The following is a 144,179-nucleotide window of genomic DNA, read 5'->3' as shown; positions in this document are numbered from 1 at the left end:
CTGTCATTTAGGGACAGTGAAGAAACGAAAAAGTGATCAACTATTACAGTCGACTCCCACTACAACGCGATTCAACTTACGCGAAATGACTATAACGCGAATTTTTCACGAGTAACGAATTTTTCGAGTTGACGCGAATTCCTCGTCCACAACACGAGATTTTTTTGGAAGGAAGTATCGGCTTCGTTATTGACAACTAAATATTGATTTTGTGAATGTTATTACATCACTTTAGCATCACTGACAGCTAAAGTTCCCTCATCAAACTAGTCTACACATCGCGTTGTTAGTGCATCAAATAACCGCTCTGCATCTTTCTTTCTTTTCTTTTTTTTTTTCATTCCAAACATTAAAGTTGATGAAATGTGATGGCACTTTAGTGCGCTTTTTCATGTAAAGTTTGTGAAGATGGGAAAACAAAGTTTCTGACAGAAAAAAAAAGATGTAAAGATTCCCGATATGCTTGGAACAACTGCAAAACGTCGACAGTAGCAACGCAATAAATATGAGTGAATCTTCCATACGTATAATTACAAGTCAAAACAAAATGATATCCGTAAAAGTTCAGAACATTGTTTCAATATTGAAGCTTGCAGAGTCTAAGCAAAGTAAATACTATGAAAATGAAAGCTGCTTTTGTATTGTGGATTAAAGAGATCAGGAAGAGGGTCTGTTGCCATAAATGGAAACGTTATAAGAGAAAAAGCGGGGCAACCGTATTTTAAAATGTATTTGATAAGGATAGTGATCTGATAATGAAGCATAAATCATCATCATCTTCACTTTTTAACACATAAATATTATTACTTTATATACTGTAGAGTACTATTATTGTGCAACATTTTATTATCACTACATACTATGCTTTCCGTGTTGTTTTATTTTATGTCTTTCCCTCCAATCGATCATTCATTTTGTGCATCTTAAAGTATTTTAAGTTGAATGAAACAGCTTTTTTTTATTTTTTAAAAAGAGGAAAAGTTCAAGTCTTTATGAAAGAAACTGTAATATGTAGTTGTGGAATGCTTTAAAGCAGTTTGAGGGGTATTTACAGATGTCTAAAAGAATTTGGTATGTTTCTAAAAAAAAATTTTTATATACATTTTTCCACAGCGCGAAATTTCAACTTACACGAGGAGTCTTGGAACGCATCCCTCGCGTAAGTCGGGACTCGACTGTAACGCTATCTACAGGAGTTTAGGGTTAATCCACTGAAGCTAGGGTTAAAATTTCAACTAGGATTAAAATTTCAACTTCCAAATAGGCAATTGCTTCGTTCAAATGTAGAAGAGCAGAAGCAATATCCACCCGTCGTACCTTGACGGGTGACTTTCTAGTTCTTAACTAACACCGTTCCCCCTCCCCAAACTGCTTGTTTTAAGAATAATATATCCTAAAAATACATTGTAACGAGCGCCGAATCACTGCACACAATCAATAAGTCAATATTAAGAGAACAGATATTATTTTTTCCTACAAAAGTGTCCTAAATCACTTTCCCTAAACTATCAATACTACTACGACTTAAAGCAGTTCATTCCAGGATTTGTAGCTGTTTGTTTTCATGTGCTTTGCATAGAAATAGCGTGCTTTTCTAAAGCAACATATTTTAAGAAGTTCCCTAAAGATGCAAACATTAAAAAATATTTTGATCTCATAATAACTTTAATCTCCTATTCTTCGAAGTGTCAATAACCGCATAAAAATAAAATGACTAATCCTGTTCTTAAGTTAGTAATCCTGAATTACGTCAGTGGAAAAAATAAGAGATTACTCCTCCAAAACAAATCTCGTGAGCTTTCGAAAATAAATCCATCTTTTCGTCAGATTTTTATTCTTTCCAAGTCAGCCGTTGCCGGAACGTACCGCAACAAGCCATTTTTTTTTCTTCTCTCGTCTGCATCCATATCTTTTTAACCCCGACTTTCAATGACCTAGCTAGCAGAAAGGGGTTCAGAGCCGCGGGTCCTTATAAATAAATAAAAACCCATTCCATGCTGACCTCGGAATTCGGATTCTTCCGAGGAGCAGATTTCGGGTTTGGGGGGGAAGGTCATTCACCAAGGAGGGGACAAAATAAGGAAAAATAAACAAAAAATAAAACGAGATTAACTGCTTCCGTGGTTTATTATGTGATGGAAAGGGTTTAGAGGAGCAGCGGGGAATGCAGCGGCATTCCTGTCTACCTGTTGATTCTGACTCTTAATGGTGGGTATTCTGCTAATGAATGATGGTAACGAAGCGTTAAATATTTTCTAATGTCACCTCGTGTTTCAAATTGTGTCCTAAAATGGAGTCGTCACAATAAAAACCAGGTAGCGGGCGGGTGAAAGAAGACTGCACCATTTCCGCATGTAACAAGCAGTTTTATTTTGATTTGATGTTGTGCCTCATCGAAAGTAAATAATGTCCTCATATAAATAATAGCCGATGATCGAGTAACCCGCGTGTTTCAACAAAGAAACTCGCGCCACGGCATGATAATTTGATAATATGATTTGGTAGTGTTTAACATGCAGGGAAAGCGTAGTGTTTAACATGCCCATTGACAAGGCTGAACTCGATCCGGTAATTTAACTGTTTTACTGGTAGAACTGTGTCCTTTCAGGGGAATGAAGAAACGAAAAATGGATCGACAATGAACGGAATTTCGTGAAGCTGAACCTGTAAATATACCGAATTCCGCTAACGAGCAGAAAAATAACATTTAGGCTTAAAGGATCAAGTGACTTCCCATTCGACTTCTAAAGGACTACCTTAAATTTGCATGTCTATTGAAAGAACGGGGTGAGCTGTCAAGGAGTATTTAAAAGTCCCTTAACACTAAAACAGCTACTTCCAAGTTACGAACGCAAACTTCTCTGGATTTGATGGAAATGTCGGCTGTTTGGATAATCAGTTTTACACGGAAAAATAATTTCGAAATTATTTTGAATAAAATTACTGTTTTTTAAAAGAAGCGTATTTCCTAGAAAATGATTCCAAAGGAATGCGTCCGATTTATTAACATTGATAACTTAAAAGGCTAAATGCCTAAAAAAAATCCTATACCTTCAAGATTAATTATATGCAAAATTTTTATGCTTGCCTGAAATTTGTGTCTGCTACTTGGAAGTATTTAAAATTCAGAGCCCAATCTTCATATATATAATAGCGAATGACAGAGTAACGCTCCCGACGTCATCAACAATGAAATTCGCGTCATGGCATGATAATTTGATAATATGTTTTGGTAATGTTTAAAATGCAGAAAAAGGCTTTATTGTGACGAGGCTGAACTGAATCGGGTAACTTAACTGTTTTACTGGTGAGACTCATTTCAAGGGAATGAAGAAATATAAAAAATGATCAACAATGACCGCTATCTACTGGAGTTAAGTGTTAATCCACTGGAGTTAGGGTTACAATTTCAACTATCAAAATGTAACCAAACAGGCAATTGCTGCGTTCAAATATACATAGGGGCAAATGTTCACCCGTCATACCATGACGGGCGACTTTCTAGTTTAATAAGAAAATCTCCCGTCAAGATATGTGAAAATTGCTTCTACATTTGAACGAAGCCATTTGCCTGTTTGATGATATTTTTATAGTTGAAGTTTTAACCCTAAACTCCAGTAAATAGCGTTCCTTGTTCACCACTTCACCACTTTTTTGCGTCTTCATTCCCCTGAAATGACAGTCTTACCCGTAAAACAATTAAGCTACCGGATCCAGTTCAGCCTTGTCACGTTAAAGATTTTCGCTGCATTTTGAAAATTACCAAAACATATTATCAAATTATCATGCCGTGGCGTGAGTTTCATTGTTGATGACGTCGGGAGCGTTACTCTGTCATTGGCTATACATATGAGGATTAGAAACTGCTGTCTTCAAACCTTGGCGGCTCACGAAAGTCTTAGAATTACCATTGAGTTACCTTAGAATTACCTGATTATTCAAACTCCAAATATCCGAACTGGGCAATTTTCTGAGCATATCTTTCCAATTTTTTTTCGACTGAGCAAGAAGGGTTGATGTTTCAATGTCTTGTATTTTAAATATGTGCATGAATTACTTACTTCCTTGAAAAACGTCATAGGCAATAAGGACACATAATTCATTAATATTTCTATGGTAGCTACTTTTATTATTTTCTTTGCTTCAACAGTTCAAGAATCTTATTAATTTTGCCTGTATTTATAACTAAGTACAATCATTTTTAACCCTTATTTTTTTCCCACAGAGAAAAAAATCCAAGTACAGTCGGACCACGATTTAACGAACCTCTATTTAACGCATTTCGCGGTTTAACGAATTTTTCTCTATCCCCGACTAAAATGAAGAAAAAAACCGTTATTTGCCGACAATAAACGCCTAATTAACGAATGGGATCGTTTCCAAAATTTTAGAAGTATTTTTTTCTGAAAGAGCATGCTTAAAAAGATAGGATCTGACCATTTTTTAAATAATTTGTTTAAGTTTAATATTTTAAAAAAAATACTTAAATCGACGCGCTTTCAATAATTATGCTTCTGTCCGATTACGTCACAAATGATGAAATGCCATTCTGTGTTGCCATTCACAGAGCAAAATATTTAATTCGCATCTTTACTCACGTGTATTGGCAACGATTTGGTTGATAGCAAGCGTAGAGCGCAATTTTAATTCGCTTCTTAATTTTCATAAAGTGGAATCGCGGTAGAAAGATGCGGCAAAGTGCATCATTTGTGACGTCATCAAGACCACGCCTTGCTTGAAAAATCGGACATTTTAAAAAATTAATTGAAAAATATCTGTTGGGAAAATGAAAGTATTTTCTAGGTCCATGTTATTATTATTATTATTTTTTTTTTTTTTGCTTATTCTATCAATTTCAGAGACAAAAAGTACTACTTTTGACTGAAGGAAACAACCCCATTATTTTAACAGCCGAAAAAAAAAAATTTTTTATGTTAATTTGAGTTAGGAAATATTGGATTGTTTTCCAAATGTTTTTACCCATATTGTCCGAAATAGAAAGACTTTTCATGGAATCAAAAATTTTTGACGGGCGAGAGGGCAACCAGCGAATATTGATTTTGATGCAGAAAGCGATAATGAAACTCCTATTCGAATTACTTTTTCAAATGCTTTACATGGCCTGGAAACTGTAAAAACATATCTCATGCAACAGACTGCAAATGGAAGAGTATTTTCTTCTCTCCAAGTCGAAAGAGAACTATTTCGAATCAAGTGTCAAGGAAATGGTCAAACATCAGTTACTCAGTAGTTTAAAATTTCAAATTAACTAGTGTGTAATAAGTTGTAAAATGCTGAATAAAAAGTGTAAACTTTCTAATTATGGATATTTTTGCGCAGTCGCTTATCAGGGGTTTTGGATAAGGTAAGTGCAGTTTTTTTTTTAATTTTTTTTCACACCCCGATTTTACGAACAACTTCGATTTAACGTATAAAAGTTTTGGCCCAGATGAATTCGTTAAATTGGGGTCCGACTGTATTTTGAAATTTGGCTGTGAAATGTCCTGCACGGAACACTGAATACGTTGGCATTAGTGAAATGCCCCTATGTAAGGAACATACATAAAAAAATCGATATTTCAGAGCATCAATGTTTCAAACTATCGATATTTTTTCGCAATGTATAAATACTATCGATGTTCTAGTCTTGAACATTTATATTTCGGCATCTATGTTTCATTCAGGGTTGCCAGACGTCCCGGATTTCAAGGGACAGTCCCATATTTTGAAAAATTGTCCCGCGTCCCGTGGAACTTCCATACGGAACGCCTAAAGTCCCGTTCTCTAGCTAATAACAATATTTTACAAAACGACACATTATTTTAAGGGGAAAAAGTAAAACAAAAAAATGTGAAATAAAGAGCAAAAAGAAAATCACGCGGCAGCAAACGTAAAAATAATTATCGTTTCAATTTGGTTTTTGTTTTAGCATATGCGGCAGACCATGAGTAGCCGAATGATTACTTCCTCTTTGCTCATTGACTCAAGTTGGAAATATACACTCTGCGCATGCGTCGGCAATCGCAATGTAAACGATTTTTATACTTTGATCGGCGACATTTTGTTAGTTTTAATGCTTTGATACGATTGAATTTTTCAGATTTTTCATAAAGAAACGTTCTACGTCGGAAAGCACCCCCTTAAAAATACACCATATCCAGCAATTGCCCTCAACCTTAAAAAATAGTCCCCCCCCCCCTTTCACTCCTAGAAGCCTGTCCTGTATTTACTGTTCTGAAATCTGGCAACCCTGGTCTCATTCCTAATCCGCACCAATAATACTTAAGATTTGACTTGTTCTCCAAGACAAAACAACTTCCAGTCAAACTTTCGCCGCAAGTCGTTATCTTTAAAGACTTCGAAACATTTCTAAAACACTTGCTTACAATCAGGAAGGAGGAAATAATCGAAATCGAAAACAATACAGATTATTAGTGGAAAGGACAATGAGCATTCGAAAAACAGACTTCAATGTCTTATTTTAGAGATGCAAGCCAATCTATTCCGAAAAGAAAACGGGAACTTTGTCCCCGGGTGTGGTTTTTGTCTTCGCGAGAAAAAGTTACAAAACGGTTTGTAGACACAATTTCTAAAACTAGAAATGTCACGCCGAGGTGATGTCATGGTAGAACGACTTATTGAATCAGTGTCATGAGCAGGTGCTAAATAGTTATTTGAGATTCCATGAAGGTCAACTTATCGTAATACTTGTAGAGTAGAGATGTTGCCATTGGCATTGTAATGTATGTTGAGCATGCAAATGTAAAGCGTCAAAATGCAAAGCGCTTTTTTATGTACTTATCGGCAAAAATAGGTATTTTCTCCCCCATAGATAAGAGAGCTTGTCTTACCAGAAAACCGTACGATATTGTATTAATACCAGCGGCGTAGCTACAGTGTTTGCCGCCCGGGGCAGTTCCTCAATTTGCCACCCTTTCGTTGTGAAATAGCTAATACATAAAACGGTCAAAGGTTTTAAATAAAAACTAGAAATGTAATTGAAGAACAAATAAGACTTAATTATTTTCGGTACACTTTCAAAAGAAGAAAAAAAAGGGGGGGGGGGGAGGATAAGGCCCCACACTTGGAGAAAATTGCTAAATTTAAGTCAAAATCCGCAATTTTAGTAAAGTTATTAGAAAGGCCGCGTTGGGCTTGCTCCCCATTATTTTCAAAATTAGTCACTTTTAGTGTTTCTTTGTTGACGTTAAGGGAACGGTCGGCAACGAAAGGAAGTTTTACGAAATTTTAAAAGCTGCTTAGGCTACTTAAGAGAAGTCATGAAAATCGGGAATAGTCGGATACTCAATGCTAAAACTAATATCTGAAATATGCAATTTTAGGCTGTCTTTGGCAGCGTAATTGCATGCTTATTCTATCGCAGTTGTAGGCTTTAGGGGAGAAAGGGGCGCTGAGGTTTCTTAGAAAAATGTTTTTAAAATTGAAATCAATTTTAAAGGAATCTTTGCTGGTTTGGTTGAAAGGGATAGGTTCGGGCTCCTTCTTTGAAAATTTTTCGGTACCGAAGTCTCAGAAACGCAATTCTAGGCTGTCTTTGGTGACGTTGAGGGGTTCCGTAATGGGATAAAAAATGTTGTGAAGTAGAGCGTTTCTCCCCTGAAAAATTTCCGTGATTGACGTCCGACTTTGGGCTTTGTTCTATAATGTTAAAAAGAAGAGGGGACATAGGGAGGTTTCCCTCTAAAATTCATTCTTAAAGCTGAAGTTCATTTTAGACTATCTGTCAGAAGGAAGAGTTAGCAAGCTCTCCTACTCACTCAAATTTCTAAGAAAGAAAATTTTGGGCTTTCTTTGCGGACGTTAGGAAAAGGAGTAAAGAGCTCTTCCCTCGGAAAATTTTCAAAGTGAAGTTTTCAAAACGCAGTTTTAATCTTCGGAGATGTTAGGTGAGAGGGGGAAAGCGATTAAGATATCTCTTTCGGAAAAATTCGAAAATTGAAGATCTAAAAACATATTTTAGACAGTATTTGATCACGTTAAAAGATCAAGGACAGTCAAGATTCAAATGCCGTTTTCACAAATTGATATTGAAGTATCGAAGCTTTAAGAACGTAATTTTAAGCTAAATGTTGAGACTTTAGAGGGGAGAGTGGGAGTTTTCTCCAGGAAAGTTTTCAGAATTGAAGGCATAATTTTTTAATTTTCTGGCTGTGTTTGCTACTTTAGAGGAACTGGCAGGGTTACGGGCTCTGCCCAGAAATTTTTCAACATTGAGGCCTAAAAACGTATTTCTGAACCATCTTTGGTGATGTCAGAAAAAGAGATGAGATATTAAAGCGCTCACCCGTCTAAAAAGATTTTCGCACTGTTAGACTACGGAGTGCGGGTGAGAGAGGTTCCCAACCGAAATTATTTGAAACTGAATACTTTAAAACGCATTTTATACTATGTTTGGATAAGTTGAGGGTCTAAACCAAATGTCGTAAAATGGTTTCTTTTCGTCTGGAATGTAACGAAGAATTTTTTTCACATCATCCAATTTTTTAGGATTTATTGCAAGTTTAGCGTTGTAAGCTGGATCCGTGGGGAATTTCACATTAGTTCCTGTTTTTTGCAAGAGGTAACTTCTTTTGATAGGACCATCAATGAACTCACAAGTAGTTACATATCCTGCAGTTGAAGATTCATGTGTTTAATATCCGTATTTCGAAATTGCGAATGTCTCCGTTTCATCAGTATAACGAACACCTCTTTTCCGTTGTGAGAAGCCACAAACTTCAGACACTTACTTCATCGGAATCTTCCGATGACATTGATGTAGTAAATTAGTTAATAATAAATAAATAATTAATCATACTTTGATGGAAATAATGATATAGACTTTGACACACTGAAAAAACAAACGTTTTATAAACCAACAACGAACGATCATATAATGAACATTTAAAATAGTTTTCTCAATTGGTTAACTTGGAGGGTCATTCTACAAAAAACGCGCTTTTTTAGGTCCAGGGTGGTTAGTTTCAAAAATATTCATTTTTAAGCACTTTTTAATGAGATTTAGAAAAGTATAACAAATTTTGAAAATGATCAATACAAATTAATGATGTTATAAAAATTTTTAAATGTTTTTTTTCACTGAATGGAGGGATACTTGTATGCCTCCGTTACATGTCTCAACATATTTCTTCTTTTTCATTTATTTACTCAATACAAAAAAATATATCAGATTTAACAGTGAAATTTAAATTATTTGATGTTTTTTAATAGGTTAAAAGAATTGTGTTGTAAAATAAAAAAATAAATAGCATTCATAATCTTTTGAATCACTGTCACAGTATTTCTTGTATCCTCCGTTCAGGATTTAATTAAGTAATAGAATTTCCTATAGACGGCAGTTCTGGCAGCTCATTACAGAGGTTTAGAATCACAAGTTATCCCTTTTCAACTCTGGGTCTTTATAGTGAAGCTAAAGAACTTAGTGCGGAAGATTTTCAGTATTATTCTCTTTGAAGTGATATAGGTCCTTAATTTTGTGTATCCTACGTTCTTGAGTTAAAAAGGAAAGAATTGTTTGTGTACAAAAAAAAAATTATAATTAAAATTGAATCGTTTTTTAAAAGTAAATTCTAAATAACATGTTGCGTTAACCCTAAATCAACACAATAATCATAGCAAAACATAAGTATTTGTATCCTCCGGTTTCTGTATCCTCCGTTGCAGTATAGATGTAATGGAGGATATACAATCAGAAATGGAGCATAAAACTTTCTTTAAAAATCCAAAAACATATATATAAGGGGGAAAAGGCTTGAAAAAATTAATAGGTTCAAAGTGCTATATTGGGGCCAAGTAACTAGGAATTAATGAGAGAGAATACTGTTACATATATATCCTCGTATAAAATAAAAATATTAACAGAAAAGTAAATATACAAAAATACTTATAGTAAAAAGACTCTTGGTTAAAAGGTTGTATCCAAGAGTCTTTTTACTATAAGTATTTTTGTATATTTACTTTTCTGTTAATATTTTTATTTTATACGAGGATATATATGTAACAGTATTCTCTCTCATTAATTCCTAGTTACTTGGCCCCAATATAGCACTTTGAACCTATTAATTTTTTCAAGCCTTTTCCCCCTTATATATATATTTTTTTATGTATATGTGTATATATATGTATGTATGTGTGTGTATGTATGTATGTGTATGTATGTATGTATGTATATATATGTATGTATATATATGTATGTATATATATGTATATTAGGGTGGTCCTTATTTTCGAAGTTGTAGATATTTTACACGACGCCCCCTCAATTTGTTCCATTATACAAATAAATGATCCATGCAAAATTTTAAGTCACTCCATGAATATTAACACGTGCCCCTAGGGCCCCTTTTTTTGAATTTCGAAGAAAAAATTGCGGATTTTCTCATTTTTATGTAAAAATATTCCTAGGTTTCATATTTAAAGTAATTTTGAACCTCAATAAATGTTGCTACTTCCAGACCAACCATTCTCTCACTTTCATTCTGTAAAATTTTACATATTACATAGGGTACATATACACCAATGGCTTTGGGACAGGCATACCGCTATTCGCGCTCGTTTCAAACCAAGAGGCAAGGAAACATTTCTTTCCACCAAGATGCACACAAGGGATTCTAAAGGCCATTAATGAATGGCCTAGGTCATTAATGAATGATTTTTGACAACAACAAATTGCCTCCTCCAGGCTTTGGGGGTTTTGATTTAGAAAATTTTCTGTGTATGTAAAAGGTGTGGCAAATAGGGTCACTAGGTTTCCATGCTATAAATATAAGTAATGACAATTATATTTTAATTCGCTGTTCTTTAGTTATATACTTAAATATTTATGCATTCTTATAATTCAAATTCTGAAAAATCCTCGATTACCCTACCATAAAAATAAACTTTATTTTCCATATCTAAAATATAAATTTAAAAAAAAATTCCAGATCGGAATAATGTAAAAATCTATACTTTAAGCTTCTTGTATTTCAGTCTATTTCAGTACATAGTCCTTTATTATCATCAAATTCCTCTTGTAATTCACAAGATTTAGAAACCGAAATGGGTATCTATCCTAACCTGTTGAACCTTTTTTCTATATCTGGTCTAACACAACGCAAAACAGCTTGACAACTATTGATATCTGCTGGCATTTCATCAATATTAGACAAATGCCATATTAGGGACAAAGATGCTGCTCATTTATTAACAGCCTATGTAGATGCAATAAATTTAAATCCAAATAACCTTATGATCAATCGTACATCCCTTAAGAGATCAAGAGAAAATCTTCGAGAGGTAAAATCAGATTTCATGAATTTAAATTTAGATTTTTTAGTTGTCCCCCCTTTAGTTATACAAAGCTACATCCAGATGTAACTGAAAAAAAAAAGCCGATAGGCTTAGCATGATAGCTTCAGGTCCCAATGTTGAACAGTTACTCAGAATTTCTGAGATATTTCTTCAGTTGTATATGATATCTTAGATGATTGCTCTTGATTGCTAACTGTTCAAGTTGTAGTGTTTGATACAACGGCTTACAATATCGGCCGTATAAATTGTGCATGTAATTTTTTAGAGCAAAAGCTGAACGGTGATATATTGCATTTGTATTGCTATCATCATGCACTTGAAATCGTACTGCAGAGTGTCTTTAAAGAAGTTCTTGCCTTTCTTAGTTCTAGACTCGATATTCCATTATTTAAGCGCTTTAAAATTCAAAAAGTACACATACCACTTAAATTCTAAAAGAAGAATTTGATGACATATTATTGTTCGTAGAAAGCGGAATTAAGAAATATTACAGAGAATCCTCATAACGTGTAATAATATTGCTTGGTGAAGTCCTCCCTCCTACAGGGATATGTTTTCGGCAACCTGGAGCTTATGTGTGAGCCAGATGGGTGGCAAAAGGAATTTATTGTTTGAATATTCATATATTTAGGAAACAATTTAAATTGACCTTACATGAAGAGAATGCCCGTAAATGCTGTTTTACAGTTAAATGTTGTATGAAGATATAGTTTTTCGCAGCAACCCATTCTAGGCCTTTTAAATTAATATAAAGTCCAGTGTCTAAAAACCTGCAGCGTACAAAATGATGACAAACATGCAGCAGAAGCAGTGATTGAAAAATTCATAAATCACTTATGGTACTTAGGGGATGAACTAGTAGCTTTGTCCGTATTGGATGAAGGAATTAACTTTGAAGATAGGAAAAGACTACTCCAAAAAAAAAATGCTTGCTGAATAGGAAGACGTGTCTGATGACTGTATAAAAATTTCAGATAACAGTAGATGATTTGGAATATTTTCTTAGTAAAGTTCTTCCTCTTTATAAAACCAATTACAAGTCAATAAAACTGTTTGATAAGTTACAAACACCAAAAGATGTTTTCTTATTTGATCCTGATTCATGGCAAAATGAAGGAAGATATTTAAAGGGAAGAGATATCGTTAAAACGCTGAAAGTTGTGAATGATACAATTGAAAGAGGAGCACAATTAATCGAAGAATTTCACAATCAATTTACCAAATATGAGGCACAAAAGCAATTTAGTATTTCACAGACAGTCCAAGACTATCGGGAAAAAATGCACACGATTGAGATACATTGATAAAAGCGTACAATTAAGGTCAAGTTTCTAAAAGCACTATTTCATTCTTATTCAATGTAAAATCTTTAGACGATATGAAGTAGTTAAAAAGATTAATTTTAGTGCTACCTCGCTGTAAAAATGTTTTGCAAACGTAGGAGGAACGATGTACGGGGTCTGAAGTAAAAACTCGAAGATTTGTGGGAAAATTATCAAAAGTGCTAAAGTTCAACGTCCTAGGGGCACGTGTTATTATTGACTGATCGAGTTCAAATTTTGCACCGATTACTTTTTATTATAGTGTCACAAAACTAGGGGGCGTCACTTGTTGAATTCCGAAAAAAAAATTTTCCCATATAAATAAGGACCACCCTAATGTATATATATGTATATATATATGTATGTGTGTATAGGTATGTGCGTATATGCGATATGTATATGTATTTCAAGTTTTCCCTTCAGTTTCTTTCCCTCCCCCTCAACCACCATGGTACCCTTCACCGGTTAAGCTAGAAATGGCAGGTACGAAGGTATCATTGGTTTAAAATAAAAATAAAATAAAAAATTTTAAGAAAGATGTGTACATTTTAATCAGTTCAAATCGTGTTCCTCATACAAGATCCAATGTTTATTTAAATGAAAAGTTTAAAAATAACATTTAAAATATATATTTACTATCCGTTACCCTCCGTTCACATCCAAAATTTTAACTGCAAAAGAAAGTTACAAAATAACCAATAAAGAATGTGACTAACTATGTGAGAGTAAAAAGGTACCTGAAAGGAACAATATAAAGTAACTTTTAAAAAAATTGAAAAAAAAAATTTTTTTTTCATGAATTCTAAATTCAAAAACCTACGTTTTTTGTATAATGACCCAACTACTCGTGCTGCAACCTAGCGGACCAATTAATTATCTGTTCAAAGAAGAAAAAAAATCCGGAATTTATTTCCTTCTTACACCTGACGCTAAATTCAATGCTCTATAATAACTATCTCTAGGGAATGTTTCTTATTTACTTTTTGCCACCCACATGTAGATTGAAGCTAGGAGATGCTTTAGATTGAAAAAAAAAAAAAAGACATTTTCGGTCTTTATTCCTTCTTAAACCTGCCGATTGAATTGTTTCGGGCCGTTTTTTTTTTTTTTTTTCGTTTTTCTTTTGTTTTCGTATTTTCAACCGTAAACTCTTATCCCTAATGGTACGTTTTTAATGGTGTTGAAAACAGAAGCCTTAAAATCTCAAGGATAAATAGATTACTTTCACATACACTCGTTTTTTATTTCATTCAGTGCTGGGCAGGTTTTCCACTTTAATACTGTTTGGCAATCAGGCATAACCGTCTCTTATCTGTTTTTTATTTATTTTTTTTACAGAACATAAAAATCCACAATAAGCATTAAGGAAATACTTGACCTTTGCGTATTTTCGTTATTTTTTTTTCTTCCCTTTTAGTTTCACATTCCTAAATTTTCCTCAACACCAATAAATTCAAATCCATCAGTCCATTAAAAAAATTTAATTAATCAACCCCAACTCAACGCCCTGATGCCCATTTTCAAAACCTAAAAATACTCTCAGCTTCGCTCCAGTTGAGAATGAAAAGTGAAGGGGGGATATTCGGTTTGTGCCCCCCCCCCCCTCCCGTTTACATAGCAACCGGTCAGTCGAGGTAACATCGATGTGCCGTCAGGTGTGACGCCGCGCAGCCGCCGCGCGATCCCTTTAAACGCAGAGGTCTCCACAACCGATTTTGCGCGATTAGCGCGCGCGTGTGTTTTTCTGTCTCCACGTGCATTGTGTTTATCGTTGTTGCTCTTGGATACTGTGTGTGTAGAGGATGCCGGGATATAAATGAGAGGTATGTTTTTTGTTTTTGATTTTTGCTTTGCTGTGTATGAGTCTGAAATGATAACACCAGATAAATTCTGTATTTCGTTATGTTTCTAGTTAATAAAATTTTTATTTTAGAGCATTATTTATTCAGTTGAATATGAATCAAAAAACGGAATAATAATAATCATTTATCAGAAATAAAATAGCTTTAATTTTTTTTTTAACGATCAGTAAAAACATTTTAACTCTCCTGAACATTCTGTTCAATCCTGCTTCGTCAATGTGAACTTGTAAAATATTATTTAATTTCGTTTTTTTTTTCTTACTTTCCCCCAACTTTTCCCCTCAAATTCTGGATTTTCAAAATTTTGTGTTCATTTCAAAACTTTCGGATATTTTCTCTCATTTTCAGTGTTGAAAATATCATTAAGTATTATGATTTTTTTCGATAAAAGGGTTAAAGTTTTTCCTGCAGCACTGACGTTATTTTTTTTTAATTGATAAAAAATCCGACAATTTAAATTATATATTAAAAAAAATATATATTATTGTCCTTTATCAAAAAGCTCTCTCCGATAAAGCTTGTTCGAAGCGATTCCGCTTGTTAAATCAGGATTTAAATACAGTTGAACCCTCCCGTAGGCCTTAACGTTAAGTGTTTTTGAACTGTTCCAAGTTGAACGACAGTGGGGTTGTTTCCCTCAGTCAAAAGTAGTACTTTTAATCACTGAAATTGATAGAATGAGCAAAAAAAAAAAAACATGGACCCAGAAAATTCTTTCATTTTCCCAACAGTTATTTTTTAATTAATTTTTTAAAATGTCCGATTTTTTAAACAAAGCGTGGTCTAGATGTGTCACAAATGATGTTTTTTGGCGCATCTTTGTACCGCGTTTCCACGTTATGATAATCAAGCAGCGAATTAAAATTGCGCTCTACGCTTGCTATCAACCATGTCGTTGCCAATACACGTGAGTAAAGATGCGAATGAAATATTTTGTTCTGTGAATGGCAACATTGAATGGTATTTCATCATTTGTGATTTCACGCGACAGAAGTGTAAACAATAAAAGCGCAACGATTTAAGTAATTTTTTTTAAAAATATTAAACTTAATCAAATTATTTAAAAAATGGTCAGATCCTATGTTTTTAAGCATGTTCTTTCAGAAAAAAAATACTTTTAAAAATTTGGAAACGACCCCAGTCAAAGCATAAAATGAAACAGGGAGATGAGGTGCCTTGGTAGAGATCTATAGAACAAAAAAGTATTCAAAGCAAAAAATTAAATATGGAGATGAATTGTCTCAGTCAAAGTCTTTCAGCCAAAAATTGTTTTGTTTAAATCAGACTATTTTCTAAAAAAATATTAGGCTGAACAGAACAGATAGCCAAGCCATACTGGCAAAACCAGCTTTTGCCTTCTCAAAAACGTAGCTTAAAATTCTTCATTTGGAACTATGTATTTATTTAGTTATTTTTACCCGTAAAAAAAGGGAATTTTACGTGAAGTTAAATTTGCTTTCATGCTTTTTATGACTTTGTCTTTTTTTCATGCTTTATTTGTCGTTTTTTTATGGGAAAGGTGTACAAGAAAAACGTAGGAAGAACTTTTTTTATGAAACGCTTTTCAAAAATTTCAATACATTGTGGTGTTTCCTAACTGCTTATTCTACAAGAAACTCTCTCTTTTTTAAATCGCTCCAAAAGTTTCAAAAACAAACAATTATTGATTGCGAACATTAGTAACCTTATAAATTATAAGTATGTTTAAAGATGTAACTTACTGCACGTACCATGCTTTGCCTTCAATCTTCGAGTTGAACCGAACCATTGCTTCGGTCACTCGTGTGGTCAGTGCTAATTCTATATTAGCTACCAGTTTGTTTGGCATTCTTGGCTTCCTTAAGAGGTTTTCCACCTCCAGCTCAGCCACTTCCTAAGTCGGGCGGATGAGTGCTAATAAGCACGAAAATACAGTCCTCAGCTGGAATTGATTGAGCTGGCGGTGGATTTCAAGTATTTCTGCCTTAGCTCTGGCTATAGGGCGGTAACTTACTGAATATAATGTTTAAAGATCATCATAAATACAAGCATTTAGTCATAAATCCAATGTAAATGTGACTAGGACATATCTTAACACCAGACTTCTTGCATAACGTCTCATGTAGGAAAAGATAAATTATACACATTGGTGATTCTACATAATCTAAACATGTCATGTCATAACAAGTGAATGATTTTGGTGGATGAAGATTAATTTAGTTCTTTCTTTAATTATGTTTCCAAAATTAAACCCAATTTTGGAAAGCTCATTGAATATGTGTTGCAAGACTCGTATGTTCCAAAAATAAAATAATGTCTGCAAAAAAAAAAAAAAAAAAAAATATTTTGTAGTTTCATTTTGTCGCTGAAATTATCTAGATTTCACTTCATATCTAGAATATCTAGCTTAATTTATCCTAATCAGCTTGTTTATTATTGTACTGCTAGTATTAACCACATTTGATGTGGGTGTGACCTAAACTGAGTGCTCAAAGTGGGATGTTGAGCTTGAAAGGTTGAGCTCCTGGTTACAGCCCCTGTTGTAACCTGCTGTAACGCTTTAAAGGTTACAACCCCTGCTGTAAATGATTTTGGAATGAAAAAAAAAAAAAAGAATCATGATTAATTTTCACTTAAATTTGATTACGCTTATTATTTTCGCATGACCCCTATCTTTTGTGCTTTCGTAGAGCATATAAGTAAATAAATCGTCTTAAATATCATGCTTATCTGCATATATGACTGCGCACAGTTGTATTCTGTGCTTGTATCGATTTTGCTCCCGCAGTGAAACAAAATCGAAAAGACTAGTTATAGATGAATAGGTGTTTTTTCCGTCGATCCCCTGCACTGAAGGAGTAACTCGATGTACAGCGTTTCTTCATTTTGGATCGAAGACCGGTAAAATTTGTAAAAATAAAAAACTTGCGGATCAGTGTTTTATTTCCATGGGGAAAAAAAAAGAAAGGAGAAAACGTTACTAGATATTAAAAAGCTATAAATAAGTTAATGGTAACGTTTTCACTTGGATTTTCGTACAATATTCAAATTTTATTATTAAAGTTATTACCGATAATAACGCTTATTTAAAAAATCTAAGAATACCATAAAAATTAATGAAATAATCCGTTAAAAGTAATGAAGGGAGAGAGAGAGAGAGAGAGTCATAAGTGTTAAGCGTGAGCTCTCTGCCAGTGTTTCAACCTTCAAAGAAAAATAATGGATTCAGGATCTTAAAATTCTGTCATTAGTAAAAAATATCATGCAAAATTTTTGTTTTTCTCTCTTTTTACTTCCTTTTACAAAAAAGGAAGTATATTGTTTTCGCGAAAAAATTTTCACTCAAAAGTCGACCTTAATTTCCATTTTACTCACCCCCGAATGAATATTGAGGTGTTTTTTTTTCGATTCGGACCACACGTGGATAAGTGCCTAAGAACGTATAGACACGCGAAATATCCATAATGACGATCCCCGAGTTAATTACAACGAATTTTCTCGTTACGTCTGTATATACGTATGTATGTATGTGCGTATGTATGTCGCATAACTCAAGAACGGTATGCCCTAGAAAGTTGAAATTTGGTACGTAGACTCCTAGGGGTTCTAGTTGTGCACCTTCCCTTTTGGTTGCATTCGGGTGTTTCTAAAGGGGTCTTTTGCCCCTTTTTGGGGCGAATCATTGTTAATTTCGATGTCAACTCAAGTGGTGTTATAATTTGGCGGACACTTGGCAATATATCGCCAGTTTTTTGATCGCCAAGTTTTGTTGCAAAGTCGGCGACAAATTTGGCGATTTTTTTTTTTTTTTAAATCTTGTTCCAATTTGGCCACTGGTGGTGATATTTAGAGAGTACACTATTGAATCACATTAAAATTGCCAGTAATGGGGAAATGACATTAAATTGGAGTAAAAGGAAGTCATGTGAAGTCATGATCAGCTCGTTTTTTGTTCAATTTACAAAACTTTTTTATCACCAACAATGGAAAATCTGACGCGAATTGGTGCCGGTTCACCAAACTAGTGGCTCAAACCGGGACCGCCACGAACCTTAGAATCCCCTTCCCTCTAAGATTCGCGGCGGTTCCCCTTAAACCCCCATCTCTAATTTGTTCATATGATACATATTTTTGAACGATTTTTGATTCCCTTCTTTTATGAAGTTTCAGTAATCACCTATTTAAATTTTTTTTCGTGGTACGTCAAACTATTACGGAATTTAAAAACAAAAGAAAAAAAGAAATAACAACGACAAAAAGCACAAATTGCAGGTTACTGCAGACACATTTCCGGAGCTGCAAGGAACGCCTTTTTCAATGCAAAAGAAATGAGCTCATTTCTTTTGCATTGAAAAAAGCGTTTTTTGTACCGACGAAACACGCGTCTGCAGAAACCTGCAATTTGTTCTTTTTGACGTTGTTATTTCTTTTTTTCTTTTGCTTTTTGGGTATTTATTTATCTTATTAAAAAATAATTAAAAACCTGTAATACTATTTAATTTGTCTTGAAGTCTACACTTCAGTTACATAAATCTCAGATTCAATTTCATAAAGCACTTGCGACTTCAGTTGCTTCAAATAACATTGTCGTTTAAACCAACAGTTTGAAATTATCAAACGGGCAGGCAAAGTACCACCATCCACGTGATCATAAATCACCGGCTAAGACTTCCGCTAATTTTCCGTGACATTGTTGCTATTTCCTTCGATTGTTCGGTTTCGACTTCCGAACACGCCCATCCAAGAAGCCAATACTAGTTACCATAGCTTGTAATGAATAGTAATCCCCCAATAAAAATAGTTTCATATTGAACGTAATAGTGTTTTTAACCCCCAGACGTAACAAGGAATGGGGTTATTAGTTTGACGGGTCTGTGTGTTTATCTGTGTGTTTGTTTGTGGCACAGTAGCTCCTAAACGGAAAAACTGATTTTGATTCTTTTTTTTTTTTTTTTTTTTTTTTTTTGCACGACTTGATTGAAAGTGTTCTTAGCTAAATCTCATCTTTTTAGGACTTTAGTTACAGGAGATATTAATTAAAAACCACAAAAACTAGCACTTTTTTGGCAATTTTGGCAGTGAAAACATACTTGCAGACTTAGAGTATTATCATCAAAAGAAAGAGAGCATTTTTCTACACCTGATGGAAATTGTTTGGAGCTTCCAAGTTTATACAACTGGAATTATATAACCTTTTTTACTAAATTTTAAATATAATTCTGAGCTTTAATTTCCAGGAGAGTGTCCCCACCTAAAACCCCATCGTTAAAGAAAATGTTCAGAAACATTTTCGGGATAGAGCTCCTGAAACTACCCCCGTCTACCCCCTGCAATATCATCGATTACTTACAATTGCATTTCAGGAATTTCAATTGAAAAATTGTCAGTTGTCCCTCTCCCCGACATCCTTAAAGATAGGGTTAAATTTCGCTTTTTGGTCTTCAATTTCAAAACATTTCTGGGAGAGAGCCCTCTAAAGTTCCCGCCCCTCCTCCAGCATATTCGAATATCCACAAAAATTACAATTTTGAATCTTCAATTTCGATAAAATACCACCCTTTTAACGTTACCAAAGAAAGCCTATCGCGTTTTTAAGTAAAAACTTCAAGGCAGGGCCTCCGAATCTCTTTTCCTCACATCATCTAAGATTGTCAAAGACTGCGTTTTTAGAGCTAGAGCTTTGAAAATTTTCCGAGAAAGAACCTCAGAACCCCTACCTCATTAACATGATCGAAGATGATGTACAATAGCGTTTTTGGAAATTCAGATTCAAAAAATTAGAGGGGACGAAGCCCCGGAGCTTCACTGCCTACACTACGCCTTCGATCGAGTCGCTGTAAGTGGCGAGGCAACTGCCGCAGGCGGTGAAAGGGGGTTGGCGCGAAGCGAGCAGGGGTTGGAGCCTTCTAATATGTATATCAAATTTTATATCGATAGAAGGCATTAGCATTGCAATAAAAACGAGGAAATTGCCTTTATTGTTTGTTATTGTCCCCTTTCCCTTTCTTCCGTTTTTTTTTTTTTTTTTGCTTCTCCAAAAAAGTTTTTGCCCAGGCCATTCGTGTAGGCTAGGGCTCTGTATATATTGTAAGATAAAATACCGCCAAATTTAGCATGGCAATGTTAATACACATGCATCAAATTATTTTATGCATTTTATTTTATATATATATATATATATATATATATATATATATAGTTACAAATCCTGTGAATAGTAATTATTGTAGTAACGTAACCTGTAAATAGTTTCCCGTAATGAATATACAACCCCTTTTCATTCGGCTAAAGTATACGATCCCCTATTTTTTTGTTCATTGATAAAATTTGATAACGGTCTACTATTTTTTAGAAGCGTTTGGAATATTTGAGAGATTTCTTTCGTTGTGTATATAAGCCGTTAGCGCGTGATAAAAAGTTTAGTTTCGATTGAGAGTTTGTTCTGAGAGTGTATTAGCTCTGTTTATTGCGAGGCATTTCGCTGTGTTGTTTTCGTATTTGGAAGTAAATACGTGTGTAAACGTTGAGTTTACGGTGTTGTGTGATAATTGCTTAATTGCTGATGAATAATTTAGCAGTTGTTGACGATATTTCCTGTACATAGTGTAAATAAATTTCCTGTATTTTTAATCAAGAACTGTGTCATCCTTTCGAGAAAATTGGAAGCCGCAGCGGATCCGTTACAATTTGGCGCCCAACGTGGGGCTTCTTCTGGACTTTATTGGAGTAAGTGTGACTTTGGACATTTTTTTTCATAAAGACTGTTTGAATTTATAGACTTTGTTTTTATGCTGATTACTCGCGCAATGGATGACCAATTAAAACAACTTCTGGCAGCAATTAATGCTGTGAAAAGTGACTTGACCGAAAGTTTGGCGGCTAATCAAGAACAATTAAAAAATGATATGGCGGCTAATCAAGATCAATTAAAAAATGAATTGACTGCAAATCAAGTACAATTGAAAAACGAATTGGCGGCTAATCAAGAACAATTGAAAAATGAATTGGCGACTAACCAAGAACAATTAAAAAATTAATTGGCGACTAACCAAGAACAATTGAAAAATGAATTGGCGACTAACCAAGAACAATTGAAAAATGAATTGGCGACTAACCAAGAACAGTTAAATAGTGATTTAACTGCTAAAATTACTACAAGTCAAGATGAAATAAAAAGTGACCTAACGTCGATGAAAACCATGATGGAGAATCAACTAACCGCCATGGGAGATAAAGTTGATGCTCTGGAAGAAAAATTTGATACTGTGGAAGAGCGTATCGCCAATGTGGAAAATAAGTTGGAAGAAGAAGACAAGAAATTTACTTCATTTAAGGAAGAAATAATTAAAGACATGGAAAGGAGATTGGCGACCGCGGAAAGCAGCTCTGTACAGTTTGGCGCTCCCACATCTGTTGCTCGACCGTCCATTGAACTGGCCACATTTGATGGGAAAAGTTCGTGGCAGGTGTACAAGACCCAATTCATGATAGTGGCGGAAGCGAACGGATGGGACTCTGCTACCAAGGCCTGCCATCTTGCAGCATCCCTGAGAGGTGACGCAGCTGACATTCTTCAGACCCTTCCGGACAGCCAGCGCCTGGATTTCGCCGCCCTCACATCTGCGTTGGAGCTTCGCTTCGGTGAGAAGTGCCAGAAAGATTTCAGCCGACTCCAGTTGAAGTCCCGTTTCCAGAAAACCGGGGAAACCCTGCAAGAGCTAGCGGCGGACGGTCGAGAGACTGTCTCATCTTGCTTTTTGCGACTGTCCTGCGGATGTTCGAGACAACCTGGCACTCAACTACTACATCGACGGGGTTCGAGATTCGGAAATCCAGAAAGCTCTACGGATGGCGGATGTCAAAGACCTGAATTCTGCTGTTGTGTATGCGATGAAGTTAGAGGCCGCCCAGCAAGCAACCCGCAAGGATCGCCATTCAATCCGCGGCGTGAAAACTGATGAGCCTGATCCGGTTTCGTCACGCTTTGCTGAACTGGAAAAGCAAATAAAAGAAATTGCAGGAACCCTCAAAAGGATTTCGGTTCCCAAGGACCAAACTCGACAACCACTTAAGTGCTTTAAATGTGGCGGCGAGGGTCAGTTGCGAAGAAACTGTGAAGCTCGCCAAGAAACCGGAGGGAAGAGCGCCTCTCCCTCTCAGGTCCAGGAAAACTAAGCCATGGCAATCTCGCGGGGCGGAGGTCGCCAAATTGGAATGAGCCCCATCTTAAAGTTTTCCAGATTTCATCGACGAGTGGCGGCAGTAATGGACTGTTTGTTTACGCATATGTAAACGGGTTTCCCTGCGAACTGATTATTGACACTGGAGCCAATGTTACAATCATTAGAACAGATGTGGCTCGTCAATTTGGACTCAACATTCTATGGACGCCGCCCTGCGTTACCCTCCAAACTGTGACAGGTGACAAGATCGAGACTGAAGGTAAAGTAAACTTTGAAATTGTGTTTGGAAATGCCACTTACCATCATACTGCATTCGTTGCTACTATCACAGACCCCTTCATTCTCGGATTGGACTTTTTAAAGAAGTATGACTTCAACCTCGACTTCAAGACTAATGAGCTGCACTCGATGAGAGAAGACATAGCCATCTTCAACGCTGAAAATGATGTAAAATCCGCACATCAAATAATAGCCCAAACAGATTTATCGATTCCCTCAAGGTCAGAATCATTAATACCTGGCTCCATTGAAGAAAGAAATAGTTTTCGATTTGGACTCATTGAATACCCTAACCTAAGCAATAGCCTAAAAGGAGTGCTGGTGGCATCTACGCTTGTGGACCTTTCTAAGGATGTAATTCCTGTGAGAGTCGTCAACGTAAGTGAAAGGCCAAGGAATGTCCGGAAAGGTGAAGTGTTAGCAACCTGTATTCCAGTAAACAGCATCATTAGAAGAATCAATTCCCCCGAGACTGTGTCTTCTGAGTCCTTGACATCGAAGTTAGTTGGGAGTGCGCTATTATCGAAAGACCAACGAACTGCTGCGGAACAATTGGTGGATGACTTCAAGCATCTGTTTTCATCAGCATCGGAGGATGTTGGCCGTACGAATTTAACGCAGCATAGGATTTACACTGGAGAACATCCCCTATTAAACAGCATCCAAGACGACTACCATTCGCCAAGAAGGAAGAAGTTGAGACCCTCCTGAAAGAGATGAAGGAGAATGATGTAATCGAACCGTCATCCAGTCCTTGGGCTTCTCCCATCGTCTTAGTCCGAAAGAAAGATGGCTCCACCAGATTTTGTGTCGATTACCGACGGCTGAATGAAATCACCAAGAAAGACAGTTACCCTGTTCCACGGATAGACGACACCTTGGACACTCTTTCCGGACACAAGTGGTTTTCGACCCTGGACTTGAAGAGCGGCTACTGGCAGGTTGAGATACACCCTGAGGACCGAGAGAAGACAGCGTTTACAACTGGACAAGGCTTATGGCAGTTTAAAGTGATGTCCTTCGGCCTCTGCAATGCACCAGCTACGTTCGAGCGTTTTATGGAGACAGTGTTAAGAGGACTCTCTTACGAATCCTGTCTGGTCTACTTAGACGATATCATCATCGTGGGACGCAGCTTCGAAGAACATCTGGCAAATCTTAGGAAGGTGCTGCAAAAGCTTAAGGAAGCCAATCTGAAGTTAAGCCCGTCCAAATGTAATTTGTTCCGCCGGGAAGTGAACTATCTTGGTCACATCATCTCTTCTGAGGGTGTACAAACCGATCCAGAGAAGGTATCTGCGGTCAAGAGTTGGAGTCGTCCCGAAAACATCCATCAGCTGCGAAGTTTCCTGGGGCTCTGCACGTACTATAGGAAGTTTTTGAAGGGTTTTTCCAACATTGCACGACCTTTGCATAAGCTGACGGAGAGCAAGCAAAAGTTTGAATGGCCCAAAGAATGCGAAGATGCATTTCTACGACTGAAGGAGACTTTAACATCAACGCCTATCCTCGCCTATCCTCAGCCTGAAAAACCCTTCATTCTGGACACTGATGCGAGCAACGAGGGCATTGGAGCTGTTTTATCCCAAGAAATTGACGGCAATGAACACGTCATCGCTTACTGGAGCAAATGCTTATCAAAGTCGGAGCGAAATTACTGCGTCACCAGAAAGGAGTTACTGGCCATAGTGAAAGCTGTAGAACACTTCCATCATTACCTCTACGGCCGAAAGTTTCTGCTTCGGACAGATCATGCCTCGTTAACTTGGCTTTTGAACTTCAAAAATCCGGAAGGCCAGATAGCCAGGTGGATACAGCGACTCCAGGAATATGACATGGAGATCAAACACCGAAAAGGTGTTATCTCACAGTAATGCTGACGCTTTATCAAGGACACCCTGTCCTGAGAACTGCCACTATTGTTCCCGAATCGAGAAACAGTATGGAACGACTAGCCCTACCGCCTATCAGGTGACAGTGACTCCAACATCATCAGAACCTGATACATGGAGTGATGACCAAGTTCGAAAAGATCAACTTGAAGACCCCGAAATAAAACCAATTTTGGAGTTCATGGAAAGTGACAGTCGGCGCCCTAGCTGGCAGGACGTTTCCATCTTCAGCCCTGCAACAAAAAGATACTGGGCTTTATGGAACTCACTCAATTTACGGAACGGGGTACTGTACCGAAAATGGGAATCTGACGACGGCAAAACATCTAGGTGGCAGTTCCTACTTCCCCGATCAAGGATTTCAGATTTTCTGAAAGAAATACATAGTAGTGCGACTGGAGGACATTTTGGTGTCTTGAAAACCCTCAATAAAGTTCGGGAGCGCTTCTTCTGGAGCAAGGCGAAGGGTGACGTGGAGAAGTGGTGCCATTCTTGCGACGCCTGTGCTGCTCGTAAAGGACCGAAGAAGAGAAGCAGAGGGAAGCTACATCTGTACAACGTTGGAGCTCCTTTCGAACGAATTGGGATAGACATCCTGGGTCCTCTACCAAGAACTGCTGATGGGAACAAATACATTCTTGTTTCCATCGACTACTTCACCAAATGGCCCGAAGCGTATCCCATTCCAGATCAAGAAGCTACCACCGTAGCAGAGACTGTAGTCCAACATTGGATCTCGAGATATGGAACACCTTTGCAGATTCATTCCGATCAAGGGAGGAATTTCATCTCTGCTGTGTTTAAGGGCCTATGTGAAATTCTCGGAATTGAGAAAACTAGGACAACACCACTACACCCACAATCAGACGGCATGGTGGAGAGATTTAACCGCACAATCCTGAATAATCTCTCACTTATGGTCTCCAGAAATCAACAGGATTGGGACAAGAAGCTACCTTTGTTCCTGCTGGCCTACCGCAGTGCTGTCCGCGAGACTACCGGATATGCCCCATCTCAGATGCTCTTCGGACGAGAGCTTCGGCTACCTTGTGATCTCGTCTTCGGTCGTCCTCCGGATGCGCCTGCATCGCTTGAGGAGTACATCCAGGATCTCCAGGCCCGATTAGAAGACGTTCATAACTTCGCACGAGAGCGAATCAACATCGCGGCGGAGAAGATGAAGACCCGATACGACACAAGGTCTACTGGACATGAATTCAACGAAGGCGACAAGGTTTGGTTATGGAATCTCATCCGACGGAAAGGTCTTTCACCTAAATTGCAGTCGCATTGGGATGGACCCTACAAAGTCCTTAACCGACTGAATGACGTCGTAGTGAGGGTCCAAAAATCACCTAATGCAAAACCTAGGGTTGTACTTTATGATCGGTTAGCCCCATACTATGGCCATAGTTCATGAGTATTACGTAAACAACCATGGTTGATAACATAAAAGTTGTAGATAATTTTTTTTTTGCTTTTAATGTTTAGTAATATTTCTTGTTATTATTGTGTTTCCTATGCATTATTGGTTATTATTTAATGTGTGTATTTGTGATAGAAGTTTGGCACCCTTTCTGGGGATTGTACTGCCCGGGACGTGCAGTCCTTAGGAAGGGAGCAATGTTACAAATCCTGTGAATAGTAATTATTGTAGTAACGTAACCTGTAAATAGTTTCCTGAAATGAATATACAACCCCTTTTCATTCGGCTAAAGTATACGAACCCCTATTTTTTTGTTCATTGATAAAATTTGATAACGGTCTACTATTTTCTAGAAGCGTTTGGAATATTTGAGAGATTTCTTTCGATGTGTATATAAGCCGTTAGCGCGTGATAAAAAGTTTAGTTTCGATTGAAAATTTGTTCTGAGAGTGTATTAGCTCTGTTTATTGCGTGGCATTTCGCTGTGTTGTTTTCGTATTTGGAAGTAAATACGTGTGTAAACGTTGAGTTTACGGTGTTGTGTGATAATTGCTTAATTGCTGATGAATAATTTAGCTGATGAATAAGTTGTTGACGATATTTCCTGTACATAGTGTAAATAAATTTCCTGTATTTTTAATCAAGAACTGTGTCATCCTTTCGAGAAAGTTGGAAGCCGCAGCGGATCCGTTACAATATATATATATATATATATATATATATATATATATATATATATATATATATATATATATATATATATATATATATATATATATATATATATATATATATAATATTTTGCTTTACTGTATAGAATAAGAGGAGGGGGGACCAAAAAAATGTGTGCCCCGTCTTCTTCAAAAATCATAGTCGGACCCTGTATGTGCGTGTAAATCCCGTACACGTGCATATTTCTTAGATTCATTTTTTTTCTTCGACAACAAAAAATTAAAGGAGAAACAAATCCTGTAGCATTACTAAAAAGGAAACTGGGATCAAGGACTGATACGAAGGAGGGGCGATCGTCCCCTCCTTGAGCCGAGATGCAAGAACTCTGTTTTGGAACATCGCCTCACAGCAACAGTAGGATACCTACAGTTATTCCTGGGATTAGATGTCTTGTTGTTGTTTTGAAAGGACGATATGAAGTTCGAAAAACGTAATTTTAGATACAATTTTCAATAATGTTACGAAAAAAAGGCTCTCCCTGTGGATTTTTTCAGAATTGCAGTCTTGAAAACGTAATTGTGGCACATCTGTTAACAATTTAGCGACAGGGATCGAAACTTTGCACAGGAAGTTTTTTGGAGTTTCAAAAACTCAGTTTTTGAATATCTTAGATGGCATACGATGGGTTTCGGGGGCTTTCTCCTAGAAAGTGATTTAAATTGAAGTCCAAACAGAGCAATTATAGGACACCTTTGATGACTTTTTTTTTAGAAATGGAAGTTCCAAACTAAAAAAAACCTTAATTTGAGACGGTTTTCCATGATGTCAGGGAGGTGGAGGTTTTGAAATTTATAAAAGTATAAATATATGAAATCAATCGCCCCCTCCTGGAAAATTTTCTGGATCCATCCTAGACTGACCGGGGTTCCATAAATTTTTCTAGTAACGATATATCTTCTTCTTAAGTGGTATTGACAGCGTTACTCGGTTTCCTTGATATTTTTTGAAAGTAATGCAGTTTTTGTTTGAGAAATCATGATTGCTTATTGCTTTCATTTGACTGTTTTGATGTGCTATCATTTTATTTTCCCGCCAGCACCCTCTGCAGCATCACCGTCGACCGACTCCTTACGATGCTGCTCCTATAGCGAAAACCATCTCCAGGTTGCGTCAATATCCTACACTTACACTCATACATACACGCACCTGCACACACACGCACACACATATACATATATACACCTATACACATACATACACCTACACACATACACAAACACATACACAGACAAATATACACACACACCTACACACAACTACCCACACACTCATGCCTGCACACAGACACAAACACATATGCCTACACACATACACATTCCACCCCACACACAAACACACAACCCCCCCCCCCCACACACACTTACATACATACACACACACACTCGTGATTGCGAAAAACATAATTTGAATTTAAGATGTCAAAATTCAAATTAATTTTTTTTTGGAAAAGATATTCAACAGTGTGGTGTTTCCCATAGGGTATACTCGATACGCCGGATGCTCTCAAACATTTTTTTTTTTACAGTGTAAGCACAGATATGCATTTCAATAAACTATAGAAATGATTCAGGTACGATTGTGAGTCTCAAATTTAGTGAGTACATGAAAATCGATAATTTGATCTTCTCAATTTTTCATGTGTTTTGTATTGTCTCGACAAACTGTATGCAGCCAAATATAGGTGTTATTTAAATGATAAGTCATTTCCATGATTTTATAGTGCGCGCGCGTCATATTTTACACTTTGGCGATTTCCAAGATTAGTAATCATCTACCAAACTCGCTAATTGAAGAATCAATGAATAAAACAGAGAATATGCAGTCGAATCTCAATAACTCGAAGCTTATAGCTCGATTATTCCTTTATCTTGAAGTTTTCATCGAATTCCAAACTCTTGAGACTGTTGTGGAAACTTCCCATAACTCAAACTTCTAATACCGCGAACGTTTTAGCCGGTCGGTCCCTTGGGACTTCGAGTTATCGAGAGTTTACTGTAAATGTATGTATGTATGTTCCCTATACAAATCCACAGTTTACGTCGGATCTCGACCAAATTTGGCAGGGAGGTACTTTTGCACCCAAGACCGGACGTAGGAGGAGTTTCCAACTCCAGAAAAAGACCAAACCGTTCGAATTTTAATTTTAGGACCCGAATATGGAATTAAATAGCTCTTTTTGCAGAAAATAATTATCCGATTGTTTTGATTTCTGTCCCATTCGAAAGTCTACTAAAAATACCCCTGAAGCAGATTTACTTCCTTTGGATTTCAAAACCACCAAGCCTGTAAAATCACCAGGAGAAAAGTTTTTTTAAGCAAAGGAACATCAATATTAAATCGGAAATTTATCGTCTGCCTCGGCTCAGTTTTAATTAGCGTGAATAAAATCACTGAGAAGAAAGATCTGTTGCCATTTTTTACTCGACTGTGAACAAATAAAATTCCTGCTTTTGTTTTGAGGCTTTTCCTGTAATCGGAGGTTATAAATTTTTTCCTCTTTTAGATAATACATTTAAATTGATGAATTTTGGAGTACAAACCTTGCTCGAGCCCTTTCCACAGTAAATGTTTCTTCTAATATCACTTTTAACGCAAAAAATAAGACAATGACGGTTTGTTGAAAAACTTTAATGTCCCAAACAAGAACAACCGAATAATGAAAGTGTTAAGTTCCGACTGCTGGTAAATTTTTATGGTTAATTTTAATGAAAAAATAACGCTTTAACATACTGTCATGTTTATTTACCTGTTTTGATATTCAGGATCGACAATAACCAGTAAAGTTGACAATTTGAGTTTTGGCGAGCGTTTTTAATTAACACGCTTTTATTAACTTCACTTGTATGTTTGTGAGTAACTCTCCTTTGGACTAAAAGCTAGTGGCTTATTACTGTTAGTACATTCCACCACTTTATGAGCGTTCGTGGCCGAGCGGTCTAAGGCGCGGGTCTTCGCTGACGTCCACCTCCGGGAATCATTGGGAGTACGTTCGAATTCCGTCTACACCGAAATTAAATTTATAATCTTGCAACTCAGTTTTTGCCCACTTTTTGTGATCGGATTCTTTTAAAATTTGAAATGCAACCTCAGACCCGATGACAATGCAATGTTCTATAATCAAATTACTTTATTAACGATAAGTTATCAGTTTATTCTAATTAACACGCTTTTACTAGCTTAACTTGTATGTTTGTGGGTATGTTGGTAGGTCCAACTTTTCTTTGAACAAATAGCCCGTGGCTTATTAGAATTTCAACGTACAAATCAGAGCTGAGGAGTGTAACACTGTTTGCACATAAATTTACCAGAAAGGCATTCTAAATGTCTGATGCAAATAATGCAATAGAATACTAAGATACATTCCGTTATAAAAATCGATTACACGCACAAAGATTTCATTTAAGAGTTACAAGTGTTAGCAATATTTAGTGTCTAAATCTTATTTGAAACAAAACGAATTAAAAGTAAAAATAAAATAATAGTTTAAAAAACTAAAAAAACACGCTTTAGTAGCAAAATGAACTAAAAAGTTAAAAATAATCCTTGGATGACAAGTATATAAAGTAATTGACCAAACACTTAGTTTTACTGTAATGAAAAAAAAAAAAAAAACGTGGGGGGCTTCTCATCAGTTGTCTTAAATTTCTTCCACTTGTTATCCATACAAAAATGTAAATAGGCAGCCCCCCACGCTTTTTTTTTTTATTGCAGTAAAATTAAGTGTTTGGTCAATTACTTTATATACTTGTCATCCAAAGATTATTTTTAACTTTTTAGTTCATTTTGCTACTAAAGCGTGTTTTTTTAGTTTTTTAATGTCTCAAATACCCGTGTGTGCGAAGCAGCAAGTAGTATAATTAAAAGAGGCTTAGTGACTAGCGACTTATTAAGTGATATTCTGTAAATGGTAATCGTTTTTCTCATTTAATAAATGGCGTAAGAAGTTTAACGAATGACGATCTGGTTGCCAACTACACCCACCAAACTTTCGTTTCGATTAAATCATGAGAAACAAAGAGTACTTAACTGATGTGCTTTGCCAAATGCTAAAATTACCGAAAGTTTCGCCTCTAGTTGCGTTCGATAACAGAAACAATTTCTTGAATATGTGATCATTTCATCTAGATATGCAATTTTTATGGTACTTTTTTATTTGTTTTTTATCTAATCTTTCTTTTATCAGGTTTCGTTCTTTTTTAAGCCGGTTACAGTTCTTGTGAATTATCATGATGAGATTATATTCTTTGTCAATCTTTCTGTGGTCATTGACGAATAATTCAACTTAAACATCAAAAGTTATTTCTTTAATACTGAAAGGGAGTTAAATTTGTAACTTTGCCTCAAGATTGATATTTTTGTCACGAAATCAAAAGATTACGCTCCACTGCTGTAGCCGCCTGGAAATGGATCAACCATAACGAATAACAAAAGTGCGTCCTAAGCAAAAGCAAAGTAGAATGGAGTCGTTTCCAAAATTTTAAAAGTATTTTTTTTCTGAAAGAGCATGCTTAAAAACATAGGATCTGACCTTTTTAAAATAACTTGTTTAAGTTTAATATGTTTAAAAAATTACTTAAATCGGAGTGTTTTCAATGTTTCTGTCCGATAACATCACAAATGATGAAATGCCATTCTGTGTTGCCATTCACAGAGCAAAATATTTAATTCGCATATTTACTCACGTGTATTGGCAACGATATGGTTGATAGCAAGCGTAGAGCGCAATTTTAATTCTCTCCTTCATTATCATAATGTGGAATCGCGGTAGAAAGATGCGCCAAAGAGCATCATTTGTGACGTCATCAAGACCATGCCTTGTTTGAAAAATCGGTCTTTTAAAAAAATTAATTAAAAAATAACTGTTGGGAAAATAAAAGTATTTTCTGGGTCCATGTTTTTTTTTTTTTTTTTTTTTTGCTTATTCTATCAATTTCAGTGACAAAAAGTACTACTTTTGACTGAAGGAAACAACCCCATTCTTTTAAGCTTTATTTTCCCTCTCAAGAGCTGTGTAAATATAGTTTTGGCTTAAAAATGCATGAAAATTCCACAGAACATGATGAAAATTTTTATAAAGAAGTTATTTTTCGTATACAGTAGACGCCGGTTAATTGAATCATTGGTAATTGAATCAACCGCTTTAATGAATCAAATTATCAAAAACAGAGCAAAATCCAACTGTTCTGAATTAGCCGCTTTATTGTATCAACCGCTTTATGGAATCAAAATTGCTTAGAACAAACGTGATTCATATAAGCGGCGACCACTGCAGTACTTTTTACTCAACGAATATTCACATAAACAGGAATTGATATTTTTCCGTTAAAGGTACGTCTCTTGGCAATTTAAATTATTTATCGGTATTGCTCACTAAAAAATTCGGAATTGGCGCCATTCAACATTTCAATTTCTAAATACTGGCGTGTTGCCTATCCCTGCAGATATCGAAAACTTTAAGCAATATTTCTATTGTCGCCAAGGTAAGTCGTCCAAACAGTACCTTTAACCGAAAATTAATATAATCAAAAATAATGTCGTTTCCGAAATTTTAAAAGTATTTTTTTCTGAAAGAGCATGCTTAAAAACATAAGATCTGACCATTTTTTAAACAATTTGACAAAGTTTAATATTTAAAAAAATATTTTTTAATTGGTGCGCAGATTCAATTTCATTTTGTACGACCACGCCTTTTTTGAAAAATCGGACATTTTAAAAACATAATTAAAAATTTAACGTTTTGAAAATAACTTTTTGAATTTTTTCCTCGCTCCATGCTTATTTATTTATTTATTTTTGTTATTGTTGCTCTTTCTATCAACTTCAGTCCCTAAAAGTAGTACTGTTGACTGATGGAAACTACCCCATTATAGATGAAACTAATAATATGCAAAGTTCTGCTGATCAAATGGAACATTAAAAAAAAAAAAAAAAATATATATATATATATATATATATATATATATATATATAAACTCACATATTCACCAGTAAAAAAAAAGTGGCGGCGATTCTAAAGGAGGGCGGAGGGGGGGGGTGACCGTCCCCGCACTTTTTTCATCAAAGATTTCCTCAACGTTAAGATTTTAATTTCAAACCATTCTGGGTGATATTACACGAACGTCACTAAATATTATTTAAAATTTCAGTTTTTAAATTTCAATTTTGAAAATTTTCCGGGACAAAATCTCCGAGCTCACTCCCTCCTTCCTTTAAATTCAAAGATAACCTAGATTTGCATTATAAAGACTGAAGTTTGAGGGGGGGAAAATCAGGAAAAGAATCCCCCTAGATAGCGTAAAACTGCGTTTTTAAAACTCCAACTCAAAGGAAAAAAAGAAAATCCCCGGAGGATTTTTTCTGATGTCCATATAGGAAGTTCAAAACCAAGGTCTTCGGATTTCGTCAATTAAAAAACAAAGAAAGAGAATTGTATTAATTGGAATTTTTGGCATCTTGAATTCAAATTTTGTTTTTCGCAATCACGAGCGTGTGCGTGTATGTATGCGCGTGTGTACTTGTGTAGGCGCATGTGTGTGGGTGCGTGTGTGTGTGAGTGTATGTATGTATGTGTGTGAGTGTTGTGCATACAGTGCTGTGCGTATACGCGCGTGAGGCGTTCGTGTGTGTGTGCATGTAGGCATGTGTGTTTGTGTCTGTGTGCAGGCATGAGTGTGTGTATGTGTGTGTAGGAGTGTGTGTAGGTGTGTGTATGTATGCATGTGTGTGAGTGTTGTGTATGCAGTGCTGTGTGTGTACGCGCGTGTGCGTGTATTTAGGCATGTGTGTTTGTGTATATGTGCAGGCATGAGTGTGTGTGTGTATGTGTATGTATGCGCGTGTGTGTAGGTGTGTGTATGTATGCGCGTGTGTGTATGTATGCGTGTGTGTGTGTAGGATATGGACGCAACCTAGACACGGTTTTTACAAGAGGAGCAGCATCGTGAGGCGGCCGTTCGACGGTGATGCTGCAGAGGGTGCTGGCGAGAAAATAAAATCAGTGTAACGCCAAAAAACAGTCAAACGAGAACAATAATCAATCGTGATTGCTCAAAAAAAAAAAAAAAAACTAGCAAAATTTTTTGGAGCGAAGCTTAAACCCCTTGCTATAAGTTTGCTAAAGATGGCTTTAATTTGCATCTTTAAGACATCAGTTTAAAATTTTTTTCCGGGAAGAGCCTTCCTTATCGTAACATTACCCAAAGACAGTTTAAACTTCTTCGTTTTTATTATTATTACTAGTGGCACCCGCACGGCTTTGCCCGTAGAAGAAAATGAAAAGGACTTTTGGTTCCCCTGTATATTTTACAAATAATGCACGATGAATTTCTCGCCAATTGACTTGCCCATGTTACAGTTCCATGTTATGATAATTTGGTAATTTACTCGTCCATCTTATGATAATTTTGCTCGGTTATCTTAAAATTAGAATCGAAAAAGAATAAAATTGAATTTTCGAAAAATCGCTTCGAATTGCACACTCCCATGCTACAAACTAATTCTGTGACAAATTTCATGAAAATCGGCCGAACGGGCTTGGCGCTTTGCGCGTCACAGAGATCCGGACAGAGAGATATCCATACAGAGAGACTTTCAGCTTTATTATTAGTAAAGATTAGTAATTAGACTTTATTAAGAAAAAAAAAAACATTACGGGACATTTCGAGCGTGCGGTAATGTCAATAAGAACTTGAATCTTGCTATTTTGCTGAGAGTTGTTTCTTCTTGATTATTCAGATCGAGCCGATAATTCCATTACAAAAGAGTGCTTCTATATTTAATACGTCAAGTTAATAACGATTTTAAAAAATAAATAAATAAATAAAAACTCGCAATTCTTTGCTGAAAGGAAAATTTCTTCTTAAATTATCATTTGGTTCGAACAGATAGTCAACGAACAGCTCTCAAATATCACTCCAATCAATTACACAGCTCCGTCTTCCAACGTCGGTTTCATTTAACCCTTAATCCAGGCATATTATGCCTGTTCAAAGACTAAACTGTTTTTAAAAATACCAAACATCCAAGTAGATCCAGGCGATGTCTTTTGTTCAAAGTTCTTAATAAAGACACACCACTGGAGATGGGAGCTTGTTAAACAGCTGGGTCCTTGGCCTCATCGGCAGGTACTCAAGTGAAACATAGGAAAATGGGACACGGCAAACGATCGGGGGAGCTAGCCAAGCTAAACCCACCAGTTGATGCAGCAACAATGCGGCTCTTTCTCTTCCCAAGGATTCCTCTCTCTCTCCCGCCTCCCTGGGAAGATTAGTTATGGATCTTGGTCACTGGGCATGCTTCGAACGAATCGTCGGTGTTTGTTTTTGTTTCCGAGAGAAAGTCATGAATGCGCGCGTGGGGAATGGGAAAGATATGGAAATGATTTCGTTGATTGGGATCGGAATTGTATGTTTGGTCTGTTGACTGAGTTGATTAGTTTAGCTTATCGATCATTTTCATAGACGAATTGTATTTGCTTGAAATTTTTGATGTTTTGGAAAGAAGACAAACCCACCATTTCAAAAAATTTCAAAGGTCGGATGCATGGTAGCAGCATCCAGAAATTCTTTAGGGGAAGGGATCTTCTATTTATTATTCTTGTTCCCCAAACTTTCTATAAAACACCTAGACATTCATGAGAGATCATCCATAGACAATATCTATTACAAATTAAATGTAAATGGTGTATGCAAGGAAAATGAATCACTAAATGTGAACCTATTTTCCCGTTTATTAACTTCGGTTTTTCGGTATGTAAAATCTTTCTCTCTCTCTCCCTCAATAGCATCGCGCTGCAAATTATTTTAATCGTAACTTTTTCACAACTTGAGGCAATTCCTAAAAACAAAACATTCCTGCCTCTCTTATGGAAAAAAAAAGCTGTTAGACAATATATAAAATACCCCTACAAACTTATCGCCTATTTGGCAATATTTCGCCAGATTTGGTGACTATTTGGTGATTTATAGGTGACCATTTTGCAAGATCTCGACACACTTGGTGCTAAAAATGATATTTGAAATACAACGTCAGCTTCGCAAAATTGGCAACGTCTGACGAAGTTTCTGTAGAAATCCATGTAAACACTCTTGGTGAGATTTCCTATTGACCCTATGTCAGGGGTTTTTCCCAATAAAACTTGCTCGAATTAAATAAACTTTTTAGAGCAGGAGTTATATGTGCTTCACATTTTTCTGTAGGCGCTAATGTTAAGTTTTTTGAACAGTTCAAAATATTACTTTGAAAAAATCAAATCAAGCAGTCTTTTTTGTTTATATTTAGCTCAAAAGTTGGTGTTTGTTCGAAGCAAATTCTTCCTTCAGTTCAGAATTTAAATTTGCCTTAAATTCCATCCTGAGCTCTAGTGTTAATTTTTTTTGAAAGGTTCAAAATTGGAGAAATATTGTCCAAATTAAAAAATGAAATATAGGAATGAGGTATCGTGCCGAAGATCTTTCAAATTAGAAAAAGCTTGTCAGAATACAAATACTAATTCAAAAGTTCTAAGGGGGAGGGGACACAGACTATCAGACAGACCGACCAAAACACATTACCCCAACTCAAAGCCCTATTTATTTTTTTATTTTTCGATATTTCATTAATTATGTAATCAACCCCCCCCCCTTTCTTCTTTAGCAATATTTTTACGATAAATTAAAGCCCTCTTTCATCCTTTCATGTCATTAGTCATTTTGTTTTTTTGAAAGCTTTCATGGGAAAGTAGGCTAAAAGACCACTCTTCTGTGGGGCACTCGCAGGGGGGGAGGGGGGAGAGAGAGAAGGGACACCTGTTGGTCCGAACCTGAAGACCTTCGAAATGAGAGGTGAAATAGATGTAAGGAAATAAGCGTAAACAATATGGACGGGCGCCCGTTAAAGTTATTTCTGTTTACGCCTTTGCTCATCTGTACATTATGTTGGTAGGCAGTAGGGGGAGGTCAAGAAGAGGCAATTGCCCCCCCCCCTAGATTGCTAAATTAATGTATTTTCATATGCGTGGGCATGGGTTTTGTTTCCGGGAACTTGCACTGATTTCAGACTCCTCATCAATCAAAATTTTTGAACTGATGGTGACCCGCAGTATTTGTAAGTAGTGTCGTCGATTTTACGTTTGTTTGTTTGAAGTCACCGAGGAATGAGGAAATTTTACTACTCGAATGTCTCTGCTGCGTTTAAATTAACAGCTAAACAGCCGATGAATGCAGAGGGCGTGTAAGGACTTCTGTTTGTCTTTAAAAAATATTTCAAAACAATATTAACCCCAGACTTTATCAATAAATCTTTACAGAAGCTTCTTTTTCAAGCGGAGTCCAGAAGACCCTAATAAGCCTCGCCTTTGACATTGACATGACCCAGAACAAGTCGTCGGAAAATAACTCCTTTCATTCAGAATCCATTATCATTAGCAAAACTAATCGTATCGCAGAATCTGCGACACTGACCTACTCCAGCAGCAAAAGCAAAACAATCCGTCGTCTGCCGGGTATTCTTTCTTCGATCCCTTCCACTCCCTTGTCGAACATGAAAAGAAAAACTGATTAATGAGGAAGAACTCCGTCTCACGCACATCGGAAAAAGATTTACTTTTTTTCACAGGAGACAAAGAAGAATCCTTTTTTTAGAAATCTGACCTAGAATGAGATCTTTGGGGAATCATGGTAAGGTTGGTTCTCATCATCGAATTCCAATCGTTGGAATTTGATGGCTACTGGATTAGGCGGAGAACTATTCGTCACGCGAATGTATTTTCTATATAATTTCGTGAGGGATTTTTTTCGAAGTTTGAGCACGGTTGATGGCAGAACATGACTTTACGAGCCATTACCTCGTGATGTCGTTGGATTTTTGAAGTCAGAAAATATGGTGGTGAGTAGAGTCATGCAAAATTTGAGTTAATGTTGAAGACCTTAATTGTGATCTTTAGGAATAGAATATCCAAAAGACCAGTCATGTAGGAAACTTCATGTGTACATTTTTAGAATTGTAATCTGTCAAAGGATTATCATTATCAGCAATGTGTTTAAGTCGATGATTATTAAAATTTTCACCTGCAAACGATGTAGAAATCGGTTGATAACGTGCTTTGCGCTGTCTTTGATCACAGGCAAATACAATATAGTTATTTCTGTTCCAAAATATTTTTTTATAAACTAGCGACTTAGGGATATGAAAACCGTATGTGACTCGACAGTTGCGTAAATAACACCCCCGCGGCATGGAGGAGGGGGGGTCGCACTATCCAGGCAAAATAGTACTATGATAGTTACAGTGAAAATATCGTTTTTAAAATTAAACATGGCTGTGTCCTGATCTAATGCTATTTCTGGACTTTCTGAATAAAATATCTAAATTAACTGTTACACCTTCCCTTTCCATCTCCTGTCCTCCTTGCATTTAATGTTTTGCTCAAGTATTTTAGTATTTTTAGAAGGGCGTTGTGCCCTTTCCTGGTTTTTGAATCCCTCACTGCGCCATCCTTGTTCCTTTGAAGTTTACCAACACTTAATCACAAAAGCAAATCCGCCGTGGGCAGGCAAAGGACAGTAACTGCATTTTTTTTTTTTTTTTTTTGAAAGCATTTTTGTCATTTTGTGTACGTTAGCTTTAATGTGCAAGCTTGCTTGATTGGTTTCCGCTGGAAAAAAAACTGCGCGAAAATAGCGTCGAATTCCCAACATTTCTCAACTGTTATTGATTCCAAAACGCGTTTCTTCAAACCGGTATATCTCGAAAACTCGTTTATGCAGATACTGCTGTTTACTTGCTTCCGGCAGAAATCTTTCTCAGACGGCATCAATTTATTCAAGTCTGTCCATTTTACCGGAACTTCTTGGGTTTCTCTTATCTGCTCTTCACTGGAGTGGCCGACGAGAGGTCATGTTAGCCTAGTCGGAAACTAAAGACCCGGCTCTTGGGAGGGCTAGGTTTGAAATTGGAGCAGTAAAAGTTTTAGACATTTTATGGGAGGAGAGGTCCCAGTGACCAAATTGACAAGGGCTCTTGGCTGCCGGTGGCCTTGGGCATGACATGGGAAGAGTACCGCACTGGTGCAGATTTCGACAAGGCGCGCTATGTCGCTAGACACTTCTGCACGCAGGGAAAATTTTGAACTTTGTATTAAAAGTAAGTTGTGTTGAAAAGTACTTGTCTACACTTCGAAGACTGAGCGCTCTGAAGACGACTTCAAATCCTGTTGAGAATGCAAAAATATTGCACATGGCACATGCCAACAGCTGCTGAAGTAAATGTAATAGGAAGAGAGAAGTGCTCCAAAAGCTGTATAGCCTTTATAACGATCTGATGTGTGCCTCACATGACTTCCTTTTACTCCAATTCAATGTCATTTCCCCATTATTGGCAATTTTAATGAAATTCAATATCTTACTCTCTAAATATCACCAACAGTGGCCAAATTGAAACCAAATTTAAAATTAAAAAAAAAGAAAAAAAAAACATCGCCAAATTTGTCGCTAAGTTGGCGACAACTTGGCGACCAAAAGACTGGCGATATATCGCCAAGTGTCCGGTAAATTATAACACCACTTGAGTTTAAATCGAAATTAACAATGATCCCCCCCCCAAAAAAAGGGGCAAAAGACCCCCTTAGGAACATCTAAATGCAACCAAAAGGAAAGTTGCAGAACTAAGCCCCACTAGGAGTCTTCGTACCAAATTTCAACTTTCTAGGACATACCGTTTTTGAGTTATGCGAGATACATACACACATACGCACATACGTACATACAGACGTCACGAGAAAATTCGTTGTAATTAACTCGGGGGTCGTCAAAATGGATGTTTCGAGTGTCTGTAGGTTCCTAGGTATATATCCACGTGTGATCGGGTCGAAAAAAAACTCAACATTCATTCGGGGGTGAGAAAAATAGAAATTAAGGCCGATTTTTGAGTGAAATTTTTTTCGCGAATACAATACTTCCTTTTTTGAAGGAAGTAAAAAAGAGAGAAATACAAAAAAGAGATAAAGGGAAACAAAAGCGAATCAATTTCTATCTTGGCCATGTAAGTCTTTTTTTTTTTTTCATGATGTCAATCTCAAATTTGTTTGTTAAAAACCCTCTTAAAACTCCAACGCAGCTTCTGCGGCAGAACTAGCAAATTTGTATACATTATAATACAAGAAAAAAAAAGACGAAGAAGAAAGTAGCAAAAATTATGGAAAGATTAAAACTGCTGGACACGAGAGGGAGGGGGGGGGAGGGAATCGCGGAACCACAGAAGAATATCAAGTTTGCTCTTTTAAATCCCGGCTCTTCATCGAAATCACGATTCTTACTGTTTTTAAATAAAATTAATGATTATAAGTACTCGAATATATCTTCACCATATTGTTCTTGTTTATATTATAAGTAGGGATTGCAATACCGGACCAAAAATTCAATACCGGTATTCGGTATTTTTAAAACGTAATACCGAAATTTGAATTTTTTCAAAAAATGCTTGAAAACCAATTGTTTCGTTGCCACATTTCATAATTTTGTACAAAAATTGTATTATTATGAAAACGCATTGTGAACAAATATAAAATGAAGGAACAAATGTCATAATAAAAAATCATCACTAGTAAAAAACATAATGCATCTATTGAATTGTCTCTAAGCCTGGAACTCATTTTAGAGCTCAACTTTCCTACAGTTGAAACTACTCTGAATTCACGCAGGTCGGTGGTACTGTTAACAATGCGTGATACACCTCCTCCAATTTAATTGCCTAAAAGTATTTTATCTTCAAAAAAATTCGGTCTGTTGCATGTAATTTTTCTTAAACCCTTTTGTGTGTGTGTTTCTTTCGTATTGTGTGTATTTCTTTTTTTTTTTTTTTAATTTAAAGCTAGTTGAAATTTTTTTCCTGAGAAACGATACTTTTCCAATATTAACATAATTTTCTCTTGAACAGGAGGGGTTTGTGTTTACTTTTTATTAGCCTTTGGTTTGAAATTTACTATAAAATTGACTAAATTTGATCTTGTTAGTTTCTCTTATTCGTTTTAGCTTTCTTTTCAAAATTCTTTGCAATTATAATTATGAAAATATCTGAAAATAGCACTGAATTCGTGGAACATCTTTATGTTTTTCTTCTATGCAAATTTTCCAGGCAGTATATAATTTCTAAATATTATCTTGCCAAGTAAGAAGCCAAATAGCGAGACGGCACAACAAACTAATACTGGTGCCAACAAATTGCCAATTGTAATGCTAACAAGAAACAGTTTTTGTCAAAATTTAGTACAGTTGAGACAAATATTTAAGGAAAAAAAAAACATTTCTGCAATTGGTGGTTTGAATAAATTGTTCATCGGACAAAGGAGTGGGGGGGGGGGGGGGCATTCAAAATTACACTCGAAATTAACTTTTCCGAAAGGGAAAATGAGCAATCAGGAAAATGGAAAAAATAAATACATGGTGCACAAAATACTTTTGTTTAATGATATTCCATTAGTAACAGTACAAATTACCATTTGTAATGTTAACAAGAAACATTTTATGTCATAATTTAGTACAGTTGAGACAAATATTTAAGGAAAAAAAATCATGAAGTATTCCTGCCATTGATGTTTTGAATAAATTGTTCATCGGACAAATGCATTTAAAATTACACCATTTCACAAAAGGGACAAGAAGTTCCGTCTAGAACTAGACGAGCCTACTTTCCCGTATACCCATACTACTTTCTAGTACCTGATCAATATTCTCAAAAATAGCTAAAATCGCAAATTTTTTCAAACATATTTTTTTTTAATATTTTAAGCTGATTTCTAGGAATAAAATATTCCTTACTTTTCTTCAAAAAAACGAACAAATAAAATAGCAGCACCTTTTAAACAAAGCAGCTAATACACTTCTTTCCATTAAAAAAATTTTTTAACAGCTTTCAAAACGAAAAAATAATAATAAGTTCATTAAAATAAATACATCATATAAAAAAAAATCGTTTCTTTTTCCCCTGTTGCCGAAAATAATTTTTTAAACGAATTAATGCACTTACCAAAATAAAAAAAAAACAATGAAATGTCAACTTAAAGAAATAATTTTCATTGTCAAAAAAAAAAAAAAAAAAAAAAAATCGTCTGCGCATATTTTTCGAGTTTATTCACCGAAAACTAAATACCTAAATTAAAACTTTAGCGTGAAAATAAAAACAAATCATATCAACAATAATTATTTCACAGTTAAAACCACAGCAGCAGAGTCGGAGTCGGAGTCAATCTCATTTTGGGATAAAAGAGTCGGAGTCGAATATCCAAGAATCGGAGTCAGTCATTTGTCCTCCGTGTATAAATGTTTGCCAAAGCTACGAAGTCAGAGTCGAAGTCGGGGAGTCGGAGTCCGATTAATTGTCAGGAACAGAAGTCAGAGTCGGTGTCAGGTCCCCCTAAATTCTCGGAGTCGGAGTCGGGAGTAGGTCGTCAAGAGCTATTTCCAACAAAGTTTGTTTGAAGTAAATCCGCCTTCAAGTACCTAATCTACATTGACTTTCAGTTTCCCCGTAGGCGCAAATGTTAAGGGATTTGAACTGTTCAAAATTGAACGGAAAATTGTTCAAATCAAAAAGATATCTTATATACAAGTTTTTTATCAAAAGCTTTTTCCTACAAAGTTTGTTTGAAGCAAATTCGCCTCACAGTTCGGAATTGCCTTGAATTTCCCCGTAGGCGCTAATGTTAAGTTGTTTTGAACTGTTCAAAATTGAACAAAAAATAGTTCAAATCAAAAAGTGAAATACGGGAATGAGGTGTCCTCGCCGAGATCTTTCGAACAAAAAAAAGTTTGTTCGAATCGGACTATTCATTCAAAAGTTATTAGGGGGGGACAGACAGACAGACCGACAGACAGACAGACAGACAGACCGACAGACAGACAGACCGACAGACAGACAGACCGACAGACATTTTTCCCCATCTCAATACCCTACTTTCCAATTTTTAATTTTTCAATATTTATTTAATTATTTTATTTATTTTTGACTTTTTTTTGTTTTTCACGATATTTTTAAGATGCATTAAGCCTTCTTTCATGCTTTTTTCTTCTTTTTCTGACTTTTACTGGGAAAGTAGGCTAAAAATGACTGACCAGGGAAATAGAAAAAATAAAAACATGGTGCAAAAATACTTATCTTTAATGATATTCTATTAGTTCATGCCTTTGAAGCTAAATTTTTACATGAATAGGTTGATTTCTGTTCTGTATTCTGGGAAAATAAATGTACTTTTAAAATTTAAGTAGATATTTAATAAGTTAAATTGAAAATTCTTGAATTAAAACTATTATTTTCAGCTAATACCGAAAATACCGGTATTTTCCTCAGCAAATACCGGTATTACGAAATTGCAAAATTTCTCGAAATACCGGTATTTGGTATACCGGTATACCAGTATTGCAATCCCTAATTATAAGTCAAATTTTTTGTGGAATATCTAAGATGGGATGCACTTACCATAGTTTTTAGCCTACTTTCCCAGTAAAAATCAGAGAAAGAAGAAAAAAGCATGAAAGAAGGCTTAATACATCTTAAAAATATCCCGAAAAACAAAAAAAAATCAAAAATAAATAAAATAGTTAATAAATATTGAAAAATTAAAAATTGGAAAGTAGGGTATTGAGATGGGCAAAAATGTCTGTCGGTCTGTCTGTCTGTCGGTCTGTCTGTCTGTCCCCCCCTAATAACTTTTGAATGAGTAGTCCGATTCGAACAAATTTTTTTTTGTTAAAAAGATCTCGGCGAGGACATCTCATTCCCATAATTCATTTTTTGATTTGAACAATTTTTCGTTCAATTTTGAACAGTTCAAAAAAACTTAACATTAGCGCCTACGGGGAAATTCAAATCAAAAATAAATCTTGAACTTAGAAGCGAAGTGGATTCAAACAAACTTTGTAGGGAAAAACTTTTGATAAAAAACATGTATCGAAAATATCTTTTTGATTTGAACAAGTTTTCGTTCAATTTTGAACAGTTCAAATCTCTTAACATTAGCGCCTAAGGGGAAACTGAAAGTCAATATAGATTCCGAACTTAAAGGCGGATTTACTTCAAACAAACTTTGTTGGAAATAGCTCTTGACGACCTACTCCCGACTCCGACTCCGAGAATTTAGGGGCACTAGACACTGACTCTCCCGACAATTAATCGGACTCCGACTCCCCGACTTCGACTCTGACTTCGTAGTTTTGGCAAACATTTATACACGGAGGACAAATGACTGACTCCGATTCTTGGATATTCGACTCCGACTCTTTTATCCCAAAATGAGATTGACTCCGACTCCGCTGCTGTGGTTTTAACTGTGAAATAATTATTGTTGATATGATTTGTTTTTATTTTCACGCTAAAGTTTTAATTTAGGTATTTAGTTTTCGGTGAATAAACTCGAAAAATATGCGCAGACGATTTTTTTTTTGACAATGAAAATTATTTCTTTAAGTTGACATTTTATTGTTTTTTTTTCATTTTGGTAAGTGCATTAATTCGTTTAAAAAATTATTTTTGGCAACAGGGGAAAAAGAAACTATTTTTTTTATATGATGTATTTATTTAATGAACTTATTATTATTATTTTTTCGTTTTGAAAGCTGTTAAAATTTTTTTTTAATGGAACGATGGTGTATTAGCTGCTTTGTTTAAAAGGTGCTGCTATTTTATTTGTTCGTTTTTTTGAAGAAAAGTAAGGAATATTTTATTCCTAGAAATCAGCTTAAAATATTAAAAAAAATATGTTTGAAAAAATTTGCGATTTTAGCTATTTTTGAGAATATTGATCAGGTACTAGAAAGTAGTATGGGTATACGGGAAAGTAGGCTCGTCTAGTTCTAGACGGAACTTCTTGTTTCAACTATGCCAACCAAAAACAATTATTTATTTTTAATACTATTTTTATGGAAGTCTGATTATTTTTTCCCCTTTGATACAAGAGGAGGCCTTGTAATTCTTCACACAAAGCTATGATTTTCACATATATCTCAATTCTTCAAACCATAATAAATCTTATTGCACAATATATATTGTTTCGAAAGGTCAAAATATAAAAATTTAATTTGTGCCAAAGACCTACACTAAGCATAACTTACCACTAAATGGTTCATTCTGTCCATTATCTTTACCTATTGTGCATTTTTCTATGGATAATTGTTTTTCTTTTTGATTCGCACATTATAATAACAGAGCGTTCAAAATGAAATTCCTATAATGAAAATTCAAGTTAATTCTCTTCTGTTTGATGATGTTTCTCATCATCTAATCAATTTCACGACTTGTGGCTGTTTATGTAAAATTCAAATCAAACTCTGACTGCTTTTAGCAGATTAGGCTATTTTTAGTTTCCCGTTAAGGATTTTCTTGCTGCGCCTCTGGATAAACTAAATTTCGTAATTAAATTTGAATTCCATTCTCTTACAGAATGCGAGGTTTTTCTTACTACTAAATGAAAATTTCCTTGAACTTCTGAAGTTTTTTTTTTTTCCAGAAAGCGTATATCATTAATTTACTCAGTTTGGCAACACTATAATCGAATTCCACACATTTTAATAAGGCTATAATTGCCCCAGATTCCATCAACACCACCACAGTCAGAACCAATTCGTGTTTTGTGAGCGCTCTTGAACTCTATCTCTGTAATCAATTTCAGAGATGTTTGTTTGAATAGACGCAGACGACGCTTGTTTCTCGTCACGCTTGCCCAGGCATCTATTCTCGACCAGGTAGGCTGTCACTGATCTTTTGGTTGATATGTAAAGCCACAATTCGCGTGACGGTTTGTTGTCGTCACTCTCATTAAACGATGGCTGGAAGAAAGGGACAGCCTGTCACCGTGACACCCTTTTCCTGTTTTTTGAGTTCCATGCCTGGTCGTTAGTTAGGGGAGTTCATAATAATATTGGGATTAGGGGCTGTTAATAGGGCATATTCTTAGACTGTTATGTTTTTTTTTTTTTTTTTTGCAAACAATCAAGATTGGTTATTGATTTTACTTTAACGTGCTTTTATTCTCTTTATGATTGGCTGATAGAGAGTCACATGATCTGGACAAGATCCATAACCAAGAGATCAGAAGACAGAAAATCTTGTTTTATGAGCAGGACGGGCGTACTTATATGAATTTCTTTATCGCACCGTGGCAAAGATAAGTGACACATCTCAAAAAAAGAAAAATAAAAACTACTTTGTCCGCTTAAAATTAAGTTTTTTTTTTAATCTAGCAATTTTTTCAACATGATCGTTTATGTATTTAAAACTAGTGGTACCCGCACGGCTTTGCCCGTAATAGAAAAATTAAAAGGTATTTTGGTTCGCCGGTATATTTACAAATAATGTATGGTGAATTTTCTCGCCAATTGGTTTCTACCCATGTTACGGTTCCACGTTATGATAATTTCGTATCTCGCCAATTGGCTTGTGCCCATGTTACGGCTCCACGTTATGATAATTTCGTAATTTACTCGTCCATCTTATGACAGTTTTGTTCTTAACATTGGAATAGAAAAAGATCCACATGGAATTTTCAAAAAATCGCTTCGAGGTGCACACCCCCATGCTACAAACTAACTTTGTGCCAAATTTCATGAAAATCGGCCGAACGATCTAGGCGCTATGCGCATCACAGAGATCCAGACATCCTCCGGACATCCAGACAGAGAGACTTTCAGCTTTATTATTAGTAAAGAAGATTAACATTGTCCCTATTTCATACTCTATAGATAATTTGTTTTTTAACAGTTGCTTCATATATTATGGTATAATTTTTTAAATATCACGATTTACTAAGCGCTGTTTTTGTATAATATTTAGTATGAATAAAAAAAACTGGGGAAGGGGGGCGGGATTTTATTTTTATTGATTATTTTTACAAATGGTTGCCTCCAGCTCGGTTATTTACTATTCCTGACTGAGGAGTTCTATTAAGAACGAAACTGCAATCTCAGGATGTGATAACTGGGCTATCTGCACATTGCATCAGGTGACACATTTAACTCACTACCGAACGGCACAAACTTGAGGGTCACGGATTTGGATAAAATTCTAGACATAAGTCAATTTACACTAGGTATGAGCGCAGGTAAAGGGGTTTGACTGCATAGGCCCTAGTTTGGCTGCAACGGGGGTCAGAAGTTGATAATTTGGACCCAGGATGCAACAGAGTTTCCTTTAAAATTACCATTTTTATCCATTTTCTGCTACAGTACTGCAGGGGTCGAAGTGGTCCTATATATCCTATATTTCCTATATTTTCAAAAAAAGTATGAAAATCGTCCTATATTTCCTATTTTTTTGGAAAATGTCCTATATTTCCTATATTCCTGTTTTTTATCCAATTTATTTCTTTAAAACAACAGTAAACAAACTATCTGACTTCGGATTTTTCGTCGAAAGTACGTGTGCAAACGAATTTCAAATTAAAAAAAACAACTCGCTAAATACTGCAACAGGCATCTTCTCTCATTAGCCACAGCAATATGACGTCACTGTAGTGGGTGGAGATTCGAGAACGAATTCTGAAGTTGGTTTTAGAATTTTGCGTTTGGCAACAGCAGTTTGTTTTGTTTTCCAGCGTGGTTTTTTTTTGGTTTTGTTTTCGTGGTTTGTTTTGGTTTTTGTTTTCGCGGGTATATTTTTGTGTTCAGTGCATTTTCTGATCGGAATGTTATAATAGTCTTTTTGCAATCTTTTCTTTTTGTGGAATTTTATAGAACAAATATCTGTATGTTTGTGCTACAAAGCATTGGTTATTTCATGTTAGTTCTCAACACAAAGATGGCTTTTATTTATTTATATAAGCTATGTTTGTGACACTTTTGTGAGTTGCTGTGTTAATTATCAATAAATTTCACTTTTTTTTTTTTTTTTTTTTTTTTTTTTTTTTTTTTTTTTTTTTTTTTTTGTCTACAAAGTACGATTTTTTCAAAAATTATTCTTTCAACTACAGGAAAGTCATTTCAGGTGTATTTTGTTTGGAGGTTTTTTTAAAACAAAATCATTGATGAGAATAAATAAATAATATGTATGTATTATTTCTTTTTTCATAGCGTAACTATTCATATAATGTGTCCTATATTTGTCCTATATTTTTTGTGGAAAATGTCCTATATGTGACAAGTCGATCACTTCTACCCCTGGTACTGCAGTATGAGTCATTTGCATGCTTACCTTCGACTTAATTATGTTGGATACTAATTTTTAATAAGCGGTTCTCAAATTTAAATTGGTTACTACTTTTAATTTCAATAACTTGAATGCCAAAATAATATAGTTACAGGATATTTATTGTTTGCAAATGAAACTAATCATTTTCGTTTTATATTAATCGTGTGCTAGTAAAAAGTATTTATCGTTTGCTGATAAAAACATTTACTTTAATTGTATATTTATCGACTGCTATCAAAGATACCCCACATTTATAAGCAAAAATGGGAGAGGAGAAAAAGCTCTGATTTATTGCACATGGCACACACACACAAAAAAAAGAAAAAATGTAAGAGCGTTTCGACTTTTCAAATAACTTAGATAGTGCCCATAAATAAATACGTGTTCCCTCTTGTACTCAATTTACTAATAAAAGATGCCAAAGGTGTTGGGAGATCGAACACAGTGTCGAAGTCTGAAATTCCAATGGAAACGCCATTGGATTTCTAGGACCAAACTAGCAACTTTGGGCCCTCGTTGCAGTCAAACCAGGTCCTATGCAGTCAAACCGCTTTACCTGCGCTCATACCTAGTGGGAATGGACCTATAGCTAGAATTTTGTCAAAATCCGTGACCCTCAAGGTCGTGCCGTTTGGTCGTCAGTAATTATTTTTTCCCTTTTTAAATTTTGACAATTTTAATTTGTTTTCTTGTTTACGTAAATTTTTAGTGTTAACTTATTGAGTTCCAAAGAGCAATAAAATATATTCGAAATTTTAATAGATATGTCTTTATAGTGAATTACATTTGAGTTCAAAAAACAGCAGTAATTTTTGCATGAAATATTACCTGTGCGTCGTTTGCGTAATATTTCACAGGGCTCCCAAATAGTCCGCTTTTCCCGCCAAAGTCCGTTTTTTAAGGTAAAGTCCGCTTTAGACCGCTTTTTAACATTTTGGTCCGTTTAGTCCGCTTTTATATTGTTTTTACTCAAAAATCAGATTTTAAGAATTTTCAATACATTAAAAGATACTGTGTGTTGATGTTTGTTATGCCCGAATACGCGGCCGCGGCGCCGTTTTTCTATTGAACCTGACTTTCTAGTATTATTTCGCTTCAGATTGACGTCATTACTCCTCCTTCAACCGCTGTAACATGGAAATCCAGCAAATGGAGAGGTTTGGAGGAGGAGTTTATGACATCAGATCAAAGCATTTTGCTACCGATATTTCTCACGAGTTCGTACGGCCTTGTAAAAAGAAAGAATGTTTCATCAGTGCAATTTTCTGAACTTGTGTTCGATATGTAACTTCGCGAAAAATTACTTCCCTGTGTTTGCGAGTTCAATCTTTTTGCATCTTGTTAATATTTTGATGTTTTTGAGAATCAGAAGTTGTTTTAACATTCATTAACTTAGATTAGCTTATTTTATGTTTAATTACAATAGATAAAAAACTACTTCTTTTTTCGGAACCATGTTGACATCAAACTTTCTTGGACTTCGCCGAAAATTGCTTGCAGGGTTTTGAGATTTCAATCTCTTTGCATCTTGTAAATATTTTGATATTTTTGGCAATCGGAAGTTATTTTACCATAACACCTTCTTAGATTAGCTTATTTTTCGGTTAAATTTAATATACAATTAATTTTTTTATTTTTGGAACCATAGCAACATTGAACTTTCTCGCACTTCGCGGAAAGTGCTTATCGTTGTTTGAGATTTCAATTTTTTGCATCTTGTAAATAATTTGATATTTTTGTCAATCAGAAGTTATTTTGACACACTTCAACATAGATAAGCTTATTTTTTGTTTAATTTTAATAGAAAATAAACTACTTTTTTTTCGAAACCACGGCAACATTGAACTTACTCGCACTTCGCGGAAAATTGCTTCTTGTGTTGCAGATTTCAATCTTTTTGCATCTTGTTCATATTTAATATTTTTGGCACTCGGAAGTTATTTTGACATACTCCACCATAGATTAGCTTATTTTTTGTTTAATTTTAATAGATAATAAACTACTTTTTTTTTGAAACCATGGCACCGTTGAACTTACTCGCACTTCGCGGAAAATTGCTTGTGTTTGAGATTTCAATATTTTTGCATCTTGTTAATGTTTTGATATTTTTTGCAATCGAAAGTTATTTTGACATACGCCACCATAGATTAGCTTATTTTTTGTTTAATTTTAATAGATTATAAACTTAGTTATTTTTGGAACCATAGCAGCATTGCACATTATTTTAACATTTTTGGAAATTGGAAACTGTTTTGACATGTGCTACCTCAAATTATATTATTTAATTTTATTTTTAAAAACTAAAATTTTGTATCCTTATTTTTATTTTTTTTAAATACTCATAATGAATATTTTCAATTTGAAAGTATAGCTCTATGAATCTGAACTTACACATTTATTTATTACGTTAAGTTATCCAGTAAAAGCAGGCTCAAATTTACACTCAGTGTATTTATCGCTTAAGCAGTGTTTGTATATTTTTGGGTGTGGTGACTTTAATAAAAAATTTTCTTTTTCACTAATTTTTATGTATACTTGAAGACAGTTACAATATTTTTTGGTGTCCGAACAACTAATACATACATATGAAGAAATGATTTGGATACTTAGCATACTAATAAATGATTTGGCAAATCTCTAATATTTTTGAACTTAGTCAGTAGCGTAGCCAGAAATTACCTCCTGCTTTGGTGTGTGTGTTTGGTTATGAACTCTCATATATATATATATAAACTTACCATATTTAGGCTAAAAAACCAAGGGCTGTGGAGGGGGACCTTCTGGCCTCTAAACTATATCTTCTTGTCTTGCGGTACCTTATATCAAAATGAATTATCTTTAAACTGGTTATGTGAAAATTTTTGTAAACTACTATGTGCCAAGGTGTTTACTGTAATAATTTAAGTATGCACTGATTATCGGTCATTTAGGTGATTATTTTTAATTAGCCAGTTTTTACTTGTTAATTAATAGAAAATTTATTTTACAATTAAAGTTACTCTGTAAGATGGTCAGTTACATGCTTGCTTGTGACCCCCATCCCCCCTCCAAATGTTTGTGTAAATAAGATAATTCAATGGATAAAAAGTTCAGTTGTACAGAAGGTGATAAGGATTTATCATTAAAAATCATCATTATGGTTAATTAACGAATTATCTTCACGTATTTAGTGCCAGGCAGCTAATTTGCCTTTTGATGCTTCCCTGGGTTTAACTATGAATGGTCCTTCCAAGGTCCTCTTTTTAATCCTAACTGGTCCTCTTTGGTCCCCTTTTTGATTCAAACTGGTCCTCTTTTACCCTTTTCTATGGCTAAAATGTGTTGGGAGCCCTGATTTCATACACGGTAAATAAAACCTCCATCTACATATTGTCAAGCACACAATATAGAAATCTTCGAGTAGCACGATCTAATTTAACATTTTGAATTTCTAGCAGCCTGGTAATAATGTATAGAGAAAATAGCGCCTGTGCTAGTTAAAACTACAGTAAACTCTCATTAATCAAAACCCTATTCAACCGGACTTTGCTTAATCCAGACAGCCATTTAGATGTACATACTGTATCAATAAAAGGCGATGTATTTTTGTTGACAGTAGGTACTTTTTTTGGAATGTATTTTTGTAATTTTCTCTTATGCAGTTTTATATTTCACTCTCTTGAATTAAAAATACAACTGTTAACTACATGCAGTTGTTTGTTTATGTACATTGGCTCAATATAGTTTATATTGTTTAATCCGTACTTTCATTAATACAGACGACCTTTATCCCCTATCAGTCCGTACTAATGGGGTTCTGCTGTAATTTTATTAAAGGTAAAAAAAAGGGAATAAATTTTTTTATGAATGTCAGAATCGGGTTGTTTCCAAAATTTTTAAAAGTGTTTTTTTTCTGAAAGAGCATGCTTAAAAACATAGGGTCTGACCATTTTTTAAGTAATTTATTTAAGTTTAATACTTTAAAAAAATTACTTAAATCGGTCCGCTTTCGTTGTTTAATGCTTCTGCCGATGACATCACAAATGATGAAATGCCATTCATTGTTGCCATTCACAGAACAAAATACTTAATTCACATCTTTACTCACGTGTATTGGCAACGATATGGTTGATAGCAAGCGTAAAGCGCAATTTTAATTCGCTTCTTGATTATCATAACGTGGAAATGTGGTAGAAAGATACGCCAAATTGCATCATTTGTGACGTCATAAAGACCACGCCTTGTTTGAAAAATCGGACATTTTAAAGAATTAATTGAAAAATAACTGTTGGGAAAATAAAAGTATTTTCTGGGTCCATGTTATTATTATTTTTTTTTTTATTCATTCTATCAATTTCAGTGACTAAAAGTAGTACTTTTGACTGAAAGAAACAACCCCATTACTCTATATAACTTGTTTTGTTTTTGCAAATTAAATGGGAAAAAATTTAAAAACTAGAGCAAGAGCCCATTAGCGCCAGACCTACGTCATACTATAAAGAACCAAAATTTTTCTGCGTAAGCACATCACAGCAGTAAGCTGAGTCGCGCTAGCTTTGGAAGGAAACAGGTCGAAAAGTTGCGTCAAAACTGAGTCATTCCACGCCAAGTGACCTCGACGTCTCCACCTGACCTTCTCCGATTTGAACGAATTTTTACAAAGGTGCCTTTGAAACTCACCTATACAAATTTTCTGCTTCCGAGACCCAAATCCTGAGGAACTAGGATAGGATCGATGAAAAAAAGGGGGCTCCAAAATGATGGATCAGCTTTGGGAAAGGAATTGCCATTTTAGTACGGTCCCCCCCCCCCCCCGTCGGAGGCCATTTTGGAGCCCACTTCTTTTCTTTTTGAGGTATCCTAGATCCTAGTGATTTGTGTCTTGGAAGCTGAAAATGTGCATAGGTTAGTTTTAATGGCATGTCTGCACCTTTGTAGAACATTCTCCAAATCGGAGATGGTTTGATGGGGACCACCAGGTTACGTGACATGGAATGAATCTATTATGTTTAGCTTTTTGCAGTAATTTTACATACCTTTGCTACCTGTTTCCTGCCAAAGCCAGCGCGACGCAGCTTAAATAACAGCGAACCTTTCAGGCGTGAAGTGATGTACTTACGCAGAAAATTTTCTGGCCTTTATACTATGACGCAGGTCTGGCACTCATGGGCTCTTGGACTAAACGTTTTCTTCGCATTTTATTTGAACATCATTCTTAAATAACGATTTTATGTATCATTTGGTACTTTGTGTAGAATATTGTGCTACAAATTCAAATAAAAATAGCTAAAAATATGACAAAGTAGTTTTTTTAAATGTTTAATCGGATTCATATTTTTAATATTCTTTGCACAATGCACACAGTTTCATCGAAGGTATTTCCTTTCGATGACTCTATTTTACAATGAAACTCTGCGGAACTATCCTAACTACAGCTGTCCGCACGTGCAGCCATTTTGGAGAGCGTGAGAAGAATCTCAAGAATTGTCTGTTGCGTCCAAAGGAGGAAAGCAAGTAACCGTGTCCAGCTTCAATGTGCGACAATAAAAACCAAGAGTCTAAAATTATGCAATTATTCCGCATTTCATTTCATTTCATTTCTTGCAACCGATTTTTGCTTCAAATCCAAACTTTAGATTTGCAGTAAACCCTCACTGATCTGGAATCTATTACTGTGTACGGTAGTTTGTTTATGTACCTTGGCTCAATTTATTGGTTACTTTGTTGAATCCGTCTTTCATTAATTCGGATCACTATTAGTCCGAATTAAGAAGGTTCTACTGCAGTTCTATTGTTTTTGTGTATGGCTCAATTTCAGCATTAAGTTTAGTTTGCTGTGAGTTGAATCTACATAATTCGATCTGCTTTCAGCTTATTCTGATCTGGTTTTGGAAATAGACAAAATGTGATGCTTTTCCAACTTTGGACCTTCATTTACTGAAGTTGAGTTGTTCTGTCTGTGAGTAATGCACTCGACAGCTTTAAAACTAAAACAAATAATTGCATCATGACCGAGAAATTTGCCAAGACTGCACAACAATAGGCTTAGATGTCCCAGTTTGACCGGGACAGTCAAGGATTTCAGACAACACTCCGGTGTCCCGGCCGGTTTACTACATGCCCCGGAAAATGATAAATTTAATAAAATTTGACCAAGAAAGTCAATGAATAAGAAATTGAAAAATTATTTAGGGGATAGTTAATTTGCCATTTGTAACAATAACATAAAATTTGTATTGGATTAGCTTGTGAAGATTTTTGCAACAAGATTAAAAACGTTCTAAAAGTTCTGGTCAATTGAAATTACATAAAAATATGTTTCAAATTTTCATTCCTCATTCAAATAGTTTCTAGTTACTTAAGTATGAAATAAAATGTTTAAATTTAGTTGCTTGTTTCATGGGTTTTGGTTCACGTCTGGTTTTGGCTCATAGCTAGTAATTATTTATTCATAGCATTGAGAAGAAACTACTCACTAAAATAATAATCTAAAGATCAACCAAGAAAGTACACCCCTCCGACAACTTTTTGAAGTTAGCGTTTAAAACACAGGTTTTAGAAGATCTTCGGTAATGTTAGTAGGAGGAGAAGTTTGAGGGCGATTCTTCGGTAATTTTCGGAGAACTCCAGCGGAATGTTTTTCGAAATTGAAGCCCTAAAAACAAAAGTTTAGACGGTCTTTTGTGATATGGGGTGAGGGACATCTTGAATTTCCCGAGTTGAAGTTCGAAATTTTTGACTGCTTTTCATAGCATGTAAAACTATAAAAAATTACCCCCCCCCCCCTCCACTGATTACGGCCTTGTTCAAAAGCCTAATGGAACCCTCCATTTAATGCTTCCAACGTTGTTTATTGAAAAAAAAATCTGTTTTGTCTTTTTATGTAGGTTATTAATATTATTTTTTATTTGCTAAAAACTTTCCTTCGCAAAATATTTACAAAAGCAGACCAGTCTTGTTTGATTATCCTGGGAAATATTTCGATTAAATGGGAATTTTTAACATAACGCCTTTGGAGAAATATTCGGTTCCAATAGGTTTTATTCTTGTATCATATCACATTCCAGGGTCCCCCGTATTACCACTTTTTGATGTTTAACCAGATGGGTGGGACCCTGAAGACAGCTTTGATTTTTTTGATCCAGATCAGAAACCTAGCAATCCCTGTACCAGAACCCCCAGAGGCATTGATTCACTTGCAGGACTTTGTGACTACGACACATTTAACGTGCCCCAATCACCATTAACGAACACGGATGATTTTCGACCGACAGGCATCGAACCCAGGACCCTTTGGTTACGTGTTCGACGCCTTATCGATCGAGTCACCACAGCCTTGGGATCTTTAACATTACGTCTATGGAGAAATATTAGATTCTAGAAGGTTTTATCCTCATGAGCGGGGTATTTTTTCAGTTACCATATTAAGCGGGGTTGACAGTATGTCAACTGGGCCGTGGTGGCCTGATTGACAAGGCATCGGACTTGTGTCCGGAGGGTCCCGGGTTCGAACCTAGGCGGTCGAAGATCCACCGTCTTCATTAATGGTGACTGGGGGACGTTAAATATGTTCGTGGTCACAAAGTCCTCCAAGTGAAACGATACCTCTGGGAGTGCTGGACCAGCGATTACTCGGTTTCTGGTCTGGATCAAAAAACAGAGCTGTCTTCAGGGTACCATCCACCACAGATAGTGGTAGTTACGGCGGACCCTGGACTATTAAGTATGTCAACTGACAAACTCAGATTAACTGTTTCTTATCCGACTTGGACGCCCGAACTTTACACGCGATAAGAAGTAACCTTGAATCTGCACATCATTAAAACAATCACTCTGTCGTTTAAGCCTCTCTTTTATGGTTATTGTTCTCGTGATATTACCGGTGATAACTGACGGCTATGCATAAGATCGTTCTCAATTCCTCATGAAGTTAAATTTGTCATTAAGTACCGCTGACCTTTTGCTACACGCACATGTAGCAGTTTTAAGAAATCGTTCAAAAAACATACATTAATGCCTATGTTTTATTCACAAAGTAGTCCCATTCCTTTTTTACGCCTTCGGAGGCTCCGAAAATTATTTTTGTGGCGGTAAAAAAACTTTTGCAATCAATTACAGTGAAACCCTGATTTTACGTCCCCCGAATCTACGTTTCCCCCTCATTCAACGGTTTTCTTTTTCATCAGGTCCCTGTGTGCGGTCATTCCAAGCTCGTCAGCTTGCGAGATCGAGATTTTCGCTCACGTGATCGGTTGTGATATAGAAATGTCGCAAAGTAGTATTCTAATCTACTCGAACTTAGCTCGCGGCTAGGTTCGAATAGATTAGAATACAACTTTGCGACATTTCTACGTCACAACCGATCACGTGAGCGAAAATCTCGATCTCGCAAGCTAACGAGCTTGGATAACCACCCAGTTCTCTCGTTCATTTAATCCGGATTGTAATTTTGTTATTTATGAATTTTCCGCATTTTACGTTTCCCCTTCCCCCATTTTAAGGCTCCCCTATTTTAAAATTTGTCTCTATGGCACAGGGGCGGATTCAGGGAGGGTCAAAGGTCTGACCCCCCTGTGACAAGAATTTTATTGGGATAATTTTTTTAATTCAGTTTTTTAAATTTGAAAAAATAGTTCATGGAATCAATGTTAACTTTTTTTTTTTTTTTTAAAACTTGGTTCTGCTAAGCAAGGTATTTCTTCTCAGTGCGTCATAACTCAAAGGATTGCCTAGGTTCGTTTTCTGTCCTACTGCTATTTTGAGTTTTTTTTTTTTTTTTTTTGCGCGTGTTTTTTTCCAACGTGACCAACCTGTCTGCCTAAAGAAATGTGACTTTTTACGAAAATTTGAGGGAATGTGATCCATGGTGCAGGTTAAGCCATTGGAAGTTTTAGGAGGAGGGGGTGGCAATTTGAAAGGGGTTTTGTCTCATTTGGGGTGGGGGTGCTTCGTAGCATATGAGGAGAGCTCCATCACCCTTGGAGGGATGGGCACACCTGCTTTACTGATACTTTATTTACAATGGAGGTCTACCCATTGAAACTTGACCCCCTTACAAACATTTCTGGATCCGCACCTGCTATGGCCTCCTTGATTTTACCTGTGGCCCCCCTTTATAAACCCTAACCTTGACTAAATACTGATAAATTATTCAACAAGGAAATATTTTCTCCGGAAAACTTATCCAACTCGAAATGATTTCAATTACATTCATTTGTTTGTAGAATTCTTAGCAGTTGTTTGAACTTACATAAGTAGGTTATCTCCATTCGCTTCTAAGATATTGTAACTAATTATAATTTATCTCTTACAAGCAACGGAGTTAAAATTACTCTGTAGTAAACGTGATAATAGAGTATAACTATCACGCATACTTGTTGATTATAGTTTGTTGGAATGGTCTAACAATAACAAAGATTAAAGCATGTGCAATAGTTGCCACTTATGTGGTTTGAATAATGCAGCATCTGTTCCAAACTATGGTTGTTTCTGGCGTTGTATTATTTTGGTGACGGTGAAAATAGTTACAACTTCTGTTAGGGGCCATCCACAAATGACGTCCAGCTTTGAGAAGAGAGGAAGTTCGTGAAATTGTGACAAGGAGGTGGCAGAGGGAGAAGGTAACAAGAAGGGTGAGAACACGTTTTTTTTTCAAATTTTTTTTTTGAACAATATGCTCATAAGTAATATGATAAGAGATAGAGGTAGCAAGGGTGAAGTGTGACAAAGGGACGAGGGGGGTCAAAATTGTTTTAAAAAAGTGTGACATTTTTGGACAGCTCCTTGTAGAATAGTTGGTTAATGAAGCTGTGACACTTTTCTTTCTGTAAATTTAAGCAGCAATTATCAGTTTTCCTCACTTTGTGATTTTTTTTTCCGTTAAATAAATATACTGGCCATATAAGAGTTAAAAATGTTAACAAAAGAACAAATTTATTTAGATGAAAAAATAGTTTTTCGTCACATGAGGCAGTGAGAAGCAAAGGGATGTAAGTGCAAAAATTAAAAATTTGGAGATAATCAGTACAAATGGTAGGAGAACCTCTCCTCTGTTTGGGTGTTGCTATATACCGCATGATTTAGAAAAGAAAAATTAATTTGAACTTTGACATCTTGAATTCAAATTATGTTTTTCGCAATCACGAATGTGTGTGAGTGTGTGGGGGGGTATGTTTGTTTGTTTGTGAGGGATGTGTGTGTGTGTATGGGTAATTGTGTGTATGTGTGTGGGGGGTATGTGTACGTGTGGGTAGTTGTGTGTATGTGTAGGTGTATGTATGAATGCGTGTGTGTATTGTGTTTGTGTGTGTAGGTGTATGTGTAAGTGTAGGTAAGTAAGTGACGCAACCTGGAGACGGTTTTTGCTAGAGGAGCAGCATCGGGAGGCGGCCGGCCGACGGTGGTACTGCAGAGGGAGGCGGGGGGGGGGGGGGGGGGAATAAAATCATAGGAATTCAAAACTGTCAAGTGAGAACAATAAGCAATCGTGATTGCTCAAAAAAAAAAAAAATCAATGAAAACCTACATAGAATCGGAACTTTAAACGCGTTTTACTCTCGAAACTTTAAAAAAATTCCACTTACACCGTTTGCTTCTCACTGCCTCGGTATGTTCTGTTCTTATTCAATCCGTCGATGCGGGTGTGAAATTTGTGCTTTTATATACTTCTTTTTTCTTTAATACGGGAATTTTAATTTTTGGCCTTTAATTTGTATGAGTATATGTTTCAGTACTAGCAGTACCCGCACGGCGATGCGCGGGCTAAGAATTTAAAGGAAGTCTGTTGAATAAAAAACATCCACGATCCCTTCCATTCCTTCTGATGTGAAATGATCATTTTTCTTCAACTAAAATGCATACACACACTTTCAAAAACCTATTATAGTTTCTTTGGAATTGAAAACTATTCGCCAAAACACATAAAAAGTTTAACATTAGCTTTAAAACTCAAAATAATCCAACTGTATAGTTCATCGCTTAACCCGCAAAGCAACCACGCTACTCTAACCCTGCCCTTTAGCGAGTGAAGTGTTTTTTTTTTCTACAATTTTTAAACTGTTTCGTCAAATAAACAATACTATAATAAAAACGCAATAAAGAACAATAACAATTGAATAATACGACAAATGAAATTATTTACTTAGATAAGAAACTATCTTCAACTATAAGAACAGAAACAAACGTTGTAGAACTAAGGAAAACAAAACCCAAGAGAAAAATCCTACAAAATCTAATTATGTACCTGAATATCGAAAGAAAAAAAAAACCGTATTCAAAAATCAGTTTGCTGACCACAACGGTCCCACAATAGCATAGCTATCGACATTGTCGGCCAGCACCCTCTCGAGTTAACTTACCCCGCCATCTATTAAGAATTCATAGAACTAAACAATTAATTAAACATATAATATGCAATGAAATACATTTCGAGAACGCGGTCGAACGGGATAAAAGTTGTCCTATGTCCGTCTCCTGGTTCTAAGCTACCTCCCCACAAATTTTCAGCCAAATCAGTCGTTCTTCAGTTATAAAGAGTGTAACTAACATGGCTTTCTTTTAAGGTATATAGATATAAGTAATCATTATGTATCTTTGTATAAAGAAACAGCTTTCTAAAAATCTTCTTTGTATTAAAAATAATTTGTACGTGTAGAAAAGCAACAAGTACAAAGTAGTTATTTTTTAAATGAAATTTTTTAAAAAGTACCTTGATACTTTTTTTTCAAGATAGTTACTCATAGTCAAACTTACAAAATTTAAATCAAAGATTAAAATTCTTGGATTAAATTGCAAATTATAAGGAAAAATGGCAAACCCACAACAATGGATCGAGCATTTTGAATACGTTATATTCTCGCGTTTCAAACAAATACGAAATTGTTTAAAATTTCGATAAATGAGTAAGAACGTGACACAAAAATGCCGAGTATTTTTTACATGGAAAATGGAAGTTATTTTAAAAGGAAAGCACGCTGTAAGAACATGAACGAAAATGTTTGTTGTCATAAGAAATATATGAAAAAAAATTAAATTAAGGGTTGACATTAATGGAAAAAATGACAAAAGTATCAACTTTTCTTAAACTGCTCTTTCCTAAACTTGGAACTATATTTCGAATAATTTCTAAAAAACTTCCCCAAAAGTAATATTTGTCCCAGGGACCCACCTAGTTTTAATCTGGCCCCGATTCAGAAGCATCAACGCGAAAGCAGAGAAATTTTATTTCAACTGGCTAAAAATGGCGGAAACGGGGCATTCAATAGCTTTACTTTCATTTCCCCACGGTACAATGTTGACATTCATCATTGTTCTATTGTTTCTGTCGCTTTCCCGCATAAATCTACGATGAGGGTATACCGGAATAATTACAATGACCTCTTCAGTGGTTTCGGTTTACAAATGCGATTTCTCTTACATTCAATCTCGACATACATTTGCAATGAACTTCAATGCTGCTTTAACGACTGAAATTCATGACGTATAAATTAAATAAACAATGACGTCTTGAAATTGCCCTAATTCAGAGTAAGGCCCATTTATATAGCGGTTCGAATTCAGAGGTCTTCAACCAGGGTTCCACGGAACCCTTGGGTTTGCAGGAACTTTGACAGAGGTTCCGCAAGTAATCATTATTCGCTTCATCATAGATTTTAGACCATTTTTGTTGACGTAAAGGGGGGGGGGAGACCAGTTTAGGATGCCGAAATTTTAGTGTTTTTCGTTATTTTTCTTAACATGGAAAGTATAATCAGAATTTGTTCAAACTTGGAGGATGTTTTAATCATCTTTTAAAGTACACTTAGTAACTTTTTCAAATCATTTTCACTTGGAATAGTGGAGTTATTAGAAGCTGCTTTCCATGGGTGGTCGCCATCGGAGCTTGTTGCTGGCGGGCCGTACCGAAGTCACAATATTTATGTGTAATCATTAGTTTTTCTTTCGTAAACAACATATCTCCCTAGAATATAAACTTAATTGCGATAAAAAAAAAAGTTGAAAATAGCATCTTTTTGAGGAGTTTGATTACAATGTCATGTTTTTCACATTTCTTGCATTTGAAGAGATATTTTTATTAATACAGTAAAATTCCGTTACAACGAATACCGATACAACGAAATATCCATTTCAACGAAATAAATTTTAAGTTCCGATACAATTTCTATTACATTAAATGAATCCCTTTACAACGAACAAAATTTGCAGTCCCTTGAAGTTCGTTGTAACGGGATTTCACTGTAATATCATCCCAGAGTTAGGTTCATATATAAAACATACACAGCGTTGCCTGGGTCAGCAATAATATTGAGAAACAATTTATACTTTCCTTTATTTATTTTCAGCTGTGCCCCGCGGTTTCACCTGCGTTAATAGGACAACTATGTATTAAAAAACTATTTTAAGTACATAGAAAAAAAATTAATAAAAATAATTGAAAACCCTTGATTTATAAATTAATGAGCCGGGTAATAAATAAGCGCTGAAAATCTTCCCGCCCGGAGCAGGGTTCGAACCCAAGACCCTAGGGTTGCTGGCCCAGCGCTTTACAGACTGAGCAATTCGGGCAGCACGAGTTATTGATACAACAAACAATGTTATTATTGATTTAATTTCAATTTATTGCTGCTCCACTCCTATTAGTCATAGTGTGATGTCATGTAGCCTATAGTCTTCCTCAATAAATGGTCTATTCAACACAAAAATAATTTTTCAATTTGAATCAGTAATTCCTGAGATTAGCGTGTTCAAACAAACTCTTCAGCTTTATATTATATAGAGCATAATTGAATAATGAATATTCACACAAATGTTCAGAACGAAGGGTCAATAAATCTTTGATCTAGAATGCACACCACTTGCAAAAAAAAAAGTTGTTTCAAGAAACACGCGTTTGAAAAAAAAGAAAAAAAAAAAAAAAAAAAACTGCTCTGTGAAAGTTTTTGAATCTCCAGTCATTTAAGTGCTCATAGCATTGGAACCAGGGTCGGCCAAACTGGACCCAATGGGTTTTTTTTTGAAAAAAAAAAAACATTAAAAAAAACCCATTATTTAGCCCACTTTTGGGTTTTTTTGAATTTTATGAGAAGTTTTTAAAAAAATTAATTTAAATACTTTCACAATTTAAACTTCTTTATTATTTGTTCTTCACCACAGACAATGAACATAAAAAATGAATTTTGAACTTTAATAGTATTTCTTAACTCTTAACGGCATTAAAAAAATACTTCAAAGATTTAAAATAAATGTATTTAACTTTTTTCTTAAACTGGTCAATAAATAACTCAAATTATCTTGACCAAGTCCTGTCACGTCTGATTTTCTCAATTTTTGTAGATTGTACAGAGGAAACTAATCTAGTTAAAAGGCTTTCATGTGAATTATTTTCTGCTAACCAACACGTCACAAATCTTGAATAAACACATGGTATATTTTTTAGAAATAAACAGATTTTTCAAACGGTCGACAGAAAACAGAACAGGTACAGTATTTTCATTATCTTACGAAAAAGTTTAATATTTCTTACTCTGTGCACAGAAATAGAAAAACAGGCAACATAAAATTCAATCTGAAACTTCACCATTCTTGTTTTTTTTTTTTTGTCTTTTATACTTTTCTTCAAAAAACGCTGAATTTTAACTAGTTTTCCAGCTTTTTTACCCGAAGACAATTTTTGCGCTTTGTCCATATACTTACGCTACAATATGCTACAAGTACCCCACATTTTCCCTAAAAAAAAGACAAAAAAAACCCACATTTCTTTAAAAAAAAGCCAACTTTAGTTGGGGTTTTTTGGGTTTTATTTCAAAAACCCTGGGTCCATGGGCTTTTAAAAAAAACACGGGTTTTTGCCAACTCTGATTGGAACAAACTGGAGTTTTTCTCTGACATTTTGGCAACATGGTCTTGATTACTTTTACTAACATTTTATGATATAAAAAAGTGGATTTTTTAACCCGTCTAAACTGCTCCCCCCCCTCCCCTTAAGAGAAAGGATGGGGTTCTTTAACTATTCCCTAAATTTTTCCAGAAATTGCAATCCTAAAGACGCATAAGTTGGCCAACTCTGATAACGTTAGGGAAATGGATGGGGTTCCGAATTTTCACCTGGAGAGACACATTTTCCCCCATTTCAAAACTTTACTTCACAATTTTTATTTTTTAAATAGGTTTTATTTTTAAAATCATTTTATTTATTTTTAACTTTTTTTTGTTTTCAGCTGTATTTTAAGGATGCATAAAGCCTTCTTTCATTCTTTTTTTGTTCGACTTTTACGAGAAAGCAGGTTAAAAAGCAAATGTTAGGCGCGCACCATAATTTAAAGTTATTATTTGTATGAAAAAAAATTTTTTTTTTAAAAATCTATAAAATTGATCTAAATATAGGAGGTTCTACTGTAAAAGCAACTGATGGCCCGTGTTCACGTCAAAATATATTTCAAGTTCAATTCACACACGAAAAAAAAGCTTATGATAAATCCTTTAGTATTGTTTGACGTCTTCACACTGAGAGAAATTGTTGTTGGCGTTGATCCATCATGCAAAGGATCCTGTGGAGGTGTTTTTTGGCCGACCTTCAACAACTCTGACACCTGCTGGCTTATGCTTTCTTCCGCCCAACAACACAAAGAAAATCCAGGCGGAATAAAGCACTGAAAATAGGATTTTTTACCGCCAAGAAAGATGCGTTTTTTAGTTCAACACGAGTTTCTATATCGAAACAAATCTAGATCAACGTTTGCTTAATCCATTTGCAGGGGGTATGACATTTTTGCGCATATATTTGCACTTTATTCTCGGAATTTCAAACTTTGGCTTTTTTAATTGTGATGTATCCTAGTATGAAGTCAAAAATTTGAAAAGTTTTCTTGTATTAAGAAAAATGATTCCTGCGTGTTGCAGTTACTGCGTGCGTTATTTTTAAAGTACAAAATATTTTTTTCAGCAGTTTCGAAGTTTGAAATAAGAACAATCTTCAATTTCAGTAAAAATATGTAATTCATAGTATTAAATAAATACCACGTTTCTCTTTAGGCGTGCTTTTTGACATTGAATGGACAAAATATAGAGCTTTCAAACGTGAACGCTTTTAGAGTGAAACACATGAGGTTCGGCCTTTTTTAAATATTTATTATGATGCTGAACATACAATTAGGTTTCAACAAATAAAATTTACACAAATCAACAGCAGTTCGAAAAATAGCAAACATAATATCATTCCTTTAACGTCGACTTGTTACATGAAATAATCATCGTAATCGGGGGGCCGGTAGTGATCAGGATTGGGATTAAAGCGAGGTCCTCCGGGCATCGGGGGTCCGATAGGATCAAATCTACTGCCAGGAGGCACGGCCCCCCTTGGCAAACCCCCACGACCAAAATCGGAAAGAGAGGGACGCGCAGGAATTCCAAAGTTGCTGGGATCGAACAGCATACCTCCTTCTGCCCTTCCAAAAGGATCCAAGTCTTGACCACCAATTCTAGGTGGCCCAACACTAAGTGGTCCAAAAGAGCCTGGCGAACTTCTGGACCTCAAATCCGGATTAGGCATGGAAGGTGGAGGAGAAGGATCTACAGGTCCATCTGTTTGGATTTTGCGTTTTGGACTATTGTCTTTAGGATTCAACTGCGACATGATGCTGTCCTTGAAGTTCTTCACAAGAGGGTCGAGCTCGAAATAAGTTTCGGAATAGTCGCTAAAATTATCACTGACTACTTGGGCGACCTTAACAGACATGGTGGCTGATTTTGTTTCGTTGAGAGCAACGTTGACATGCATCGAATGTCCAGCTTTGACGACTTTCAATAAATATCTGTTTTCTTGAGCTGCATCTGTGTATCGCAAAGAGTAAACTTCTGCATTTGCATTCCAATCTGAGGGCAACAGCTCGCTGCCCTTCAGTTGGTTAGGCCAGATGTCACCGGTCCCGACGCACTGAAGACCTTCATTGATGAGGATGCAGTGCAAGGCAACGACAATGCAGTCTTCTCTGCACTTCAGTTGGTCCTTAATTAAGTTGAATTGAAGCTCAAGGCCTCGGATGCGTCCCATGACCTGAAATGAAAAAAAAAACTTGAAACACATCGAAGTCAGCTACAGAGTAAATGTAGCGATCAACTTTCGGGGAAGGCAGATAACATTCTAAAAAATTGACGGTTGCGTAATAACTGAACTCATTCCTGGAAACTATAAGTGAAAGTGGTAGAAGAGGTAGAATTTCTGAAAGTGCACAAGAGAGTGTTCAATGAAAAACACTCATTGGATATTACAAGTAGGGTACTGGATGAATTCAGTTCGTAACGTTACAACAGAAGCTCGAAGTTATCATTGGACTAATACAATCAAAGAAACTCAATAAGCTCCATCTAGTCGGGCAAGGCAACTATAACGTTCCGTCGGTGTCAAGAAGCATTGCGTTAGCGGGAGGAAATTTTTTTAGTATACACTGTATTCAGCCAGTCACGCAAGTTGTACTAGTTGTGTTCAATAAATGATTCCTACTCTCAGCCTCAATGAGGTAATATCTACCTCCAGTCAGAATCCTTGCAGGAGGTGATGCTTCAGCTCGGTTATTGTCTATTCTAAGCTGGATAATATTCTATCCTATAATGGTCTATTCTAAACTGGATCCAGAACAAAGATGAAACTACAGATGACATAGCCGGGCGGTCGGTGTATTGCATGTACCTCGTACCCCTACTTAATATCTTGTGTTCTTTCAGATCTACTTTGGTTATCACTTTTCCCCTGACAGTTCCAACCATGGGTTCCAATGCACTTGTCATTCCTTTAGATGTTATCGACCTCTCCTGACAGCTAGTTGCAATGTTTTTGAGACACCTTAAACATATGTTACCGTTAAAGTATATAATGCAGTTATTTTATAGAATACCTAGTTATTCCATGAAATAACTGATCGTGTCCGTTAAAGTGTGTAATATGTTATTAATTTGACTATAGTTATTCTATGAAATAACTAGGTATTCTATAAATTAACTAATGAGAGACAGTTAAAGTGTAAAATGAACAATTTATCTAAAATGAAATAACTAGGTATTCTAAAAATAAACTAATGATAGACAACTAAAATGAAAAAGTAGCAATTTATCTAATTTATGCAGCGTAATGACACTTGGAATTACAAAGAACATTATTTCTAAACAAAAACTGGCGCCAACACGCATAACAAGTTCTCTCCCTATTGCCTGGAATAGTTCATAAATGCAGTAGGGGTGGAAGGTAAATGTATTTGTCGTCATGCAAGATATATAATATAGATTATATAATGCAGGGAAAGACTTTATTGTGACGAGGCTAAACTGGATGCAGTAACTCTTCGTTCAAATGTAGAAGCAATTTAACCCGTCATATCTTGACAGGCGATTTTCTAGTATATACATGTTTAAGAATTGGGAGACCGGAATTCTCATTAATGTTTTTGAGAAAACCGACTGCTATTTTAAAGTATTCGTTTGATATTACCACCTGGACGGTAAAGAGCAATGTTCATTCATCATGTCACTCAAAATTTAGATTTAAGCACCATTTTCACTCAACTTTTTATAATCTATTCAAAGGTACGAATTATTAAAATTTTACTCTGAAAATTTTAATTTCACGAGGCCATAAATAACAAGCTACAAGAAAAATTCATTACAAAAGAAAACTTCAAACTCAACCCCCATGCTCATTTTGCTTTTGCGACCTAGTTCCCTTTACCTTCCAGGATCAGATGTTCTATTAGAATCTATATTGAAATTCTAGTAAACTAAATCCTCCAACTTTACAAATAAAATAAAATATCTTTATTTTTCCACAGGAAAACAAGAATACCGGAAATAGAACGATAATGACGGAAAAGAATTAGAACAGGGAAAATGTCTGTCATCTGCCAGAATTTTGTCCAAAATGCGTGGAAAAAAGACCTGTGTTCGAACTGTTTTAAATCGGTGGGGGACCATGAAAATCCAGAGGTAGTAGAAGACGACACATCTCATACGATACAGACTGAAAGTTTGAACAGCAGATACGTATCTCAGGCAAGTACGGTATATTCTAGGAGCAACGCAAATCCCCACACTACGTGGAAATCTTTAATTAATGAGAAAAATGGAAAAAACACGCAGCCTTTCAATCTCGAGAAAGGTTTTCAAGGACGCCTTCTTACAATTAACAAAGCCCCGAATGGAACAGAGAAAAAAAGCGCATCAGAATGTAATGGACACGGGCACATTCTTCACGAAGTGTCGAAACCGACAAAAGGCAAATGTTTGACGAACGGCAAAGTAGCGGACAGCGAAAATATTTCACAGACCACCAAAACGGTTTTAAAAAATGGAAGTGTTTTTGCGATCCAAAATGGCACAAATAACAAATGCAATGTAGATCAAAATCGCGAATCTGATATTAAATGTAGAACTAAAAACGCTCAAAACAGCAATAAAAATGAAAAGAATAGGGAAATGACGAGTGAGAAAACATCTGACAAGAAAATAGTACGTACCCAAACAAAATTTTCGAAATGCAATAGTTTGGAAATGCAGCAATCGATTCAGAATGGTGCGTTACATGGTATACTCAAAAAAACTGTTTCTTCTGTAGAAACGAATGGTCAACAATCAAGACGAGGTAGTAATGTAGGTTTTAAAGAAGAAGAACCACTGGTCATTGGGTATGGAGGAAGAGATTTTAGCCCAGAAGAGCTGGAATGGGAAATGGCTTCGTCAGATGGCGAATGCGAAACCACTTGTGACAGCACGGAAGAAACGGAAGATGATAAAATGTTCTCGAAGATAACCAAAGAGAACACGGAATTCAACTCGGACAACGCGAACTTGCTACAAAAGAAATCGAATACCCAAAACGGGGAGGATGTGAGCAAAACGGGCACCGGCGACCGAAAATTAGGCGGGAAGATTCTAAGGAGAAGCGCGAATGTCAGTCAGATGTCGAAGATTGACAGGGGGTCGCAGGAAAAGAGGGCCACGCTACCCACTAAATCCAAACGCGAAGAAGCTAAAGAAAAACTTTCGGCAGAAAATAATTCTAACGATGAACCAGAATGCGGAAACAAAGACATAGAATGCGGAACGAGTGAGCCGAAAAATATCGATACTCCCGTTTCGAAAAACCTGGTAGGAATAAATGCGAATCAAACTGCCCATTCAAGAATAAATAACGATTCGATAAACGTCGCAATCACGAGCGATAAAACGAACCAAGCGGCAACGGGCGCGGGAGAGGTTACCTTTGTTAAGAAGTCAGTTTCGGAAGTGGGGACTAAAAATAGCTTGGCGTTCATAAATGGAGCTCTGCCCGATCTTCAGAACTCTCCGGCTGACGGTGGTGAAGGGAAGAAAAAGCCTGGGATGCTTTCCGACGCGGCCGAAGAGAACACTTGGCAGGAAAGGAACTCACCTGAGTCAGGTAGCAATGAGTGGCAAGAGGGCAATCTTCCCGGTCAAATACTCCAGGCCATCAATACTTCTCTCACAAACAGGCAGCAGATGAAGGAAGAGGAAGAAAACATGGAGCGCAGAGAAGAAATGAATTCGATAGATGAAAAATTTGACCAAAACGGTACGATTCAGCCTGTTCGAGATGATGGCTCTGAAGAGGAACGTGCAGACTGCTCGACGGACGATGCCCCTCTGAATGTAGAGCCCCGCGCATCCTTCCTGCATGGAATTGTTTCCAATGGCAGTGCATCATCAAAACCTAGTGCTATCTACGGCCCTGCATCGGACTTGTTTATTTCTAGGAGTGATTCGTCATCGTCATCATCGTCGGATGAGCTTCGCAAAAGTCAAATATCAATAAACGTCATCGTTAATGGAGAAAAAAGTGTGGAAAATGAGTCTGAAGAAACAGAGAATGTTGACGATGGGAAGAATGAGACAAAATTTGAGGATGAATGTATTAAAATAGATCAAGCACATTATAAACCGAAACCGAAAATTCCAGCGAAGCCATCCAAACAGGTGTCAGAATCAAATTCGAAACAGCATGAAAATAATTCCAACAGCAAATGTAATTATGATAACTTTAATCATCTAAACAAAAGAAAGTCAGAAAGTGATATTGTTCATGGTGAATATTATTCCTCTGTCATTGAAGAGCCAGAACCATCAACATTGATAGATCATTATGCTGAAAGCAATATCTATCATGAAGTGAACATAGACTCAAAAATACAAGAACACGAACTGACAATGAAATCGATTCCTGTTCGGGAATCTAAATTAGCAGCTCTTGCAATGGAATTGGAACAAGTTCGCCACTGTAACGGAAATATGAAGCGCCAAGCGCCACTTCCTCCGAAAATTCCAGATCCACCTTTAGAAGACCCCCCAAGTTGTGCAGACAAAAACTCGTCCCCAGTAGCAACCCATACGTTCTCCAGCTTCAAGGGAGAAGTTGCGACTTTCTCATCGGCATCTTCCACAACTTCGAATTCTTCTCAAGACACAGAAACGGGATACGCCTCGTGGAATCTGAATGGATACAACTTGACGGATGAGCAACCACCGAAATATCCGAAAACCTCTAAAAGTTCCTTCCTCTTGACTCAGTACTCAAAGTGTAAACAAATGGCCATCAATTACGCAGAAGATGGTGCACGGGCAAGGAAAAAATTTTCCATAAAGAAACTGCTCAAAATCCGTAAAGAATCCGAAACACCTGGCGCATTTGATCCTAACTGCCCAAACCCCAAAGCTTGGAAATACAATGACCACTTTGAAAAACCAAGAGCCAAACTTGAAATAATACATCCAATGGATTTAGAAATCAAATCAGTCACAGTCAACCCTGGATTTGATTCTGTCAACACAGGGTCAGTAAGGTCTTTCACATCCAGTACAGATGACTTGTCGTTTAGAAATAGCATCTCTAGTGATTATGGGAGCTATTATTCAGATACATTAGTTCCAACCCAGGAATCTAAACTGGAAGTCAACTATGAGTACATTCAACCTAGGATACCACAAGAGGTAATTTTTGATTAATATTTCAAAAATGAAAGTAAAATAACTTTATGTTTTTCCTCTCTCATATATGAGGCAGTAAGAAGCAAAGGGATGTAAGGGACAAAATTAAAAATTTTCAGATAACCAGGACAAATGATAGAACCTCTCTTCTGCTTTGGGGCAAGATATAGTAACAGTAGCCCTGGTAGGTGCCGCTAAACTGCATGATTTAGAAGAAAAAAAAATCAGTGAAAGCCTACCTAACATCTGAACTTCAAACGCGTTTTACTCAAATCTTTAAAACGTTCACTTTCATTCCTTTGCTTCTCACTGCCCCATACTCATTTGAGCTGTCTTTTTACATTGAGTTATTTTTTATAGACAGCTTATTTTAGTTTTCCGAATTGAGGAAACAAAATGGTAATGATGAATTATTTGTAAATCGCTAAATTTTCCTCATTGGGAAGAGATTTAATTTAACAAATGATATTAATTTAAAGAAATGGCATGTAGCTCTAAGTTGATTACAATTTGAACAAGACTGAGGGTTTGACAAATGAATTTTTCAATTGACAGCACATACATGATACACTTTCCCCACATATGCTACAATTATATTCTCTCTTTAAAAAAAAAAAAAAAAACTTTTTGAGGTGTTTATATTTTTTCCTTTCGTTTAGCACACCTACTCTATCTTAAAAACTTAAAATTCGGGTGTATACTCGAATTTTTTCGACCTATTTTTATTAAATTAGTAATTAATAAATTAGAAATAAATTAATCAATTAAAACTTCAATTGAACTTGAAGGTTAATTCTGCATTTATACTTAAGTTATCTTAAATTATATGTTGTTAATGTAGGGAAGTTCAAAAAGCAATTAGAGTTCATGTAGATAAATTACAGAAATTACAACTCACGCATATTAATATGAATTTAACCCACCAGTGCCTAATCTAGGGGGAGGGCTACGGCAAATTCACCCTATTTCTGTGTTTTTTCCCTGAAATTCAATACAAAAAAGTGAAGGAAGATTGGTAGAAGAGGCAATTTTCCAAGGTTTTAACCCGACTCGGAGAAATCGTAGATCCGCCACTGATAATCACTCAAATGAATATTTTGTATCAAATACATGATTATAATATCATTGTAAAATTCAAAATCACTCTAAACGGGTCTTCTTTCAACATTAATGTTGAAATTAAATTTTGCAAAAGAATCAATGGGAAAAAAAATCCAATAATGATAGTTCTTTTAATTACGAAATCTTGAGACAACCTTGAAATGAAAAATGTCATATATATTGCTAGAGTTTTTTTTTTTTTTTTTTCTTTTTTTTCAAGGAGTTAAAATCTTCCTTTTGGATGACGAAAATTCATTTTGGAAGAGTGCAATAGTAAAGACTAGGTATACTTGTGGTGATCCCAGTAGCAGAAACTGCGAGACGCGAGACGTGCGTCGCAGATTTTTCAGCGGCCTGCAGATAATTTTACCAAAAAACAAAAGGAAAGAAAGAAAAAAATAAATAAATAAATGAAAGAAAAGAAAGTACAACTTTTGGCAAAGATCGTTTTTTGACCGGAAATGCGATGGATGCTTCAGCATTTCAGCTAGGAACACAGTCGCCATATTTGGTTATAAACAAAATCGAAGTATAGATAAGATGCTTCTAAGTGCCAAAGTATTCAAAAACAAAACAGAATTGGATGTTTTATCTAACTGAAAACTAATGAAAATAACTAAAATGTGCTGCAAATCTTTTTTTTTTTCTGATTTGTTTTTAAATAATTTTGTTTGGGAAATGCAAAATTTTCTATTTAAAATTTCACGTTATCCCCATTGCTTTGGACGCAAAAGCGCTAAAAACTTTTCAAGTAAAGTGTAGTCTCATGAGGATTTTAATTTTAAAATTATTTTTTTACAACAATTTCAAAAATTTATACCTTAATTTTTGGCATTGTCGCCATGTTTCGTCATTCCCAAGATGTTGGTACACAAGACTCTTTAAGTGCCTACGTTTTCATATACAAAAATTGGATGTTATTGCAATGAAAACTGTTGAAAATTATGCAAAATGTGCCATTTTTTTCGGATAATTCTTAATTATTGTCTTGAGAAATGCAAAATTTTATCTTTGGATCTTATCTTCATTGATTTAGAGGCTAATGTGCTAAAAACTGACTATTTCGTATAATTAATTGTAGTTTTTTAAGGATTTTGAATTTATTTCTACTTTTATGTAACAAATTCAAAAATCTATTTATAATCATGAATTTTCCTCGTAGACGCCATGTTTGGTCATTCGCAAGATGGAAATAGACGAGACTATTACTTGCCTAAGTTTCCAAAAACAGAATAGGATGTGAATCTCAATACAAACTATTGAAGATAACATAAAATGTACAATAAATCATGTTTTTTTAATTATTTTCATGAAAAAGGTGAATTATTATCTGCACAATTGTATTTGATCCTCATTGCTTTGGAAGCTTTGCCATAAACTAAAACATTCATCTAAAATGCAATTTTCTGCCAACTTCTCATAAAAGAGTCAAAATAAATAAATAAATAAATTAGTAAATTTACTAATTTATTTATTCATTTTTGAAAAAAAAAAACATTTAAAAACTATTTTAACTTAAATTTTCCATCTTTAAATGAATATGTATTGGATAATTGTTTTTCATAGAGTTCTATTTATTTTCATGAAAGTAGCGAAAATTGCCCCCCTCCGCCTTTTATACTTTAAAACTCGGCGACAGTCGTGTTCACAAAGTTTTTCGGATCTAGTGGCCACTGGCCAGTTGGAAAATTTCTGAGTCTTAACCTTTACAAGGGACTTGTGTATTTTATGAAAACTTAAAATAAAACTAATAAAAATGCTGCAGATTATTTTCAACTCCCCAAAATAGTGTCGCAGACTGAATAGAAAGTTTCTGCTACTGGGGTGGTGATCAATTCCATAATTTAAAAAAAAGGGTACAATTTAGAGTTTTTTACCTTTAGAATGTTTGACATTTATGGATAAATGAATAAATAAAATGCAAAAACATTCAAATGTAATATTTTTTAAATATCTATTGTCTTTTATCCTTCCCCAAACTCTCAAGATGGAAAATTTTACTTAAAATACAAAGCGCAAAAATAAGCAGACTAATTTTTTTTGAGGAATGTTTTCAATGCGTGGAATTGGTGTTAAAACTATCTCTGGTTTTTGAAAATGAGAAAACGGATACGAAACAGCATTCCCAATGAAGCTTAGCATTAAGTTAACAGTGATCCAAATAAAAAAAAAGCATGCGTGTTAAAAGAAAAGCAAGAAGTTAATTTGCTCATTTTGATTCAACGCGCATTAACCATATTTTCACTATCATCATTTTTCGGAATTATCAAACAAATTGATATTGCTAAATACAATTGGACTTCAACAACAATGGTATGAAAAAAATCAGTGGTGCCCAACCAACGGCTCGCCGGCCATATTGTGGTCCGCTCTGCTGATCCACATAGCCTATTGCTACAGCTAAGACTACATCCCTAAATACTAAACTTTTTCATCAACTTTTTTCTTTTTTGAAATAATTCTATTTTTCAGGCTTTAGAATTCGTTTTATTAGTAATTAAAAATACCCTTTCTAAAATTTTAGATTTCTCTTAAAATTTTAGCTGCTTTTTAAACGTTAGCCCCGATTTTTAACGCATATCAAAAGTTGATTGCATACGCTTTTTAAAAACTCGCTGGTTTTTGCTAACTATGAGTTTCTATCACTCGAACACTAATAATTCCCTTCTTATACTTCATATTGTGTAAATTGCAAGGTTGCGCATGCGTCATTTTGCCACGCCCACTCCAGAATTTTAACCCATTTGCATCAGAGTCTATGCAAACCACACCAGTATCGCTTGTAGAAATTATTATTAAGTTTCTTATCTTGAATTTATAAAGATTTTTTAAAATAAAATTTTTCTAAAAAGTTAATTAAGGGCGTTTAAGATGCCGATAAAATATGAAAATTCTGGAATTTTCATTGTTTAAAAAATTATTTTTAAAGCCGAAGAAATGTTGCGAATTACGCAAATTTGAGATTTTTTTTCATTATTTGTTTGTAGCCGTTCCTAATATTTTGGTGATCATCTCTTTCAAATGACTGTGTTCTGACATTTCACTCTGTTTGTATCATGCTAATATCAATCTTTGCAAAGGATGGAAGTTATTTTCATATATGCAGGCTTAGAATGACTAATTTTGTTATTTATTCTGATAATTATTTATTTTAATTTAATTTCAATACCCAAGAAATTTAATGGTAGTTGCCTATTTTTTTGGAAAACTACTAGCTTTTAAAATAAGCACTTAAATGCTTCATCATTTTATTTGTGTTTAAAGCTAAATTTTTTAATTAAAAAACACCAGTATCTAAATTTAAAAAAAAAAAACTCTGAAAGCTGTTTAAATGGTTCCCTCTTTGCCATTAAATTTATTATATCATTTTTGACAAAATTTGAAAATTCTTTTGTTCTGAGAATCTATTTCAGAGTTAATTCTTTTTTCAATATATTTTGTGATTGAAAGAAGATTATTGTGTATCCTATCAGATTTATTTAAGGAAAAAACATTGTATGCATTTAAAATTTTACCTAATAATTTTCCAGGAAAAAATAAATAAAATTCACAATAATTTCTTTTTTTCAAAAATAAAGAAAATTTATCAAAATATTTTGCTTTTTCAATTCACAAAATGCAGACTAAAAAATAAAACCTTGATCGACCCCTGAAGAAAAAATAATAATAATAAGCCTTAAAAATGGTTAGCTAAAACGGGTGCCAACCCCCCTAAAGGCAAGGCCCGCCTAAAAATTTCAAAGAGCCCCCCAAAAAAGTAAAAAATGCCCCTCAACACCCCCACATTTTAATGGCGCAGTCTCTGCTATGACCCCCCCTACCATAGTGGGCACCCAGGGATGTAACTAGAGGGGGACAGACGGGGCTCGTGTCCCGGGCGCTAGATTTTAGGGGCGCTAAACTGACTAAATAAATGCTTAAATTTAATTTTTGAAAAATGGACAAGTTATTAGAACCCACCCCCCCCCCCCAAAAAAAAAAAAAAAAAAAAAAAAAGAAAAGAATCAACACGCTGTGCAGTCACTGGCAGAATGTTTGCCTGGTTTAATGTGGATAAAGAGTGGGAAGGATAGACAGAGAGAGAGTAGGAGGGCGCAGTAAATAGCATGAATGTGTTTTCTCAGAGTGTCCAATACTTGTTATATCTTAGCTAAGAATTTTCCTCTGGGAGGAGGAATATGAGAGCAAAGCTGAGGGAAGTACACACCAATACAAAACAGCGGAAATGCTCAAATGTCCTTTTTCTACAATTAAACATCATAAAGCTGTCAACATGTCTTCCTCTCAGCTTTTACAATGACGAGAACTTGTCTACCCCACCCCAAAGGCCTGAGGGAAAATCATTACTGTTCCCTTGGCTGTAGCCCATGGCTTAGAAATTGGAGCCACTATCTTTGTCCAACAGAATCATTCTCTAAAGAGTATCTTCTCTAGCTCGTACCACAAACTTTTTTTCTGCGTTTTACTCCGTTCTCAGGATATTTTTTACTCATCTTGTCGAAAAAACTATTTGAAGCTGAATTCAGAAAGAGAGCCAAAGACCACGAAAAAGAGGCCCCCAACAATCTTCATCTTATTTATCATCGTGGTTAACTGCTAAAGACGTTAGGAGAGTAGGTAAGGCATTGTTCATATAATTTGAATGATGTAATACAAATTTGTTGAATTTTATAATTTTTCTCATTCTTGGGAAAAAAAAAATTCACACTATAATAATGAAGATTCAATTTAAAGTTCGGGAGGCTGCCAATTTCTCTTTAGAAAATATTAGGGTTATTTTGAGGATAAATTGAACTAAAACGATAAATTTTCGACTTAGTTTCAATACATTTTTCCACTCACACAATGTTTTAAACATGCTTAAATCATCAACTTCAATCAATGTGTCAGAAATCAGCTATTTTTTACGGCTCTAAAGTTATTGAACTTTCCTTTGATATTTTTTATGCATATTTATAATTACAGTAGTACCTCGTTTATCTTGCCCCCATTTATCCAGATCTACGGCTTATCCAGATCAAATTTTTAAAGTTAAAAAATATATTCACTGAAATGATATAATTCTAAATTATGATAGCCGGAACGAAACTGTCAATGTACCAAATATTTGCTCTTTATTTTGATTAAATACACAACACCTGCATAGGTAGGACGTGCAATAAATTATAGTCATCTTATAAACAACATGGCATATTTGGAGTGTCATTCCTACACCACAGCAGCTGAACTAAAAATAAATAAGTGTTTGCGAGTAACAATCCTATGTAATTTTGTTACAGCATTGTTTGCTGTTATAAAAGATAAGTCTGCTTATTTACGAATGTGTTTTACAAATTACCCGGATTTTCGTTATCCGGATTGCCTTTGGTCCCTGCTAGTTCGGAAAAATGAAGTTGTACTGTAATAAACGGAAGCGCACTGAAAACATATAAAATTTAACATTTTTAAGACATGTGTTTTTTTTTTTTTTAAGGTTAACAGAAAAAGTTTTGATCTCAAGCACATTAGGTTTCTGTTTTTCTATTAACTGTTTCTCAGATGTTGCATTTATAAGGCTCATGGCATTATAGGCAGCGGACTCCTTTATCACTGCCTAATTCAAATATGGCTTCCAGTCGTGAAACGGTGAAAAAATGATACCAAATAGAATGTTATTTAAATCTATTTGTTCTACTGGTTAAAGAGTACTCAATCACGGTGTACCGCAAAGTTACATTACAAGACATGTATAAATTGCAAATGCATTTTGTGTAAAATTCGTCCTTGGCTCATATGACTCAGTGAGAAACAAAGCGATGTAAGTGAATATTTTCAAGTTTTGAGTAAAATGCGTATAGCCTAGGTAAGCTTTCATTAATTTTTTTTCTAAATCATACTGTACAGCAGCACCTACCAGGGCTACTAGTACTATCTCTTGCCCCAAGACAGAAGAGGGGGGTTCTCCTACCATTTGCATTGGTTATCTCCAAATTTTTAATTTTGCTCTAGTGTTGACATTATGAAGTTTCTCGGGGATTTCTTTTTTTTGTGTGTGTGTGGGGGGGGGGGGCGCCGAAACGAGGCCTTTCCCCTGTTCGAAAATGACGTAGTTACGTCCCTGTGGGCACCCCTAGCTAAAATAAATTCAGCAAACCCCTTTTACAGTAAAAAGAGTTCACCTATGAACTTAATTACTAAGTGCTACTTCAAAACAGATGTTGAATTATCATTTATTTTGTTATTAAAAAGCATAACACAAAATAACAAAAATGAATAAATATCTCATAGTGTAAAAATTTCTATTTCACTCTCACAAACAGAAAATCAACATATGGTATGAGGTGTTGCAGAAACAAAAGGCGAACTCAATATCTAGCCAAAGTTTTTTTTAAAATTGTTATCCAGTTTTTTTTTTACTGCTAGACTTTTCAGACGATACAGGTATAGTTTATATGTTGAGTTTGCCTTTTTTTTTCTTTTCCAAACACACAGAATGAAAACAATCTGGTTGTCTGCCTTATAAGAAACTTACAAATGTGTGTTTTCTGAGGACTTTAAGAGGATTATGGAAGTTCAAAAAAAGGGGGGCGGGAGGAGGGTTTGGAGCTTATGTCAAAATATAATTGAACCTGAATATCTTTAGTATGCATGTTGATATTTGCAACCAGTAAATATGAGTTCAGAGATGTAAAATTTCCATGTATAGTCAGGGTTCGATCAAACCAAAATAGTGCTCGGGTCGGGGCCGGATTTGGAAGTGTGGAGGCCCCTAATCAGGGTTCAAAAAGATCATCATTTTTCGAAAATATCCAATACTTTGATATATATTTGAATATTTTTATCCGAATATTTTATAGATTATGTATATATTCGATACTTTTGACCCGTGAAAGTTAAGATATTTTGTAAAAATTTTATTGTAGGGCCCCTTTGTTGTGGGAGCCCCGGGGCAGTAGCCTCGCCTGCCCTCCCCTAAATCCGGCCCTGGCCCAGGTCCTAGTCCAATTCGGTGCCCCACTCACAATAAAACCTGCACGTTATCAAAGTACGAGCTTCAAAAAAAGGATAGAAATAAATAAATTTACCCTCTTTTGGTGCCCAGGTCCACGGACCCACAGGACCGTGCATTAATCATGTCCTGTGTACAGTTTGAGGTAGTGGAAACAAACTATAGTTTATATTTCTGGAAAAACTAAAAAACCCGGACCATTCCCAGCTCTTATGTTAATGCCTTTTCCCTTAATCTCTTTTCATCCATAAGCTCATTTTCTTGCATTGAGAAAGGTGTTAAACTTGTAGCTCTGAAAAATGTGCCAGCAATAATTCTTTATTTCGAACTGAAATTTTTAATGACTTTAACTAACAGCAAATATAAACATTTTACACGTAAATACCGAATGGTTCAGTTGCATTATCGAGACTTCAGTTTCACCCACCCTTATTTTGGGCTCATCAGTCGAGAAAAGTCATAACTGAGCTGCAGGTAAATAATGGAAGTTGAGAATATCTTCGGCATTTAAAACTATTTTAGAACACCGTATACTTACTAGTAAATGTCAGCTTAGACTTCCTAAATTTAGATGTACAGTGAAATCCTGCTACAACAAATACCGATACAACCAACAAAATGTTTGGTCCCATTTTAAAACCCATCAAGATAATGTATAAAAAAATCTTGTTTAAATGAAGCATTTTTTTTTCAAAAACTCGTTACAAGGAAATATTTATCTCAACTTCAGTAAGAATATTTTTTCTTAATGCTGTTTTCGGAAACTAAAAACACTTTCACAAGTTGTAATGTGAAAACACTATTTGTACTTTTGGAATAGAATCATTCAAAGGTGGAAATCTGTTCATGCTGAAGCGTAAGTTAATGTATGACAACAAAAACCAGTGTCTAGCGAAGCATAGTCGATTTCTGCGCACTAAACCTAAATTACCTTGCGACTTCGAAAGGGGTCAGTAAATTGTCAACTTTTCTTGTGATGTAGGTGCCGTTCACATATTAGTATGTTTTACAATGTTCTCTGGGAGCAATTTTCTTGTACAAAATAACACTTTTTGTGAAGATGACTGATGAATAAAAGTTCAAAAGTGCTCAATATTTTTCTCTTTGTTTTTTTTTAGAATAAATAATGTGTAATACTCATTTTTTAGATCATTAGTAAACAGTAAATGTCGCTGATTTGATTATATGAGAGTGCTAATTTGTAAAATTGCATTTTTATAAAAATGAAGAAAATTTTACGACAATTCCGTTACAATGAAATTTTTTTCGGTCCCTTGGAGCTCCTTGTTGAGGGACTTCACTGTATTAAGAACAAATTTTGAAAGTTATATTGCATAATCAAGGGTGCATTTAAGGGGAGGTCAAAGGTGCTCTGCTTCCTTTCCAAAATAAATAAAAACTACTCATTGGTGAGTAAGGATTTTAATATTTTCAAGCTTAATTTGGAAATTTTGGGGATATTTCGATAATTGGGAATCTGGCGATTTTTCTTCATTGGCGTTAATTTTTGGCTTCAGCGCCTGCACATGAGGTATTTTTCTTCGCAAATCTAAACAAAGAGTCCTGGAACAACTATTAACATAGGGTTACTATAAATCAGCAGGGTTACCAAAATAAAATTATTTCTGCCAAAAATGAGACGACTGCACCAGATTCCCAATTATCGAAATATCCCCGAAACTTTTCATAATATTCAGCTTTGACCCCTCCCAAAACAAATTTGAGTTCATGATCCTGTGCACAATCATTAGTGTAAGAGTATTATGGCACAGTAACGCAGTAAAGGTTCTTACAGGGCCGATCCTAGGGTGTAGGCCGCCCGTGTGCAAAGACCTGATGTGCCACTCCTCAAGAGTAATTTGCATATTTTGACTAATCTTTAACATCTATATAAATCTTTCTTCAAATTTCTGTACTAAGTTCTAATTTAAAAAGAAAGGAAAAAAAACAGAAGAATGATGAACTTATAAAAAGGAAGAAAAGTTTTATAATAAGAAACTCCTCAGGTACAATTTATATCTTGTAAGAAAGTAATAGATACCAAAATTTACTAGTCTTAAAAACGCATTTTATAGTCTGTCTTCGGTGACATCAGAGGAAGGACGGAGGAAGGGGTAGCGGGGAGGGGGGGATTGCTCTGAGAAAATTATAGAAATTGGCGAATGAAAAATAGTTTTAGTTAATCTTTGGTTGTGTTCGGTTGCAAGGACAAAAGAATATATTCAAGGTGCATGGAGAAATTTTCGAAATTGACGTCAAATATCGCAATTTTAGGAACTTTTTCGAAACTTCAGGTGATAGTAATGTTGCAGTTCTTTCCTAAAATTCTGTCAAATTGAAATCAGTTTGAAGCTATTTTTGTGACCGTAGCGTAGGAATTATCGGTGCTCTTTCCGAAACTGAAGTTTTAATCAAGCAATTTTGGATTACCTTTGTTGACGTTGCTAGAGGGAGGGATATTCAATCGTCTCCCATCGAAAGTTTTCGAAATTGAAGTTCGCAAATTTAGGCTGTCTTTGGTGATAGTATGGGATTTAGTGACTTTACTCCGGTATTTTCTCGGCACTATTGTTTCAAAAACCCATTTTTGGCTTATATTTGAAAACAATAGGAGAAAAGTGAAAATATTCCGAACCGAAATATTTTTCAGAACTAAAATCCTTTATAGGCTATTTTTTAGAAGGAAGGGTTTTGTGGCTCCCAAGTGGATGTTTCTAAAAGTGCAATTTTATACTATCTTTGGTGACGTTAACGAAACTGGGAAGCTTCGGCGGATCTTAACGCATGTTTTTCGATATTAATATCGGAAAAATACAACTATAGACTTTTGTCTACTGTACCTCGACGACTGATGGGTATACCCTAGGGCGGTAGAAAGTTACATAGGCCAAGCAGTTTTCCTCCGGAATTTTTTAGAAATGGAAGTCCCAAAAACGTATTTTAGGCATTGTTTGATAACGATGGGACTAAGAGCGGGCGGGGCTTCAAGTTTGCCCTCACGAACTGTTTTTTGAAACTGAAGTCAATTTCAGGCTAGTTTAGGCCGGAAGGGTTCTGTGGCTCCACGGAACCGTCTAAAAACGAAGTTTTGAGGTATAGTGATTGCATTGGAGAAAAGGGGGATCCGGGGTCCTTCCCCGAAAGTTCTTGAAACTGGTGTTTGAAAAATGCAACTTTAGTTTGTTTTTCAATAAATTAAGTGAGAGGGGGAGGGATTAGGGGGCCTCTCTAAAGATGCCAATTGGTACTGTCTTTGGTAGTAATCGCAAAAAGTTCATCGCAAAAATTTCGATAAAGAAATCCAAAAAATGTCATTAAGCAATTTTTGAGGACAGTAGGAAGGGCTGTCCTCTAAAAACACATTTTGGATTTTGGAGCCAACATTTTTAGGCTATGTTTGATTAAGTTAAGGTGGAAGGGGTGAATCAAAGATTAGTGGTTCAACCAGCGAAATTTTCCGAAATTTAAGTCCTAGAAACGCAATTTTAAGCCTTCTTTATTCTCGTCAAGGAGGTCATGGCATCCTTTTGGAGCTTTGTTTAAATTTGCTACCCCGGGCAAGAGCTCCGGGCCTGTCCTCCTACCTGATCTGAAACCGGGCAGTTCATTCGGGATTATAATTAGAAAAAATTTCCGTAAAGGGGGGAAATTACAAAATTTTAGTTCGTCATTCAGATATGTTTGACTCTCAAAGTTGTTGCAATTTTCCACTTTCTTTCCATGCATCCACGATTGTTGAACACAGAATTTGTTGTTTGAGATGCTTGCAAGAGTATCTAATCAGTATAGCTTTTTTTTTTAAATAAATAAAATATGTCTTCATTGTTTAAATCTATAAAAGCTTGGGGGGTAAACATTAGTGGCTGCCCTCAGTGCGTGCTCCTTTTAGAAGGCACCCTTTCATGCTTCATGAGGAGGCCATTTTCAAACTCCCCTGTATCCATGCCTGATTACCGGTTCTGTCACAAATTTTGCAACCAAATGAAGCATTGTGTGTAAAGAGAAAATATTAATGGACAATGAACCAACACAATGTTCCCAAACATTCTATTTTTCCTAAACTATGCTATATTGTCGGGAAATCGACACTTACTTTGATAATTGAACATTTAAAATTCAGCATATTTATTCGACTAATTATAAGTTATCTTGTGAGAAATTCTTGAGGAATTTCGCTTCATTATAAGAACTATATGATGCGGCCTGCGGCCGCCCCTTGCTTTGGCCGCCCTTCCGCACACTCTGCACACCTGCTAGGATCGGCCCTGGGTTCTTAACCCAAAAATCCTAATTAACCAATTAAGAGCATAAATACCAAAAATCCTAATAAACCAATTAAGAGCATAAACACAATTTATTCCACATTGCTTTAAAACTGTTTACAATACTCCAGTTCAAACTCTTTCCCTTGAGTTAAGAATTATTTCAGTAAAAACTAAATGCGTAATATAAAAAGAGTTGAAAAAATCAGATGGTTAAAAATTTTGCATGGAAGCATTACTTTAATTATGTAAATTACAACAAGTACAGAATGTACAATTTCTTACAAGTTCAGGAATGAGCATAAACAAGAACAGTTCAATAAAAACTTAGAACTAACCTAATCTAATAATTGCTGGTATGTAAAAATTAGAGTACTTTTTAACAAATTGGGCAGCAGAGGGTACTCAAGGAAAGTAATGACGACAATGTAGGAACTGAAGCAGGCGGGGAAACTGTCAAATGTATGAGATATTTAATTTCAGAGCTACATACTTAAATAATGGAAATACGTGAAAATTACTATCCGTCGTTTTAAATTTTTGTCTAACTGATCCCTAATAAAATTAACGAAAATGTATGAAAGAATAAGCAGAAAATAAATAAATCTTGAACTTGAATTGTAATATTTACGAAATATTAACCATAAACAGAGGTTTGTTTACATGCAAAGATAGTTGGAAGAAATACGCACTTTTTAACAGGTCTACTTACTTTCTAAATTTCAATTTGACATGAAGCACAACACAATCTTTCTCTCGCAAAAGTAGCAGTAGTTAACCAATAAATTTTATTTCAAAAAAAATTCGAAAACACGAGCGAATAATTCCCAAACAGTAACCAAACAAATCCAGAAGTCGAATAGTAGAATCAATGACGTCAATAATTGAAAATTGTGCTTTGTCATTGACTAGTGCTGCCGTCTAGTAATTCTGCAGTCAACAAAACCGTTTATGTACCCGAAAATTTATTTTCTACCAAATGAAAAATATGCAAACAAATAAAAATAAGAGTAATTTTTTGAGCATCTTTGTGAAATAAATATTGATGAAATTTTAACATTTAACATTGAAACAGTGCATACAAGAGCACAAACACATTTTCAAAGCGTTAATTTTAATAATTTTAAAAATATTTCTCTAAAATAGTATTGTTTTTATTTAGTTATATCCTCATTTCAAAACTTTCAATTTATATTTCTTCATTTCATAGAAATATTCGTTTTTTTCACTAATTTTCATCTCGGTTTTATTTTCGTTTCGAATGGCATGTTTACAAAATAAATAGGATGGCTGCAAAAAAATTCACTAGATGGCAGCACAAATAGAAATTGTTTGTTGTTGATTGCTAATGATTGTTTTGTTTACTTTTCAGCTACACGTGCTTTATGCAATCGATGCATAAGACACCAAAATTTTAATATTTGTGTATCAAGTTTTTGTTTGCATTTTTGATGCTTTCTTGGAAGACTTTGCTGCATTTTTTTCTCTCTCTTTGCTACACTAGTCCTATTGGTCATTTTCTACTATAAAGCATCTTTCATAAATAAAACTGTTTTCTGAAAACTTTAATTTTGTTTTGTTATTTTCAATTTTTAACATTTTTTTAATGCTGAAGTTCTTTGTGTGCCTGCACAGTAATTGTGTTATTTTATTAATATTTAATCATTCTGTAGAACATGTATATATTTACTACTTTTATTTATTTTTTTTTTCCTTTAGACTTTTTTTTTAAAAATCTATGTACACCTCAGCTACAATTATATTTTTCCTCGTTTCTGATCAAAGCTTTGCTAATGTTATAATGCTGATAAAAAATGCCAGCACAAATACATATTTGTATTTGTGCTGTTTTTTTTTTAATTGCCCTAAAAAAAAAAGAAAAAGTTTGGTTGCAGATAGCTTATATATATATGCTGCGTTGCGCATCTATGGGCTCTTGGTGTGGTCTTTTCAATATTTTTCACTTTTATTATATATATATATATATATATATATATATATATATATATATATATATATATATATATATATATAGATATATATAGATATATATAGACCGGTCTAGAATTGATATGAAATTATCATCATTGGCTGAGATTCCAATAAATCTTATCTTTTAAGTTAAGGTAAGAACATTTCAGCAATGTTTATGATTTATTTTATAAAAATAGGTAAAAATTAAGCTCTTAATTTATGAGGGGATTTTATGCTACAAGGTTTTATTTGCATAGAAGCTTCTGGGAGTTCAGCTTTTGTATCTCTTTGTGTATACTTCTTGCTAATTTCGATAACCGATAACTAGTAAACAAGTTTGAACAGATGTAAGAATGTCTTCGGGTTGCCAAACACAGGTTAGTTTTTCCAGGGATACCATGCTTAAAAAATTATCGTCTCATTGGCGAGAAAAATATTTCAATTTTGTGCAAAGAAATCGGATGTTGCCAAATGGGGGGTTATATCACATCTATACCCTAGTTTCAGACTACTGTCAACTCCCCTTAAATGGGTAACGGATAAACGAATACTCTGCTTGTACAAATAAAAACTCCCGGAACCAAATATTTCCCATAGACGCAATGTTAAAGATCCTCGTTTTTTCCAATAATTTCCCCGGATAATCGAATAATATTAATCAGCTTTTGAAAATATTTTTGTTGAGAAAAATTTTGAATCAATTAGAAAAACAATAAGTAAGAGCAATTGCTGACGTTAAAATACAACGTAATATTTATCGCCGACAATGGGCGAGAAATACAACATTCATATTCCATCAAAACATTTCCCATTATATCAAATTTCTTTCGTCTTTTTCACTCTATAAAAAAATAAATGAATAATGCAGTCGATAATTAAGTTAAATAACACAAATAAAGATAGAAATTTTAGATGATGATGAATTGGTAAATATTAAATGTAAGATACGGTAGACAAGGAGAGGAAAAAAGGAATCAGAAAAGTTTTCTCAAAATTCTTTGAGCAAGCAATCCCCTGTTATGAAATTTTTCAAAAAATAATGTACTGAAAAAAGGTGACACGACAAAGATTTCATAACTCAACTTGTAAGTTAGTAAGTTAATTTATAATTTTCACACGCACTTGCAATATATAACATTATATGCTAATTATTGAAATATTTTGTTATTTATTTAGCTTGTTTCAAAAACGTTTTAGCAATAACATTAATTATTACCTTTATATAGCTACTGATTTATTATTATTACTTTTTAAGACAAATGTTGTTAATTTAGAAGGGTAAATAAAATTTTCCCACTTAATCAAATACCCCGCTTAATCGAATAATTTTTCGTGGAACCGACGATATTGGATTAAGCGAGGCTGACAGTATTTACTTTTCAACGTAAGTTCTAAAGAATGTTACAGCTCTCACAACTTTTTGCTCAAAATTAATCCTAGATTAACATTATATCAAAGTCAGAAATAATAACATATGACCTGAAAATGTCAAGTTTGATTTCATAGCCAGTTGACTTGTCTTATTAGTATCCAGTTGAAAATTTAAAGTGTCATTTATTAGCTAGTTGACTATAATTTTTTCAACTCAATTTAATGAGTTGAAATAACTATCAAATGTATTTTTATTGTTAAATTATAAATTGTAGTGTATAAATTTTATGACAGCTTCTCTTTGAAATTTTGCTTGGGTTAATAAGTTTCTAATTTAATTTTAATATGTTTGAAATAAATTTTCAGGATGACAGTCAACATGTAAAAGAGGAGAGTTGTTCCACTACTTCTCCAACCCCTTCTCGTTCATCTGTTAGCTCATCGCAAGCAAGTTCTAGTAGTTCAAATACCTCTTCTAAGAATGGAACGACGCATCGCCCTCCTAAACCACCACCTCCTCCCAGAGCTCATTCTTTGTTGCCTGGGAACAAAGTGTCTCGTAATTCAGATGGAACTTACAAGGTTAGAACAGCTAATTCTAAAATTTTCCACACCATTGTGCTTGTCATTTACATGTTAACATAGGGAAAAGGCACCAGTAACAGACAAGGGTCTAGTAACAGACAGTAGTAAGTATGGATTGAAATAATAAGAATTTCAGGTGGGTAAACCTGATGCTGCTGCAGCCCATGAATAGGGTGCAAGCATCTAGTGTTATCAGAGTGAAGTTCATGAGCCAGTTGGTACTTACAAGGCAGTGGGGGAAGGCTATGAACAGCCACCACGAGCTCTGCCGGTGCTGCGTGTTCATTTCAATTTAATGAGGTTTTAGATCTAAAAATAAAGAGCTTTTGGTACATTTTGAAGAGAAAAGAGGAATTCTCTCCATTATTCATCCTTTCATCATCCTATCTGTTACTGGGTCTGGGTATTATCGAATTGTCGGTGTCTGTTACTAAGGGACAGACCTTTTTTCAAAATGGAGCAAATAGAATTAATTAATTCAGAGGATCCAGAAACAGCCAAGCATTAGATGAGATGTAGTTGCATGGGAGAAAAATAGTTTTAAAAGTCTAAATACATTAAATGGCTAAAAAATTGAGTTGACCTGAGAGCGATGTATTAAGCATGTCTGTTATTGGTGCCGTTACCCTATATATATAATATCCTTTTCAAACTTTGATACATACAAAGTTTATACATTTTTTAAAGAAAAATAAATAAAAATAAAGAAAAATAAATATAATTTCTTTCAAAAAGTGGGAACATGCATCGGCGTTGTGAGATGTTTTTCATGGAGGGGGTATAAATTCATTTTCACACCCAAGCAAATAGATATAGACATTGTGATGAATAAATACTATGCAGATGCAGTTATTAATAGAGAGATATAAATCGATGTATGTTAGACGAAATTGATGAAAATAAATAGTTAAATGGATAGAGAAATAGATATAGAGAAATAAATTAATAGATACAGTTAATCATTGCTAGGTATATACAGATAGTTATAAATAGGTAGATGGAAATGGATAAATATAAAACAGTTGGATAGATAAATAGGTAGACATAAATCTGGCACTGAACTGTTAGTAATTCTTTTCCTTTATGGGAGATGTTATTATAACCAGGGGTGGATACAATGGGAGTGTCACGCTCCGCCCCCCCCCTTTCAATTGTGACAGTTTATCCATTCATGCTGTGTTCAAATAGTTCATGAATAATGAAAATGATTGATGTAATCTTTTCAATTAATTTATTATTTTCTAACGTAAGTGTGAGAAATACTATTTATTTTCATTGCTTATGAAATTAATTTATGTTTACACCCTATTAGGTGCTTAATTCCAGTCCTGTATTCTCCTGGCATTCAAGCAGGGTCCAAAACCTTTTTATTTTAGCTTGACTCCCTTTCCCCTAAAACGGTAGTCTGTGTCCGTCCCCTGATTATCAGCCTCCCCCCCCCCCTTCACCACGCCTGTGAGGACACATATCCACATCCCTTTCTGGAATTGATTTAACTTTTACTGTAATTGGTACTTCTGATATTTTTTTGGTTAAAAAAAATGTTTAACTTCTTTTTTGATGATATTACTAGACGATCTGTTTTCAGTGGGCCAGTCACACATATTTCCTTCTCTTACTATCCAAGTGAGAAAAATATAAATTGACAAGATTTTTGCAACTCTTTTCTGGGCATTCATTGTCAGAAAATATAATGATATCAAGAAAAGAAAACTTCAACAAGGTGCAATAAAAAGTATCCAAACATTTTTTTTTTTTGTAAAAGATTATATAATTGAGTTACTTTACGTTTAAGTTATTTGTTCATTTCAGTAGCGAATTTTAGAAGAGGGTGGGGGACATGGAACTCCCAACCATAATTTGGGAGGGACACGGACCCCCGTACCGCTTTCAAAGTGACAATATTAATTTAATTTTTTCTTTAACTTAGAGTAAAATTGTAGTCGACACTTAGTGGGAAATAATACGAAAAACTCACAAGTTTTGAATTCAAGGGTACATGATATCACGATTCGATCCTTAATTCTTCTTTGATAGAAATTTAAGTGATCATTCTGTTTGACTTTAAGGGATCTTTAAAGACATTTTAAATAAACCTCCAGGAGAACATTTCCCCCCTCCCCCCAGAAATAGAAAATTGTATGGGAGACGGAAGGGTTCTTTTTACTTTTCAGTGCCCCTTCCAAAAACTGTTTCTGTATCCACCCTTGCAACATTTAAAACATAAATTTAATTGTTGCTTAAGTTGTCTTAAAAAAATTGTTTTAGAGCTTTTCTCAGTCATTGATGAAAGGCTATGACAAATTTTGAATTATTGTAGTACAAGTAGAACATTTCTTTTTTAATGGGTTTGTATGCTTGTAAATTGTATATGTAGTTTTGCAACATAAACTAATGTTTTCTAAAATATTCAGTTTCCTGTGTCCAGTGTTGAGAGCCTCGACAGTGATGTATCTTTACATTCACCTGGCAAACCCCAAGCTCCTAGAAGGCAGTGTAAGACAAGTGCACCAAAATTAGATAGTAATTTTGGTAAGACAACATTTTATCTTTGTTAGTTACAGTGGTTGTTGCTTATTTGAATCACGTTTCTTCTAAACAAGATTCCTTAAAGCGGCTGATTCAATTAAGCAGCTAATTGAATAAAGCTCAATTTTGTTCTGTTTTTGACAATTTGATTCCTTAAAGCAGCTGATTCAATTACCACTGATTCAATTAAACGCCGTCCACTGTAGTAGGAACATTTATGTGTAATTTCCTTTCTTGATTGAAAAATGTTTAAACCTTTATATCTGAGTTTGATGTGTTGCAAGTACGTTTCATTTTGTGTTCGAAAAAAATTGTTCCTTTAACTGTTTATGTAGTACTTAATTATTAGTTAAGAGTATATATGTGGCATCAGGTTTTCATTAAACTTGACATATTAGTACTTTAGCATCCAGAGATTGTTGTAGAGGATTTTTCAAAGTTTACAACCTTCTAAAGAGTTTCAATTTTAATTTTATAATTGTAAAACTACATAATTAAACTTTTGTCTACCCGGAAGAATTTTTATGCCATTTAGAGTTTTGCACAATTTTAAGCTCATAAAAAAAATACACATGAGAAAGTTTATTTCAAGTTTCTATGATATTTAGAGCAATTAAAAGTTTCTTTTCAATGAAGCAAAATCAAATAACCATCTAAGTTAGTGCAGACAATGAAAAATTGTCTAATGAATCAGCATGTAAAAAGGTAAATTAATTTCAATTTTTTCACACATAATAAAATATTTGCTTTTTTATCTTTTGACTTTTTGGGATGTTTAAGTTAGCCATTCTTTGCTTGAGCTTAACCAGGGGTGCTCGCTATGGGGTCATGGCTTAAACTCTGGCATTGATATTTTAAAGCAGTTTGGACTTTGGAGGATGCCAGATTTGAAAAGATAATTGGGTCATTTGAAAAGACAAGTGTGGGAAAAAAAATGTTTTCCACATTTAACAAAATAGCTTTCAAATAAATAAATAAGTAAAATAATGATAAGTATAGTTACTTTAAAATAAGTATTTGAAAGTAATAAATTTTAGGAAATCATTTAATTGTATCTTTTTTATTTTTCAGAAGATCAAAAGATCACAACAAGCTCCAGTGTACCTATTAGTACTTGTATTTCTTCTGAGGCTATTTCTATATCTTCAACAGAAATTTTACATTGTGATATTTCAAACTCTGGCAGCTACAATTCCGCTACATTTAGTGTACAAATGAGTAGTGTTGAGACCCAAGACAAAGATCTGGTATGAAAGTTAAATATTATTTTTTTATAACAACTTTTACTGTTAAAATATTGAAATTCTCTACTTGTAAAAGAACTCAAGTAATTCATTACAGCTTTTTGCTTGAAAATTCAAAAATGAAAAATTATCCATAGTATGATATGTTTTTAAAAGATGTGAACAACTCTATGTGAAAGTAAATTTGTCATAAGTATCATGGTAAAAATACTATTGTTGTATTTAAATTTAAAATGTGTGATTAAAAATATAACTGATAAAACTTTGAAGTACAGTAGAGAACCAATTATCCGGGAAGTTCGGGACCGTCGCTATCCCGGATATCTGAATTTCCCGGTTTTCTGAATCGCTAAAAACCTCTGTTGGCCGATTGTTTATAAAACTTAAATCACTATAATAAATAGTAATACATATTAAAATAAGAAGAAAACAGTTCAGAAATGCTTATAAATACTATCGAAATATTAAAAACTACTAGTGAAAGAATAATTTAAACACAAAAAAACTTCAAGTTATTCATAAGACCTGAGACCCTCACATTCAATCTGAAAAAGAAAAAAAAAACACCACTTTTCGATGTTTTAAAACGAAAAAAAAAATGAAGGGAAGGGCTAGAAACAAGTTTTTAAACGGAAATGTGCGATTTTCCTGCTATTCTGCATGAAAAAAATTTGTTTTCATGAACGCGTTTTGTTTTTAAATTTTTTATAAAGATTTTGTGTTTGTGATTACGGCGGTTATTGATAACTATTGCTTTTTGCAATATCAATAGGAGTTAGATTTATGAGTTCTTGCAGTATTATTACAGTCATGCGTTTAACGATTTCTAGATTCCACCATTAACTATCCGGAAAATTCGCGAATCTGATTTTCGGCGTTTCCCGCAATTTCGCTACATCACTGACGCTCTAAACGGCTTTAAATTTAAAGTCCATTCAATAAAATATTGCATTAGACTTCGAAAATATTCATTTCTTCATTTCTTTAGTTTTCAGTTAGAATAAAACACGAAAATTTCCGACTTAAGAGTGTACTTCTTAATTCAAGAAAATATTTCGGAAATTTTGCCCCGCGTAAAGGTCAATCCTTTGAAGTAAACATTTTCCCCAGTTTTGCGTAAGTAATATGGTATTTTTTAAGAAACAGTTCATATTCTTTTAGGTATTTCAAAAAAAAAAAAAAAACCTTAGTTTTTCAAAAATTGCCGAAAATGCGTATTTTTACAAAATGACGGGAAAATCTGCAAACAGTTGCCGGTTTTCTGGTTTCCCGGTTTTTTGGTTCCCGGATAAAAGGTTCTGCACTGTAGTATAAAAAGGAAATTCTTTTGCATACTTAAATCATTCTAAAGATGTTCTATATGCCCTCCTCCTGATACTTGAAAAATATCACTCATGCTCAAATTCCTGCAATACACATTGTAGAATGTATGCAATCACAGAAGCAATTACTGCTGCAGTGATCCATTTCTTCAGTTTGTCAAGATTAGCATGAAAGGGGAAAAACACAGTATTCTATCCATATTATCTCCACAGTAAAAAATCACATGCTGTTAGGTCTGGTGAACTGATGCAGGGGAAACAATCATCAAGTGCTAAATCACTTCTCCCCTAACCACAATTCTAATTAACCGAATAAAAAATAACAAAAGCGGTAGCCAGTTGAAACTTTACAATTCGCTGACAGCTGTAGGTCCAATATTCTTAAGCCAGTAACCTTAAGAAACTCCATTATTCTTTTTGAACCACTATATGTACTTATTCTTGCAAAGATTTTACTATAAATTAAATCATTTTAACTCGTAAGGGGGGGGGGGGTGGTGGATGATTAAACCAATAATAATCAAGAAGAGGTATTGAATTATTACAGCAAGGTTAATCCAATGATCTGTCATTAGGTTATGAAAAAAGTGATAGGTCTTCTCAGAGCATTTCTCTTAATTCCAAAAGAGATTTACTCTTTCTACTAAAATATTTCTGCTCGGAGCCATGGCCCAAAAAGAGGCCATGTCAGCCTAGATGGAAACTAGGGGCCTGAGGCTTGGGAGGAGGGGATGGGGCGCCGACACTGGGTTTGTTTTTTTGATTTTAAGACAATCTAACTAATATGTTATGTTTGCTAATGATGTCTAACATTAGCAGATTTTGCTTTATATATTTGTTTAATGTTTTGTGTTTTAATGAAGAGATTGCTATTTGCTTTTAAAAGTATTTTTATCATTTAAACAAATTTGACATTGGAAGAATTTTTTTTCTTGGTACTACTAAATAATTGAAGTTCATCAAAATATTTTTTCCGTTTGCTTAGGTAAAAGAAGAAAACAGTGAAGAAAATTTAGAATTGGAAAATAATTGCAGGTCTGATGATGCAGGGCTTGATTCCAGCAAAAACTTAATGGTATTCTCTTTTTCTGTTGAACACCTTTACATTATGAGAAGTTTCAGCGAACAACATATGCACAGGGGTGGATACAGAAAACCATTTTAAGGGGCGAGGGTCATGCTGAAGAATGACCCCCCACCCTAACAAACCAATGGTTTTGGGTACGAAAAATTTCTGAAAGTGCTTGAGGGTCAATACAATGCAAAAAATCGGTTAAGAATAAGGCACCTAATTGTGTAAAAAATGTTACAAATTAATTTCATAAGCAATGAAACGAAGTAGTAGTTCAAATAATGTTTTTCAAAAATAATTAATGAATTGAAAAAATACTGCAATCGTTTAAATTTTTTGCATAAAGTGTTAGAACACAATGTGAACGATTACTGTTGTTGACGATTAGGGGGGGGGGGTCATGCATAATGTTACAACTTATGCATAATGTTAAACAAGATTATAATATGTTATTGTTGGATTGAATTATTTTTTTTTTCACTACCATTCGTCTAGAAGAATTCATGTTTCATTAAAATTTCAGTACCAAACCTGTCATTAACACCATCTGTTATCTATATAATTTCGATTAATTTTTACTAGTTATAAGTGTTACTGAGGATATTTTTATTAAATGCTTTCAAATTTACTGTTCTGTTATTTTTTCAAAATAAAATTGTTATTCAGTTTTGGACATAGGTAATGAAACTTCAAAATAAAAAAGTTCAAACCTGTCCTATGTAGAGAAAAAAGGGCCAAAGCCTTGTTTTCACACTTAAATAAAAATTCTGTTGAAAACATAATTAAATAAATCATATTAAAACTGAAAACAGAATATCTTTAACTGTTTAAAGTTTGTTTTATTCTAGCAGTAAAATGTTGCTTCATTTTATTGAATAAAAATTTTAAGTTCAATAAAATGTTACTGTGCATGAGCCAATGCAAGAAGTAAAGGGAAAAAAAGAAAGAAAAAATTGTAAATGTTAGTAATTGCGGTGTCATCACAGCAAAGAAAATAATCATCATGTGAAGTGTTTAATCATTCTATCAAACTGAAAGTAATACCTTTCATTACCACAGTTCAATGTGTGCACCGTATGTTGCTCAAACCACACCTAAATGGTACTCAAGTACATTCCTTGTCCCCAAATGGGTCATATGTTGAACTCTGGTAATGAAAGATATTGCTTTCTGTTTCATAAAATAATTAAACACCTCACATGAAGATTTTTTTTTTTACTGTGAGAATACAGCAATTACTCATAATGGGGTTGTTTCCTTCAATACTTTTATTTTCCCAACAGTTATTTTTTAATTACTTTTTTTCAAAGATCGATTTTTCAAACATGGCATGGTCTTGATGACGTCACAAATGATGCTCTTTGGCGCATCTTTCTATCGCGTTTCCACTTTATGATAACCAAGAAGCAAATTAAAATTGCACTCTACGCTTGCTATCAACCATATCGTTGTCAATACACATGAGTAAAGATGCAAATTAAATATTTAGTTCTGTGAATGGCAACACTGAATGACATTTCATCATTTGTGATGTCATCGGCAGAAGTATAAACAATGAAAGAATACCGATTTAAGTAATTTTTTTAAAATATTAAACTTAAACAAATTATTTTAAAAAATGATCAGATCCTATGTTTTTAAACATGCTCTTTCAGAAAAAATGCTTTTAAAATTTTTGAAACGACCCCATTACCCTTTTTCTTTTTTCCTTTTTGTACTAAGTCATAAAAAATTCTTGAACCTGTGAAGCAGGCCGGGATCTGCGTACCCGCAGAGCGGGCACTTCCTTAAAAGGCCCAAGAAGTTGAAAAACAAAATTGGAAAAAAAAATCTAGCACTAAGCACTATTAATGTTACAAATAGACATTGCTGGCCTCTGGAGAGGGACCCTACAGCGTTTTTGCGGGAGGGGAGCAAAATTTATAGATCCAGGCCTGCTGTGAAGAGTATTACGGCACAAATCACATATTTATATCATAAATTGTTGCTATTCTATGAATTTTTAAAATGTGTCAAGGACTTTTCGAACACCCTTTATATACAGTGAAGCACCATTTATACATTTTTGAAGGGGCTGTATAAAAAAGCGTATAAATGAAAAAACGTATAATAGTTATTCGTGATTATGTATTAGACTTTGCAGGGATCAATTTAAAAAGCGCACAATTGATAAAAACATATAAAAAAAAAGGTATTAAGGTACTTCTCTGTTTTTTAAAAAAAAGGTATGTTTTCCAAACTGTGATATTTTTCCAATCTTCTTATGCATGTTTACTATGGTTACTTATTATAATATCTTGCTTTAGATGACAAGTTTCAAGTTATTTATTTACGTTGAAAATTACCTTTTTACAGGATTTATCTTTTTATCAATTTCAGGAAAGCAGAGAACTGCCAACCTTTTTAATAGTAAACAAAAATTTGGAAAATTCAAGCTGTGTGTCAAATTCTGAGCTTATCCCTTCTGCTTCTATTACCATATCTTCAACCAAAATCAGTGAAGTTGAAGAAAAGTCATCTCTGCCTGCAAAAGCTAAATGCTCTCCTATAACCAAGGCTCCTGCAAGGCCCCCTCCTATCTACTCTAAGCCAATATCGGTGAACTTTGTAAAAAACCCCAAGCCGTGGAAGACTTTGGAAGACAGTTACTTGGTATTGAGCTCATCAAATAAAGAGTTGCTTTTGAAGCTTGTTAATCAGGTATAAAATTCTTTCAGTAGTGATTCAAACATTTTAAAAACAAACATATTTGGAATTTTGCCATGTGCTTATTAATGTTAGGTTTTTTGTTTAATGTTAATTCTTCTTAAATGTTAAAACAGTTTTGCCATAAAACTGTATGTCTGCAAATAGTGACTAAACATGCTTGTAAATTATGTATATATGTTACCGTTAAAGTATGAAATCCGTTATTTTACAGAATAGCTAGTTATATCATGGAATAAGTGATCATGTCCGTTAAAGTGTAAAACTCTCTTTTATTTCTTGGTTTAACTAGTTATTGTATAGAATAACGATCTGCAGCCCATTAAAGTGAAAAAAATCTATATCATATATCTTGCACGACAAATACATTTACCTTCCACCCCTACTGCATTTAAAAAATGTTCGTGTAAAACCCAGTGTGTCAACAAAAAATGTTTTTGTTATAGAAATAATGTTCTTTGTAATTCCAAGTGTTATTTATTAATCCTTGGTGTAACAAATGATTTTATGATACGTTTCCATAAGTACCATTTAGAAGCTGCATAAATGAGATAAATTGCTTCTTTTTCATTTTAATTGTCTATCATTAGTTTATTTATAGAGTACGTAGTTATTTCATTTTAGATAAATTGTTTATTTTACACTTTAACTGTCTCTCATTAGTCAATTTATAGAATATCTAGTTATTTCATAGAATAACTAGATATTCTATAAAATAACTGCATTACATACTTTAACAGTAATAGATACACTACCATTCTTATAAAGTGATTCTTATAAAGATCAGAGCTAAATTTAGTGTTATGATAATATTAAAACACATAATATTCTTGTCAGCAATAAAATAAACTCAACAGAAATGCCACACTATTTCAATTTTAGTGAAGGAAAAAAATCAAACTTGTTTTATATTTTGGCTGTCTCAAAATGTGCTAGCTAGACACACTTTCTGACTTTAAGCTTTGGCAGCCAATAAATCTTAAAAGCAGGAGCTTTGTTAAAATAACATGTATTCAATCAAAATGAAAATGTGTACAATCAAAAATGAAAATATGTTCTTTTTTGTGTAGAAGCAAAAAAATAATGACATTTGAAATTGTGATTCATTGCTCTGCAGGTACATTAAAAGTTACTTCCAAAACTATAAATATTTAATATTCTATATCAGGGCTTCCCAAACTTTTTAGATTCGCCACATCCTTCGGAGACTTAGCATTTTCTCATGTCTCTGTTATGTTATAGATATTGATTCCATGGATATTTTGTGGTACTCCTTGCTTCTACCTGCAGCACACACTTTGAAAACCCCTGTTCTGTGTTAAAATTTCTGTACTTTAATTTAAAACAAAATAATAATATTTTTTTTTTTTTTTTGAAGTGTTGAACAATTTGTTTAATAAGTATGTAAGTGGAAAATCTGTTGTTTACTGTTTGAAAATAGTTTTCCAATTACAAGATGAACTTTTTTAAAATTGTATTGAGAAGGAACTTATCACAAGTTTGGAATATAATAGATTTATAGAACCAATTAATGATCTTCGTATAATAAAAATTGTAAAACAAGCTAATTCAAAAATGTATAACCAATTGGACAACTCTCAAAAACCAACTTACTGGTAGAAATGTCCAAAACCTGAAACGAAGCAGACCTTCATCTCCAACCAAAAAAAAAAAAAAAAAAAAATCAGCCCTAATAATCTGCAGAACTTATGTCCGCCAGTAAATTGTCGGAATTAAGTCTGAATATTATGTTTAATGTGTAAAAATTCATTGGGAATAAAAAAGAACAGGAAATGAGCTCTCACGCAAATTAAGCCCTATTACAGAAACATACACTGATAATATATATATATATATATATATATATATATATATATAAAGGGCGCCCCTATAGGAGACAAGGGGATCTCGAGTCCCCCCCCCCTTGAAATTAGAACTTCCTTGCTTTTAGTACTTTTTTCTCAGCAAAAATGTAAAAACATTTCTTCTCCAGCCATTAATGAATAAGTTATTGAAAATGTCAAACTTTAATGACTCTAATCTGTCCAGAAATCAGTTTCCACGAAGGAAATATCCAGCTAAACCACGGGGAAAATATTTGAGCCCCTCCTTGCAACTTTGCTTATGGGGGCCCATGATATATATAAAGACTACACTTCATTATGCAGCTGTCTTTTACAGTTCATATTTTATTTATTTATTTTAGTGTAATGAAATTAAATACTATGTGTTGTTGAACTTAAAAACATTTTTGCAATTTAAGCTCTTATAGTTAGTTTCCTTCTACTGACTCCCCTATATGACGGGGACCTGAGCAAACCAATCTACATTATTTTCTTGAACATTATTTAAAAACATTTTGAGATTCAAACTTAAACACACACACACATACAAAAAAAAAAAAAAAAAACATGGAATGTCATTTCTCCCCTTAAAAAAAAACATAAAATTTCATTTTCCCCTCCTTTATTCAATTTCTTTCAGAAAGAAAGCTTCTAATGCATCATTTTGTATTGATCTTTATAGGCTTTGAAAAGGAGGAAAGATTCCTTATCTGTATTTCGTAGAATGCAGTTTCAGTGGAGTGACTTCGAAATAGATGCTAGTCAACCTTCGTCCGTATTTGCTTTTGGGGAGAAAATTGCTTATCATGCAACTATGCCGAACCACAAGAAATGTTCTGTGACGCTAGTAGTATGTATACAAATTTAGTTCATTACTAAATGTACTGATATTGTTTTCAAATTTCCACTGTATTCATATTATTTCGATAATCCTGTCCTTATTTATATTGAACAATTTATTTAAATGTAGAAAAACTGGAGTTAAAAATGTTATTCAGTTAACTGGAACCTTTAGGAAATCTTTTAGTATACTTCATTTCTCGTTTCAATTTCCCAGGGTTCGTACTCAATTTCAGAAGTAAAATGAGGTTTTGAAGGGGTACTAATGGGCTGTCATTAAATGATGTCTCACTTTTTTTCAACATATTTGACCCCCTTCCCCCTTTATCACAAAGTGTCACCTTTCACCTAACTCCTCCTCTTGTCACATGTCATATTTGTTAAAAACATATTGTTCAATAACTGTGTGATGTCACGTTTTGTCACCCTCTGTCTTCCCCTTGTCACAATTTCATGAGCCCGTCTTCTCCTCAAGGCTTGTGGCACTTGTGGATGACCCTTTTTACTGTATCATAACTGCGATTTGCTAAACAATTGTTTTTTTAACACAATCACTTAATGCAGTACATCTACTTATGTAGTTTTAAATATTTAAATAATAATTAGACAACCTGACATTCGCTGCTGAGAGTGTGGTGGAGGAAAAAACAACAATCATAAAACTTGAAAAAATAGCCATGCACCATTTAAGCATGTTTTACTTAACTTATGAAATGTTTTAGTCTTCTAATAAAATTTTCACCTTCAACTTTTATGACTTAACAATGATCAATTTGTAAATCACAATCTTTATGAAAAAAATAAATGCACAAAAATACTACATTAAAATTGCCCTTGTGACAAAGTTAGTTGTCGATCAAAGTATTATAAGTTACTGTCATAGAAGAAGATTATGTAGACTTGAACTAAAAAAGAAGGAGTTAAAACCAAAGTGAAGGAGTTTGAAGGGCCCTTCAAAAAAATTTCTTAAATGAAGGAGTATTGAAGGAGTGTACAAACTCTGTTTCCAACTTTGATTTTCAAAGATTAATTTGGGAATCTGTCTTATTGAGCAATCACGATTGCTTATTGCTTTCTTTTGACTGTTTTTGGCGTCCTATCATATTATTTTCCCACCGCCACCCTCCGCACCATCACCGTCGACCGGCTCCTCACGATGCTGCTACTGTAGCGAAAGCCGTCTCCTGGTTGCATCCATGTCCTACACGTATACATACACAACTACACACACACGCATACACACAAACACATACACACACAAACACATACACGCATACATACAGACAAATACACACACACACACATACACACACACATACACACAACTACCCACACATTCATGCCTGCACACACACAAAAACATATGCCTACACACATACACCCCCCCCCCACGCACACATTCATACACACAACTACCCACACACTTATGCCAGCACACAGACACAAACACACATGCCTGCACACACATACACATACCCCTACACACAAACATACATACCCCCACACACAAACACACATACCCCCACACACAAACACACACGCCTACATACACACACTCGTGATTGCGAAAAACATAATTTGAATTCAAGATGTCAAAATTCAAATTAATAATTTTTTATTTATTTCTTTTCTTTTTTTCTTGTTAAAAACTTGTATATTATTTGATTAACACTAGAAATATTTATTTTTGGCTTTTATAACAATTTTGTGGCTGTATAGTAATTCTTATCATTAGCAAATTTTGATTCACATGTTAAAATTTAACACTTGTGAGCAATTGCATTATGTGGAAGGGCTTATTGTACAAAAGATTGCAGAACTTCTTATTTCTGTGTGTGTGTGTGACCATTTTAAGCCAAAAATTGTTTTTATACTAAATATTTTATCTGATAGCAACTTTATCTACCGTAAATATATCATGCATTTCAAAACTAATGTTTTGCTTTTGTTCCATTTTAAGATCACAATTCAGGAGCAACAGAATAGATTTCAAGATGGCCTTGATTTCAAGTACCCAGTTTTAGGTCAATTCACCGACTTTATACCAAGTGACTTATTAGACAATTCTTGTGATGCCGAACTAGATTCCATGCAAGCAAGAGTTTTAGTACTTAGCCATTCAAACATAACCACCATTGAATGTTATACCGAGAATTTACCAGAATCCTTAACCGAAGAAAACGAAAAAGAACTGTGCTTCATAATTCTACAGCTAATACAGTCATTAAAGTCCCTCCAAGCTCAAGGAATCGAATCTATGGATACCAGCTTTCAAAACCTGATTTTGGCTAAAACAACATTAGATAGATATTATACTCTCATATTTTTGTATGACAGTTGTTATGACGAAAATGATTATTCATCAGACACTAACAGAATTTCGTTGTGTCAATATGCTTTGTCGTTGCTTTTCCAAATGCTCAAAATTCAGTCTGCAGAGGAGTTTCAGTCCATCTCTTCTCTAAAATTTTCTTCGACAATGACCAGAAAAGTTTACCAAGCAGTCATTTCGGTGTTGTCGGAAGAGAAGGCCATTTCCTTGTCGCAAACTAAAGTATTGTTGGAATGCTTCTTGTGGGGTATTACTAAAGTTATTGAAAGTTCTGACGACGCCGACGACATTGAAGCCATGTTTCATCGGTGGATCGATATCGAAAGATCAAATTATGTTAAGAATATGGTAAATGATGAGCCGAAAACAGACATTAACACTCAAAATGAATATTTTTCTCAATTTTTAATAAGAACAAGTGTAAGAAACATACGAGAAGTGCTCTCTATTTTATAAACATTAGAATAATGAAAGGATAGATGTAATGTTGTTTTTCTTTGCCAAGCTATGATATGCACGCCATGTTAAAAATAATTTGTATGTGTACACTTGACAAAAAAATTGAAACATGTAGATTAGGATGGTTCAAAAAAGCTTTTTTTCAACTAGAGTCCAGGACACCCCCTATTTTTTTAAGACTTACTAATAGTATTGTCCTGTAAAAGTTTTAGCTTCTTACTCAAATTTTAAGAGGGTGCTCAATGACCCCTCAATTTAACATTAGCCGTAACATAGAAAATGTTACGAATTTAGAAACATTGAATTTATCCGGCTGTTTTTTTTTGGAAATAATTTTATTGCAATGTATATATGCATATTACTTGTGTATATTATAATATGTTGCATTGTTTTTTCAGTTCAATGTATTTTTTTAAGCCCCCTCCCTATACTTATGAAGTTTGGGGGAGGGGGGTTGAGCACCCTCATTCAGTTGAAATAGGAAGCGTCTTCCAGTATATTACTATCCACAAGTTTAAAAATATTGAGGGGTGTCCTGTTATCTAGGGGAGTTTTTTTTTTACATGTATTTTTGAACCACCCTAATGTAGATAGAATAGTATTTTTTACTACCAATATTTATACTGCTATACTGGATGAGCATTTTATTTTTTTATTAATATTTTATGTGTGTTCAAATTTTATTTCAATATTTATTCCTGAAGAACATTTTTTAGATAAAATGCTCTTTCTAGATGTAAACTTTTAATCAATTTTCATCATTTTACTGTATTAGAACTTTTGCACAGTGCTGAATATCTCCAGCAGATTTCTCTCACTGAAAAGAATTTGTAAATTTTGTAAATATAGATACACATGTGTGTGTGTATTTAAAAAAATATATAATATATATTTAATAAATTTTTTCATTTTGCATGATTGTATAATGGAATTTATTTTACAAATTGAACTAATTTATTTTTTGATTAAATTGAAAAAACAACATTGACAAAGCACAAATTAACACCAAAGTACAGCATATAGCTATTTCAAGGCTACAATGGAGCCAACCAATCAGATCAGATTGGATTGGTTGGTTGTCATCTTCTGTCATGAATTCCTATTTGTTGACCTGTTTGTTATAAATACCGATTTCTACGTGGTTAAGATTCAGTTCTGCCACAAATTTCTGGTTGTGTGCTGTGTTTTTCGCACTGATGAAGAGGCTCCATTGTAGCCTTGATATAGCTATATGCTGTATTTTGGTGTTTATTTGTGCTTTGTTTACATTGTTTTTTCAAATTAATCACATTGTAGCACAAAGCTTATTTAATCTATTTTCATTTAATTTATTTTTTACTTGGTTTAAAATATGGGTAATCCATGCTTTAAGACCAACTGAATTTTGACCAAGTATGACTTTTACCAAAGCTGTAACAACAACAGAAAATGGTTTAGAACCTTTCATAATTTTTGAAAATCATTCAGAATTTCAGATTATATAAAAAATATTAAATCTGGTTAGAACAAAATTCTGAAAAATTATAAGTGTATGCAAGGCACTACATAGATTAAAGCACATAAAAAGTTTCACAAACAATATTGAGCCATCTGACAATCTTGAAGGAACTATGATTCCATGCAAGCATTTGTGGGTTTTATCAATATGCTTGATTTAGACGTTGAAGACATTACTAAATAATTAAAAAGCTAAATTTAGCAGAAGTGCTACAGCATTAGGAAGAAGACAACAAAAGAACTTATAAAGTCCAAAAAATGTTCTTGTGCTGGGGAAGGAAGGGGGGGGGGAGAGAAGACGTAAGGCTTTAAGCTAAAAACCAGCTGGTGAAGTACAAAAGAACTGATGTGGTTTTAAAATTCAAAAAGAAATAAACTATGCAATATTTTATCCACTAAAAAATGTAACTTTCTTGTGTAACAGAAGAATCATGGAATTTAAATGATTTTAGTTAAATTATTCCAAGTTAGTGTCTCTAAAGTTTGTTGCGCATGAGGTAAATTAGTCCCTGCACTTTGCAGAAGGTTGAGTATTGACAAATTTAGTTCTCATTTTGATGTCACATGCTGCTAAAGGTGGACCCACAAAACATTAAGACTATTGATGGAAACTTTATTGCTTGGAATTTTTTGGCACTTTGTTCCTTTTATTATGTTTCCTTTGCAAAACATTAAGATTAAAAAATTATGTCTTTATTTTTTATACACCCTCTACTGGCATTTTCAAAAATGTGTGATGCATACAGTAGCATGTTATATGGAGTTAAAAAAAAAAAAAAAAAAAAAAAAAAACACTTGCTCTAAATCTTGCAAGGCATCTTTCTGCATCTCTCTCTTTTTATTGAATAAACATGTCACTCTTTAAAGCATAGAAAATAGTTTATTTTACAGCATATGTATATACATTTCATATATGTGTTTTTAGAATTAATTAGTAAAAAAATATTCATATATTTAACTTTTACAAAAAATTTTTTGCTTTGATTCAGCATACATTTATTGCACAAAATTGTTTTTGAAATTTGTGGAGCAAACTGAAGCTACTTTGCTTTTGGCAGTATTCCCATGAATTTGGAAATGATTCCAAGCATTATTTCATCACTTCCGCCAGCGATCGATATGAGTCTGGCATCACGGAAAGCTCTGCTGATTCGGACATCCGATGTGTATCCCATGCCTCCCCAGAACTGAAGACACTTATCGGTTACTTCACGAGACAGACGACCTGCTTTCAATTTAGCCATTGAAGCAAGCAGAGTAACATCCTCACCTTCCATCATGGCCGCTGCAAAAAAGGGGGGACATTTACAATATTATTTAGTATTTAAGTAAATTAAGTAATTGGGAATATCAATACATGCAACAGCATAGGTTATGCAATCCACACATAGAAGATAATATTGCCTATGTCAATGATTCTCAACTTGTGAAGCAGCAGTGGAGGGGGGCGGGGACATGATAACTCCTAGAGAGGGCCTGATAAAAACAATAGAAATGTTGAAAGATTGATTGACAAACTGATAGAAAAGGGGGGAGAAACCAAATAGATTCCGTCACTAGGAGGCTCCGGGGCCTCCGTGGCTCTAGGGTAGAAGCTTCGCTTCATATGCCAGAGGTTGCTGGTTCGATTCCCGCCGGTGCCTTGGGTGTTATTTCCTCTCTGTGTGTTCTGTAAATCTTTCTTCTGTTGTATTATCTGTTAATAAGTCTAACCTTTCTAGGCAATGACACCAATCTTTCCATAGCAGTTTATTACGAACACACCAACAACATCTAGGGGGCTCCGTCCCCAGCTTGCTTTGCTTGCCAGCCCCCGTTTGTCTCCTGTAGCGGCTGAATACAGCCTGCAGCGGGTGACAACTAATTTTAATACTTTCTTCCCTGGATGTAGGGCTCTTTGAGATTTACAGGAGTGAGACTGGGTGAAATGGATGTCCTGTATCCAACTGTACCAGTATTGACCTGGTAGACATTTACAGTTCGGAGGCGATAGGGTTACAGACACGCAAACGCACAAGTTTTAATAGTAACCAGCGCTGCAGAGTCGGAGTCAGATTTAAAATTCCAAGACTCGTAGTCGGTCAGTTTCTTTCAAAGTTCACAACTCTGCCAGTGCTTGTGGAGTCAAAGTCGAACTAATTTCGGGAGTAAAGGAGTCCGAGTCGAAGGCTCTAAAATTCTCGGAGTCTGTCATTTTCCCTACGGCTCTGCAACCCTGCTATTAACAGTCATATACCTCTCTTCATGCCTAAGTAACCTTTCATTCTGTGCAAAAAGCCCACAACAATTAGTTCTTTCATCTCTCTGAAGTATTCAATATGAACAGTCAAATTTTGAAAACTGGCATTTGGGATTCTAATCATTTCACCTGTTGACATATTTTGCAAATGCCATTAAGCTCAGAAACTGAATCGTATCTAACCAAAGGCGGCCATATGCAAAATTGTAAGGGAGGGGGGTGAGATATTTTCCCCATGGAAACTGAATTTAGTGCAGATTAGAGTTATCAAAACTTGAGGTTTTTAATAACTCATTCATTAACAACTGGAAAAGAAATGTTTTTACATTTTTGCAAAGAAAAAAGTACTAAAAGCAAGGTAGTTCTAATTTCTAAGGGAGGGGGCCTTGAGCCCCTCACTTGCTCCCCCCTATATTGGCACCCTTGTATCTAGCATTGAATGTTTGATACAAATTGTACTGTTTTTTAATACCTTGGACATACCCCTCCACTTCTAAGATTTTTTTAACTATTAGAAATACATTTTTATATGTTTAATTTGTAAAATGTCTTATAATATTTTTCACTTACTGTCTGACTATCGATTTCATGGAAAGGCTAATATCTGGTTTATAGGCGGAAATGGACGTATCTGTTAGTTTATAGGGATGTTGGTTTGTTTCAGATGAGCACTTTTGCCTCCTTATGATTTAGTCGTAGTTTGGTAAAAATGAAAATTTGCTCACAGCAACATTTCTTAAATGTAAAGTTTATTTGATCTATATTCTCACGGCAAAAATTGATTTATTAATTCACAACTAAGTTTTGAGCTTACCATTTTGCTTTTACGTTCCTGAACGAAATGAAAATATTTTATTTTCTTTTTGCTGTTTCCATGGTAACTATTTTTGTTTCCCCTTATTTATTTTTGAGAATGCAATAAATGAGTAATGCACTAGTGACATTATAAAACGCGTGCATCAAAATCCCATCGTTATTTTCCCTTCTCCCCTGCTAGATTAATTCATATGGAATAGTCTTTACTTGGCAGATTGCCAAATTACATACAATCCGTGGTCAAACAGTAACACGCATAACATTATAAGATATCTCATTGAAAATTGATATTTTTCCTTAATTTATGTCATTCACTTATAAAAACCAAAGACTTACCAGCTGCTCTGTAAATTAAAGATCTAAGAGCTTCAATTTCTGTCTGTAATTCGGCCAGTGTATAATGTATTACTTGGAAGTCTATAATTGACTGACCAAATGCTTTTCTATCTCGACAATATGCTATTGTTTCTTCAATGAGACTTGATAATCTTGTGGGAACTAAAAAAGTAAGCAAGAAAACAATGAATAAAATTTAAAGATGTTATGATTCAGAAAACAAAACTTATCAGTTGAAAAAAACTAATGGATGCTAGAAATAATCAATAATTACAAAAGATACAAAGAAAATTTATAAAAATGTGAAAATAAATATGAAGAGAAAGTCAACCATTCATAGACAAAACTATTTCACTTATTTTAAACTACTTTCTGACAAAAATAAAAAATAATGAGGAAAGACATGAAAGAAAGTTAAATGCATATAGTAAAAAATAAATTCTAAAATTAAAAAAAAAGGTATAAAATAAAGAAATGTTGGGAGAGGGAAATGAAGTATTGAGATGGAAAAGTATGTGTCAGTAGGTTCACTGTTTCATCAATAAGTATTCTAACAATTTAAAAGATTAAAATTCCATATTCTTTGTTGTTCTGCCTGTAAATATTCTAATAACATAAAAGATTGAATTTCATAATAATTTTACCTTATTATATCATAGCTGCCAATTCTTCAGATTTGTTCCGGAAACCCTTAAATTCTTACCAGAACAATAAATTTCCAGGGAGGGGGGCCATGGCCCCCTCCCTGGATCTGCCTATGGGTCTGACCAGGGATTAGAGTGGGTAGTTGGTAAGTTTTCAAGACACAGAAAATTGTCAGCACCTTTGTTGTATGATTATGCGATATATAAAATAAATTTTGGGTATTGTTTTGGCATTGAATACTCTCGGCAAAATTAAAACCGTAATGCAGTTACGCATCAAAGAGAACACAGGTGCTTCCACCTGGTAGGAAACTGGGTGTTAAAATTCACTGTACCCAGGGCCGGATTTAGGGGAGGGCAGGCGGGGCTAATGCCCTGGGGCCTCCACAATAAAATTTTTACAAAATATCCTAACTTTCACGGGTCGAAAATATCGAATATATACATATATATCAATATATTCGGATATCTATCAAAGTATCGGATATTTTCAAAAATATGATGATCTTTTTGAACCATGATTAGGGCCCTCCAATCGTTCGTTGCCCCAGGGCCTCCACACTTCCAAATCCGGCCCTGACTGTACCATTGACATACGTGACAATGTTGGCACACATAAGACTGGATGCCATATCGGGGGATTAATTACATTAGGTCTTCAAAAGGATAAAGCCAATAAGCAGCACTATATATATTGTAACGGATTTGGTGCGACTTCCACTTTCTTGAAATGAAGACACAGTTCTTGATAAAGCACAGGAAATTTATTTACACTATGTACAGGAAAGATCGTCAACAACTGCTAAATTATTCATCAGCAATTAAGCAACTATCACACAACACCGTAAACTCAACGTTTACACACGTATTTACTTCCAAATACGAAAACAACACAGCGAAATGCTTCGCTATAAACAGAGCTAATACACTCTCATTTCGAAATCCTCAATCGAAACTCCCTCCCCTCTCCAGCGTAACCGTTTATATACACACCGAAAAGAGAGATCTCAAATATTCCAGAAAAAGCTACAACGTTCTACAACTACACTTTCATTGATAAAATCAGTGAATGAAATAAGAAAAAAAGAATAGGGGGTTGTATACTTTAGCCATATGTTAAGGGGTTGTATATTCATTACGGGAAATTATTTACAGGTTACGTTACTACAATAATTACTATTTACAGGATTTGTAACATTGCCCCCTTCCTAAGGACTGCACGTCCCGGGCAGTACAATCCCCAGAAAGGGTGCCAAACTTCTATCACAAGTTCACAATTACACACATTAAATAATAACCAATAGTGCAAAGGAAACACAATAATAACAAGAAATAGTACTAAACATTAAAAGCAAAAATTAATTATCTACAACTTTTATGTTATCAACCATGGTTGTTTACGTAATACTCATGAACTATGGCCATAGTATGGGGCTAACCGATCATAATGTACAACCCTAGGTTTTGCATTAGGTGATTTTTGGATCCTCACTACGACGTCATTTAGTCGTTTATGGACTTTGTAGGGTCCATCCCAATGCGACTGCAATTTGGGTGAAAGACCTTTCCGTCGGATGGGATTCCATAACCAAACCTTGTCAACTTCGTTGAATTCATGTCCAGTAGACCTTGTGTCGTATCGGGTCTTCATCTTCTCCGCCGCGATGTTGATTCGCTCTCGTGCGAAGTTATGAACGTCTTCCAACCGGGCCTGGAGATCCTGGATGTACTCCTCAGGCGATGAAGGCGCATCCGGAGGACGACCGAAGACGAGATCACAAGGTAGCCGAAGCTCTCGTCGGAAGAGCATCTGAGATGGGGCATATCCGGTAGTCTCGTGGACAGCACTGCGGTAGGCCAGCAGGAACAAAGGTAGCTTCTTGTCCCAATCCTGTTGATTTCTGGATACCATAAGCGAGAGATTATTTAGGATTGTGCGGTTAAATCTCTCCACCATGCCGTCCGATTGTGGGTGTAGTGGTGTTGTCCTAGTTTTCTCAATTCCGAGAATTTGACATAGGCCCTTAAACACAGCAGAGATGAAATTCCTCCCTTGATCGGAATGAATCTGCAAAGGTGTTCCGTATCTCGAGATCCAATGCTGGACTAGAGTCTCTGCTACGGTAGTAGCTTCTTGATCTGGAATGGGATATGCTTCCGGCCATTTGGTGAAGTAGTTGATGGAAACAAGAATGTATTTGTTCCCATCAGCAGTTCTTGGTAGAGGACCCAGGATGTCGATCCCAATTCGTTCGAAAGGAGCTCCAACGTTGTACAGATGTAGCTTCCCTCTGCTTCTTTTCTTCTGTCCTTTACGAGCAGAACAGGCGTCACAAGAATGGCACCACTTCTCCACGTCATCCTTCGCCTTGCTCCAGAAGAAGCGCTCCCGAACTTTATTGAGGGTTTTCAACACACCAAATGTCCTCCAGTCGCACTACTATGTATTTCTTTCAGAACATCTGAAATCCTTGATCGGGGACGTAGTAACTGCCACCTAGACGTTTTGCCGTCATCAGATTCCCATTTTCGGTACAGTACGCCGTTCCGTAAATGGAGCGAGTTCCATAAAGCCCAGTATCTTTTTGTTGCAGGAGTGAAGGTGGAAACGTCCTGCCAGCTAGGGCGTCGACTGTCACTTTCCATGAACTCCAAAATTGGTTTTATGTCGGGGTCTTCAAGTTGATCTTTTCGAACTTGGTCATCACTCCATGGATCAGGTTCTGATGAAGTTGGAGTCACTGTCACCTGATAGGCGGTAGGGCTAGTCGTTCCATACTGTTTCTCGATTCGGGAACAATAGTGGCAGTTCTCAGGACAGGGTCTCCTTGATAAAGCGTCAGCATTACCGTGAGATAACCCTTTTCGATGCTTGATCTCCATGTCATATTCCTGGAGCCGCTGAATCCACCTGGCTATCTGGCCTTCCGGATTTTTGAAGTTCAAAAGCCAAGTTAACGAGGCATGATCTGTCCGAAGCAGAAACTTTCGGCCGTAGAGGTAATGATGGAAGTGTTCTACAGCTTTCACTATGGCCAGTAACTCCTTTCTGGTGACGCAGTAATTTCGCTCCGACTTTGATAAGCATTTGCTCCAGTAAGCGATGACATGTTCATTGCCGTCCATTTCTTGGGATAAAACAGCTCCAATGCCCTCGTTGCTCGCATCAGTGTCCAGGATGAAGGATGTTTCAGGGTGAGGATAGGCGTTGATGTTAAAGCCTCCTTCAGTCGTAGAAATGCATCTTCGCATTCTTTGGACCATTCAAACTTTTGCTTGCTCTCCGTCAGCTTATGCAAAGGTCGTGCAATGTTGGAAAAACCCTTCACAAACTTCCTGTAGTACGTGCAGAGCCCCAGGAAACTTCGCAGCTGATGGATGTTTTCGGGACGACTCCAACCCTTGACCGCAGATACCTTCTCTGGATCGGTTTGTACACCCTCAGAAGAGATGATGTGACCAAGGTAGTTCACTTCCCGGCGGAACAAATTACATTTGGACGGGCTTAACTTCAGATTGGCTTCCTTAAGCTTTTGCAGCACCTTCCTAAGATTTGCCAGATGTTCTTCGAAGCTGCGTCCCATGATGATAATATCGTCTAAGTAGACCAGACAGGATTCGTAGGAAAGTCCTCTTAACACTGTCTCCATAAGACGCTTGAACGTAGCTGGTGCATTGCAGAGGCCGAAGGGCATCACTTTAAAACTGCCATAAGCCTTGTCAAGTTGTAAACGCTGTCTTCTCTCGGTCATCAGGGTGTATCTCAACCTGCCAGTAGCCGCTCTTCAAGTCCAGGGTCGAAAACCACTTGTGTCCGGACAGAGTGTCCAAGGTGTCGTCTATCCGTGGAAGAGGGTAACTGTCTTTCTTGGTGATTTCATTCAGCCGCCGGTAAGCGACACAAAATCTGGTGGAGCCAATCTTTCTTTCGGACCAAGACGATGGGAGACGCCCAAGGACTGGATGACGGTTTGATTACATCGTTCTCCTTCATCTCTTTCAGGAGGGTCTCAACCTCTTCCTTCTTGGCGAACGGTAGTCGTCTTGGATGCTGTTTAATAGGGGGGTGTTCTCCAGTGTAGATCCTATGCTGCGTTAAATTCGTCCGGCCCACATCCTCCGATGTAGATGAAAACAGATGCTTGAAGTCGTCCACCAATTGTTCCGCAGCAGTTCTTTGATCTTTCGTTAATGGCGCACTCCCAATTAACTTCGATGTCAAGGACTCAGAAGACACAGTTTCGGGGGAATTGATTCTTCTAATGATGCAGTTTACTGGAGTACAAATTGCTAACACTTCCCCTTTCCGGATATTCCTTGGCCTTTCACTCACGTTGGCGACTCTCACAGGAATTACATCCTTAGAAAGGTCCACAAGCGTAGATGCTACCAGCACTCCTTTTAGGCTATTGCTTAGGTTAGGGTATTCAATGAGTCCAAATCGAAAACTATTGCTTTCTTCAAGGGAGCCAGGTATTAATGATTCTGACCTTGAGGGAATCGATAAATCTGTTTGGGCTATTATTTGATGAGCGGATTTTACATCACTTTCTGCAGGGAAAACGGCTATGTCTTCTCTCATCGAGTACAGCTCATTAGTCTTGAAGTCGAGAGTGAAGTCATATTTCTTCAAAAAGTCCAATCCGAGAATGAAGGGGTCCGTGATATTAGCGACGAATGCCGTATGATGGTAGGTGGCATTCCCAAACACTATTTCCAAGTCCACTTTACCGTCAATCTCGATCTTGTCACCTGTCACAGTCTGGAGACTTACGCGTGGCGATGTCCATAGCAGTTTCAATCCAAATTCACGAGCCACATCTGTCCTAATGATTGTCACATTGGCTCCAGTGTCGACAATCAGTCTGCAGGGGTTCCCATTTACAAGTGCGTAAATGAAAAGTCCATCACTGCCACTACTAGAAGAGGAAATCTGCAGAGCTCTGGTGGTGGTGATTTCCTTCCCTCGCGTAGCTTAGCGAGCCGGACAACTCCTTCGCAGGTGTCCTTCACTACCGCATTTCCAGCACTTCTGCTCTTGTTTCTTTTGGACTGTTATGCTGCTCAGATGTCTTGTCAAGTCACCGAGTTGTCTCTCAAGTTCAGCGAGGTGGGACGACCTGGAATCAGACTCATCAGCTTCCTGAGTCCGGATTAGATGGCGATCCACACGGGTTGCTTCTTGGGCGGCCTCGTATCTCATCGCATACACAACAGCAGAATTCAGGTCCTTGACATCCGCCATCCGTAGAGCTTTCTGGATTTCCGGATCTCGAACCCCGTCGATGTAGTAGTTGAGTGCCAGGTTGTCTCGAACATCCGCAGGGCAGTCGCGAAAAGCAAGATGAGACAGTCTCTCGATGTCCGCCGCTAGCTCTTGCAGGGTTTCCCCGGTTTTCTGGAAACGGGACTTCAACTGGAGTCGGCTGAAATCCTTCTGGCACTTCTCACCGAAGAGAAGCTCCAACGCAGATGTGAGGGCGGCGAAATCCAGGCGCTGGCTGTCCGGAAGGGTCTGAAGAATGTCCGCTGCGTCACCTCTCAGGGATGCTGCAAGATGACAGGCCTTGGTAGCAGAGTCCCATCCGTTCGCTTCCGCCACTATCATGAATTGGGTCTTGTACACCTGCCACGAACTTTTCCCATCAAATGTGGCCAGTTTAATGGACGGTCGAGCAACAGATGTGGGAGCGCCAAACTGTACAGAGCTGCTTTCCGCGGTCGCCAATCTCCTTTCCATGTCTTTAATTATTTCTTCCTTAAATGAAGTAAATTTCTTGTCTTCTTCTTCCAACTTATTTACCACATTGGCGATACGCTCTTCCACAGTATCAAATTTTTCTTCCAGAGCATCAACTTTATCTCCCATGGCGGTTAGTTGATTCTCCATCATGGTTTTCATCGACGTTAGGTCACTTTTTATTTCATCTTGACTTGTAGTAATTTTAGCAGTTAAATCACTATTTAACTGTTCTTGGTTAGACACCAATTCATTTTTCACAGAGTTGATTGCGTCAAGAAGTTGTTTTAATTGTTCATCCATTGCGCGAGTAATCACCATAAAAATAAAGTCCAAATTCAAAAAGTCTTTATGAAAAAAAATGTCCAAAGTCACACTTACTCCAAGAAAGTCCAGAAGAAGCCCCACGTTGGGCGCCAAATTGTAACGGATTCGGTGCGACTTCCACTTTTTTGAAATGAAGACACAGTTCTTGATAAAGCACAGGAAATTTATTTACACTATGTACAGGAAAGATCGTCAACAACTGCTAAATTATTCATTAGCAATTAAGCAACTATCACACAACACCGTAAACTCAACATTTACACACGTATTTACTTCCAAATATGAAAACAACACAGCGAAATGCTTCGCTATAAACAGAGCTAATACACTCTCAGTTCGAAATCCTCAATCGAAACTCCCTCCCCTCTCCAGCGTAACCGTTTATATACACACCGAAAAGAGAGATCTCAAATATCCCAGAAAAAGCTACAACGTTCTACAACTACACTTTCATTGATAAAATCAGTGAATGAAATAAGAAAAAAAGAATAGGGGGTTGTATACTTTAGCCATATGTTAAGGGGTTGTATATTCATTACGGGAAATTATTTACAGGTTACGTTACTACAATAATTACTATTTACAGGATTTGTAACAATATATATATATATATATATATATATATATATATATATATATATATATATATATTTATATATATATATATATATATATATATATATATATATATATATATTATATATATATATATTATATATATATATATATATATATATATATATATATATATATATATATATATATTTATATATATATATATATATATATATATATATATATATATATATATATATATATATATATATACTAGAGGACCCAACAGACACTGTTCTGTTCAAACTTTGTAAACTGAAAAGTTAAAAAATTTCAATAAACTATCAAGTGTTTGAACCGTTTTGTTGAAAAAAACAAGTAAAAAGAAAATGTTTTAAGCTGCTTGGTATCAGAATGAATTTTCTCCTGTACTTGATGGTTTGTTCCTTCAGCCATACTCAAAGGATAAAAAGCGTCCTCAGATATTAAGTGTAAAAAACTAACTACCCATCTAGAACAAACGGGAAATCCTGCTACAACATCCCCCATATGAAAAAGAATAAAATAATCAAAAGGATATTGTTTAAAAAAAATGATAAAGGTAAAAACAGTTCTCTGAATAAGCGAAAATCACTCATATCTCCCTTTCCCCTTCCTCCCGATGTAAAATAAACACATTCAACTAAAATGACTAAAAGCTCTTTAAAAACGAAAAGCAATTCTTTGCAATTTGAAATATTTCGCCAAATAAACAAAAAATACAATAAATTACATTAAAAGTATCTTTAAAATGTAAACAAATAATCACGCGACTCTATTGTTTATAGCTAAAGTCGCCAAGCCACCTTGTTTCTGTAATCCATCCGATCAGTGAGCGAAGTCAACTCCGACGGATTAGCAGTCCGATCTTTTGAATGAAAACTTTTAAAACTTCATATATTGCCTAAATTGTTCTTTCCACCAAAGATAAAAATCTTCCACTGCACTGATCTTTCGTGTACAGAACTACCCTGTTGTAATTTATCTGAACGAAAATAAAATTTGTTTCGTCTTTAAATTCCATCATCTTTTTTTAAAAATAATGTACTGATTAGTTGGATAATCCTTAAAGTATTCTTGACTTTGGTGCCAAAAATCAGATCTATTTCAGCCGGGAAACAAATGTTGATAGGTACGGTACTTTCTGATCATTTGGTTACGAAAACCTAAAGCACCGATCTCGTCACTAAGTTCAACTACGACGACAGAACACAAGTTTTGCGTGAACCTTCCAATACTCTATCAGGGGACATAAATCGTTGCTTTCCAGAGAGAGAGTGAAATGTAGACTTTTCTCTCTCTCTCTCTATGTTTTATCTATTATCAATTGACATATCACAGTAAGAAATTTCTATACAAAGAGCAGAGCTGGCTTTCTTATTGTCCTTTAGCAAAGGGTTAAATATTTATTTCAGTTCTCGCTCAACAATAGGTTAAAATAAATATTAATCATTTGGGAGGTATAACCATCCAATGTTTAAATTAATTAATTAATTATTAAAAACGTTTCGGATTCGATCCATCGCGCTTCGAAACCATGCTTGCCACAACTTAATTACACGCATAACATTTGATCAAAATCAGTCCAGCCGTTTAAAAGCCTTATGGTGACAAATGTACGCACAGAAGATTTTTATATATTAAGATATATCTGAGACTTTAAGAAATAAAGTGGATATGGGGAACCAACCTTTAAAAGATAAGATTATATTATTCTACAAATGAGAACTAATATTATATAATAAGTCCATAAACTTTGATTTAATTTAATACTATTTGTTCATTTATTTAAAAAGAAAAAGAGAAAACAAATAGTTAAACAATTTTACAATAATAAAAGATATGGAAATATTGAAGAAACATATCTAAACCTACAATACCGGGTTTTTCTAAATACAGTGATCTCTCGCTTATACGCGACCTCTGTTATACGCATTTTTCACTTATACCCGTTTTTCTTACGGGCCCGGCCAGCGATATAGTTAAACAATGTTAACTCTTGTTCATTTATACGCGAAACCTAAAATGCACCTTTCACTTATGCGCGATAAATTTTTTTCAATTTTAAGTTAAATTGCATAGTTGCGTTTTGCTTATCAGAAGATTTGTACCCTTCTTGTTCTGTCTCCTGGAATGTATTGCACGCCTGTATTCCATTGTTCGAATTCTTCCAAACACGCGTTCTTTTTTGCACAAGTGAGCAATTGGGGGTGGAATTAGTCTTGTGATTGACATTGAGAGGGAGAACGGGTTACAAACGAAAAGGTTGTCATCATTAAAAGTCATGGTCAAGCGGGAAGCATTGATGTTGCCTTTCGAGGATCTTTTCATCCTCGTAGACTATAGCTTTGATCACGCGATTTTTTAGGTTTTGGGGAATTCGCTTACGTACTGTACAGTGCATAAAAATAACAGAACGTACAACTTCATTTTTTTAAAAATTACAGTGCATAAACCGAAATTATGTGCATATTGATTCATTAATATTAGTAGTGTACTATTAGTATTACTATAACTGATGTAAACTTAATGCATTTAAGCTTATTTTTGGGTTTTTCGCTTATGCGCGAATTTCACTTGTGCGCAAAAATTTCGTTGTCTCCTTGGGTTGCCTATAAGTGAGAGATCACTGTAAATATCAGAGTTACAACGCTTTGTGGTTTTTATAGCATAAAACTTAAAGTCATAATTAACACATCAAATCAAAAAGCAACTGACACAGTTAAGTACAAACACACAAGCGCAGCACATAGCTGTTTGAGTTGCTCTTTCATTTCATGTATTAGTTATGATCTTAAGTTTTACATTATAAATTAATATTTATTACAAAGTAATCAAACCACGATATTTATTTTAGAAACATCCAGTGCATAAAACTTGCAACAAAGAGTAAGTCAGAATTTATTTTTTCTCCAACTGTTTAGTTATGCGGAAAAGTTTAGGAAAATGAACTTTGTTTAGCTAGATTAATTTTCAGGGTTTTTTTTTTTTAAATAAGATAACGGAATCAAAAGACTTCAAAATGTTAATCATCTTGCACTTACAAATTGCATAATGGAATATTGGAAATCAAAGCAACTTGCGAATAATTTAAACCCAAAGTATAAATCAGAACTCCTGCTTTACCTCCAATAATTGCAGCCATTCTTTCATCCTGAAACTGCAACATTTGATATATAAATCCCATTCCTTCTTCACCAATGATATTCTTTGCTGGCACTCGAACATCTTCAAAGAAAAACTGTCCAGTATCTGAACTACAGGTTCCAAGTTTATGAATAGGATTAACTGTTATACCTATTAAATATACGATCGAAACACAAATGAACTTATATTTAGGTTTAAAAGGAACAAATAACTTAAGTGTTTATTGCAAACTAGAAAGTCGCCCGTCAAAGTATGACGCGTGAAAATTGCTTCTACTCTTCTACATTTGAACAAAGCAATTGCCTGTTTGGTGATATTTTGATAGTTGAAATTTTAACCCTAACACTGGTGGATTAACCCTAAACTCCAGTAGATAGCGTTAATTGTTTTCGTTTCCTCGTTCTCCTAAAATGACACAGTCTTACCAGTAAAACTGTTTAGTTACTGGATCGAGTTCAGCCTTGTCACAATAAAGCCTTTCCCTGCATGTTAAATGTTACCAAAACATATTATTAAACTATCATGCCGTGACGCGAGTTTCATTGTTGAAACACGCGGGTTACTCGATCATTTGCTGTTATTTATATGAGGATTATCTTAACATTATCATGGAGATTGAGGTAAACTAATGTCCAAAGCAGGGCTTCGCAACCGATTGCCGCGGCACACTGGTGCGCCATGACAAGGAACCCGGTGTGCCGTAGTATTTTCATAGTTATATAAAAAGAAAGAGCCTTGAAGTATTTATTTTTAAGTTACGACCAAATAGCGTTTGTATCGTTCTGTAACTTCTCAATTCACGCTGTCGATCATGTGCAATAAGACATAATCAACAAGAGAAGAGGGGATTTGCTGCCCCACCTGTTTTAAACTTCTTGTGATCCCATTACTTTCAGTTTTTGAAAACATTCTAATTTCAACGAAATAAACTAATTGCACGGAATTTTTTCTAAGTCTTTTGCAAACGGTAGTATTGCCACCTCCCCCAGGCAGGGATTGTACCCTCCCGCCCAGAATTTTAGCCCCAGTTTTCTTTAACTATTGTTTTCCTCTTTTCCAGTTCCGATACTAATTTCATTTTATCGTAGTTTCTCAAAGCTCAGTTCTAAGACTTAGAAACTAGAAATTAAAACCATACACTGTTTCCTCCACCATGAAGTTCTCATGGCAAAGAACTTACCAGATGAGCTGAAGTCATGAATTCCATAAAATTCTCGCCTTTTCTCCCCGTATACTTTGTGAAGAACTGGGGGCAGATCACCACTCCCTACTTAAAGAGATTCGTTGGCTTTCATGTCGTTAGATACTATCAAGAATTTTCGAATTGAGGGACGAGGTACGACAGTTTTTGATTTTAAAAAACGAAATGCAGTACGCCAGTTTGTTGCAAGACAAATATTGTCTTGAAAAACTAGCTTACATGGCTGACATTTTTGAACACCTTAACGAATTGAATCGAAAAATGCAAGGACAAGAAGAGAATTTGGGTTACATGTATGGACATGCTAAATTGTTTCAAATCAAAAATTCAGCTGTAGAGAGAAGTGGATCGTGGCTCATTGGACACGTTCAAACGGACCGTCAACATGGTATGTAAAGGAAATGGCAGGAAGAAAAGCTGCTGAATGTGGTGGCAGAACATTGAGTTATACTTCAGGACAAGTTTAAGCACTTTTCAAGAATGTTAACATGGAACAGTATGACTGGATTCGCGTTCAATTTTCTTCATCTGCGGATGCATCAGTTAAAGACCTTTCTTTGAACGCACGAAAAGAATTTATGGACCTCAAGAGCGACCGTACTCTTAAACTTAGGTTCAGCGAGGTGCCTCTGGACGAATTTGGGTTGCTGGTCAAAAATGAATATCCTACCATCTCTTGTCATGTAATTGATGTGCTGCTACCATTTTCAACTAACAATCTTTGCGAACTCAGCTTCTCAATCCTCATACTTATAAAAAAACAGCAAGAGATCATCTCTAAAGAGTCTGATCAAGAACTTCGTGTCCAGCATAAAGCCGAACATAAATCCTCAAAGCAGGCTCAAATGTCTCATTAGTGTCAAACGGAAGTTAGGTGCTTGGTTTTACTTTCTTGCTTACTTCTTTCTTGAAACATTTTTTGATAATTTGTTTAACTCCAGTGTGCACTTTAACGACAGGTTTGACAGAAATGCTTTGAAGCGTATCAAGTATAATTTTCTGTAAAGTCTAATATAGGTAGTTTTTTTTGTTTATTATCAACTTCAATACATTCCAAATATTTCTACTTTCTAAATAAATTTAAATACACTACGTTACATCGTTACAATTGTTATGAAAAAAGCTCCTCCCCCCTACCGTCTTTTTACCAGTGAATGATAAAAACATTTCTATATTACCATTGCGAAATTAAGTTCAATGTGCCCCGTTGATCTAGAAATTTCTTAAGTGTGCCGCAAAGTAAAAAAGGTTGAGAAGCACTGGTCTAAAGGATACTGCATCCAACTAACATATTCAAGCGCCGTTAAGCCAGGGCTAAGGCAGAACTACAACTGATGGCCCGGTTGTGCCATCCAGAAACTGCTGTTTTGTCTTTCTTGAGTACTCATCAGTCTGGAATCGACAGTAATCGAGCTGGAAGCAGATGTCATCTCATTGCAGCTGAGAGTGACAACCAACTGGTAGCTAAAACTGCATGCTAAATTTATTTTAGTAAACAGTTGGTTGTCACGCTCAGCTTCAATGAGATGATATCTACTTCTATCTTGTTTATTGTCAATGGGGCAGTTTCCAAAATTTTAAAAGCATTTTTTTCTGAAAGTGCATGCTTAAAAACATAGGATCTGACCATTTTTTTAAAAATTTATTTAAGTTTAATATTTTTAAAAAATTACTTAAATCGGTGCTCTTTCATTGTTTACACTTCTGTCGTGTGACATCACAAATGATGAAATGCAATTCAATGTTGCCATTCACGGAACAAAACATTTAATTCGCATCTTTACTCACGTGTATTGGCAATGGTATGGTTGATAGTAAGCATAGAGTGCAATTTTAATTCGCTGCTTGATTATCATAACGAGGAAATGTAGTAGAAAGATGCGGCAAAGTGCATCATTTGTGACGTCATCAAGACCACGCCTTGTTTGAAAAATTGGACATTTTAAAAAATTAATTTAAAAATAACTGTTGGGAAAATGAAAGTATTTTCTTCGTCCATGTTATTTTTTTTGCTCATTCTATCCCATTTCAATGACTAAAAGTAGTACTTTTGACTGAAGGAAACCACCCCATTCCAGACCGATGAGAACAAGGACGAAACTGCAGTCTCTGGATTTTATAAACCGGGCTGCTGTTATTGCATGTAACATATTTCAGGTTTTGAACAATACTTTGAAAAAAAACTCAATTTTTCTCAAGATATAATTTGAGGTCTTAGAATAAATCTTGGGATGCGGGGTCAAAAGCTTTCACTCTCAAAGGTAAGACTTTTTTACTTCACATGGGGAATCTAATCAATCACATTCAGAAATGAGCCAACATTAAATTGCAAACATTGTGTTTAGCTAAGGATACCAGAGAACCACTTTCCCCTATAGGGGTGTGCAAGATTCCCCAATGCATGCAATTTAAACATAAATCCAAAATTTTCATTTTGTATTAGCAAACAGAAGAAATATTTCGTTAACTTTAAAAACAATCTTACAAAATATATAAATAAATGAATATAAAAAGTAGCTTATAAATTATATTGGCAATAACAAATGTTTATTTTCAGCTAACAAGAGAAAAATCATGCGCCAATGTCCTTTTAGGCACATAAATATTTCAGGAAAAAAAAAGAGTAAAGGAACTGCTTGTTTTACCATTGTGATGGAAAAAATAAAACACATGGTATCCAAAAAATAAATAAGTAAATAAATAAATAAGTTAAAAAATAAATAAATAAATAAATAAAAAAATAAATAAATAAATAAATAAAATAATATGTAAATAAATGAAAAACAAAAATTTCCTGGAATTGCAAGGCAAATGATGACATTCCGGAACAACATAGGACCCTTTGAATTTTTTGCAGAATTTTAAGTCAAATACAAGCTTTGTATAAAGTAACTTTAAATAGTTCCAGATTAATGAGAAAATAAATCTAATTTGAAACAAAGTTATAATCATACACAATAAATAAAGTGCTCATTTTAGCATTCTTTGAGCATTTAAAAATTCTGACAAACTTTGTAAATTTTTGAACAATAAAATAACCGAAACTTTCAATCTATTTTAACAAATATTACAGTTAAATCCGAAATTTAATCTTGAAAAAAAACGTTTTCCAGAGGAAAGCGAAATGATAATTACATTTCTAATTTGATATGATGGAAATATAAATGTATAATGGCAATTCAATATGATTAAAAGAACTGCTTCAATCAAATTGATGGAAATTATAGCAGAGTATAAAATTATACATCAAAAGCACAAAAGGATTTAATCAACCCTTTAATTATTATAAGTAACCTAGGAAGTCAGCAAAGTCTCAAACAAAAACTAATGTTATAATCGTGAAGCTGTCATTAATGATTCGAAGCAAATACCTGGCAAATTTAAAGGCACACAAATAAGAGATTTGTTCTTATGTGGTTTTCCGTCACTTGTATTAGCAAGCATACACATCCAATCAGCTTGCGTTCCATTTGTTATCCACATTTTCCCTCCGTTAATAATCAAATCATCGCCTTTTCTCACAGCCTTTGTTGTGATGCCTATGAAGTAAATATTGAAAGAAATTTGAAACTAAAGTTTTTCAAACAAAAAATATGATTTAATTTAATTGAGTTATCAGCAATACCACTTGGTATAAAGTAAAGCAAGCATATCATATGTTAACCAATAGGTAATTAGTAAAGAGTAATTAGTAAATTAGTAAGAAAGCCATTATAATGCACACCTTGGGACCAAAGCTTTTGCGTTATACAGGTTTTTGCATTATATAGAGCATTTCACAAATTTTGAAACTAATATTCAGAATATAGCTATATATTAGCACTTCAGAATGAGTTTTATCTGCACTGAGTATTAAAGCACTAATATTACATTTAGTCATTTATAAATAAATATGTTTCATAAGTGAATTATCCTGCACTTCTACTAGCTTCATGGTTTGCATAACAGCTGCATTTTCAAGAGACTTCTGGTATTTTCTGCTTCTGTGAGTATTAATTTTCATTTAAAAGCTTTGAGTTAAGATGGGAAGATGAAAAACTGTTTTAGAATTTAATTTTCCTATTAATTTTTATGATTGCAAAGCAAAACAGAGGGCTTTTTAAGACTTCAAAACCTATTGTTTACTTCTGAAAAGTTGTGCAGTTTATAGAGAATTGAGTTATATAGGTCGGCGTTATAAAGGTATTCTACTGTATTACTTTTGGGGAAAAACAATTGTAGTTCTTTTAAGACCTTAAATAAGTAGTAAATTGTAGTGTAAATGCATGTTTTTATTCATCAAGCAATTATGCTTTTATACTTTTTTTAGCAGGTATACACTTATTTGATAGCAATTAAAAGTAATAAACCTTTGCATAAGAATCAAATAGTGAGTACTGCACACACAAAGGAAAATGAGTGAGCATTGCACAAATACACAAAAGTTAATTATTTAGTGTGAGTCGGGGCTAGAAAAATATTAAGCATTTTACATGTCCTGCCGGACATGTTTCTCCTAAAAAATACATGCCCAAATAAAATTTTTCATGCCCAGTTTTTTATTGTATTATAATAAAAGTATTTGAATTTGCCGTACACCATTAATCAGACAAAGAATTAATTTCACAGCTTTGTATCTGAATCAAGAATTATTTCAATATAAAACATAAAAAAAAGTGCAAATAAATAGTACATAATAAGTCGTCATTCAAACTACCAATAATTAATTAAAAATTATAATGATTACGAGCCCAACCGGGCATGTAAGGGGTAAGGATTCATGCCCTATCGAAATTTTTACATGCCCCGGGTACGTCAGGCAATATAATTTTTAAGCTCTCGTGTGAGTATTTCACACACATAAAAAAGTTAATTATTTAGTTCCCTCAATGAAATTGTTAGCTAAAATGATACTACTGCAAAAAAAAAAGGTCTTTTAAAAACATTCAGCACGGCATTGCTTTGCAAAGGAAGTGATACCAAATAAAACGTATGATTTGAAATAATTTAAGGTTTTTTTGCTGTCTAGTTGGAAACAAAACATTTATTAGTATTTTATAAATTCCATCATATGGTTTAAATTTTTTAAATAAAACATATACAGTGGCCGTTGTTTATATGAATCACATTTGTTGTACATATTTTGATTCCATAAAACAGCTGATTCAATAAAGCAGCAAATTCAATAAAGCAGGATTTTATTCTGTTTTTGACGATTTGATTCAATAAAGGAGTTGATTCAATCAACCACTGATTCAATTAACCGGCGTTCACTGTACTGACAACCTGGTTATGACCTACGGCTAACTCTGCTTATATTTTATTTATTACTAGTGGTACCTGCATGGCTTTGCCCATTGCAGAACATTAAAATGTCATTTGATTAGCCTGTATATTTACAGTTAACCTCTACTATGCATTAAGGTTTTTTTTTTTTGGAAAGATCTCTTCATATTTTGACCAGATTTGAAAATTTAGCATGTAGCTTAACAGAAACCAGCAAAAGCCTTGGAAATAATTTAAAAGAGAAGGAAGTTTCCTTTCCTTCTTTAAAATGCAAAATCAGACACTATCAAAAGAAAGTTGTAATTCAATATCTTCATTTACTGAACATAATTCCATACAAAGTAAGGATATAAAAGCAGACAACTTTTTCCTAACAGTTAAAACATTTAAATCCTTTTCAATAAAAGAAAAGGATTGATTGCCAAAATAAGCACATTTTTAAAAATGTTCAAAAAAAAAAAAAGTAACGAAACAATCAAAGGGAGTAAAAGTAAGTACGTAACTGTGATAACATACAACTTTTATTTCCGCTTTGAAAATAATTTCTATATTTTTTAAATTTTTGATTTTATTCTCGAGCTTAATCATTTAGAATCGTTTGGGTTACTTAAGATTTGCCTTGGATGTTGGTTTTCTCTAAACAGTTTCTACAGCTTTCCTAATGCTTGTAGAAATCTCAAACAAACTTCAACTTGAGCAGAAAATTCTAAGCTTTTTGATGGAACTAAGGTTTATGATGTGAATGAAGTATTTATCCCTACCCCCCCCCCCCCCCCATTATCAAAATTATGTGAGAAATGGGCTTAATATTGGAATAGAAAATTAAGAAAATCAAATTTTTCAAGTCTCTTTGAGGTGGACACCTATATGCTACAAACTAATATTTGCCAAATTTCATGAAAATTATCTGAACGGTCTAGGAACAGAGATCCAGATGAACTTTGAGCTTTATTATTAGTAAAGATTTATTAAGCATTAGCACTTCCATATTCCGCAGCAATAGGAAAAATGTTGGCAACTAAATGTTGGCTACTTACTAGCAACATCAGACCCGCAGTGAGCTTCACTGATACCAACACATGACACTCTGTCCCCAGCTATAGATGGTTTTAAAAATTCTTCTTTTAATTCTTCACTTCCAAACCTAAAATTTTATAAATAAATAATCATGAAAACATAATCTAAAATAGTATTTATCCCTAAGAAAAAAAATATTATTGAAAAATTTCACATTTGAAAGACATTCAAGGGAATGTTAGGGTAAAGTGAGATAGTTCAGATAACTTATGTTTTTCAGATTGAACATATTGGAAATTCATTTGAAAACTACATTACAACTTGAAGGAACTTCAAATAAAACTGAAAAATTATCACTTTATCCCCATCATACAGGGAGGAAAAGCAATAATTAAAATATTTATCAAACAAAATATTTTGTAGTTAATTATTGAAAGTATTTTTCTTTAAGAATGAAAGAATAAATAATTGAACCGTAGAATGCACGAATGAATGCATAAATAATTGAATGAGTAAATAAAAGAGAGACTAAACTACAGAATGAATAAGAAAATAAGAGAATGAATGAAAAAAAAGTGAAAAAATATATGAATAAACTAAATAATGAATGTATAAAAAAATTAGTAATTGAATGATATAGTATAAGTTAAGTCACAAAAATGATTACCTTTAGCCTGGTATGTACTTAGCAAATTGTAATAAACATTCAAAGTTAAAACATGCCTAATTTTGTGTAAATAAATACTGCACCAAACAACAGTACATCTCAATTAATATTTGAAATATCAATTACAAGAACTTTCACATTTTAATATGAAAAAAAAAATTCTTGCCACAAAATACAGTGGAACCTTGATAACTCAACACCTCAAGGGAGCATGAAAACATGTCGACCTAAGTGGATGTCAACTTACTGAGGTTCCATTATTAAAGAGTTTCTGTATTAGTTACTTACTAATGCTTAACATTCACATAATAAAAATGAATTCCAGTAAATAAATTTTGTTTTCATTTTCCTTTTTTGAAAAGTACATAACAAAATCACCAATATATTATTTGAATGACTCGTGAGGAAAAAATCCATAGTAATTGAAAAGAGATATAAAAGCTTCTTGTTAAGGCCCAGCCCTTCCCTCTCGCTCCTGTGAAAATGACGGGCTGAGGTTTGGACCTCCATTTCTTGTGCCCATGATATTGCCGTGCTGGGTTGTGCAATATTAACGGGACGAAACAGTTAAAACCAGTTCATTTCTTTTGCCCTGAATACATTTTATTTCTCGTTTTATACATCATCAGATGGCAGTGCAAGTAAATTTTAAATGTAATTGCAGATTTTTTTTTCACCAGATGTTGTACTAATTGAATACGTGTTCTTGTGATATGTATTTTTCCATGCTTTGAAATTTACCACACAAGAAAAATTTACTAATCTTTACTTATATTACACAAAAGATTAATAAAATTCTCTTTTAATGTTTAAAAGACTTACTTCTTAAATTTTTGCTGCTTGCTAAAAAATCAACATTCAGTTAAAATAAGCCTGAATGCTGGCTTTTCATAAAATTTTAATTTTTAAAAATTTCAATCTAAAAATATCAAAAATTAAAATTGAATTGTTTCTCACACTTATTTTTATACAATTTTCTTCGATAAAAAAAATAGACACTTTTATGACCATTTTCTTGAAAATTATTCGATTGTTAAGGGGTTCAAGGTGAAAAATCCTGTCCAAAACTTGTTTCAAAAGCATGTCATGATGCCTTCTTTCTTTAGAGGACTCCCATGGGCTCATTTTCCTACCCTTTCCTAGCCTTTTAGAATTGCACTAACAGCACAGAGTGTGGTGGCTAACTCCCCTGATTAAAAGAAGGAAAGAGAACTTTCCAGAAAAGGACTGACCAAGAAACCATAGTGTAAAATTTTGAAAAATGGTCAATATGAAAGAATTTTGGTAGCAAAAGTTGGACTAGAATAGCAATTGGATGTCGACTTCCAGGGGTTTCTCCAAATGTGTGTCAAGTTATATTGGTTTTTGCCCATTGAAATTAGAATTAGGCCAACCATAAAAAAAATAAATGTTGAGTTACCAGGGTAGCTGAGTTATCCGCATGTCGAGTTACCGAAGTTTCCTTGCACTACAATATAAATATTTTTAAATGGCTTGTATTATTATCAACCACCCTGATTTTCAGAGGTAACTATTTGGTGATTGGAATTAACTACATATTTACTAATATAGCTAAAATATTGTCAGATAGGTGACACTGCAAACTGAGTGAAATATTTTAATGATTCACTTTGCAACACATTTTCAAATGAGTTAAATAGGTTTTAAAAATGTTTCGGGAGTGCTTGCAAAAAAGAGTGAGTAAATACCTTGCTAAAGCAGGCGTGGACATATCTGTATGAACAGCAATGCTCATAGGTACACCAGCACAATTTATATTACTCAGTTCTTCAAAAAAGGCTAATGTGAATGAATAATCTAATCCTAAACCTCCATATTCTGAAAAGAGGAAATACATTCATTACATAGAGATAGAGAAGAAGGTTGCAGATATTCTTTTTGAAGAAAAAAAAAATCCATGAATCTTTAAAAAGGTCTGTGAAATAAAGAATCTTTTTGTTCCAAACACCTACATTTTTTCTGCAAGACAACATCATTTATGTCGTCAAAAAATTAAACCGGGATGATTTGACTGTGCAGAACTAAAACTGCCTTATTTAAAATTTTACCATTAGATTAATTATATTTCTCATCAGCAAAGGTTTTAAAATGTCTTGCTTAAAATTATAATTTTTTAAAAAGATATGTCGTTTGAAACAAAACTTAGGTTTACAATCTGAAACACTTTGAAACAGAACAAGAACTTCGGTCACCAAGGGCGCCCATATGCAAAATTTTAGGGCGGGGGGGGGGGGGGGGGCTCAAAAATTTCTCCCATGGTTTAGCAGAATATTTTCCCCACGGAAACGAATTTCAGTAAATATTAGAGATATTAAAATTTGACATTTTTAATAACTTATTCATTAATGGCTGGAAAACAAATTTTTATACATTTTTGCAAAAGAAAAAACACTAAAATCAAAGAAGTTCTCATTTCTAAGGGGGGGGGGGGCTTGAACCCCCCCTTTCCCCACTATATAGGCGCCCTTGTCAGTTACTAAAATTAATGATAAATATTATATTGAAACTAAAGTATTTCTTTTTGTAATTAAAAACAAACATAAATTTTTAAGGTCATTAGAGTCAGGCCCATCATTTCAAACTTTTCTAGTGGGTGGGGGTGGGGGGCAAGGCTAGGTATTCATTACATAGTTTTTTCCAGGGCAATTTTTAGGAGTTTGCTTCGTCATGCCCCTCCTTAGGTTTACATTCAGGCACATTTATCTTAACGTTTAATGTGCCCTACCCTCTGTTTGCCATTTCTTAATGCTCCCCGCTTGCCCCTTAGAAGTTTTAACAAAACCTTCAGCTAGAAAACAAACATTTTTTCCAAGCATGCAAGCCAAACCTTGAAACACAACTCCTTTCTTTCATCCAATAGAATTTGATTAGCATATAAATCTGAATCTTTTAATGTTTCAAGCATTAATTTTTTAAATTAAGTATTAAAAATTTTCTTTGATTTACAAGAAAATTAAAAAAAAAAAAAATACAACTGAAAAATACTGGGTTTTGTATGCTTATTACACAAAAAAGTTTAAACAGTACCTTTTTCTGTGACAAAATTTCTATCAAAAAGTGACTTTTGAATTCAATTAAAACACCCTTTTATCTGAAAGCACCCTGCCCCTTTTTAGGTCTAGGACAAACATTAACAGCCTACATTTTATAAGGAAAAACAAGATACAAATAGAAATTCAGTTACATGATGTTTCTAAAATAGTGTGGGGGTCAGTTGGCCCTCATTGATCCCCTAAATAATAGACCTGATTAGAGCATGTTAAAATAAATTACTATATTTGAAAAAAATAAATAAATCTATACTAATATTATGAAGAGAGAGGGCGGATTTTTGTGCGTTTATATGCTCGAGGTAATCTCCGGAACCCCTGCACCTATTTGAAAAATTCCTTCACTATATGAAAGGTGCTTTCTTACTGAGTGACATCGGCTATAATTCGAAAAAATACATCAAATATTTTTTTTCATTCCAATTTAGACCCAAATTTCACATAAATTCCCAAATATGGGAGTGAAAAATTACTTGCACATATTAATATTATATATCGTTGAAAAGGATAGAATTTTCCACGTTCTAAACAATTTGTTTCAATGCTCTAACTTAATTACAGGGGGAGTAATTTGCATTTTTAGCTCGAACTTTTTAAAGCTTAGCTGAAATTTAGGCACTACTTTCTTCATTAAATCTATCAATAAAAAGTGAAGGGATTGTCCCACAGTTTTTTTTTTGACAGCACTGAAAAAAGCGACATTTTTCACTCCAAGATCTTTCTCGACCTATGGTTGAAAACTTAGCTTCTATCTTGAAAGAAAAAAAGTTACAAGAATTTTTAATTCAAGTTCGAAAGATGTCATTTTGATTCAGGTTGTCAACCATTTTATTTTCTCATTTCCATGGTTACGCTTTTTGAATCTATTGTTTCTTTCCTTAATTTGCATTTAATTTCTTAAACTTATTTTATTTCGTGTTTCCATGGTTACGCTTTTAAAATCCATCTTTCACATTTCAATTTCTTAACAGTATTTTAATATCTGTCGTCATTGTTTGGAAGGGTAATTCTGCATGGTGTTTTTTTTTCTTTTATTTAAGCCTGATTGTTGAATATATGTCACTTGACACAATTTTTTCTCAAGGTAGACCGGGCAAAGCCGGGTAACGCAGCTCTAAATATATAAAGATTTGAAAGCTACTGTTAATGTGATTTTACACTTTTTTGTTTGTTTGGCGAAACATTTATTATTGCCAAAGAAAAAACATCCGCTTCACTCGCAAAAGGGCTGGGTTCGCTTGGCACATTAGGCGCTGAGCACTTCAGTCTAGGATTATTATTGTTTTAAAGCAACCCTAAATGTTTCATTGTTTTGGCAATTTGTTTTGAAAGAAAAGAAACTTTTGATTTGTTTTTATCTGAGTGAAATGTACAACATTTTCTTCTTTTTTTTTTTCTGACGATGATTTTTGAATGTTCCACTGGATGTTTTTTTTTTTCTTCGTTAGACGGATGGATTATGATAGCCTGGTTGCTGGGCGAGTTTGGTGATAAACAATAGAGTTGCAGAATTATTTTTACATTTGAAAGATATTATTTGATGTCTTTTTTTGTTATTTGACAAAATATTTTAAATTGCAATAAAAACGGCTTCACTCGCTAAATAGTTTTAAAGCAACTGCAAATCTAATTTAACGATTTGACAAAAAGTTTTAAATTCCAAACAAGCTTTAATAGTTTTTTTTTCTTTAAGGTGTGTACGCATTTTATGCAAAGAAAAATTATCATTTCACATCAGAGGGGAGGGGGCGTCAATTTTTTTTCTTGAACGAACTTATATTAAATTTTTAGCACGGGCATTACTGTGCGAGTACTGCTAGTAAGTAAATTTAAAAAAAAATCCTTGACTTAAACATATAGCATATAACCCTAAATAATAATCTTTAAACTTTTAATTTTATTTAAAACAAAACCACTTCTTTTCACAGATTATGACATCTACAGATTACTACAGATTATGACATATTTAGTGTAAACCTTAAAATTGCTGAAATATTTAGAAACAATTCTCTAAATTTATTGATAAACTGTGTGAATACATTAACTCAGATTAATCTCATAGCTTTTAGTAATGAAATGAACCTGGGCATATGATTTTATTGAATAGGTAGTTAAAAACATTAAAAGGTTTTAAAATAGAAAAAAATATTAAAGTGTACCAACTCAGTGTAAAAAAGTAAGCGCTCAAAACATGAAGAAATCACTTGCTAATTTTAACTTTTAAAAATGAAAGCTTCAAAAAATTCTAGTTAAACTTTCTCATAATTTTCTAAACATACAGGATTAAATTCCATATTAATTTTTTAACTAAAAAAATATATTTATGGGGGGAGGGGGAGCACACTGTTTCAGAATAAGTTTTAAAAACAAACAAACTTACTTCTTAACTAAATTGGTACAGGGATGCTATTTTGTCCACTTTTTAGTAAAAAAGTCCAGGACACCGGAAGAAATTAGACAAAATGAAATACCAACTGATTATCCTATACATAAACTTATTGTTATGGGGCAATAAAATTAATATATAATTCTAATACATTCGGTACAAATGTGATATACCCCCCCCCCATTTGGCGACATCCGATTTTTTACCCAAAATTGAAATATTTTTCTCGCCAAAGAGGCGATAACTTTTTAAGCATGGCATCCCTGGCTAAACTAACCTGTGTTTGCCAACCCGAAGGCAATCTTAGATCTGTTCAAACTTGTTTACTTGTTAGCGGCCCACGTAGGAGATTCTTGTTTTTTCGTGCACTATACCTTACAGGAAAACCTATTTTGTGTTGGTTTAGATTCAGTAGTTGTGTTCTGATGAATAAATATTAGAAAATGCCAGTTTCTTTAAACGTGACCGTTAATTAAGAGTAAAATCCAACTCGGGGTGTGTCTCGGTAAGGCGCACTGTTTCATACGTTGTGTTTCAGACTGAGTATGAGGATTTATACAATAAAAAAAATAAGTTTTTATTTTAGAATTTAAAAAAAACTCTCACTTCCAAAATTCTTTGTTTTTACAAAGTCCTGAGGGTTTCTTGCAGTTTTTAACTTTATATTTACTGCATGTAAATTTATTTTACAGAAAAAGTACAGTTTTTTTTATTCTAAAAGGTAAATTCTTATCGATGTCAAGAACTATTCCAAGCATATTTTGTAAATGTGCCTCCTTTAGGTACTGAATTTCTGAAAATAAGTTTACTCTACGATTTTATAAAAATATGAAGGTGTTATTTTATGTAAAATATAGTAGACATTTTTAGTAGGTATTTCGAAAGCATTTTTGGATAGCAAATTAATGTATGGTAATTTTGTATTGTTTATGTTTGGGATGTTTTGTCGAAAAATTTTTACTTTTCATACATGGAAATTTGAATAACTAAGCTTTTTTTTGGCTAAAATAGGTATATTTTGGGGATATTTTCTGCTTTAAACATCGCATATTGAAACGCTTTGCTCTTTTTTAGTAGAGTATGAGAATTGTTTTTGTTCGATGAAATGCATGTTGGAAAATAGCTTTTATTTCTATTGGTACATATTTCTTTGGTGAGCTGTGATAATAATTTGTTAATTTAAGCATTTTAAATACCTACTAGTAATTTTTCTTTGTGTACAAAAACTTTTTTAGTTTCTGGTATATTTGAAGCAAATATTCGTGATGTTTTTTGCTGTGGTTTTATGTTGATTTTATATATATTGTCTTCTGAAGTGCTTTGATCATGGTTTTTTATCTGAATTTTTCCTGTTGGCGTTAAAAAAGCATCGCTAAGAACGATGTATGACATATGTCGTCATACATCGTTTTCCTGGCGACGCTTTTTTGGCGCCAACAGGAAAAAGTCGCCAAGGGTGGGGTATATGACATTAGTTCCAACATAATATTTATGTACTCTGCATGTTTTTATGGAGAGGTTAATGTCATACAAAGAAAGAAAAATTGCCACTTATAGTAGGGGTTGTGGGTACTCAGAACTGTACTGGAAGAGGCTATAACAAGCAAGGGGGTAGATAGCTTTAAAATGGCCATTAATCTTCATTGGGGACTAATAAGTTGAATAGGAACAGTTTAGCTGTGTTTAAAGCCTGTTGCTGATCATCACATTTCTGTTTGTATTACAAAAACAATTTCATTTTATGTCAACATTTCTATGAATATCAAGTAGTTTTTTTTTAATGATTTTTAATGTTTTGAGACTCTAATCCTTGAAAACATTTTATTTCTACTTTTTAATTTTGTTAAGTATTGTATCATGATTTTATTTCCAACAATTCTGATCAGTACAATTTTAAAATTAATCTTTTCCAATATCAAGTTACGTGCTTTGTTCTCTCGATGTTGCCAGTCTGCTAAAACTTAAAACATAAATACATGACATGCCCTTTTTAAAGGAAATAAAAAGGATTAAAATATTTTCTAAAGTACTAAATAAATAATTGAATTCAGTTCAAGTGTATCCATATCGCTGAGGCTTGACAATAGTTCTTGACGATCTTCTTACCGGGTTTTCCGCGGATGCTTGCTGGACATTTGTTTTGTGAACTATTTGTTCTGGCATGCTTGAATGTTCTTTATTTATTTCTCGATTTGATCCCTTAGCCAAAGTTGAAGGATAAAAATCTTCCACTGATCTTGTTTGTGAAGAACTATAGTGTTCTGATTTGTCTGGACGAATGTAAAATCTATTTCTGCAATAAACTCCACCATCCTTTCCTTTAATAACGTAAGACCGAGAATTATGATTGGATTGAATGACAGTTCCTTGCTTCCACGGCTCGTTCGGCATTTTACGAAACCATACCTTTGCCTGATTATGAAGAATTGGCAACTCTTTTCCATGTATGTTTGCATATTTATTTTGTGCTTTCTGTCGCTTCTTTAAAGATTCTTGTGCTTTCTTTAATGGGAAGTTTGGTCGCATTTTCTCTGGATGCGACGGCAAAAGGGATCTAAGTCGTCTATCCATCAACAACTCAGCGGGAGAAGGAAGATCAGAAGATGGTTGGGTTCTGTAGTCTAACAAGACCGTATATAAGTCTTTTCCATCTTGTGCTGCTTTTATCAGTGATTTTTTTATTCTCTCAATTGCTCTTTCAACCTGTCCATTGGCCCTAGGAAAGTACAGTGACGTGATCTGATGATTTATGTTCCATTCCATGCAAAAACTTTTTACACACTCTGAGTCAAATGGCGGTCCCCCATCACTCACGAGCTCCTCCGGAATGCCATGTCTGGAGAAAATAGATTTAAAGATAGTAGTTACGTTTTGTGCACTGTTATGCTTCACTGACTGAACTTCCACATATTTTGAAAAACAATCAATCAATAAAATATATTGTTGACCTTGCAAATGAAAAAAATCACAGCCCACTTTTTGCCATGGCCTTTCAGGTACTTCTTGTTCAATCAGAGTTTCTTTTTGATTGTTACGTTGGTGTTCCTGACAAATTTTACATCTGTTAATAAGGTTTACTACATCAATATTCATGGAAGGCCAGTAAAAGTATTCTTTTGCCTTCACTTTACAAGCTACTACACCTCTGTGAGTCAAGTGCAACTTAGGTATTTAGTTCTGCCATTTGGCCTTAATAACGCTGCAGAGGAATTTCAGAGAGCTATGGAAGAAACTTTTGATGATATGTCAGAAGTAAACCCATATTTTGATGACATTGCTCTAGGTTCATCGTCCATTGAAAAGCACTGCAAATTATTGAATAAAGTTTTAATGCGAGCCAGGGAAGCCAATTTGAAATTCAATATCAGTAAAACCCAACTTGCAAAGTCGTCAGTTAATTATTTAGGTCACACTTTATCTGACAAAGGAATAGAACCAGATATTAAGAAAGTAAAAGCCATTGTTGACTTTCCAGCACCACAGAGCCGTGAAGAGTTGCAAAGATTCCTTGGTATGGTGACATATTTATCTAAATTTACTTCTCACCTCTCGAGTTTAACCTATTCTTTAAGAGAACTGTTGAAGAAAGATAAACAGTGGATATGGGACGCAAATATTCAACGAGATTTTGAGAAAATCAAGAAAGCTCTAGTACAAGCTCCATGCTTACAATATTTTAATGAAAATAAAGCTGTGACATTATCTGTAGATGCAAGTCGCAATGGACTTGGAGCCGTCCTGCTGCAAGACAACAGACATGTAGCATATGGATCAGCATCACTAAGTGAGACACAGCAACGATATGCCCAGATTGAAAAAGAGTTGCCAATTCTTCATAATCAGGCAAAGGTATGGTTTCGTAAAATGCCGAACGAGCCGTGGAAGCAAGGAACTGTCATTCAATCCAATCATAATTCTCGATCTTACGTTATTAAAGGGAAGGATGGTGGAGTTTATCGCAGAAATAGATTTTACATTCGTCCAGCTGATTTATATATTTCAACTCTCCTAAGTACCCATTTTCTGAATCAGAGCCACTAGTTTGCTCTACAGTATTAACACTTGGCAAACGTTGTCTATTATTTGATTTTATTCGGCACACTTTGGACCAGTGATTATTTCCGCCACAGTTTCGGCACTTATCGCCAAATGCAGGACATCTTCTTGGCGCATGACTTTTTCCAATTTTTACACAGAAATTCGCGTCTTTGCGAATACGTGCGATTTTCCTTGTATTTTATATCATCTAAATTAATTTTCTCAACTTTCTCACCCATTTCTGCTGCTTGCAATTTACTTTGCTCGGCTGTTTTACATTCAGCCCTGATTTCATACAGAGTTTTCTTATTTTTGTAAGTTTCCCCAATCAATCGCTCTTGTAACGATTTATCATCAAGCCCTTGAATTATTTTATCACGAAGCATTCTATCTGAAAGTTCACCGTAATTGCATTCCACTACTGCGCAGCGTAAACGTGAATAGTAATCCACGAATTTTTCTTCACTTTTCTGGCTAATTTCCAAGAATTTGAAAGAGGCGTAAACTTCATTCACATAATCTTTAAAGTATTTGTCAAATTCAGTCAAAATTTGTTGCAATGTTACCTCTTTTGATCCACCCTCAGGCTTAATGTTGAAAGTTCGTAACTGCTTCTTCAATTCATCGCCACAAACATGTCGAAAGAGGGCCGTTTTCATGTTTTCCGATTCTTTACCATATTTTAATGCTTCTACATAATCGTTAAAATCTTCTCGCCAATGGCGCCAAGCCTCGGATGGATTTGAGCCAGGATGAAAAGCTGCTATTGTTGGAAGATTTGCAGCCATTTTTTTTTTTTTTTAACTCCTGAAATCAAATTTTACCAATAAAAGGACTAATGAAAAGCACTTTTTGCTTCTAGTACTGGCTACGTGAGTACTTTATACTCTGACACCATGTTATGTATTGTATCATGATTTTATTTCCAACAATTCTGATCAGTACAATTTTAAAATTAATCTTTTCCAATATCAAGTTACGTGCTTTGTTCTCTCGATGTTGCCAATCTGCTAAAACTTAAAACATAAATACATGACAAATTTTATAAATGCATTTATTATGGGCAATAATTCTCCATATCACAGATAAACAACTTAAAAATTTACAACTGATGTGTTTGTTTTTATAAATGCTATTACATGCATTATAACTTATTAATACTCAATTTGATTAACATAAACTTCAACTTATCTTTTTTTTTTCATTTTCACTTTAAAATATTTTACACTCAATTGTTTTGCTATTTTTATATTAAAATGTTACTTGAATAGGAAGAATCTATATAATTATTTATTAATTTCAAAATTTTAACTAAAAACTTTCAGTTAACCGAAATGTCGACAAAATGATATTTTGTCCGGGACTGTTTTTTCTGGGGTGGACAAAATAGGACAACCCTGAAATTAGGGGAGGGAGGATTTTTTAGTTGAGAAATCTTGAAGTAAACGAATTAGCTTCATATTAGGCCAAAATACAATAATTTGTATTTTGGCATTCAAAGAATTAACCTAGGAGAGTGGGTCAACCTATCAAAATGGAAAGTGAGTTTCTCTTCAGAAGTTTTTACATTGTATAAAAATAATTTTTATTATGTGTGGAAAAAGTATTATTGTTCCCAGATTTAATAGCCTAATTTCCAAAAAAAAAAATCTCTTTTTCAAATAATACGAAGTTAAAACCAATGCAATAATACATAAAACTACAAGGAAGGAACAAATACCAGTTGGCCTAGTTATTCCAAGTAGACCAGCATTTCCAAGCTTCTTAAAAACATCTTTAGCAGGATACGTATTTTCTTTTTCCCACTGATCAACAAAAGGATTTATATCCTTTTCAATAATCTAAATAATGAAAATAATTAATTATTTCAGTAGCATATTACGAAGTGAATAAAAGTAATTACAAATAGTGTCACAGGGAAAAGAAACTCCTACCTTGTTGATAGTTTTTCGCAATTCATCGTGTTCTGATGTAAAATTAATTGAGGTCAGAGACTCAGTTCTAGAAGTTGTGTGGACATTTCTAGCCCTTCTTAAAACATTCAACGTTCGCGGACCAAAAACTTTCACAATTTTTGAGGACATAAACATTATTAACGATTACAAAAATGCAAACAATTCAGTTTCAAAGATAGCTATCTATCGTAACATCGTACTTCCGTATTCCTGAAAAAATAAAGAAGGAAACAAAACGGGATAGATTACGAAAACATTTAGATTACACTACATTTTATTTTGCTCAAAGCACAAAAAGGATGCGGAGAAATATAAGCGTAAGGTTTCTCCTCTTAAATACCGCTCAAACGGAGGATCCCAATATGGGATAAAAATTAGACGTTACTTTTAAATAGATAACTTTAAACAATTTTTCAGAACTTTTCTTCGGGTAATTAACTAATTATTTTCACACTAGATAGATAGGACAAACAGAATTAATGTTGTCTGGATCTCATGCAAGTACAGTGGAATCTTCGCCGGGCCGTCATGACTTTTCAGGACACTGGACGTGAAGTTTGAGATCGTTTATCGACCAATAGTTCCCGGTCGAGGTCGGCGGACGTAGCCGAAGTTTATTTGAACCCCCCCCCCCCCCCCTTTCGCTTATACTCTCAGATAAGCCGATTGGTTGAATAGGCGTACTGGCCGTCATCTCTGCCGCTTCGCTTCTGAATTATCATAAGCTGGAAACGTGGTAGACAGCAAGCGTCAGCATTCATCGCACCAGTGGGGTGAGTGCCAAAGTTCATCACCTGTGACATCATAAAGACCGCGCCTTGTTTGAAAAATCGGATATTTAAAAAAATTAGTTAAAAAATAAACGTTTTGAAAATAAATGATTTTTTTCTCGCTCCATGTTATTATCATTATTATTATTATTTTCTGCTCATTCTGTCAACTTCAGAAAGTAGTACTTTTGATTGATGGAAACAACCCGATTAAGACATTCATTTGTTTATGTGCATGCATTAAAGAACTAGAAAATGAGAAAATCAGTTGAGGATGTTACGTTCATTTGGTTCTGGTCAAGAGTTGCTCATCCCTACCGTGGTGTTTTCAGTGTAATTTTGAAAATTGTCAGTGTGTTCGTCAGTTCGTCAGCTGTGAAATGTTGGCCGAGGTGGCCTGATCGGTAAAGGCATCGGACTTGTGACGGGACCCTCCCGGGCTCGATATACTAGTCAGTCGAAGATCCACCGTTTTTATTAATGGTGACTGCCCAGGTAGCACAAACCATCGGATTTACGTTGGAGAAAGGTTGAAAATGCATCGTAATGGTTGGAAATATGTTTTGGTTAGATATTGGTTTTTTCATACGCTCATCCGATCATTTGAAGCATCGGAGGATGGTTTAAAACCAACCTATATCCGACTAAACGTATTCCCAACTTATTTCTAACCTTCAAACCTGTTTCACATTTACGCCCATTTATTGTAAGCTGGTTGCTGATTTGCGCGTTCTGTGAAGCGTGCGTAATGCGTCCCATACGCCCCCCCCCCCCCCGCCTCTGCAGTCTTGTTGAGACCCATGACTTGAAAAAGGGGTGAGGGAGGAGTGAGTGCGCCAGGGGCATAGCCATTTTCTTTTTCATTCCAGGGTCACATACACATTCACACGTGTCGTACTTGCTCACGGCGAGTGTCGTTCAATCTCGCAAGTACTAAAGTCTTCCAAAGTAATTCAATTCATTTTTCCAACTATTTTTCTTTCTTTCAATAAATTTAAAACTAAGATAAAACATTGTTTTTTTTTGGTATGTGTGTGTTTGATTATTAAATGCATTCTACTTTTATTTGTTTTCCAAGCACGACAAATGATTGTGGCTGTGCAGGCCCAGATTTTTCTTGTTTCAAACTACTAGAATTTTTCCTACAAATTCATTTTGGCAGGAGGTTTTAGGAAGAGGTTGTTTCTAGGGGAATTTTATCTTTTTTTTGGGGGGGGGGGGAGGGAAGGGTCTCCGATGAATGGAAATTCTTGAAATTTTTGCTCATTCGAACTGATTTTCTTTTTTTGATAGATGCTTTAACTAGTTTTTTTAGAGAATTTTGTGAATGCTTTGAATTCGTTTTAGAATTTCATGTTGTTCCTTTGTTTAGCTTTGGTAATTTTAAACGCACAATACATGTGCAATTTACCATAGAAATAAAATTGTGTCTTTGCATGAACTTTTCTCGTTGATGGATAAAATACATTAAAATTCCTTCCCTAATACTAAAATGAAAAAAAAAAAAAAAAAGTCAATGAACATGAATTTTTTAAAGAAATGGGAGAGTATAATAGTTCGACAAAACAATAAAATAAGTAGTTTTCATGATATTCAAGTTTAACCCACGTCATTTTAATTGTTATGAAGATTCTAACTGAATGTGTATGCGTATGTTTTTTTTATTTTTTATTTTTATTTATTTATTTTTTTTAATTCTTATTTCAGGTCAAAGCAAAATTGAACCTTCAAACAAGCTAGGTTATTTTTCATGGCAGAATTTTAAAGTCAAAGATTTTATTCTGTCTTAAGAATAACCTTGCTGGTAATTAATATTTCCTGAAAAAGAAAAAAGAAACTAATGTATGCTTATGAAGATAATTTTCGAGTAATTATTCAGAAAAATAAAAGGTAAGAATTATAAATATCTTAATTTTTGTTCATATTTTATTGAAACGTTTGTAAATGATAGGGAAATGATAAATTGTATTTTTTTTTTTTTTTTTTTAGCATTTTTACTCTTTGAAACAATATATTGATGTAATGAGTGAAAATAGTAAAAACTTTAAATGAAACAGGTTTGAGAGCAATCAGAGGTAGCAATAAAGGTTATGATGTCACAAAGGGCAAAAAGTCACATAAATTATAGATACTATACATGATGCAACTATTTCTCTACTATATTTTAATTTATTTTAGCATATAAGAATTTCCATGCTTCAGCATATTTTTTTAATTTTTAGTATTTCTATTTCTACGCTTGTAAAATAATAATGATTTGATATATATTTGGTAAAGTATATTGATTTGATGAGGGAAAATAATGAAAAATTCAAATGAAATAGGCTGGAAAGCAATCTGAGGTAGCACACTATTAAGGTTGCGCATATTAAATTTCAATAACATTGGGAAATAGTTACTTAAATGTTGATTTTTTATCAGAATAGCGTCGGAAAATAATCAATCTAACGTTGCAGCTAACGTTGGAAAATTGTTGGATAAGCGTCGAAATTTATATTGGGATAATGTTAAGAAGTGTTGTTTAACTATTGTAATTTACATTGGAATAACGTTTGGAATTGGTTGGTTCACCGTTGCATTTTACGTAGGAACAGCGCTGGAAAAATGTTGAGATAACGTTGGAAACCAATCGTTGGATAACCGTTTTCCGACGGTGCACTTTAACGTATGTTCTAACGTAAGAGGCCGACATAAGTCTAACGTAATAAGCTAACGTTGGCCGAATGTTCGTGTGCTAGCTGGGTGGGGACGTCAAATATGCTAATGGTCACAAAGTCCTCCAAGCGAAACGATAACTTTCGGGATTCTAAACCAGGAATTGCTTGGTTTCTGGTCTGGATAAAAAAAATCACAGCTGTCTTCAGGGGTCCCATCCAACTGGTTAAACCACAAATAGTGATAGGTACGGGGGGCACTGGTGTGAAAAGTTGTGAAATGTTACAAAATGTCCTCAAAACTCATAATCAGTTAATTCTTTTCGTCTACTACACGAAATTGAATTTACAATAATTCTTACTTCTTTGAAAGTGAAGAGATGATGCTTCCAAACTTCACTTTAAAAAATTCCTAAAATCCTAGAACACAAGACACTTGCCTAGGTAGCACAAACCATCGGATTTACGTAGGAGAAAGGTTGAAATTGCATCGCAATGGTTGGAAATATGTTTTGGTTAGATATTGGCTTTTTTCATACGCTCATCCGATCATTCGAAGCATCGGAGGATGGTTTAAAACCAACCTATATCCGACTAAACGCATTCCCAACTTATTTCTAACCTTCAAACCTGTTTCACATTTACGCCCATTTATTGCAAGCTCGTTGCTGATTTGCACGTTCAGCGAAGCGTGCGTAATGCGTTCCATAAGCCCCCCCCCCTTTGCAGTTTTGTTAAGACCCCAGGACTTGAAAGGGGTGAGGGAGGGGTGCGCCGGAGCATAGCCATTTTCTTCTTCATTCCAGGGTCTCATACACATTCACACGTGTCGTACTTGCTAACGGCGAGTGTTGAATCCTCGCAAGTACTCAAGTCTTTCAAAGTAAATCAATTCATTTTTCCAACTATTTTTCTTTCTTTCAATAAATTTAAAACTAAGATAAAACATTGTTTTGTGTGTGTGTGTGTGTGTGTGTGTGTGTGTGTGTGGGTGTGTGATTATTAAATGCATTCTACATTTATTTGTTTTCCAAGCACGACAAATCATTGTGGTAGTGCAGGCCCAGAGTTTTTCGTTTTATTGAATTTTTTCTACAAATTCGTTTCGGCAGGGGTTTTTAGGGGGAGGTTGTTTCTAGGGGTATTTTCTCTTTTTTTTGGAGGAGGGGTCTCCGATGAATCAAAATTCTTAAAATTTTTGCGCATTCGAACTGTTTTTTTTTTTTTTTTTTGATAGATGCTGTAACTAGTTTTCTGGAGAATTTTGTGAATGCTTTGAATTCGTTTCAGAATTTCGTGTTGTTCTTTGTTTAGCTTCGGTAACTTTAAACGCATAATATTTAAAAATAGTTTCCTCATCATACAAATTACACGTGCAATTTACCATAGAAATAAAATTGTGTCTTTGAATGAGCTTTTCTCGTTGATGGATAAAATACATTAAAATTCCTTCCCTAATAATAAAAAAAAAATAATAATAAAAAAATCAATGAACATGAACTTTTGAATGAAATGGGAGAGTATAATAGTTCGGCAAAACAATAAAATAAGTACTTTTCATAATATTCAAGTTTCACCCACGTCATTTTAATTGCTATGAAGATTTACTTACTAAATGTTTACACGTATGTTTTTTTTTTTTTTTTTTTTTTTTTTAATTTTTATTCTTATTTCAGGTCAAAGCAAAATTGAACCTTCAAACAAGCTAGGTTATTTTTCATGGCAGAATTTTAAAGTCAAAAATTTTATTCTGTCTTAAGAATAACCTTGCTGGTAATTAATATTTCCTGAAAAAGAAAAAAAGAAACTATATGCTTATGAAGATAATTTTGGAGTAATTATTCAGAAAAATAAAAGGTAAGAATTATCAATATCATAATTTTTGTTCACATTTTATTGAAACGTTTGTAAATGATAGGGAAATGATAAATTGTATTAAATTCAGCCATTTTATCATTTTATGTTAATATGACTGAAAATTATTCTTTACACTCGTTCTTCTAAGAGCACCTCGTAATACTTATTTTATTAATGAAATGCTACAGTTAAAGTAGATAACATTGGAATATAGTTGGTTTAGCGTTGAAATTCATAGTGGAATAACGTTAGAAAATGTAGGTTAAACGTTGTTTTTTTTTACATCGAAATTACGTTTGGAAAGTGTTAGTTTACTGTTGTGTTTTACATTGGAACAACATTAGAAAATGTTGGTTAAGTGTTGCTTTTTACATCGAAATTACGTTTTTAAATGGTTAGTTTACTGTTGTATTTTACATTGGAATAACATTGGTTGAACGTTGTATTTTACATCGAAATTACGTTTGTGAATGGTTAGTTTACAGTTGTATTTTACATTAGAATAACGTTGGAAACTAACCAATAACCAACCGTTGGATAACCGTTTTCCGACGTATCGTTTTAAGGTACGTTCCGACGTAAGATGCCGACGCTGGTCCAATGTAATATGATAACGTTGGACCAATGTTCGTGTGCTAGCTGGGTGAACACTATCACAAATGTCTGACTGACTCAAAATGAGCGCTGACGATCCCACACAGGTTGTTGACAAAGTGAAGTATGTAGTTAAGACGTCTACCGATAGTATGCTCCACGGATTTAACAAAATAAGCCAGGGGTCCCATTTAGGAGGTGGAGTCCGACATTGGTAAATTTCCTCTATTTAGGAGACTGATTTTTAAAAAATGTATATATTTCGTACTAGTGGTACCCGCACGGCTTTGCCCGTAATAGAAAATTAAAAGGTCTTTTGATTGGCCTGTATATTTACAAATAATGTATGGTGAATTTTCTCGCCAATTGGCTTGTGTCCATGTTACGGTTCCACGTTATGATAATTTCGTAATTTACTCGTCTATCTTATGATAATTTTTGTTCTTAAAATTGGAATAGAAAAAGAACCACATCGAATTTTCCAAAAATCGCTTCGAGGTGCACATCCCCATGCTACAAAGTAACTTTGTGCCAAATTTCATGAAAATCGACCAAACGGTCTAGGCGCTATGCGCGTCACAGAGATCCTGACAGACAGAGATCTGGACAGAGAGAGATCCTGACAGACAGAGAGAGATCCGGACAGACAGAGAGAGATCCGGACAGACAGAGAGAGATTCGGACATAGAGACTTTCAGCTTCACTATTAGTTAAGATTAGACCTTTTTCAACAGTAAGATTGTCATAAACCTATAAATTGCTTTTCACTATAAGGCTTAGAACCTTCGCTATCATCATTAAGCTCTCGTGTTTTCACTTCCTCTATTATAGTGGCATACTATTGCTATTATAATAGCACAGTAGAAAGTCCCAAATTCGGTTTTTCAAAATTAGAAAGCTCCAGAATTTGGACGTTTTTCCAATCATTAATACTTTATTTTCGAATTTTTTTCCGGAATTTTTTCAAATATAAAATTGGATTTTTTAATTGAAGAATTGTAAAAATGGTTGGAATTAGGGATTGCAGTACTGGACCAAAAATTCAATAACGGTATTCGGTATTTTAAAAACGTGATACCGGAATACCGGTATTAATACCGGTACTTGAAATTTCTCAAAAAATGCTTGAAAACATATTGTTTCGTTACCACATTTCATAATTTCTATGAAAATTGTATTATTTATGAAAACGTATTGTGAACAGATGTAGAATGAAGAAACAAATGTCATAGTAAAAAATTAATAATAGTTAAAAACATAATGCATCAATTGAATTGTTTCTGAGACTAGAACTCATTTAGTGCTCCAAGATCAAAATACTCTTTCTGAATTCATGCAGGTCAATGGTACTGTTAACAATGCACGATACACTTTCTCTAATTGTCTAGAAGTCCTTCATCTTTAAATAATCTGGTATTTTGCGTGTTATTTTTTGTATAAATCCTTCCGTGTGTGTGTTTATTTTGTATTCTGTATATTATTATTATTATTTTTTTAAATTTATAGTTAGTTCTAATTTCTTTCCGAGAGACAATACTTTTCCAATACTAACATCATTTTCTCTTGAGCAAGACAGGTTTGTGTTTGATTTTTATTATTAGCCCTTTGGTTTGAAATTGACGATAAACTTGACTAACCTTAATCTTGTTAGTTTATCTTATTCTTTATAGCGTTCCTTTCAAAATTCTTTACAATTACAATTATTTTAATGTCTGAAATATGTTTCAAGTGATTATAATTGTCCTCTATGCCAATTTTCATGGCACTATATAATTTCTAAATATTATCTTGCCAAGTATAAAGCGAGACATGACAACAAACCAATACCGGTGACAACAAATTACCTTTTGATTTACTAACAATAAAAAGTTTTTGCCAAAATTCAGTACAGTTGAGACAATTATTTAAAAAATACATCAGTAATTATTACTGCCGTGTGCAGGTGAACGGCAGCATCTGCAGAAATAAGTTTTCGAGATATTGAAGAAACGTGTGTTGGATTAAATATTAACAATAGGGAAATGATGGAATTGGACTTTTTATTCAGCGGAAAAAAAAAAAAAAAAAACAAGCTTGTTCAATAAAGCTAACATACAATAAATGACAAAAATGCAAAACAATGAAACACTAAAAAGTTGGCAGTTACTGCCCCTTACCTTCCCGCTTTTGTTTCATGATATTCTATTAGTTCGTGATTTTGAGGCCAAATTTTTACATCAATAGATTGAGTTTGGTTATGTGTCATGGAAAAATAAATGTACATTTAATCGTAATCGTAACAGTATATATGAATAAATTGAAAATATTTGTAATCGTAAATATTTTTAATGCTTCTTATAACTCGGGGACAGTGCCAGAGGACTGGAAGCTGGCTAACATTACACCGCTCTTCAAGAAAGGGTCTAAAGGGAGTGTGGGAAATTATAGACCTGTGAGTCTAACTTCGGTGGTTTGCAAAATTTTTGAAACATTGATAAAAATTAAGATAGTAAATTTTCTAGAGACTAATAATCTGTTGACTAGTTTTCAGTACGGTTTCAGGAAAGGCAAATTTTGTGCAACTAATTTATTACATTTCTATGACAAAGTTACCATGGCTTTGGACAATAAGAAGCCGGTAGAAGTTGTTTACAT

General features: G+C 34.6%; 3 protein-coding genes across 3 annotated transcripts; 1 reads left to right on the top strand and 2 right to left on the bottom strand.

Moving 5' to 3' along the window:
• Window positions 1-64,219: 64,219 nt before the first annotated feature.
• On the bottom strand, window positions 64,220-83,304 carry LOC129225678 (proteasome inhibitor PI31 subunit-like). Its single transcript, XM_054860152.1, has 2 exons — window positions 83,165-83,304; window positions 64,220-65,167 (listed from the first exon to the last, which is right to left on the bottom strand). The coding sequence occupies exon 2, from the start codon at window positions 65,162-65,164 to the stop codon at window positions 64,349-64,351; it is 816 nt and encodes a 271-aa protein (XP_054716127.1). The 5' UTR covers window positions 65,165-65,167; window positions 83,165-83,304; the 3' UTR covers window positions 64,220-64,348.
• On the top strand, window positions 67,793-101,643 carry LOC129225677 (uncharacterized). The gene is made up of 8 exons (XM_054860151.1): window positions 67,793-70,104; window positions 86,164-86,379; window positions 88,797-88,914; window positions 89,983-90,158; window positions 92,463-92,552; window positions 94,929-95,249; window positions 97,782-97,949; window positions 99,900-101,643. The coding sequence occupies exons 1-8, from the start codon at window positions 67,828-67,830 to the stop codon at window positions 100,725-100,727; spliced, it is 4,194 nt and encodes a 1,397-aa protein (XP_054716126.1). The 5' UTR covers window positions 67,793-67,827; the 3' UTR covers window positions 100,728-101,643.
• A 1,445-nt stretch (window positions 101,644-103,088) lies between these two features.
• Window positions 103,089-135,948, bottom strand: LOC129225805 (probable acyl-CoA dehydrogenase 6). Its single transcript, XM_054860313.1, has 8 exons — window positions 135,650-135,948; window positions 135,436-135,556; window positions 125,930-126,059; window positions 123,574-123,680; window positions 120,643-120,810; window positions 116,050-116,220; window positions 105,619-105,780; window positions 103,089-103,512 (listed from the first exon to the last, which is right to left on the bottom strand). Exons 1-8 carry the CDS (start codon window positions 135,803-135,805, stop codon window positions 103,268-103,270), a joined length of 1,260 nt encoding a protein of 419 aa, XP_054716288.1. The 5' UTR covers window positions 135,806-135,948; the 3' UTR covers window positions 103,089-103,267.
• Window positions 135,949-144,179: the final 8,231 nt, after the last annotated feature.

Source organism: Uloborus diversus, chromosome 7 (genome assembly GCF_026930045.1).
Source record: "Uloborus diversus isolate 005 chromosome 7, Udiv.v.3.1, whole genome shotgun sequence".
NCBI lineage: Eukaryota > Metazoa > Arthropoda > Arachnida > Araneae > Uloboridae > Uloborus > Uloborus diversus.
Note: the sequence above shows the minus strand (reverse complement) of the source record. Positions and strands in the feature narration are given on the sequence as shown.

Coding starts and splice junctions, on each gene's coding strand:
- LOC129225678 (XM_054860152.1), bottom strand. CDS start 65,164: ATGGGACGCATCCGAGGCCTTGAGCTTCAATTCAACTTAATTAAGGAC.
- LOC129225677 (XM_054860151.1), top strand. CDS start 67,828: ATGGCTTCGTCAGATGGCGAATGCGAAACCACTTGTGACAGCACGGAA. Junction 70,105..86,163: donor AACCTAGGATACCACAAGAG/GTAATTTTTGAT, acceptor ATAAATTTTCAG/GATGACAGTCAACATGTAAA. Junction 86,380..88,796: donor ATTCAGATGGAACTTACAAG/GTTAGAACAGCT, acceptor TAAAATATTCAG/TTTCCTGTGTCCAGTGTTGA.
- LOC129225805 (XM_054860313.1), bottom strand. CDS start 135,805: ATGTTTATGTCCTCAAAAATTGTGAAAGTTTTTGGTCCGCGAACGTTG. Junction 105,781..116,049: donor AATGGCTGCAATTATTGGAG/GTAAAGCAGGAG, acceptor TTACTTTTTTAG/TTCCCACAAGATTATCAAGT. Junction 103,513..105,618: donor TTTAATTTACAGAGCAGCTG/GTAAGTCTTTGG, acceptor CCTTTTTTGCAG/CGGCCATGATGGAAGGTGAG.